Genomic DNA, 125,951 nt, shown 5'->3' with positions numbered 1-125,951 from the left:
TAGCAGCTTTGGTTATGTATCTTAAAGCAATATTCCCTTTTCTTACAGCCTCTCTCAAGTAAGTGAACACTTAATGACTCCTATGACTAATTTTGAGATCCTATGATTTGTCTCGGCATGAACTAAATCCTGCACTGACGCTGGTAAAATTATTCCCCTGAGGTAATTTCTTTTGACAGTAGTATTTGCCTTGCAGGTGCTAGTGATTAGCCACAGGTTTAATTTGTGAATACTACAGTTGTTTAATCCACTTGACATTCTTGATTCTCCTTTCTCAGTGTTTTCATGACCAAAGGGAACAGCAGCAGAGGTCAAACCAATGCTGCAATTTAACTTCCCCCCCGGCTGTTTAAAACCAGCATTTTGGAAATGCCTGATATAGCAACACCATTTAAATCAAGTTATAATATATTGAGTTTTATGGGTTTGATATGCTTTTGAGAAGTATCTGTTCTAGACAGTATTGTTGCATAGATCCAAGTAACCATAAGGAAATAAGCACTCAGAAAAGTTTGTTTATTTAAACCAAGACAGTGAGAAGGGAATCGGTTGTCAGTGCCAATAGTAAACTTTTATGTACGTTGTTTCTTTACTGATACCTTACCATTCTTTCAGACTATGTGATTACTAAGTTCTCTCTCCAATTTTATCTTGATATGCCTCCAAACTCTCGGGAGCATCCTTCAAGGAAATGAGCTGCTTCAGTAACACCCGTAACACTAAGACTTTTTTGGAAATAAGTCAAAATATGAAGTAACATCCATCAACAAAAGTCCCTAGGGCAGAGGACAGGAGATGGGACAGCTGAAAGCAAACAGTACCTGTGATGACATCGCTACTCTTCAATGCTTTTTGTTCATTAATATATTTTTCACTTGTTCTTCTGGAGCGCCAGCCATGAAGAAAAGCCTACCCTGTAGTATAGGTCAATGTAAATACTCTTCCTTAACATACAATCAGAAGAAATCAGTCTGGAAGAGATCTTGTGAAGTTTTCACTCCATTATCCTATATCACCTGTAAAAGATAGTGTGCATGCACTCTGTCTTCTCATCTGTGATGGAGACTCCACCATATTCCCAGATAATCTGTTCTACTGCTTCACTGCACTTCATTTGAGAAGTAGTTCCCCACAGATTAACCTGAATGTTTCTTGTTACAGTTTAAGCGGATTACTGTTTCTGCTATCATATCCTTTCCTTATGCAACTGCATAAGGAAACTATTGCTACCTCTCCTTTGATCTGAAGTCTGCTAAATATGACTGTTTGGGAAAATTACATTAACTTGACGTGTTCAGTCCATTCTCATTATTCTCCCTTAAGTTCCAGTTGGTGCATTTCTTGAACTGAATGCAGTGCCCTACACTAGGCACAATGCACTTTTTAAGGTTTTGCCAGTGAGGTACTTTTCTTACAGATTTTGTCTGTCTGTTTCTGCTTTTCTTTGCTGGCAACAACCTGATGTTACCAAGTATTGCTGAGGTTGCAGTAAGTTTCAACCCACAATTTTTCTTCTCAAAAACCACTTTTTCTTGCATTATTTCACTTGAGGAATGATGAAGTTCTGCCATGCTATGAGATATGGGGAGATGTTCCTGCTGGAAAATATGTCCTTGAGTGTCAGTTGCATGGGAGCTCTGTGCTTACACTTCTTTTCAGATTGCCGATATGCTTTCATCAGCCTTACCTGAGACTAAAAGTATTATTACTCCTTCCCAGTTGTGCTTTGTAAGATATATATCAGTGAAATCCACGGCATCAGCAAGGAATCATATAATAAAAAACATAGAAAACTCAAACAATGACATGGTTTTTAATATTTCTTTTTAAGAGTGGGGGGAATAGTAAATGGAAGCTGAGCCAAAATATAAGGTGTTTAACAGCAGCTCTTCTCAGACAGTCTTTGTAAATAGTCTCTTATGCAATGAATAAATGTGAATGTAATTTAATATAATGTATGCAGAAATTTATTAGGCTTTATCATTCCTTATTTTTGATGTCATAGGGAAAATATTTTTATTATTAATATCTTTATTAGATTTTTACATGTGCACTAATCCCTGGTGCCGTCTGATGTGTAGAAGTGCAGGTAGACCACCTGCATTCTACAGTTACTTTAAGATGATTCCCAAGCCAAACATTACTTTTCTTCAACAATGCTCAAGATACAGGACTCCTATTACTTCCTGCTGCTCTGTTTTCCATTCTTTTACTTAAATTAGGCTGTCTCTAACCTGGTGAACTGAAAGGTTTTGTTAAGTAGTGAAAGAGTGCTGTTACCAGGTGAGATTTTTCTTTAGCCCCTTGTTAACTTCCTACTGTATTAATTTCTGCAGTGCCTTCCCCTTCCTCCCCAGTGAATTAACTACCATGAATAATACATAAAATTATGAACTGCCTTTCACCCTGAAGGAGCAATCCACAAGGTTGCTTTAGACATTAGGCAGGAGTACGTAAAGATTACTTGTTAGTATTCTTTTTGGCTTACTTGCATTTTTCTCTCTCTAAAATGAAAGGACCTGTAAAAACAGTAGTCATATTAGTTCCAAATAATCATGGACTTCAAACTGTTCCTTTGCCCTTTTACTTCAAACACAGTCCTTTTGATAAGTTGTTAGACTGACTTGGGCTGTAGAGAGTATTTGATGGCAGCAATTAATGTAGACTGTGCATTCGTAACTCATATCTATGAGCAGTTTAAAGGTGGAAAAAGATGGTTCTAACACTTAAAAAAACAACCAAGAGCTATATTGTTAACTGGCATTTTAATTGCCAGTTCCTAATATGTATTCTAATGGAAAATGTTCAGGAGCATCAAACAAAATTGGCATGGTAGATGTCAATTTAGTGGTCTAATAAAACACAGGTGGAGGCTGGTGACTGGAAGTGCCTTATGACAATTCTGTATTGTGAAGTTGAATGTCCTATTGCCACAACAGGCCATAGCAACACTCTTCCCTTAGGAGAGGCAATTGACCACAGGCCTTTTTGCCCATCTGTATTCTTGAAGGGGTGCTGCCTAGGGGAAGGGCTGGGTGGCTGAAGGATATGAACTGATGCATGGAACCTCCTGAGCAATATTCAAAGTGAATATTAAAAGCCTAAACCAAGGGCTTATTAAAAAATGTAAACAAAGCTGGTAAGTAGTGGTCTCTCCCTCCCCCCCAAGATTAGTGTAATATTCACATTACTTATGATACTGCTAGATTTTAAACTAGAGCTTCCTTTCCTGGAGGAGGAGTAGCAATCTTTCAGTCACAGGAGTGGGGGGAAACTTAAAGGTAGGCTTAAGATGGCAGCTCTGCTCTCAGAGCATCTCTTTTTGCATTTTGTCTTCCACTTACCTCTCCTTTTGATGCTGAAACTTTTTGAGCTGGGACATATGTCAGCTACTGGTTTATTAATGTGCTTTCTAGCTTTGAAGTGCCTAAAAACTAAATCATGGGCTGAGCTGGGCCCGATGCAAGCTGTTACACTGGAATATAATCCTTGCCTCAGAAAATGTAAAGTCCAAGCTGGAAAAGGTGGAAGAGAGAGATGAGGATGGGAGATGGAATATTATGTTAATGATGCAAGCAGCTAACATTTAATGTAACCACAACATCTCGGGTTGCCCTTTGCTTATTAAATATCAATGATAATGATTTGTTGAATTAAAAGATCATTGAGAAGAGCAAATCTTCATCTCTGCATAGGTTAGCAGAGGTAGAGTTTGAAGTAGGGAGGGGTTTAAAATATTATGAGGGTTTTCTTTGTTTAGGCAGCTCCCAAACAGATCTTTAGCATCCATTCTCTTTTAAAAAGATTGTCATTTAAATCTCCCATGTGGCACTTCTTGGCTTTATGAAAAAATAATTAGTACATGGTATGGGAATGCTTCTTCCATTTTGACAGTCAACATTTACTAAAGATATAATGGGAAAGACTTTGTTGTCATTGTTTTTGAGTGCGTCTTGTTGTTGTTAACCTCCATCTTGAGAAAAAGCATCTGAGAACCCAAGTGGAACTAAGTGGCAGTATGGGAGTTCCTTGTGTGAATGCCTTGCCAGTAGCTGTCCTGCATATGTAAATGGCACTCCTCACTATGTCAGCGGCAGATTGGAGTCTGTCTCTCTGCCAGTCCTGCTAGCTGCCAAATTGCTAAGTGGGATGGTGAAGGTTACAAAACCGACACCCCTAAGCTCCCACTGGAGGCTGGCAGTAAGCTTGTACCCATGCTGTGGCTTGTGCACTGTGATCGTGAAGTGAAAATACCTTCTGCAGAGGGTATAAAACTCTCAGGTCATTTAGCCTGCATGCTGTTGAGGTGTAGGGGGACGAAGAAGGTGTTGCAGCAACCCAGCTGCAAGAAACAGCCATGGGGAGTTGTGGCAAGTTCTCTGTTAGTCACTGGCAGGAGTGTGCTGCTTAGCTTTAGGCAGCTGCTTTAGGCACTTCTGTTGTACTGCTACAGTCTTAAGGCTGTCTGCTTGCTCTGCAGAAAAAGCAGGGTCTTCCAGACCTTTACAGACATGTGTCTTTCTCCTGAATATGTAAAGGCTTAGGGGGAATCACCATAGCTGAAAGGACTAGCAAAAGTTAGGAGGTTATTCACTCTTCCTGTGGGATACAGATGTTGCAAATCCATCCCTGCTGTAGTTTCAGTAGTTTGGCAGATCAGATCGGTCCAGGACCTAACAATTCTCTGTTCCAAGTTCCTACTGCGAGAGGTGGGCAAGGCCTTAGATAAGACGATTGGTGTCCCAACATCCCTGTGTTCTCCAGTCTAGGCACCTCTCTTCTCCAGCTCCATTTACACCCCTTATGTGCAGGACAGGCATGTGGCTGGGGTGGGTGTCTTGGTGGTGGTGTTGTACCTGCATTTCCCAACCTGGATGGTGTGCTCAGCGAGAGTGCCCCTTAGCAGCATCTGCAGCAACAGGCACTACCTTCCCACCATTGCTCCAAACTAGCCTCTTTTTTTCCCCTTTAAGGTAGGCATGCAGCAACTAGAGCACTGCAGTCAGAAACAAATGGGGAAAAGCTCTCAAGGGTACCAAATGCTGCAGAAATGTTTACAAGATTAGTGTGGACACAGTACGTTCTTTGACTACAAAGTGTAACAGTCCACTGTGGTTTTACTCTGGGCTTAAGATATATAAGCTGACTTGTTCAGAAATACGCAGAGACTCCAACCTTCAGTTTTACAACCTCACATTATTTTCCTTATACTGAGATGGGCTACTGAGAGTTACTTCGGCTGGTTTTGTCAAGCCTTCTGTATCGCAGCATGACCTTGCACAGCTCTTCAAGGCTCACTGGCACCTCGCCTCTCAGGAGGAAGTGCTGATGATGCGATCTGTGATGGATCTGGCATTTCCCGTCTGTCTATATCCTGTCAGGTAGGGTAATGGTCCAGTTTACAGGTTATAGCAGAAATCTGTGCCAGCACCTCTAACTTTTGCAAGCGAGACTGAAGCACAAGCAGAGGAGATGCAGTGTTTATCTCTTGAGAGTACTGTTCTGTTTCCATGGCAGTAGACAGCTCAGTCCAGATTTGGCCAATCTTGTCTGCAAAGTAGCATGAAAAAAATTAGGAGAGAAAAAACTTGACTGCAGCTCAATGGAGGCAGTCAAGATTAATCAAGCTTGCATACGCTGGGTCTACTATATGAGACTGAAGACACTGTGAAGAAACCTCTTTGCTTCTTGTGTAGCTAAGATCTGATTTGAGGTCTGTCTGCCTCTGTCAGTGAGACTCCGTGGGGGACTTTTGCCACTTGCATTCTAGGAATTTCCCTTCAGATAGGTAAACTGTAACTACTCACAGTGTGAAGACAAAGCCACTGCAAAGCAGAATTATTAAACTTTGAAACAATAGTAGAGAATGAGCTGTTGTTACAAAATCTCTTCTATACACTGAGAGAGTAATCTATTATATGGCTGTTGCTTCAGGGATGCCTTGAAGAACATCACTGCAAATATCTGCAGAAGAGAACCTGTTAAAGCAATCCCTTGTCTTCTTGGGGTATGTGTATTATGGTCTCTTACAAAAAAAAGTAATTAAAACAATGGAGATTTAGTCACAGAAAGGAAGAAAATGATAGATGAGGTAGGTTTCCAGTTAAACTCTGGTGGAATGCAGAAACTAGGTGGAACAATGCCAGTCATCTGGAAACCCTTGTAGTCCTTTTAGAGTGTTTTCATTGGTTTTGATGGCATGTGAGAGAGGATTCGCTGACTTTCCTAAATAAATCACTACCATATGTGGGCCACGTATCATCTTTGAACTGATTTCAGGGGAAGATCAGTAAAAGCTAGCATTAAGAGAAACATAAAACTGCTTCCGGAACATTGTAGCAGGTTCTATTCAAAATGCAGGCTAGCTGTTCAATAGCAGTTTGAATATCTACTGAGGTAGTATAGAGGGTGTGCTGGATGATAGATAATGCAATTTACCAAAATAAAAATGTAAAGGTCTCTCCTGCCCCTAGAGTCAAATTGTGTCCAACTCAGTTTGATTACTTCAGAGACTTAGAAATGAAAGATAGCTTCAAGTTTCTTTGTGAAGTTCTTTAGTGGTATTTGTGCAGCACCCCTGCAAACTGGCTGTTTCTTAATGCAATCTTTGCCAATTAGATTAAAATGACAGATGTTTTCAGAGAAAACTATATCATAGATCTGGAAGGTTTTAGTTTTGTTGTGTTTTGTGCATTGATTTTTTTTTGTTGTCTGTTTGGGTTTTTTTCTTTCTTTTCTGAAGAGACTGCTAAAAGAGATAATCAGGCACTTCTGTTTAGACAGATTTAGCTCTTTCAGGGCATGCTTTTCTATACTGGAGATACCTATTTGTCCTGCATCTTCCAGGTGAGTGTTGATTATTTATATTATGGGAGTGCTTAAGACTTGCAGCAAGATGAAGCCCTCTTTATGCTGACACAAAGTTTTGTTATTGATGTGTTATCCAAACGTTTCAGCCTAAATGAATGTTATAGATAAAAGAATAGAAGGAAATGTCTGATATAGCATTTCCCAAAATTTTCATGAGGCTTGTGTTCCTGTGCCAGGAAGGAGAAGCAAGGTCAGTGGAGACTAGGTCATCTCTGCTGGCTTAGATAGCCATGCTGTAAGAGAAGATATGTGACTTTGGCATTTCCCTGTTTTTCCATCTCTAGGCACTTTCTAATTACAAATGGAAAGATTTACTCTTTTTAAACGATGGGAACTTGTACCCAAGAACTGTAACTAGTTTAGAGGCACTGCATTCATTTCCCTGTCCTTTGTGACTCAGTATGATTGACTAGGTCATTCCAAGACCTTTTTTTTCACAGTCTCTGTAAGTATAGAGAGCACCTGAAAGAAGCTCAGTATTTGCATTCTTCTTGAACTAAAGATTGAATACCTGTTGGGGAGCTGAGCTGTTCTCACTGTTAAGTCTTCTTTACAAAGCCACTACCTTGCTGGCACGTGACAGTCCCTCAGAAGTGACATCAAGTGGCTGCAAGTTACGGATGGGAAAGACCCATTACTGAATTTAAACTGGAATTGAAGCAAATATTCAGGATAGATAAAAAATTCATTCCAACTATTTCAGCATTGGGCACTAAAAAGTGTAAGTATGGACAGAGCCTGAGGCAATGCCTTCTTTTATAAACAGCATGTAATATCCTGTACCTCTTGAGAAAAGGTGAATCCCACAAATATGAATCAGCACTGACAAAGCTACTTTAATTACAGCAGAAACAGGTGAGTAATCCTTTCCACCATCTTGCATTGCTAATATCTCTGGTGTTAGTAATTGCAGGGAGCCAAAGAGCACCCATGCGTCATGAATAACAAAGGCAGTGTCTAGGAGAAGGTTCTGGAATGGTTGATGTTTGGGTAAAAGGCCTATGGGATCCACTCCTGATTTAGAGGAACATTGGCTATCAAAAGTGGAGGGTGACAATTCCTAAGGGATTGCCTCCTGTGAAAGTGGGTACTTTGGATCTGGGAGTTTGAGGCTGGTTGAAGGAGATGACTGATCAGAATGGCTCCACTTGCATTATATGTGTGTCCTTGTAGCACTGCAGGCAAACCAGTCTGGGGCTCTGGAGGACCAGTTGTCTGGAATTGGATGGGACCAGCACTGGGCAGCTCACAGCCACCTTCTGGCAGGTCCACTGCCCAAACATTGCCGTTTACACCCAATGTGCTTAGTCAATATGACTGCATTTGAAGGAATGTGTTTTGCCACAGAGGCAATGCTAAGCAGGCTGCTGAACATCCATGTGCCAGCGCTAAGGAGAGCTTTGGAAAACATGGAAAGGTGGAAGGAGTTTGGAAGAGAAGCAGAAAATATATGGGGAAGATGTCTCTGGAGTGAGCTAGGACATGGAAGAGGACAGGCTTGAGTTCCTCTGTGGGATGGAGGATCTGACCCTGTGGAAGCCCTAAAAAGAGTATTGGCAGATTCTTGGCTGGAACTGCCTGGACCCAAAAGGTCAAAGAAGCAGAGCAGCTTGTGGTATCAGAAACTTGTGCAGAGGGATGTTGCTTTGAAGTCTTTTGAGCACCTGTGGGAGAACTGGAGAACTGAGAAGATGATGAGAACACAGAGATTGGTGTGCTCCAGGGTCTCAATTTACAGCAGTCAAACATAAGGATTTTGAGGGAAAGTGCAACCTTTTGGTTCAGAGCTGAGATAGGATCTGTGTGCAACACGGGGCTGCGGCTGGAGGTAACACAAGTTAAAATGTGCCAGTCCCAGCTCTGCGGCAATGTCTCTACACACTCCCCAACACCCCTTTCTTTTGAAAAGAGAAACCTGAAGTCTATTATCTCGTATATTTGTATGCAATGTTCACTTTACCATCCCCTCCCCATCACCAGGGAAGGCGATGACTTAACCATGTAGCATGGGTTATGCTGTGGATTACTAATTAGACAACGCAATTAGAGCTCGCTTGTTTTTTTCTACTGTGTCATGTCTCAGGAGCCCCCAGTCTTGGCTTCCCTAGGCTGGTTTTTTCCTTTGATAAATATAACACACAAGGAACTTTGCCAGCTTTCATTTTTCAATGACAAATATCACATTCCCCAGAATTTCACAAAGAATTGAAGATCTGGGGTGGGGGAAGGCAGCTGAAGCACCCCTGTGTGTATGCAGCACCTCATATAAGGTACTCCAGCCTGCTACTGGGGGATTAACAGCAGACTGATTTCATGTCAGCTTTCACATTTTATCCCTCTATCTTGCCCAACCTTAGTTTTGTTGGTATTTTTCTACAGTAAGATGGTTTTCCAGCAATTTGGTGTTGTTGATCAAGCTTATATTTCAACTGCACTAACTAAAGATGCAATCAAGCTTTGGAATTCAGAAATAATGACAACTTTCTGCTGGCTTTGTTTTCAGCCTCATCCAATTTAACTACACCATGGCTCCTTACAATTGCATTTCACAGGCATTTACTTAACCTATTAATTCTTCTTTTTTTTCAGTTTCAGAGTAGGATTCTGACATCATCAGTACACTTCAGTATAACGTGGCTGTCATGTTCTGCAAGTTTTGTAATGAATTGCTGCCTGTAATTGTAAATAGTGGAGATGGTTATAAATAATAATGGAGAACAGAAAAATACATCAAAGAAACAAGTAGAAGATTAATAAAATGTTAATGCCAGTGGGTATTTAAAATATTTAGTTCATTTACCTAATTGTCAACTAAACTGATATAAATTGATGATTTTAGCTGTTGCATTGTTCTATTATAATTTTAAATTATAAAATTGTTTGGGGTTTTTTTTGTCTGTTTTCCAATTAAAATATCGTATGAAAACTACGACATGGTGAGCTGCACTAGGAAAGCTTCACTACAGCTGCACTAGAAAAGGTGCACTACAAAAGGAAGAGGCAGAAGGTGGCTTTTGCCTCTCACATCCTCCCCAGGAAGACAGCTGATAGCTGGGCAAGGAAACCCCTCGTCAACAGGGACAGAGCTCCTCCAGAAGGTGATTCAGAGCATGACTGTAACTGGGGCATATTGCATTTGTACTCAGACTTGTTTTACTTTTCCACAAGTCTTTTCTTCCATTTGCTCTTTCATTGTTAGGCAGCTGGTAACCCAATGGCTTTGCATTGCAGTACTCAAGCTTGCAAGAATGATTGCTGCTAGTAAAACATTCATTTGGCTTGGGTTTCTGATGCAGTCTTTGCATCTATTTTTATTGCTTTGTCGGCTAAAACAGTAACATAGGGCTTTTCCTATTCAGCAGGGAAAACTGGTTGTGCATTGCTCAGTGTCACCCAGTTCCTCTAAGAAAGTTCTAAATCCTGAGCAACAGAAATGTTTTCACTTACCTTTTACATGAGTATGTTTGAGAGTATGTGGAAATAGATTTGTTTGTTTCCCATTTGCAGATGCATTTCATGGTAAGACTTACTCAGGAGGCACATTTCTCCCTCTTGCATATGTTTCATACTTCCACTTTTATTGGAAGCACTGAGCAGTGCAAAAATTCAGGTCTCTTGGGGGGGGAGAATTAATTCATAAATGTTACTCCAGTTGCCTATGGAGAATGTTGTCATTCAAGAAAATGTCAGTCTGGAAAGTCAATGTCTAATGTAATTTCAACCTTTATTGAGAAATCTGCCACATGTTGAAAATACAAGGAAGAGTGACACACAGAAATTAATAGCATTATATATAGTAACAGACATGCTGTAGAATACGGACAGTTTGATGTGACTGAAGGACTATTATATTCTGGAAGAGACCATTGCTTTTCTTACCAATTGGGAACATTATTTCTTTCCCATGCAGTTAAGAAAACCCGCGTGTTTAAGAGGTCTAAAGTGTAAATATTACTCATAAAACATGCTTTTTTCATGGCATCAGCATTATGTGTGGGGTGACTGTAAGGTTTTTGTTTATGAGATGTTTTCCTTGTTAGTCTTGTGTTTCTTAGTGTCGTGGTTTAAACCAAGTCCCCCAACTCCCGGAGAGTTAGGAAGGAGAATCCAAAGAATGTAGCCCCCACGGATTGAGATAAGAACGGTTTAATTGCTAAGGCATAACACAAAACCCCTACTGCCATTTACTACTACAAATAATAATGATACAGCAAACAGCAAGTGAAAAGAATACAACACCCCACCAGCCACCGACCTATAACTCACTCCACCCTGCCTGGCCGAGCACCATGTGCTCCCTCCTCCATTTTCCTCCAGAGCTCTACCCCTCCAGCTTTCTCTTTCCCAGTATGCATCCTGGGCATCACGTGCTATGGTATGGAATACCTCATTGACTAGCCTGGGTCAGGTGTCCTGTCTCTCCTTCCTCCCGGACTCCCCTCCCACCTGGCTGGAAAAAAAAACCTTGAACAAAAAACACCCTCAAAACATGCTCAAACCATGACACTTAGGTTGTTGGGTGGCTTGTGGGGTATTTTTTGGGGGTGGTGTGTTCTCTGGAGTTTTGTGGTTGCCTCTGTTGTTGGTTTGGTGGTTTTGTATGTTTGCTTGTTTGCAGTGGTTCTTTTTTTGTGAAGGGGGATGCTTGTGTTCTAACTTGAACAGATGTGGGACTTGAGCAGACAGGGACAGTTCAGAAGGAAGTTCTCCTATTCTGTAATGGTGCAGTTTGTCTAGAGTTTTGGCAGCTACTGCCACCCCATGGTTTCCCACAAGGGATGAATCTTGCAGAGCTTTTAAGTGTTGCATTTCTCCAGAAACCTCTCACAGGGCAGAGAGATGACAACAAACACTCGTTTTTGTCTTACCCCCTTCTTCCCTATGTCCCCTTTTCAGTAAAAGTCCCTCTGCAAATAAAAGCAAGTATGGCATGAACAGCATTGCTTTGATTTAGGATGGATGAGTCCCTTCCACTGGATTTACAACTGTGTAATTGAATATTAATTTTGGCTCCTGGGAGTTTTCACTGATTATATCTGCTTTGGCAGGATGTATTTTGCATTTTTTTTTCTTCCAGGAACTTCAAAAACGTACATCTGGAGAAAGCTTTTGAAACTCATTCCTTACAGTTGCTGCTGCTTTGGGAGTTTGTGTTTACGTCAGGGGTGCCACATACAGACAGATCTGGGTTAAAGCAAGCTGGTCTGAGCAGTGTCCTCTGAGCGTTGCTTCAAGCGGAGCTTTGCTCTCCCAGGGCCTGAGCAGGTACTCAAGTCGAAGGCTCTGACATGGAAGGGGGACATCTCGGGTATTGTTACTCCACACATTACTTCATGCCGAGGAATACGCTTGGTGTGGAGGAAGAGTTTGCTTTTTAAGAAGAAGCAAGAGAGACCTCGCTTTGGTGTATCTTCTTGCTGGAGTTGGAAGCTTCTTTCCCTTGGACCAACCCAGCTGAAACCAGGCATCAGTAAGGCTGTAGAAATTAAGTCAGTTGGCTCGGAGGCAGAGGCTTAGGCACAGGCACTGGGCTCTCTTCTGTATTATTGGGGACTCTCAACTTCCATCTCCCCCCCTGCTGTCCACCACCAAGCTATGAAGTGCACCAAGCACGAAGCGCACCCACTGTGCTGTACTGTTTTTCCCACCCGACACGAAAGTTGGACCCCTCCTCCTTGAGCTCTCCCGACCCCCGGTTTGCTCCGGGGGCTCCCCGGGAGATGGGATGCTCCTGCCCGCCGCAAGTACTGCACGCACCGACCAGCCGTGAGAAGGACCCTCTCCGAGGGGCTGAGCAGCTCCTCTCTGCAGTCACCGGTAGCTGGGAGCTGCTTTTTTAACTGCTACTCTCAGCCCCGAACCCTTCCCGTGGGTTTTCCCGAAGTGATCCGAATCTCCACGTAGCAGAGCGGAGGTTGTGCTGCCTTTGCCGGAGAGATGTGGTATTTGTTTTTGCTGCCCTTCCCTCCGCCCCTCGTGGCTGGAAGCGGGGGGCTGGAGGGGTAGGGAGGGAGGGCTCCTCTACCCCCGCCCCGGGGAGGAGCTTTAGCCCCAAATAAGGTGCCTTTGGACGTTTGGGCTTCTCTTCCCAAAGGGGCACTGGGGTTACGACAGTACTGCTCCCCCAGGTGCCTCGGCCCGCCGCCCATGGCTCTGCTTTCGGCCGGCGATGCTCGGTCGTAGCTCCGATGGGGAAAGGCTGCGTCCCTCTCCTAAAATGAAACGAGCGGCATCTCCGAGCGGGCGGCGGGAGCCGCTGTTACGCCTTTCGGAGTTGAGCATGGAGGGAGGTGAAGCAGCCACCTGAACGCGGAAAAAACCCAAACAGACCGAACAAAGCCCAACAACAAGTAGTTCTCGCCTGGCGGGGAAGCAGGGAGAGCGGCCGGGAAGCGCCGTCCTCCGCCAACCACCACCGGAGTCCGACCGAGAAGCGGATCCACGTTTTCTCCTCTGGCCAAGGTAACTGCGGGGCTGGCTGGGGGGAAGTGGGGAAGCGTGGAGAAGCCCCCGGCGGCGCGGTGCTGGCTCCGCCGGCTCTTCCCCGCGATCCACTCTCCGTGATTTGTCTGAGAAAGTGGGGAGCCGAGCTCCGTGCAGGCAGCTTTTCCAAGGGTGTGCCGGCTGCCGGGCTTACTGGGGAGGGAGATGTGTGTTTTGGTATTTCCTCCCGAGAAGCAATCCCTCTCTCCAAAAACGGGGGGTGGGAGGGAAGGCGAACCTCTAATCCGTCTTTTTTTTTTTTTTTTCCCTGGTTAGGCTGTTAGGATAATAAAAGATAGATGCCCCTTAAATAATTAACCGCACACTTTCTGTTCCATCAGCTCGGTTCTCGCAGCCCCGCTCGGGAGGAGGGGGTGGGGAGAAGCGGCACTGCCATTCCGGCAGCCGCTTTCAGGGGAGGCGAGGGCAGAGCCCCGGAGCCTTGCCCGGGGCGGGCAGGCGGCAGAGAGCCCTCCGCAGGAGGAGCGTGCGGAGCTGCCCGGCGGCGGGCCGGGCTCTCCCGGAGGTGCGGATCGGCGGGGGATCGGGGGGATGGAGCGGGCTGGGGTAGGCTGTGACGGCGGGGAATAGCGTTCCCCACCCCCCCACCTCCTCCGGGGGTGCTTGAGGGGGGGCTTCTCCTCGATTTCTTCTGTTTGCGTTTAAGGCAGCAGCTCGTCCGCCGCGGACCTGCCGGCGACCCCATCCCCGCCGCCGCCTCCCGCGCCCTCCTCAGTCATGTCCGACCCGGAGCGATGGGGAAGCTCGAGGACAACGAGAGGGTGATCCTCAACGTGGGGGGCACGCGGCACGAGACCTACCGCAGCACCCTGAAGACCCTGCCGGGGACCCGCCTGGCCCTGCTCGCCTGCGAGTCCCAGAGCGAGTCCCCGGGCGGCGAAGAGCCGCCGCCACCGCCGCCCTCCAACCCCAACCCGCCGCCGGCGCCGGCGGGCGGCTGCCCGGAGCCCGGCACCGGCTGCAGCCCCCGGGGCAGCGGCGGCGCCAGCGAGTTCTTCTTCGACCGGCACCCTGGGGTCTTCGCCTATGTGCTCAACTACTACCGCACCGGCAAGCTGCACTGCCCCGCCGACGTCTGCGGGCCGCTTTTCGAGGAGGAGCTGGCCTTCTGGGGCATCGACGAGACCGACGTGGAGCCCTGCTGCTGGATGACCTACCGCCAGCACCGAGACGCCGAGGAGGCCCTCGACATCTTCGAGGCTCCTGACCTGCTAACGGGCGAGCCGCCCGCCGACGGCGACGACGACGACCTGGCCGCCAAGAGGCTGGGCATCGAGGACGTGGGGTCTGCCGGAGAGGGGAAGGGAGGGCGCTGGCGGCGGCTGCAGCCCCGCGTCTGGGCACTCTTCGAGGACCCTTACTCCTCACGGGCTGCCAGGGTAAGCGCTGCTGGACGGCGCTCCTGTCGGGGTGGCTGGGGAGGCTGAGGGGTGCCGGGGACCCCATATAGGAGGCAGCCATGTAGGGCATCAAGGGGAGGCATGCCCCACATGAGGCAGAAGTGATGCTTTGGTGGGTTGCTGCACCGGGATGGTGTCAGCCCGCAGGGGGTAGTGGTGCTTGTCCCCTCTGCGTCTGCAGGCAATGTCAGACGGAGGGGGTGATCCTGCTGGCCCAGTGTTCCGTTACGGGATGAGGTGGTAGCTATGCCCCAAGGAGCTTGTGGTGGAACTGCACTTGGCCACTTGGCTTGAGTGGGGGTCCGGAGGTGTGTGTGCTGGGAGACCTGTTTGTGTGTGGGTATGAGCACACAAGGTGCCCTTGTCCTTGCTGAGTGCCTGCATGGAGGCACGTTTGGGAACACGGGAGGCCGTCATCCCTCTCCCAGCTGTCAGAGGTCTCGGATTTGGAGTGAGGTGGTGACAGTGATGTGGGAGAGCAACCTCAGCCTTTGCCCAGCTTCGCTCTGTCTGTGCTGGGAGGTGATCGGAGTTCAACAAAGTAAGCGTGACAGGGGGTCACCCTGGCTCTTCCTTCATTGATTTCTCAGGGTGACCCTGCCTGGCTCTGTGACTGAGGGAACGGGTACACAGCAGTGAATGAGTGTACTAAGTTTCCATTATATAGATAGGGATTTTAGATCTTGATACTGACTACTTTCTCATTTGATGATTTGGATTTTAGTTCTGTGTCTTAGTTGCTGTTGTCAGTGGCGATGGGAGTTTGCTTTCTAACCCAGGGCTTTGGAGCAAACAGTTGTAATTCCTTTGAGAGAAACAGTTGTGCCTCAGATTTAACAACTAGAAGAGCAATCACCAGCAAGTCCTCCCTGCAATACAAGAACTTGTTACTGGGAATGTTGCTTATAAAATGGTAAGAAGTGTTTTGTAGCATATTTGTCAGGATTCCCATGAAGCATTCAGAGCTGAGCCTCATCCTGCAGAAAGTGCAGTTGTGGTGGGTGTTATCTCCTGGTGAGTGCTGCTGATTTCACTGGCAATCTCATAGATGTAGCTATACGTGTGTGGTTTTAAGTGACTTCCTGAGTCGTGCCCTATACCCTGCTGCAGTTTATGTGAAAGTTAGTACCTCCTATGTGCTTAGTGAAGTTAAACAGAAAGTAAAAGTCCTTGTAGTTAGTGCTGTCACTTGCTGAATGCCAGTGTTGTTTTTGAAGGTTGCCCCCAGTGAGTTTTCCCTTGCCAGATGGCTCCAGCTGATACTTGAAATACATTTTTGATAAAGGAAAGAAATCTACCATGAGTCTCTAACTTTGCTCATCAGTGACATACCCACATTGCTTCCATCTTCACTGCCTGAATCGTAAGGAAAATGTGGCTGTCAGTTACCTGAAAAAACAGTACTTGTGTGTGGTGATTGCCCTGCAGGTTCTGTTTCACCTCCTGTTTCGTGACAGTGTCATATCTGTAGCCTTTATGGTAGAGAACTGAGGGTTATGGTGTAAATGTTAAGTGGGAGTTACTAGGAGAAATAGGAAGGCAGGCACGCTGACTGCAGTTGCACCCTGGAGTTGTAGCTGTCACTTGGGTTTTCAGTCCACTTCAGTCCACTCTTTGACAGAACCTGTAGGTGCTTGCTTTCCAAAATTTCCATCTGTGTTAGATCATCCTGAACTGTCAGTGGCTCAGATGAAGTTAGTTTGAGTTTGCAAAATGAATGCCATAATTAACACTATAATAGAAAATTGCAACACAACAGTAATATTCATCCCTTAGAAGATAAGGTATTCACCTTTTTATAACTTAAAACCAGGTTTTAAACATTATATTCCGATTTTCAACCCCAGGCAGCCAGAGTAAGGCAGTGTCAGAGCAGTAACAACAGTGTCTAAATTGGTGTTCTCGTTTTCTTCAAGGCTGCTGCCTTGTACTTGGTGTTTCAGGTAGGCAGACAGCTTTGAGACTTGCTGGCAAGTCTTAAAGCATTAAAGTAAATTTGTATTTAAGGACTAGGATGTACTTAGCAAGCACTCTTGAACACTATAAGGTGATAGTAACATTACTTGGAACTGAGACGTTACTGCCAGTTCAACGTTTCCCACACCTGAAACAGAGATGTTATTTTCTGAGTATTCTGGCAAATACACTTTTGTTTTGTGTCAGCTGAAATGATGACTAACTCTAAACACATCTGGGTGAAATCCTGGCTGTGCTGAAATCCAGACAGAACTCTGTGAGCATCAGTGTTTGCTTCGTAGTGTTAGTTACTGACTCATGCACTACTTAGGTTGCCATGAGGCTGCGTATTGGTAAACTTTCTTAATAACCATGGTAATTAATTTTTTAGCATTACTGCCCGATTTAACTTCAGCAATGTCTTTTCTGGGAAGTATGGTGATGATAAAATCGGGATATTTTCTGTTAATGAAATGGTACTTAATATTTGTGATTTTTCTTTATCCTAAACTGTGATCTCTAAAAATAGAAATTTATAGAAATTCAAATATAAGTTGCCATGGTAACCTATTCGGGGATAGTGCATGCACAAGATTATTCTAGCAAGACCATCCAGTGATGTTATATAAATAGTGGAAGTAGTTTGTTTACTTTACTTAAGATTCTAAGAAAAATAATGATTCAGTTTTAAGTGTATGCAGTTTGATATTTAGATGGTGACATCTGCTAAATGTGGGGTTTGTAAATATAAAATGTAATTCCCATGCATACAGTTGCTTTGAAACCTGCAACACTTTCCTTTGTTCCTCAAGTTCAGGAGTTACATCTGAATATTATTTCTGTTTTCATTTTATCATTTTTGGATTTCATAGCCTGTGAAATGAAATTAAGGAGTACAGCGCTACTCCTCTCACTCCAGGCTTAATAGAGCAATCATTCACAAACTGCTATGTGACAGAATGCTATTAGGTAGCTATGGAAAGCTACTGGCATGAGATACTGTCATAAGAGGAGAAGCACTGGGCAAACAAATCTTTCTGTGTGTTGGCTTAAACATCTCCAAAACAGACACTTACTTGGTTCTTATTGGAATCAAACATGTATTGTGAATTTTGCTAGTTAATACCTGTAAACGATATATGATGGCTCATAAGTGCAAAGTACCTTAGTAATTACAAAAATACATCTAAATAGTTTGTAGGAAAGTACAAGAGACATAATTTAGCACCGAGCTTAAAAGAGTGTGTGCCCAGCAGGACCTCTCGGATATCGTATCTCAATTTAATTAAGCTTTTAAGGCTTTTACTTTTGAATAATAGTTGAAACGTGATGCTGTTCAAAGAAGTAATTAGTATTTGTCATTGATTTTTTTCCTAAGGATTATGGATTACTCATGTACTTAGTGCAGTAACTCAAAAATGGGCCTGTGATTCACAAAGTTTGTAGCTGTGTAGCCTTCACTTCCTGAGAAGGCTTGAAATCTGTCCATGGATAACAGGACAGCACCTGTGAAGTCAGGTAGCTCAGCAGTGTAGGAGTCAATGTGTCCCAGGGCACTCGAGTGGTGCTGCCTGTGACACCCTTGCTTCTTGCAGCAGCTAGAGGCAAGTTACACAAACCTTCTGCAGCACAGTCTTTTTCTATAGGGAAGATCTAATTACTTGGTTTATAAGGGAAGGATAAGAACTAATAGTAAACTTTGTAAAGTTTGCTGTGAGAATATATTCGCTGAAATGCAAATAAACCCACAAATGTCTTGCAGTCCAGGCATCAAGATAAACTGTGCAAGTGTTCATTAAAACACTGATCTTCTGGTACTTCATGAGGAGCTGGACCTGAGCAGTGTGTTGTATTTAGCTGGATGTAGATACAAAATTCCCACCCACCCACTGTTTTATGTGAAGTTATATTGTCAGAGACTTCTTCCAGTTTCCTGTAACATCTACATCAGCTTTGAACATTTGGTGGGGTTGGTTGTAAGAAGAATCATCTGAAACAAGTGTGATGAGAGAGAGGGAGAAAATATGATTTTATAGAACCCCTTGAAAGGCTAAAGCTATAGAAATTATATTGTAGAGCGTTTTTACCAAAGATACGCATTTATTTCATGGTTAGCTTATGTTCTCTCTAGGTGCCTAGTTACCTGTCATGCACAATGGTGAATGACCACAGTGAGTTATATTTTTAGGGCTTTGCTTTTTTGTGGTGCAGCACTGTTTTTATTTTCAGTGGAAGCAATGCTGCTGGGATGGTCTGCAATACTGTGAATAAAGTGGTGAAGATATGTTCATCACAGAATATATGTTTGTAGATTAGTAGTCAATAGCAAAGTTTGTTTGTTATTAGCAATAGAAAAGCCCTTTACTTTATAAGTGGAAATCTTTAGTCTCTTTTATTCAACAAGGAAAGGAAGTATACTTTAGATTTTACCATGTAATAATTGAGTTGTGCAGACATCTTCTGTCTGAAAATCATACAAAGAAAATAGTAAAGGTTGATAAAGAAGCTGCCAAGAGGGTATTCTGTTTGCCATGTTGGGAATCAAAATTCTGACTTTGTTTTAGAGGGAAAAGAGTCTGTTATATTTAACTGGTGAAAGCCAGTCATTTTGCTTGAAATATTTAGCTTATGGGAGCTGTCATTTTTGACTAAATAACAAGATCTATTCCTAATGAGAAAAATCGTAATGCATCACTGTTACAGATATTCATAAAATCTGTAGCTTCATGTGTACATGGGCTGACTAATTTGTGCTGTAATTTTTATCAATGTGCTTTGGCTTGCTGGTTTTTAGAAGTCTTAATTGGAAATTGTAGCTTGACATGACATACTGAGCATAAACTGTCTTGATCTACCTTAAATGTAGATGCTCTCTGATGGTACTGACATATTGGTGAGGTAAAATCATAAAGATTTCTGCCTCCTGAACTTCTGCCTTTTCCTCTACAGCTGTTCTGCCTGATGCTGCTAGTGTTTCCATGGAAACTAGCCAGCTCTTGGCTTCCTCTTCCCATGGAAAACAGCCTTCTCGCTGTCACTTAGTCATCTGGGAAAAGCATTTTGTCGTGGTTCTGACATAAATGCCACAGAGATGATCTGTACTATCATTTCAGAAAGAGATGCTGTTACAAGTCCAGAGGAGGGCCACGAGGATGATCAGGGGACTGGAGCACCTCCCATATGAAGACAGGCTGAGAAAGTTGGGGCTGTTCAGCCTGGAGAAGAGAAGGCTGCGTGGAGACCTCATAGCAGCCTTCCAGTATCTGAAGGGGGCTTTCAAGGATGCTGGGGAGGGACTATTCATTAGGGACTGTAGTGATAGGACAAGGGGTAATGGGTTAAAACTGAAATAGGGGAAGTTTAGATTGGATATAAGAAGAATGTTCTTTACTGTAAGGGTGGTGAGGCACTAGAATGGGTTGCCCAGGGAGGTTGTGAATGCTCCATCGCTGGTGGTGTTCAAGGCCAGGTTGGACAGAGCCTTGGGTGATATGGTTTAGTGTGAGGTGTCCCTGCCCATGGCAGGCGGGTTGGAACTTGATCATCTTAAGGTCCTTTCCAACCCTAACTATTCTATGATTCTACATATGTGCATGTGCATATGGCCGGGCTCGTCTTCCACCAACTCTAGAATGATTTGGTTACATGTACTTTGGCTGAATTTGGTTTGGTATAACTGGGAATGGAAATCAGATTAACATACACAGCCCAGGATAATAACAGCATGAGAAGTATTTTTCTGTTGAGGAATCTGGCAGACCACATGCTCTTCCTGTATGTAGTTAATGCACAATGTGCTATCTGTCATACTTGTTTACGGTGCTAAAATTCTTAAATGGTTTACTTTGGGATGGGAACTTGCCTTCAAACTGATTACAATGGTTGTGGGAGAAATAGCTCTCAACTTCTGATGAATGTTGTACAGGTTTCAGTACTATCGTCAGATGAGGCATCACATTATCATGCCATTGTCACATGATGCAGTCAGGATACGAAAAAAGTGATGTAAGAAAAGTGGCATATTTGAGGTCTCTATATTGTTAAAAGTTCTTGGGACTTAGTTCAAGGTAAATGTATCAATCAGTCAATACCCTGTGAAGGAGCCAGCATTGTTGCTTGTTTTGATGAATTTGTGTTGAATCATAATCAAAGAAGTTCAGAACACAGACTAATCCCAAATCCTTTATTAGTTTCTTTTGTAGTAACTTTAAGATAATTTAAGGAAAGTTGGTGTAAAACTCACTTGTTCTTTCCTTCCTCAGTGATCAGTGGCAGAAAGTGACTGTTCTTTCTGTATGCAATTGGGGTAGAAGAGTCAGAGAAAAGGCATCCTTATGAAAGTTTTTAATATTTTAATAATCTCTTCTGAAGTGCTGTCCAGCCATTTTAAGATGGAAGAGGCAAGGTCTTCTCATTTCCAAGGGCTGTTCCAGTGCTCTTCATTACTCCAGAGACAACTCCTGCTCATCCTGTGGTTCAGACTCTTGGCTCATCTTGTGGAAACAGTTTCCTTCAGCCACAGCTGGAAAGAAAGGGTTTATGCTGTTATATTTAACACCAGTGGGGATAGTGTGTTGCTTTTTAATTTTCTTTACTAAACTCTCCTTTAAGATCTCACTTCTGGCAATGTGATTTATATAAGCTTACGGGTTCAGTGCAGAAACTTGTACGGAGTTCTGCATTTTTATTTATTTATTTACTGTGACTAAAGTAGCTAGGAGAATAAAATCTAGATGAGGTAATATTTGGAATAGCAAACTATCAGTTATCATTCTGATTACTAGGTTTCTTACAGTGATACAGTTCCTTCACACATGCTCATCTTTAACAAGCACACATCCTTCCCAGGATGAATTACTAATTGCGTAGGAATAAAAATCTGATTTTAAAGCAATGCTAACCAAGGCTATGCAAGAATTTTAGGTGGAGAGCAAATAGAGAAACTATGTTCACTCTTACGTATATGTTTTGTTATTTCCAAGGGGCCTTTCTCTTGGTGCAAGGGTTGAAACTTGAGGATATTTCACACTGAAATAAAGTGGTGAACACAATATACAGCTGTGGAAATGTGTGTGGATATACTAATATAAAGTTAGCACTGGCGATATTTATCAACATGATAAAAGGAATTCAAGTTGTTGTGATGACCTCATACATTTTCTTCCCTATCCTGACATAAAGCATGTATATGGTTTAACTAAATGGTAGTATTGTTAGGAATGCTGTAGAAATAGCTGTAGAGAATGAAGTCACACTTTATTATTCTTTTTAGTTCTACAGATGTGTTTAATTAACATCTTTGTTGGTACTTTATGATGACTAAAGCACTTTTGAAGGAAAAACTCCACTTCCATCTGTTAATCAGTAGTGTTAAAAATAGGATGCCATCTAATCATATGAAATACAATTTCTTGTGATTTGTGATTTGCTTTACAGAATTTTTGACTGAAGTGGTGACTTGAAGCTTAAAAACCAAATTATCCAATTACATATTTTAACCAAGTGTTGTTTTTTCAACCCCCTGCCTTAAAGTGGAAAATTCTGAGATGTTGCTGTGGTTTTGGTCTTTTTTATCAGTAGGTTAACTATTACAGTGATCTAATTAATCCTTTCTTACTACAGACAGCCTTTTGTCATTTCTTAGTGTTTCTGGGTGAACCTTAGATATGAGGTCTTTGATATGCTCATGCAAAATGCTGTAACAGAATGGCCTCTTACCTCAGTGCTGAATAATGTGGTAAAGTTCATTAATATGCATTAAATATACAACATAGTATTATCTAGTCTTATTTCTGAAATAAGTATAGTTTCTTAAGTATTTTCTTTTGTATCTAGCATACAAAATGACTTTTTTTTTTTTTTTTACTGTGCCTAGTCTTTGAAAAGGGTAAGTATCCTTTGAAGTTTGTGGGTTTGGTGTTGATAATTTGTAGGGTAATGGTTGTATAGCAGTAATCTTCTTTTTAACTGTTTAATCCTTATCCTTAGAGAAATAATTCTTCTTTAGGAATGGCTTCCACCACACTGAAATGCTTGCTTGCATGAAAGCACAAGGCTACTCTAATACTAGGGATCTGATAGGTAGTAGGTGGGATTTCAGAAATCAAGTTCTGAAACTCAGTTAACAGCTGAGAAATTCTTTTCCAGTCAATTGCATCAGAGAAGAGAAAGTTCAGTAGAGTGAAAAAGAGGGCTGCAGAACAGTGCTGTGAAATGATGTGTGCAGGTTGAGGATGTGTGCAATGATGAGGAGCACAGGCTGAATTCCTGGCTATCCTGCAAGGGGTCTGCGTTGGTGCCTGCAGCAGCATGGAGTGAATGTATTTAACTGTTGCCAGTGGCATCTGGCTGGTGGGTGCTCTTCAGTAGAGGGAAGAATAATGTCTTCTAATCATATTTCATTCAGCCTACTTAATTTCTCAGATCAGAAACATCCACAAAATATATTAGGCTTTTATATACTGTCTGCTGTAAGATTGAGGATAGTCAAATGTATATTAATTAGTGTTTTATATAAAGCCTGTGCAATAATGGAATTTTAAAGGTTTTTTTTTTTCTTTGAAGTAGTGGTAAAAATTATTACAGAACAAGGTAAAGGGTGTTTTTAACGTATATGAATGGGCATAAACTTGCTTTGTTCTTAGACAATACCAAAGGAGGAGTCCTCTTTAATCCTTATTTTTACATAGATATACAAAAATTATTAGTACTTCTTGAACGATCTATTTTATATTCTACACTGGCACTTGGTAGTCCTTTACCCATATGAATGACAATTATTTATAATGAGTGGTTTCAGGAATATCTTAATTTTCATATGATAATGATTATTAGGAGCTAAAAAAAGTTAATTTAGACTTTTTTTTTCTAATAATTTATTTTTTTTTTATATCAGCCCAAGTCTTCATTTCTTTACCAGAACATGTAAGGAAACACTGGAACAGGCTTCCAAGAGAGGTGGTCGATGCCCCAAGCCTGTCAGTGTTCGAGAGGCATTTGGACAATGTCCTTAATAACATGCTTTAACTGTTGTGCAGCCTAGGTGGTCAGTCAGTTGGAGTAGATTATTGTTGTAGGTCCCTTCCAACTGCAATAATCTATTCTATTCTAAATAAATGTTTCCTGGTGTTCCAACCTTCTTTTTCCTGACAATGGAAGATGAAGTCCTTTACTTAATAATTATAGCATTTCATATTTTTGTGGTTTAAAAACTAAAGTGTATATAGTAAATGGCATATAATAAATGGCATTAACAGGTTTTTTTTGGGGGTAGAAATCGAGCGGGGTAGGATTTTGCGCAGTATTGAACATCAGCTCTACTGTATAACTCACTATCTGGTCATTATCTTGTAATAATTTACACTAAACAAATTGATTTAAACATGCTAGGCATCTTTGTTCCTTGACCAGTAAATTTTATTACTGGCTAAATCCGAAGCTCTATGAATATAGTTTTGCATTTGAGGATTGAGGCTTCTGGCGGCAGGCCAGAATTGCTTTCCTGTTTGCCTAGGTGATATACCTGGGCAGCTTGGAGGAAGAAATGGTTGTGTTTGTCATTTTTCTCTGAAACAGGCACACAAAGCTGATGTTGCAGTGACCTGTGAATACTCAACAGAATTTGATGCATTGCAGCTGCAGGGCCTCCTTGGTTAGACATTGCATGTTTTAAGTTGGTGCCTCAGTAGCAGAACAAGTGAGCTGGGGAAACGAAAAAGGAGGAATTATTTGATGAAAAGGAAAATTACATCTTGGTGAAATATGAGCGATTATAGACTGAAGCAACGAATGTATTTTCATTATTTTGGTTTATCACAGTATAGCCAACCAAACCTTAAAACTGGCAGAGGCATTTTGTGTTCCGTGTATGGTTTGTTTTGTTTGGTTTTTTTTGAGTGACGTTCATTGCTTTAAGGATGGAAGGCATTGGTTTTCTTTAAACTGCAGGTTTATCTACTTCTTGCTGCAATTGTCACTTCCTTAAAGTGAGAAAGGCATTTTGATCTTTTCAAAGTGACTCCCCTAATAACTACGTTATCACACACAGTTTGTAAACACCTACTGTAAGTAGGTACCGTCTTGCAGTCAGTCTCCACCTCAGCCCAGAAGCAGTGACAGGCACGAGTGTCTCCCAAAACTATCCCTGGAGGCTCTCAGAGTTGGTAGTTAACTGTTTCCTCATTCGATATCTATTTTATCTAATTAGCTCCACCACACTGCAATCAGAATCTTGCACTCTTACTGAGCCAGTGGCTGGTTATTCCAGAGCTTTTGAATCAATGACTTGCAGTGAATAAAATAAGCTGTCCTATGATTCTTTGAAGTACAATGACAACTATAGATACTTCTCTATTGTTAATACTACTGTAAGTAGCCATGCTAGCAGCTCTTCTTTGAAAGCATGATGGCATGCATCACTTATTGACATGAAAGCCTATAAAAATTTCAGTGATTTTGTATTCTCAACAATTTAAAGACATTTAAATTCAGTATTTGGTAGCAGAAATGTACCCATTAGTCTCTGGGGAAGTGCAGATTTGTTCACTTTGAGCTTGTATTTCATTAAAGCAACCTACCTTGCACTGAGCCTGACATATTCATGAGATGAAGGCAATCCTGTTTGAAATAATGCCTGCTTTTGTTCAAATACAAATAGCTAATTTTCTAAAATACTGTGAGGATAATTATCAAACTCCTGTCTTGTGCTGCTGCTGTTTGTGTATTCCTTGAAAATATAGATCAAGAGGTGTGTGTTAGTAATTATAATGAACAAACTTTGCAAATCTTATTTTGTTTGTTTACTGGCAATGCAACTTTAAAATAACAAGGTAATTGTAACAGTTTCCTAATTGTATCATCAGTAAAATACTGCCTTCAGAAACCTCAGCCTTGTCTCTGGGTGGGAGAGTCTTGGTAATAGTGGAGGCTAAAGGAAAATGCATGACCTAATTTTTTCATTGCAGTTCTACTGTTCATACAAGTACAGTGTAACAGCTGTGCACTGCAGAAGCAGAGAAGAAACGGGAGTCTGAAAACAGGGAGGAGAACATTTGTGGTCCTAGTGTTCCCAAACTTCAGGTGGAATTTTTGTCCATATGTATAATTATGGATGAAAAAAACATTTTATTTTGTGTGATATATATATGTATGTATGTGCACACACACACATTTTTGTAACAAGTGCATGGATTATCCTGTAATTATGATAGTAAAGAAGATTTTTGTTGGTTTTTTATTTCCCATTTGTCCTTCAAGGTTTTAATGAAGAAGGTGTATCTCAGATCTCATGTTGTAATTCAGTGTGCTTACGTTTTCTTGTCTAATTCAGCTTCCAGCTGTAAGTTCAAGTAGAGTTTTGTGGACTCTCTGAATATCTTGCTTTATTAGGCTATAATCCATTTTACTGGATATACATGTATGTTACTATATTGGTTTACAGTATTTTGTAATCTGGAGAGGGACTTTTTATGAGGGCATGTAGTGACCGAACAAGGGGAATGGCTTTAAACTGAAAGAGGGTAGATTTAGATTAGATTTTAGGAAGCAGTTATTCACTGTGAGGGTGCTGAGGCACTGGCCCAGGTTGCCCAGAGAAGCTGTGGCTGCCCCATCCCTGGCAGTGTTCAAAGCCAGGTTGGACAGGGCTTGGAGCAACCTGGTCTAGTGGAAGATGTCCCTGCCCATGCAGGGGGATTGGAACTGGGTGAGCTTTAAAGTCCCTTCCAACCCAAACCATTCTGTGATTTTGTTAATTATGTTTGATGACAGAAGTAGTGCTCCATTCTTTATAAATTTTATTATACTAGAGATGGGAAAAACCCGAAGCTGTTATGTAAGTAAGTAAATCTTTCTTTCTGTGAATGTATATCTTATGGGTGACTACCATGGCCAATTAAACTTTTTCCTGCACTTGGCATATTATAAAGTCTCATTTGAGTGCAGATATGTTGCTGTCAGAAGGTTCTGAACTTACTACATTTTTTTCCCCAATGAAGGTTTTCGATTTCTCCTTGTCTAAATAGGCTGCTTATTTTCATAGACCTGTAGAGATTTAATTGTTTTCAAAAATCTCTATCCTTTAGTCTAACCTTGTTATGCACGGTCAGCTGGTTCAGAGCTCTTAGGTGAGGGATCAGGAAGTCTTTTCTTTAAAAAACAAACAGGGAAGCAAGCCCGACTTACTGAAACTAAACAAGGTAAAGTTGCTTTTCACTTGGAAGTCCTGACGGCTCAGGACATCTTTTCCCAAGAAAGCACTTGCATTTGCACTTCTTACATCGGAAAGCATAACTGCTGAAGTAATTTGAGCTCAGGAACAGCATGAAAGAACGCAGAAGTTGAAGGACTATTATGACTGGGAGGGGGTTTGGCTGCTCACACTTGAGAGCTCTGTATTATGGCATGCATCGTCATTTAAAAAATACCTAATTACTCCAAAGCAAACCAATATTCTATGGTGTCCATTTTATTGAAAGCACATATAAAATGTGAACAAGGATACTATTCTTTCTATGACTTTATTTCAAGCATCCTGATACAACTAATTATATCGATTTTATATTACATTTAAAAAATATAAATTTATAGCTAGTTTGCTTTTATAGTGTTACACAGAATGACTGAAAAATCTATAAAATGGTCAGATTCTGCTGGTAAATTATCTGGAATTGTTCTAGAACCCTCCTGATTGTATATTGTAAAAACCTATACATTGTTCATATTATTTATATATATATGTGACATTTTAAGAAAATAATGTCTCCCAGGAATGCAGCTTTCCCTTTGTCAGCTGCCTGTAAGGGCATATCATTTTCATCTGTTTGTGTCGATCTTTGAAGTGTTGCAACCTGATTTATTATTCATTTATATATGTAATTTTAGTCATTTTTGTAAAAGGAAGAGAGGATCAGTTCAAGTCAATTTCATATGTCTGTTTTGGGGAGGAATACAGAATAAAGAGAAGAACAAAACTGTGAAATCCATATTTAAGTAAAAGATGGAAAAAACCTGTGAAAGCTGTGAATGGTGTAGGTATTATGTTATGATGAACTCATTTGGTCAGGCTAGGAGGGACATGGAAGCTGAAGAGGGCTCGGTGACTAAAGTGCTAGCAAAGAATTCTGGAGATCCAGGTTCATGTCATTGTTAGGCTGTAATATCATCTGTATTTCACCACACCACTGTGGTTCGCCCTGTCTGCAATCTGGGAAGGTATGGATATTCTCTTACCTTAGAAAATTAAAATGTAACTTAAAAAAATACACAGTGCTTAAATGATGCACTGAAATAAAAAAAGGGGAAATATATTTTAGTTGGTGACTGTCAATCACAGTGCAAAGGAGAGCTTTGGTACTTTTTAAAGGAGATTGGCTATTCTTTGCTGGTTTCTGTGTCTGAAGATCTAAGCATACGTAATAATTTAATGGTCATTTTTATTTATTTATTTTCCTCCTTTGTTTGTTCCCTTTTTTCTTTTTTTCTTTTCCTTTTTTCCTTTTAATTCAGTGGCTCTGCTGTGGGAGTAAGCTGGGACCCTGTAGTAATTTGTGTATATACAGTAATGAGAGGAAATCCTCACAATATATTGATAATTTTGTTTGCAGAGCAGAGTTGGAAGAATGTATTCAGAGAAGGAGGCATAAATCCCACACCTGAGCAGTATGGAAAGAAGAGAACTTTGAATTCAGTAAGAAAACATTGTCCATTTTGTGAAGTGACTGAGGCAGGGTCTACACAGGAGAAGACTCTTCAGTCGTTAGTGGAAATTGCTTTGCAAGGAGATGTAATTAAGGCAGGGTTAGGCATAGATGTAGTTTGCCAAAGTTTTTCCTCCAAAACCTACTGTTAGCATTTCTGAAATAAAAGGTTTCCAGAATTTAGTATGCCTGGAAACAGTGTAATTCTCCATCTTTCTCATAGGTTGCGGAATGTTTGCAAAGACATTTGGCTCTGCGCCTGTGAAGTTTAATTCTGCCACAGCAGAGTCTTAAAATGAGAAATATTGGTCCATCTTTACAGTTGGCTCTCGTACCAATTTGATCTGCAGTATATTAGAAAGACTTAAATATTTTCAGTGATCTCACATGGATTCTTGGTTGAGTTCTGTAGCTGCTTTTGAAGTGTTGATTGATGGTGAGCCTTAGCCACCAGATGTGGGGGAATGGTTGAGCTTGCTGGATGTACTTCTAGGGCATACATTTTATCAGACTTAAAAATAAAAGGAAAAAAAGGGCAAGATCCCAAAGAAATGCCCAGTGTGAACAATACTTAAAGTAGGGCTTAAATATGTATTTCAGGAGCATTTGCATTTGGTTAGTGAAAGCTAGCTGCTATTCTTTGCTGCTTTTTAATGTGCTAATTAGTTGTGCTCAGCTACATAGGTGATTAGTATTGGCTGAGCACACAGCAGTGCTGTAATTGTGTTACTGTAAATTTTGGTGAGAGATTTTTCCAAAGGAATTGATAATACCTGTTCCTTAATTCTGAAAAAGCACCCATCTTTGTGTTCTGCTTCTCATGTACAAGAATTCCTTTCCCTGTAGCAATGCCTGAATTCTTCCTCTATATAGGTGAGTGTGTTTTTATGAATAAGGTGTTTTACAGCTTGTTGCAAAACAACGTCAAACATTTTGCTAACTTAATCTGAATTGTTCTGTATGGTGGAAGTCATGGAGAGCAAGAGTATTGCCATCAAAATCACTGAAGTGTTTTGTAGATCCCTGGAGGCAGCAACGATCTTAGTTTGATTGGTTTTTTTGACTTCTCCTCCACCCCAGACCTCCCTTCCCTGTTCAGTGCTATATTACTTTTACATATCAGGGAAGCTATACTGAATTATTACAGGAAATTCATTGATAGCTTAACTGCTGTGTTTCTCTGCTGGGGATACCTATTGATATCTGGCCAAGATTTGAGGATGTGCTCAAAGCATGTGATGATACTGGCTGAATTAACTCTGGAAGACAGCAGTTGAAAAATATTAAGTCTGCTGTGATCATGGACAGGCAAGCAATTTCTTCATTCAGTTAATTGCTTTGGCATAAGATGCAGGATAAACAAGTGAGCTCAGTTTCTTTTTCTACCTGAGGTGATCATTGCCAATAGTCTTGATCAGAGAAGGCTGCATTATGGGGATTTCTTTTGAGGCTTCTGAGGTTTGAAAAGTTCTGTTCTTGTTTGCTGTTAATAGCTATGCATGACAGGGCTGGATTTCAGTGGGATTTCTTACGGAGAAATGTCTGATCTTGAAATAATATACACAATTTTATTTAAGCATTGAATCATATTTCCAAGCAATAACCTGTATTTAGCAAGAGAAAATGTATCGAACTATAGATTTATAGGTCTGCCACATATGCTATCTCTTCTGTGCAGGCACCATGCTGATGTTGTGCATGGTTATGAATTTGGCAAAGCTGGCTCTGAACCAGGAGTATAAGGCTCAGGAAATTGAGCACTGGCCTTGCCCTGAAATGTAGATATGGTTATGTAGAAATGGTTATAGGAATGTAAATGTAGAAATGGTTATAGTTGCTTCTGGAGTTACTTTATTCTTCTGCGTAGGGAAGAAGAAATACATGTTAACAGTTTTATAAGGTGAAATATTTGCATTTATCACAGTCCTTGGGAATTCTTCAGCTGATTAGACTAAAGTATTGGTGAGGACAAGGAAAAGGAGGAGAGCAGGGTGAAGCCTCAATATGTACAGAGCTACATAGTCATCTTAGGCATAATTATACATTTGCTTCTTTAGTTTTGAAAAGCAATGTATAAAATCTTTCAGTTTACCATGAATCTCTCTGCAACTATATCCAAATGGCAAGTGTTCAGTGTACCTCTGTGAGCTTCAGAATGTGGTCCTCTACATGCATTTGCTTTTCATTTTTTCTAGAGTCAGTACCTCACAATCTTGACACTGTGCTCATGCATAACCTCTCTATCAAGTGTGATACTTGTTCTGCAGTACTTTTAGCGTTTTAGATAGGAAAATTTGAAGTTAAATGCCTGGACATATGTAATATATACGGCATTGAGGTGTAACTGTGTTAGGCAAAGCACTTTAAGTGTGTACCTGTATGTACCAATATGATGAATATTGTAATACAGTGATTTTCAAGAAAACTGAACACTGGGTTTGTTTTTTCTTTCAGTTCATAGAAAAGCAAAAAATAGGTCAGTTAAAGAGAGAAGGCTAATAAGATAAATGCTTAATATTTAAAATTCAGGAATAACACTGTAACATACAGCCAAGCTGTATTTTTTTCTTTTATTTCTAGTTCATTGGTTTTTGCAAAACAACCTCAAATTATCCTGAGGTTTATACTATGCATTCTGAACTGACATACTCAAATCAAGGCTTTTTCTACATCTCAATACCTTTTGTTTCGGGCTGTTGTTGGAAGAACACTGGTATTAAAGGACAATGATTCAACTTTTTTTATAATATGAATCCATAGCATAAACAGTTCACTCTGAAATTCCCCTTGAAAATAATGTAAGACTTCTATAGCCAAATACAGGATTTCCAGTTCTAGATTACTTACAAGCACAGGTTCTTTAACCAGTATCAAATTAGGGAGGTATATTAAGTGAACAAGCGAATGAACCACCTCTTCTTCATTGCTGTCAGCATAAAAATACATTATAAATCATAAACACTACATATCACAAAAATGTTTTTATTGCCATAACATAAATTTACCAAAAGAAAAAGAATCTATAAAAAAGGACTCTACTACAAAACTTCAGATAGCTTTTAAGACACTAAAGACAGGAATTCGTATTAGCTCAAGCCTGGGACTCCAGGCCATTGTATTCCTGTATTCCAGACAACAGCAAGGAAAAAATTTAGGCCAAAAAGAAAGGTGCAGGGAGGGTGAGGAATTGAACAGTTTCTTCTTGACATTACCTGGGCTTAGGAAGCATATTTATTAAATTTCTAATTCATTCATTTGTTCATTTATTGAAAGAGGACAATCTCTCCACTGGGAAATGTAAGAAAAAAAATGACATTGCCTTTTAAAAGTTCTAGCACATCATTTATAGTTACCTTTCTGCAGAGCAAGACATCAGCCATTCTTGATGCTGTATTCGTGGTTCTCTGCTAAAGAATAAAACCCAATGCTGGCTGCTATCACCTAAATGTAACTTTTGCAGAGCAATACCCCACAATGAACTACAGCTCACCTATTTTTCCTAGCCTCCAAGAACTTTAAAATATCCTTTTTGTTTAAAAGAGTCGAAGAGTCACCTGGTATTTGAGGTTCCTTGAATTCTTAGGATAGTTTCTCACTGTTGTCTGTGCCATCAGTTTTCTGTCTTCAAAGATAGCACTGTTAGTGCTATTAGCTGATGTTTGGTATGAAGAATAAGACAAAAATGAGCAGAATAACAAGTGACTTGATATAACATAGAATGCTATCTCTAGTACACATTTTTATTAGTGTGTTTATGAGACTTATGGATCCTTTCAATTAAGATGAAGACTCAGAACGGGAAAGGAAGAACAGTAAAAGCTGAAAATGAAGCTTGGAGATATGTGGTTCCACTTTTCCTGAATTATAAATGATGGAAATTAAAGTGTCAGACAGTCTTGATCAAGTGCTTTGTCTGTGTTCATAATCAGGCCACTTTATGAAAATTTAAATTATTTTGGAACAAACAGGAAGAAACGGACAACCAAATATATGAAAGTCGGTATGTGTGAATGATGATTTAATGATACCTTTCATTAGAGATTCACTTTGGAATGCCTTATAGATAATAGCATAGAAAGAAAAACTATGCCTATATATGCACAGTCAGAGACAGTTCTAGTTCTGCACTAAGATTTTTCTTTTTAAATGAAGCATATGAATCATGATAATTTTTATTTCATAATTTTAAAAATGTTTAGAATGACTAATTTTATTTTGGCCATTAATTTTTTTGTTTCCCTAATTCATCTGTTTTAATTCTGTATTATTTTCCTATTTATGTTTTCTTACCACTTGAGGACTTTCTTAATTTAAGTAACTCACTGCTCCTCTGTAGGAAGATTCATCAGCAAGACTCCATTCCGTAAGTTTGGTTCTTTATGTCTGTAGAGCTAGCAGTGCATCTCAGGAGCTTAGATAGCTGATCCTGCAACACATGCCCCCTTTTCTTTTGTCTCTTTTAGTGAGACATTCAGCAGTGATAAATACAATGAACAATGTTATTGGTTTTTCAAACACAGACTTACAAACTTAGAACTGCAGGGAGAACTGCCTCTGCTTTTTTATCCTATCTGCAGAGCCATTATATTCCTATTACAGAATTCTCTATACAGTTTCTGCTTGAAAAGTTCTTCAGTGTTGTGATAAATAATTTTTTAGATAGCTAGCCAGGAGGTGCAATTCAGAGCACCTGAAATTAGGAATCCAAGTGCCTCGTCTTCTTAATACTCATAGGACTAGATGACTTAAAATAGCTGAGATGCATACGTTTGGACAGAGCAAGTGCCGTTTTGAGTGTTTTAAATATAAATTTTCTATATGTGTGATTGAAATTGGCATTTGTGCTCTCCAATTCATTGTGCTTCATTTGTTTTCACATAAGCTGGACTACTGAGAAATAAGCAATGTGAAAAGAGTAAATCATATTTGTGGACTAAAGGCAGAATTAACACCAATTTAACTAAATTGTTTGCTAAAGATTATTTACCTAAATCAGCATAGGAAGCTTATATCAAGAGTGCCCAGTACTCATTTAGCTTAGTTTGGCTTCCAAACCAATTTTCCCGTATTTCCATGGGCAAAGCTCTGATGTAAAAAGGTCAATTTGCAAAACCAGTTTAGCTAAATAGGTGCAATTTCTGTGTGATTTCTGTACAGGCCACTTGTGGTATTAAGGTGTTCAGACTCTCCTGAGATACTCTAGGAAACCACTGTTGTATGCCTGGAGCTATCAGTTTTGCTTCTGAATGCTTGATATATCTGATGTATGCTTGCTTTCAGAATGCAAGGCTTTTCTTGAAATTAAAGTATTTTGAGTGAAATCAGATTGAACCAAGACTCACCTACTCAACTACTTGCTTCTGAGCCACTCACTGCCTGTGTTTAGAACTTTTCTGCTCCTACTCCTTGCCTTGGTCTCTTTCAGATGTAAATTCCATATAAGCACAGACTGTCATTTCCATATGTGTACGCATATTTGACTTATGCACAGTTTGGATTGCGTGGCAGGAGCCCTGGCATCGGTTAGGGCCTTCCATAGCTGTTACTGCAGTAGAGAGAGTAATGAGTTCCAGTGCAATTTGCTGTCAGGTTTGTGACCTCATCAAAGTCAAGTGTAGTTTTAGAGAGCTTGAATGTATTTTTTAGGAAGTCAGTAAAATCATCTTAATTCCATTCTAGCATGTCTTATTAATATTAATGGAGGAGAGCTGTGACAGCTGCCAGCATAGCTTACTGCAATTTATAATATCATGTAACCACCAAGTGATGTTTTCTTCATTCTTTACATGTGTGCTGAATTTTCTCTTCCTTTGCCCCTCAAACACACAACAGAGCTATTGTATGCTCTTGGGTCATGCTGTGACTGCATGAACCCTGGTGAGGCAGACCGCTAAATCTGTTACTTCAACATTGGTGATTTCTATTTCCCCCAACCCACCCCAGCTTCTACTCTTCCAAGCAGGGGAGCAGAGGCTGGGATGGCTGTGACACATGGGAGGATTGACGTGAGGTGGGGATATGTTGAGAATCACAGAATGGTTTGGGTTGGAAGGGACCTCAAAGATCATCTAGTTCAAACCCCGCTGCTATGGTCAGGGACGTTCCACTAGACCAGGTTGCTCAAAGCCCCATCCAACCAGGCCTTGAACACTGCCAGGTATGGGGCAGTCACAGCTTCTCTGGGCACCCTGTGCCTCAGCACCCTCACAGGGAAGAATTTTTTTTCCTGATTATTATATTATCAAATCTGATAGAACAGAATGTAAAAACACATCAGCAGAGAAATTCTTGTAGTAGAGAGTGGGCTTGTGTACTTTGCAGTGGGTTGCGTGCAGAAGGATCAGTGGGTGAAGTCTGTCCTCGGCCATGTGAGACAGTGAGAGAGCACTGCTGGAAGCTGCTGGCATGGACAGCTGCCTGGATGGACCTGTGGAGGTCTGTGCAGGTGCAGCCTTATTTTTATCTTTCAGGTGTTTTTTGGTGATAGAATAAGAGACACTTCAGAGCATCAGCAACCTTAAAAGCTGTTTTTCTACATGAAACAATAGACGGCAATTACAATCAAAATGAGGGCCAGCGTGTTTTCATTTTAAAAGGTATGTAAATAGTCTCTGTGCAAAGGGAAGGTAAAGCAGGGGCTCAGCAGGAAGTCTCTGGCTGGACTGCAGTATGCACACACCTGGTGATGTTCAAATAGAAAGCATTATGTGCCTTTCCAATATCACAGTAGCTCTGCTTAGTTTCTTTTTTAGTTTTGAAGCTGGAAAAATTCCACAATTGTAAATTCTGGTTTTGCTCTTTTAATTTTTGATAAGAGAAGTAAGTATTGGAACTGAATTTTGCCTGCTGTCCTCTTCGTTATACATCTCCTTTCTGCTGCTATACACCCCTATTCATCTAGAGAAAACAAATGCAGCCCTCTATCTTGGGTGGGGTAGGAGGCTCTACAGTTGCAGCTTTGATGTAATTTACTCAGTCTGTCTGCCTGGGGAACAGAACCTCAGACCTTCTCAAGATCTTTTTGCCGTTGTAGATAACAGACCCATGCTTTCTTGTATGAGAAATACTTTCATACATGATGAAGTCTTTAGATGTAGAAATTGCACTAAAAGGCATCTGTTAAAACTGTATAGTTAGCAACCTGAATTGGGCAATGCTGAAATTAATAATTTAGCAGTAGCATCATCCTTATGTGTACATTTAAGGTGCAAGATTGTAGTGCTGGGTGATACTGTTCACCTAGTCAATGAGGGCTGTTGCTACCTCCAGTTGACCAAACACCATCACATGATATAGACATGCTGGTAGGTAGCTAGTTGTCATGTCCTTATTTCCTTGAAAACCTTTTGATGAATCCCATATCTATAGATCAGGCCATCTGTTGTAATCAAAAGCAAGGATGCCAGTGTGGGCTCTGAATTGCTTTCATTTGGGACCACTGTGTTTTTCTTTTGTGCTGAGGGCTCTTCTTTCTTTGCATTATATCTATTCTCCCTCTGTGGGAAGTAAAAATATTCTTGTAACTTTGAATGTCATTGTGAAGGATGTTACTTTAATAGGGTGTGTTTGAGAGAAACATTCAGAGATTAAATGAAGGGTAACATGGTGATGCTGTAAAGACCACCTTGGCTTCTTCATTACACACAAAACTACCCTCTCAACACTGCTGTGGGCATCACTGTAATTTGCATTCATCCAAGCTGACTTTTTGATCAGGATGACTAATGTATGCACTTGCCTGAATGGACAGTTTATTGCAATGTAGTGTTCAGCAGTGGCAAAAAGGCTAGAGAACAAATACAGACTTTCTGTTGAAGGCCAGGAACTGCCCTCCAAATGTTGCCAGAATACACAAAGCAGTGTGGAAAAACTGCTTCTGAAGGATAGCTGCCCATTGCTATTTTGTTTTTAACATGAGCTGGAAGTCAATTCCATTTGCTCAACTGTAGTTAATAGCTTCTCCCATTTCAGACGAAACTGTTTTATAGTGCACTAGAAAGAGATTGATTGTTTGACTAAATGTCATTGGAAATGTCATAATATGAAAAAAAAAACCCTTGCTTTAAATTTCAAAGCAACAGATCTTGCCAATGGGACTCTAGCCTGGTCATGCAGTGTGTGGCTTCATGGTCTCACTTTGATGTATTTTGTTTCATACTTGTATTATAGTTTCCAGCAAATAAGAAAAGTTGTGAAAACTAGAAATGTTGCCGCTTTATTGGCTGGTAGATGATGATGTGGTGCATTACCTCGTACTGATGGATTTCTTTAAGTTTGTAGAAAATCTTACTACATTTCTGAACATTTTCAAGTGTCTGCAACCACTGTAGGGTATGACTTAGCAGAGAAATTAATGTTTTGTGACTTCAACTTCTGAGGACATACAGACTTACAAGATTTGGCTACTGCAGAGGTCAAGTTTGATTCTGGATAAAAAGTATTGTTTTGTTCTGAACTTGTGAGTGCTAACATCATTAACACTTTAACTTCTGTAATTGTTTAAAAAAAACAATGAAGTGACGTGGGCTGATGCCAACCTCATGAAGTTTAACCATAACAAGTGGAAGGTCCTACACCTGGGTCAGAGCAATCCCAGTCACAGCTACAGGTTGGGCAGAGACGAGGTTCAGAGCAGTCCTGCAGAGAAGGACTTGGGGCTGTTGGTTGATGAGAAAACGAACATGAGCCATCTTCAGTGTGTGCTTACAGCCCAGAAAGCCAACTGTATCCTGGGCTGCATCAAGAGGAGCTTGACCAGCAGGTCAAAGGAGGTGATCCTACCCCTCTACTCTGCTCTTGTGAGATCTCACTTGGAGTATTGTGTGCAGTTCTGGTGACCTCAACATAAAAAGGACATGGAGCTGTTGGAACAAGTCCAGAGGATGATCAGGGGACTGGAGCACCTCCTGTATGAAGACAGGCTGAGAAAGTTTGGGCTGTTTAGTATGAGATGTCCCTGCCCATGGCAGGGAGGTTGGAACTTGATGATTTTAAGGTCCTTTCCAACCCTAACTGTTCTATGATTCTAAGTTAATTAACTAGTAAAGATTAAAACTAAATATTCAGACAGAGTGATATCATAAAAGATAATTTAAATTAATGGAAATTGTGAAATTCTAACATTATGAAGGCAATGCTTAACAAAGAGCTTGTATGACTTTTGAGTTATGGTTCCTAAGGTTTTGCTGTTCTTCTGTAAAATACGGTCTTAGGCACAAAAGTTGTATGTTCAGCTGCACTTGAGCAGCTGTAGGAATATTTCCAAATTACTCCCTTTCAGTGATACCTGAAAGGGACGCCTCTTCTATTTGCTGCGTGGATTCCTGTTGAGTGTTATCTTTTCATTGGCTGTCATGGTCAAATTCTCAAGCATCCTTAAACTACTCTGAATGGATGAGTGATAGCATGTTTGGAGAAAGATGGAATCAGAGAATCATAGAATAGTTAGGGTTGGAAAGGACCTTAAGATCATCCAGTTCCAACCCCCCTGCTGTGGGCAGGGACACCTCACACTAAACCATATTACCCAAGGCTCTGTCCAACCTGGCCTTGAACACCACCAGCGATGGAGCATTCACAACTTCCCTGGGCAACCCATTCCAGTGCCTCACCACCCTCACAGTATAGAACTTCTTCCTTATATTTAATCTAAACTTCCCCTGTCTAAGTTTAAACCCATTACCCGTTGTCCTATCATTACAGACCCTGAATGAAAGGTAATGATTTACTTTGATCAAGTCTTCGAGATATGTGGGTGTAGCTTTTTCCTAATAATCTCTGTTCTTGTAAGCGTGAATTTGTTTTTAATATGAACAGAGTTAGAAAGATGTTGACTAATAGAGACAGTCCTGATCACCAAAGTAGTTGAAGTTTAGAAGTGGTGGTGCATGGCAACGAATAAAGGACCTAATGTTGATTGTGTTAAGGAGCAGAGTAATTCAGAAAGATATAGAGGACTTAAAATAAGCTAGTACGAATAAAAGAGTAAGCTTTTCCAGTGTCCATACCAAAGATACCAAAATGTAATATGGTTATATTAGAGGTGGAAAGATTTAGTATAAATTTATTTGTGTTCAGTTCAGTGCTTTAGGTTGGCCAGAACAGATTATGATGAGACAGCTGAAGCGATAAGATTGAAACATCAAGCCTTACTTTGCTCCCATCTCCTTGCATATTTCCAGATGTTGTTGAGTTGTAGATAGTCTTTAGGATTTAAAGGTTGAATTGCACTTCCATGGCTGGAGAGTTGTAGATTAACAAGCAGTTACCTTGGAGAGATCCATACTTTATTCCCACCCATGCTTGTTTTCTTTTTTGTTCTTAATTGTAATACTACTTTGTAAGATCTTTTAGAAGTGCTAGAAATGTATGTAGGAGAGAATATATTTCTGGTTACAGAAATCTGGGAAATATATAGTTGGCAATGGATCATGAACATATACTTACAGAACAAGAGAGTGGCCTCAGACTATAGTTTAAGGTTCTGTGTTGTCCTGATAAATTTTTTTGCAGGCATTCTTACTCCATGTTGTTACTGTGTGTAGCTGCTAAAAACACCAACTGACAAAAATAGTTCCCTATGAGAGAAGTCTTGGGAGCTAAGATAATTGCGTAGTCAGGCAATGTCGACTGAAGCAATTTTGTGTTTATATTTAAAGCGCTGTATAACAATGGTGATGACAGAGAATAGTAATCCACCAGGAAGAATTGGCTGGGAACATGGAACTCTTTTTTCTCTACAGCCTCTTATTTGCAGTCATGACTTCGCTCCACAGTTTCTAGTCATGAAGTGAGCTTTAGGGTTATTTTTACAATTAACTCTGAAAAGTGATTAAGGAGGTGCCTGATTCTATTCTTTTGACAACAACAAATCTTGATTTCTGTCACACAAATCAGGATTTATAAGCATCTTCTACCGAAGAGATTTGTAACTATGTAGCTACACTCCATGCAAAAGACATACTAATTTACAAATAAGCCAGTGAGGTACCTAAATAAGCACAGGGAAAATAGAAACATTTATAGTGTGTGCTTATGCCAAAAATATTTCATCTTTATTAAGTGACCTGTCTTTTTCTCATTGAAAATAGCAGCAAGACTTTTACTTGAAACAAAATTTGAAAATAGGCTTTGAAAAACTTGAAAATAATAAAGAAGTTCTGGAATACCCTTCAAAACCTTGAACTTGACAAGATTTTACCTTCCACATATTTTATACTCATTTAACTGTTTCTTCTTCTGAATTTGTCACCCCTTCTGATGTTGTGCCTTTTCATATTTGTGCTTATGTAGGTAAGTGCCTGTTTAATGCACGTACATGCTTTTCTGATCCAGGGCTGTAATATTTTCCTGTAGTGTGTTTCATACGTAGGAGTCCATTCAAATGCATGAAGAGCTGCTGAAATGCTGGGTAGTATTTATTACTTGGCCAGTAACAAATCTGTGCAAATTGCAGCTTAGAGGAGAAAGAAACTATTAATAAATTTTGTTGTTGTTGTACAACTTAGATATAGGGAAGGAGAAATAATGAAAAGGGGCAACATTTTTAAGGTGCTGATATTTTTTTTGTCAGCTGTTAGTTAAAAATTTTATTTTCAGTAGGAAACTCATTAAAAACTAGAAAAAAATGGTAAAGTAGATTTAAATATTTCACTGTTGAGAAAAAATATTGCCTGAAAAAAATAGGAAGATGTCCATTATGGGCTGGTCTATATTAACATTCACTATTTCAGTGTTTTCCTCAAACAGAGAAGTCCATTATTTTTGTTGCTAAAGTGCCTGTCCCTGGTTAGACATTTAAGGCTTTCTGGGGAAGCAAGAAGAAAATAGGCAGAATTTAGAGCTCTCTGGAGGAGTCTTACAATAGCAGCATTAAAGGATGAAACACCCAAAGCAAAACTGGCAGACTGCTCAGGTCATAGAAGATGGTGTTGTGCGCTGAGGCTGCCTGAAATGTGTGCTGGTACATCCAAGCCATGTGAGCTCTGACAGCAGTTGTGTGAAAGAGCTTCATTAATTTCAGAATAGCAGTTGTCCTGTGAAAGAAGGAATGGAAGTCATAGCTCAGCATTTCAGCAAGAGATGTGCAAGGAGGCAAAAGAAGAAACCAAACCCTAGTATGTTCTGTGGCCTTGATGAATTCATTAAATCTTAGCTTCAAATAGAGGCAGATTTCAGAAAAATGTGGAAGATGAGAGTTCTTATTTAAACATGAATATCTTCTATTAAAAGCCTGTGTAGATAGTGGTAGTGAGTCTTTATGAGCATTTGTTGGCTTTTTAACAGAGTTCATTATGCAGAAATATGTCTCTTCTGCTCATTTTAAAGTTTGGACATTAAACTTAATTGATTCATAAGAAGGTGACACGCGTAATAGGCTGTTATTAATGTGCATAACTTACTAAGGTGAGCTTTGTTCTGCTGAATTAATAAGTGAATTACAACAGAAATAGCCCAATTACCAGCTGAAATGGAACAGAATTTCTTTGTAGACAACGTATAAATAAGTATTATCAATTTAGATTACTTTTAAATTTTATTGAAACAAAAAAGCAAGTAGAGAAGAATGATAGAAGTTTCAACATGAGAAATACAATGGTTAACTTTCATAACAGCAACTATTCTGAATTAATGGAGTACGACTTCATGCCAACAAGGGAAGGACTTTTTTGTTAAAGGGAGAAAGAAGTATCATTCTTAGACGCACCTCTGGAAGAAAACCAAAAGCACTTCAAAGGTGTCTCTGCAAAGGAAATCAGTTGCTTTTGCTCTGTTATTTGGAATGCCTACTCAAAATTTCTTCTTATATACTGTAATTTCTGCTGTGAAGCATCTTCTTTACACTGCAAGTAAGTTGCTTGTGTAGAAGTTGTCTGGGTATTACTGAGCTGCTGTACAAGTGTGTAGGCTTGTCCATCTTCCTGTGCATGCCAGCTGTCCTGTGGGGATGAGTTACGTGTCAGTGTTGTGAGGTTCTGCTGTTGAGTCCCACTTGGCAGGTGAGACCTGCACGAGTTTTCTCTTCTAGAGAATATTGTAGACCTACTTGTCTTTAGAGAGGGACTTTCCCATTCATGAGAGAATTGGGAGCTATGTCCTACATGCTCTTTCTCTGAATGTAATATGAAGTCTTTAGCACAGTGCACGGTTTTGACTTGGCTCTGTTGATGAAGCTAAATGGTCCCAATCCCATTTACAAGGTTTAGATGACTGTTTCATTTTGAAAACTCAAAGCAGGAGAAATCCTATTTCAATTAAATAGCAATTGCTCACCAAAATGCAAAGGTTATACACTAGCCAGAAATTTAGACCAGAACTGTTCTTTGCAAGAGTACTTACTGGTGCAGGAAAATAAGTCTTTAAGGAGAAGGACTTTGTACAACTTGCCGTCAGCCTTGTACAAGAGCATGCTGCTGCTGTGCATGTTCCCTGTAGGTGCACGAGGAGCTCTTTTGCATAATTATGAAACAAAAGGTGAGTTGTGTGAAGAAATGGCCACAAAAAAAAAGCCTCCTTAATTATCTGCAGCCTCAAGGAGAAGGACTTGGGGGTGTTGGTTGATGAGAAGCTCAACAGCAGTGTGCGCTTGCAGCCCAGAAAGCCATCTGTATGGTGGGCTGCATCAAAGTGTGACCAGCAGGTCAAGGGAGGGATTTCTTCCGTCCTTGAGACCGCATCTGGAGTACTGCATCCAGGTTTGGGGCCCCCAGAATAAGAGGGATGTGGAACTGTTGGAGCGAGTCCAGAGGAGGGCCACAAAGATGATCAGAAGCTGGAGCACCTCCCGTATGAAGACAGGCTGAGAGGGTTGGGCAGGTTCAGCCTGGAAAAGAGAAGGCTCTCGGGGAATGGCTTTAAGCTGGTAGAGGGCAGATTTAGATTAGACACTAGGAAAAAATTCTTTACTGTGAGGGTGCTGAGGCACTGGCCCAGGTTTCCCAGAGAAGCTGTGGCTGCCCCATCCCTGGTAGTGTTTAAGACCAGGCTGGATGAGGCTTTAAGCAACCTGGTCTAGTGGAAAGTGTCCCTCCCCATAGCACGGGGTTTGGAACTGGATAATCGTCAAGGTCCAACCCAAACCATTCTGTGATTCTATGATCAAAATGTTGTTCTAGCACTGATATTTGTTTTTTTTGTAGTCCTCCTGCACACTATGCTCACTGCTGTTTCCCCATCATAGTACTATGAGTTGAAATATGAGTTAACTCAGTTCAGCAATGGTTTTTGATGTGATAATGAAGATGGACAGAGTTTGAGGTGAAGGCCTTTTGTACAGGAATGTAAGCAGCCACATATGCCCACAGCATAGACTAGTTTTGTTATTAATATTTTTGCACACAGGACTGTCAAGGTTAACTTTCTACAGCAGATGTATCCATACAGAATATCCATAATGGATATTCTTAAGGCAAAATGAGCCTCATACTTCTGTTCTATGTTAAGGCACATTTCTTTGGTGGAGGAAGCACCTGTAGTGAGGAAAGAGACACAAAGGTTAGTTAAAAAATGTGCATGTGTGGTTGAAAGGGCAAAATGGAGCACCTGTGCTCTCTGTTCTGTCCATCCCAGGAATATCAAGTAGTTCCAGACAGATTTGTTAGGTGTGATAGACTGAATCTGCTTCATTGAATTTCTAGTATGATGGTGATGAGATAACTCTCTTTTTGGAAGAATCTGGTTTTGATTAGTGAATAATCTTCTGTTATGTTATGAATAATTGCTGTGTGTGCAACCAATAGCTCTTAGACAATATATATGTATTTATATAAATATATATATATATTTGGTTTTGATAGTAGAGGTGGTGTTTTGCTCTATATGTAATTTCAGCATGTATCCAACATAGCCATTATTTTGATTGTGACCTACTGGTACTGCAACTATTTAAAGAATACCAGTGTAATGGACAAGTGAGAGAATGACCAGAGAGATCATCCAATCAGAGCGAAACCATGGTGGTCATCATGGGAAATGGTTATCTGAAGAAGTCTGCCAAGGTAAAGGCACTTCTAGCTTATCTAGCTATTTGTGATAGAAAACAGAACTTGAAACATCATTTTTCTTTTTTTAATGTCCAAATTCCTACTCAGAAACTCTACTTGTCATAAAACAATGGAAACTAGAATAAGCTTTTTATTGCTTTTTAACATCTGTTATATTTGGGGCAGATAGAATAAGGTGAAAAAAAACAAAGAGAATTGCAAAAATGCATATTTTTTAATTCACTCTATGTTTATATCTGTTTGGCTTTCTATCAATAAAATGTTTGTATGAATAACAGTTTTCCTACCCAGATTTTTAGTGACTTGAAAGCAAATTTTCTACTAGTAATAGGAATAAAATTTGGCAAATGACTGCACCAGCTCAGCAATAATGTTTGTTAAATCTGTCTTCTTTTTTTTTGCTATAATAGAGCTAGTAATGTGAATACATTTTCTCTTCAATGGAGAGTGATAACTACTATAATTATTAATGCAGTGCCAATCACTTAAACATGTGGTATTCAGTATGAATAATATTCTTTCTTTTAAAACAATTTTTACTCCTACGGTCATAATTTCATTACTTACTTCATGTCATGTTATTATTAAATGGAGTGTACCTAAATGCTCTTCAGAAAAGATATTGCTGGCACTTCCAAATTAGTTTTAGGTCTAATTAAATCTCCACCATAACAGATCAGGCATTTCAGGTTTTCCAAATGATTTTTTTTCCCTTTCTTTTAAGTAGCAGATGAAGTGCCACTGGAACAGATAGAGGTAGAAACACAAGTTGCTGTGAAATTATGTATTTGGTCAATGACACAGAGTCTTTTTCCTTGTGGATATGTTAAGCATGGAATGCCAAGTGTCTCAGGACACAGCTGAAAATTAAACTGACATTTTAAATGTGTCACTGGTCAGATGGAATGACACAGAGGTTGAGGTAAACTAAGAACATCTCATGGGTTGAAGCCAATGGGAGTATTGGAATGGGTGAAAGTAGGATAAACCTTTTTTGTGAATCTGTGATGGTAATTGCTGTCTTCAAGACTAGAGCTTGTTAAGTTTCCATTAACAGGCAAGCAGTGTGATTAGGTGCAAACAGAGGAGTACTGAATGCCTCCTGTTGATGGAGAGGTGAATGGTTTGTTCTTTCTGATACGTCTTTTAAAATTAGACTTAGGCCTGTGAATCATGCCAAAAGAAGACCATTCCCAGTGAAACTATGGGAGGGGTCACATTATGATTCACGTGTTTTATTTGCTTGTGTTCTGAATGTAGCATGACTTTATGATTTGTGGTAGTTGTATTTTTTAACCCTGGATCAGATGTCCATACTGCAAACAAATTTGCTTTTTGAAACACTGGGAGGTTTGAGAAGGAAACATTTGAGGAGTGAGAATGTGGATGCAGTTGCATCCCATTCGGGAGTTAAGAGAACTGTCTACTGATTGTCTTTATCCTACATGCAGTGAATAAAATTGCTGGCACATGAGACTTCCTTTATTCCAAAAGAATTAAATGGTACTCTGGCTTCTTGTTGATGAAGTTCTCCATGGTTCAGAGCTGCAGTTTTCAAAGGAGAAAAACTATGTGCCAGATTGTATTGCAAGCCAGATTGTATTGCATGCCAATAATGTTTCAACCAATTAAACTGCTTTGTGATTCCTACTTGACAGATGTCAGTAGTCAAATATATCACCCATCTTGTAATGTGTTGTAAACCGGGTTTAATGAGTACTGGTGTAGTTCAGTAGAGCAACTCTCATTTATACCACAATAGAAGCTCACTTCTTTCCTTTACTGGATGCATCAGAAAGCTATTATTACTTCTTGTTTTATTTCAAGTTTTTTATTTTTTTGTCAGTATCACAACTCAGTTTTGTGTGCAGGAATTCCATTGCTTTACTTTTAATAAATATTTACATCCTTAGATTTCTGCTTGAGGATCAGACATTGAAAAGTATTTGCTTCTTTTGACTATTCAGTGGAAAATTGGCTTGGGAGAATATTTTAATTTTGTGAGGGAAAGGGAAATTATTATTTTACATTACACCAAAATAAAGTGCATGAGAGGCAGTTGCTTAAAGAATTTGGCATGAGATCCTGCTGGGCATATCTGGGAAGCTTTATAAATTACTTTGATGTGGGATGGAAACCAAAATGTAGTCTTGTTTATAGGACTGTGAACAATTCTAGGTTTAGTATCAAGTTTCTGTTAAATGTCAAAATGTCACTGTTGCAACTGATGGAAGTATTTCCTAGACCTGATTAGGATTTTCATTTCATGCTTTTTCTTATTTCGAGAGTTTCTTATATAATTTGATGATACAGTAAGTCTTTTCCCATACCATTATTTTTGTCCTCCTAACTTATATTTAGGAGTCTAAGCCACATTTCATTTCCCTCATGTAACACAGCCCTACTTATAGTTCTGGCCTAGTCAAGAGCATGAAGTTGCTTCTAAGCAAGAGTCAAGCCAAAAGGCTAGTTTATTGGATTCATTATTTAGGCTAGAAGAATTGCTGTGGTGCTAACACATACAAAGATAAAAAAAATATTAGGTCATTGGTGGACCCAGGAAATTCCAGTAGAATCACAGTATGGTTGACACTTGAATTATCATGACGTACCTGCGTCCAATTATTTGTATGGAGAGGCTTAAAGCATTAAGATATGAATCCTCTAGATTTTTCTAAGACCATATGGGAAAACAGTATTCTTATTATTCCATTTGGTGTGGTTTATTAGTGTTGCATTTTGATGAGTTTTTGGTATTTAAAGTAAATTATCGCTCATCTGATTAAAAAAAGAAACAAACTGACTCTACTGGAAGAAAGGTAAATTTATATTTCAGAGGAAACAGCACTTTCTTGCTGCAATTATTGTCTTCTGCTATCTGTTAGAAAAAGTCTTAAGCTTAGTGAATAAAATTAATATGCATCTATAAAACCATTTACTTCTGCAGGGTCACATCTGGTGGCAGACAAAATTGATAGCACAGGATGTAACCTTGTTATTGAGGCTCTAAATGATTGGATTGTCATTCACAGGTGAATTTACTGTTAAAAATGTGTAAGACAAGCAGCTGGTTTTAGTATTCAGCCAGTGGGAGAGTTGGGTATTTTACTTTTCAGCAAGGAAGAAATAAAAGTCTAGATATTTACTTCACACACCCATGGGGAAGACTCTTGTTAACCTTGCCTGCCATGCCAAAGGGTGAGACCATTTTTCTCTCTTAAAACTTATGTAGCCTTCATGGGTTCATAATTTCCTACTCTGCGAGCAATGCATGTGACATCTCCAGTTTTGCAGTGGCAAATGTTTCAATAAATCTCTGTGAACTATGAGTACAGCACAGTAGCAATAGAAGTCCCGCTTGAGTTAGTGTTTGTGTTTATAGTTTTTTCAGTGCTAAGACATTTCTCCTTTGTGTAGAAAACTGTAATCATTTGAAGCAGGCTGGCCTTGGAGACTGCAAGTTGCTGTTGCCAATGCTCATGTCTCTTCGTGTCTTGTGTTTGGTGTCCTCTGTGACCTTCAGAAAACCATATATTGTCTAGACAGCTTCTTTTGTGTGGTATTGTTAACTCTACCATTACTCTCCACTATTGTTCCCAAACTACTGAAACAGCACTTTGAAAGCTCATCTACCTATCACAGTGCTATTCGTGACCTCAAACACTTCAGGATGTGTCAGCGGTGCCATTATAAGTAATGGTTTTCAAGATGTAACTGCACTGTGAACACATTCTTTCTGCTCTGAAATATGATTGACAAGGTATGTTAGCAACAAGATTTGATTTTAATTAATTTAACAGAAAGCTCTTGAGGGTGAAGAAGATGGGCTTTGGCTTGGCTTCAAAGTCTACATGCTTTCCACAGATCACCGTGTTGCCTCACCCTAGCCAGTGGCCCTGGCCTTCCCAGCATCATCTCCCTTCTGGAAGGCTTTGCAGTAGGTGGAAGGATAAAAGGCTGCTGTGAGGGCTTTTCTCCTCTGAGTACTTAGGTTAAGAGCAGCAGCCTTAGTTTCAGCTGTACTAAATGTTAAATTTGAGTCCAGTTTTGTGGAAAATAAACAGTTCTGTCATGAAGACATTTAAACACCAGGTTTGCTGATTTGGCCAGTCCATGTTCTCTGCTAAAAGAAAAATATTCATGAAATTGCTCCAACTGCATTTGAATAAAATTAATGTAGTTCTGTTTCAGGTAAGTAGAAATCATGGATTTATTATTACTTAAAGAGGAAAAAGGAGAATTAGGTAGAAGATTAGTTTCCAGTGTTATGGAATTTATCTGCTCAATTTAAGCCTGCAGATTTATGTAGGAGCATAAGCCTTTGTATAAATAATTTTTTGCTGCCCTAGTGGGACATAACGTGCCTTGAGGTGATTATTCCTTCAGGAGAGCATATGTACTTGGACTAAGAGTTAAGGCAATAGGACATCGGTCTGCAGTTGTTGTCCTGCAAGCAATATGCAGGCTTTGCCTATGGAGGATAATTACAGTTCTTTTGGGAAGTAAAAATCCCCTCTCTAAAGCAGCTGCAGAATGTATGGTTAGGTATCACGGAGCATTGCTTTAGATTATAACCAGTCTGACTGCTGATCCTGAAAACCTGGTCCTTTAAGCTGCCTGCTGATTGATTATGCCTCTTTGTCAGGATTTGGGATTATGGCAAATAGCTCCTAAGGGTACCAGAAGCAAATAGAAAGCTTCACTTACATTTCAAGATGTACTGCCTTTTGCCTGGTCAGGACTGTATATGCATGTGTATGTGTGCTGAGGGGGAATGCCTGCAATAGTCATACTTGCCTACTTGGCTTATGAGGGATTAGGCTGGATGATGCTGGTAACATGTTCTGTTCCTGTGAATAGGGGCTGAGCAAGTGAGCCTGGCATTTTATGCTTCTGAGTATTTGATTTGTATGACCTAATTAACATTTTTAATGTACTTCCTTGTGAGTGGAGTATGTAATACAGAATATTGCCTTACGCAATTTTTTCTCTGAAAATTACTGAATAGAAAAATATCTCATTATTTTCAGTTATTAAAAAAGCAAATTTCACATGTAGGCAATGTCTACAAAGATTATACAAATGGTACCTTTTTCGATCAGTGTAGAATATTTGCATCTTTCCTTTTGTATTTTACCTTTTTATATCAGTGTATTTATCAGGCAGTAACAACTTTGAAAGATGAAGCCTTTACCTTGAGTCTTACAATTAAAGAAAACAAAATATAAACCCAACATGCATCTGCTTCAAAAGTTGTTCCACTAGCTACATTCTGGTCACACATTAAATGTATCCCTCAATAAAATGTTTTTAGTCCTGAGAGAGATCTCTCAATAAAGGTAAATCTCTATAAATGAAATTGATTTAATATTTATCTATTTTTAAACATTTGCAGATTTACTTTGGGCTGAGGTAGCACACAAATATTGCATATTCTCACTCAGAAGGTCTTTTGTTCAAACATTTTAGCAGATTCTGTGTTTAATGAGAAATTTTGAACTTCTGTTGCCACTACATAGGCTGCATCTCTTATAAAGAGTTGATTAATGATTGCTCTTTCATGTACATCAGCAAAGGAATTGTTTACCCAAATGGTATTTATCAATTATCTGTGAGCTCTGGGAGAGTTCATCATAGAAACCGGTTTTCTCTTTCGTAAGACATGAAACCGTGTTTCAAACTCTTCTGAATGGAGCACTGGTCCAGGCTGTGTTTGGAAATAAAGATATCACCTTCAGAATGTTTGGAAAATTGTCTATTACTTATCATACAGTCTAACTTCCAAGTATAAAACTCCTGGAACCTGACATCTTTCACACCATCAGAGGTATAGGAGACAGCATCAGAGTAGCTCTTGGGCTGAAAAAGTGTGCTGTGATCTGACCTGAGTTTGCATACTTGTACATGCAAATGTCTTGGGAAAGGTCTTAAGGCTGGTCCTTCCCTGGGGCAAAGATGAGTCTAAACCTTGACAGGATAACCCTTTTATTGGAAGAATTTACTGTGGGCTTTTGTGTGTGGATAGCTATAGATAGTAAAGTGAGGAGGACGGTTTTCTTCTGTATTCCATATACAATTGAAATTTTAATCAGCAGTAAGATGAAGATATTTAATTTTGTAAGTTTTGCAAACCAGAGTGTTGCCAGCCTTGTCCTCTCACTTTGAGTTTCCTCCCATGGTCTTTGGTTTTTACTTTACAGTGCCTGTTCTCTTTTAAAGAAATGCTTTCTTTAGTTGCATTTTGCTCTGCTAACATGAATTCTGTCTTTTTATTTTTATATATTTTTTTATTTAGCAGTGTTTCTGCCTGACTTGGAAAAAGAGAAAATTCTCCAACCTTCTTTGCCTGTTTTCCATGTGATATAATGCCTTTTGTGAGAGGCATTGGCAAGGAACTGAGGTGCAGGAAACTGTGAAATACATGAAAATCCTAAAAGCATCATATAAAAAATTGAATGTCTAAATGTATAAAGCTCACACGGCATATCATCCTACTACATATTTAACAGTTTTTCATGAGCAGCAGGCAGCTACTGTTGGAAAGCTCATGAATATTTTATTCTGTGAGATGAAAAGTAACCATGTAGCAAACATACAAGACCTACATTTTTTTATTTTGCCTATTCCTTTTTTTTGGATTTTGTTTCCATATGGGTGAATCAGCCTTTCATCTCTCACAAACTTTCTAAAATTATTCCCATCAACTTAGTAGTACTCATTGCTGAGGGCAGACCTCATCAGCTGGAGTTTCCCTTTGTGAAGAACTGAGCTAAGCAGCAGATCATGACTGTTTCTTTAGTCTTGGAGCAGTTTATGTAGGGGGGAAAGAAAGAGGGCTCTGAAATTGTAATGCTGAATGTCAGAATGAAAATACAGTTTGGACCCTTTCTGCTGCTTGAAGCTGTAATGTTCTGTAACCCTCTGAACTGAGAATAGAAGCAGAAACCTTGTATGTTGGCAAATGGGCATTTTGACAGAGCAACTAGCTGAAGACAAACCAGCCATCCTATATGAGGTGTTTGTCCTAGTTCTGGTAGTCAGGGTGTTGTAGTTCTGCTAGAGTAGGGGTTGAAGAGAAGTGTGATTTACAGGTAGAAATAATACCTTTTCTTAGGTCAGAAGGCATAGATGGAAGAAATATGCAAGACTTCGGCTATGTAAGCCCTTGTTTATATGAAAAACAGAAAGAGATGGTACAGGTTGAAGACAGTCGCTGTGAATTTAATTATGTAGATTCTTTCTACCTGTGGTACAGAGCACACTGTTGTGATGGATCATATTGTTTGATCTGGAGGAGGCAAGCCTTAGGCTGGTAAAAATTGCTGATGTACAGATTTTCGTTCAAGTCTACAGCTGTGTTAGGGGAATGCATGATCTTTTTTTGTCTGGGCAATTATTTTGTCATCATGCTGGAATTTCTTTTGCTGCTTTTTGACAGGCAGCTGTTCAAATTATTGCAATACAGTTTTAAAAAAAGTAGGTTTTTTTTTCCTTTCTTCTCCTTCCCTCTTCCTCTTCCCTTTCCCCTTTCCCTCCCTCTTTCCATTCCTTCTCCTTCCATCAGAAATCTGCTTAGCTTACATCTCACTCTCATTTTTCTATCTTAATCAGAGAGTTCTTGTTTCTGTGGCAAGTTGTCAGGAAAGTTAACTGAACATGCCAGTACAAGTTCCCCAGATGTCATATTACATGCATGGTATTTAGAACAGAAGAAATAATATGTATGCATTGTAGTTGGAGGCAGCAGAAAGGAAAGCCTTCAGCAGCTGCCAAGATTTATTTAGTACAGATGCTGAAACCAGGCAACCATTCTGCAGCTGTAATTCTGAGGTGGCAAGGAGATTATCTGTAAAGGGCCAGAAACTGAAAAACTGTCATTCTTAAAAAATTGAAATGCTAGTAACTGATAATCAGATTCCAAAATGGTCTCTTGGAGCAGTATACGGTGCAGTAGGACAGCCAAGAGCACCTGAGCAATTCTGGTGAAGGGGGCAAAAACCAGTAGAAGAGATATTTCACACCAGATGAAGATTTATCATAAGTCTATGTTTTATTTCTGTAAATCCTGAAATATACAATAGTATTCCAAGTGGGTTATCCTTGTAAATCAGAAAAAGGGATAAGCCAAAACATGGAAAATATACAATATCCATCAATAGTTCCTCATTTGAAACTGAGGATTAGAAACACTATTTACTGTATTCTTAGAAAAGTTCAGGATAGTTTGTGACTTGTGTGTAAAAAAAAAAAGTGTATGTTTACACCTACAGCAGCTGGAGGAAAAAAGATTTTGTCGCAGCCTGTTGAAATCATACATTGTTGAAATATATTATGAGAAGGAAGTGCACTGAGCCTGCTGCCCTTTTTCCAATGCACATGGCCTAAAAAGAAGACTGTACAAATGGGTCTGGGTTTACATCTCTTGAAGAAACTTCTGCTTTGCAGACGTATCAATAAAGATGAGCATTACACTTACAAAGATACGAAGTTACCACACATTCCCATTTGCACTCTTTTGTTTTTTGATTTCGTGTGTATACCCTCCTTGCAAGGGTGGTCGTGAGGATGAAATGTGGCACAGCATTGCAGATGTGCTGGAACTCCCTAAGCCCTCCTTCAGTTTTTCAAATCCCTATCACTTTTCTTTTTGTGTGTAAGCTTGAAGCTATCGCAAATCTTTGAAGCCTGTGGGCTTTTCTCTCAGCATATGTTAGTATCAGTAGAGTACCACTGAGTATTACTTCATTACATTCATGCCCCCTAATCAACACTGACTCTGAAGGTAAAACAGATGGAATTTATTTGCTTATGAATTATGCAAAATTATAGTTTATTAAGTTCCTGCATTTTAATGGGCAAATGAGCTAATGGCTATGTGGGTGGGCTGGATACTACACAGTGTGTAGCTGTGTAGATGGACTACAATTGCCTCAATTCACTAACTGTGCTTTCAAGTACACCTGTTCTCCATTGTGGTTTTCAGCTGGAAAATCTGCCATCTGGAATCAGATCAGGTTTTAAACAACAAAAAAAAGAATGGCTATCAATTTCGGTTCAAAACAATTTTTTTTTCTCAGCTAAAAAAGTGCACTTTTTTAATGGAATTCGATAATAGAAACAACTCTTTGTAGAGAAATACAGGGATAATTAGTGTTTCATATTACATGCTAATGGATGATGAAAGCTGAAAATGAGGGAAATACATGAAGTGTATTGGAACCACTTTAAATTTTGCAGATAGCATTTAATCAGAAGCTGATTTGGTTTGAAATGGTTGTTTGTTGAAATTCCTTTTTTTGTTTTCTGAAAGGCAGAATCTAAAGCTCCAGTGACCCTCTTTTGATTTAAAGGGAATGAACTGTAAAAGATAGAAATCATCAGATGACAGGTGTACTATTTAGCCATTGCCTAACTTTATTTACATTAGTCAAAGACCAGAGATGGGCTCATCATCTTACTTTTTTTTATAGCTAGACAATCTTTGATGGAAGATTCTTTAAAAAATCAACTTCCATTTTGGTTTTGAAAGATACCACACTAACCCTGTTTTATAATACTAGCCCAAAAGTGCAAGAAACTGTATTACAGGATATCCAGTAGTAGTGTAGAAAAAGGCAGCAATTAAGGTGGGAGAATTAATCTTTTAAATTACTTTGAGTTTTTATTGTAAGCATGAACAGTTTGCAGCTGTGTAGGTGACTTACCAAAAAAACCCCAATATGTAAAGACAAATAGGAATAGTGCCTATTAGCAGATTTATGCTTATCAGTTAAATAATTTTACAGCTCCTCTTCTTGGTGTGGGAGGGTCAGAATACTAAAAAGATGAGCTTAAAATATGCCTTTATATACACGACTGCCAGTGCACTGACCTCAGTGGAATTGCAGGGCTGTAACAAATGTTGAAATACGGCTGTTAAATGGAAACCTGAGTGACAGTTTCCTTCTCTGCTAAGGGCAAAGGCAGGTCCCTTTTCCTGCAGACATCAAAGGTGGTGTTGCAGCTCCCTGTGTGTTATCACCAGAATGGAGGTTATGATGACTAAAGGGTAGTAGCCACGAGGAAGAATTATTTATCCATTTGTCATTCACATATTCCAGTATACTTTAGGAAGGTATTTAGAGCTGAGATGAAAACCTTTGCTCTGAAATGAAATAAGAACAGTTATGCATTATTTTTTTTTCTTCGTCCTCTCCTACAGCTTATCACTTCCATAGGAAAAGTAGCAAGTACCTTGGGCAGAGTGATAACACTGAGCCACTCTGGTGGCTTCCAGAATGGTCAAGGATATCTCTTTCTTAACTCTCCACTCACTACTTTGTAGTGATTACTATTTGCTAGCACTGTTTTTTCTTTCTTGCCAGGGACAGTGATTTTAGGGGTTGGTTTTGGTGGTTTGAATAATTGACTTTTTTTCCCTTCGAAAGGGGAGTGTTTGACTGCCGATACTGCGTGATGCATAAATGATGAGTACTGATGACAGCTGCTCACTCACATTTGTCACCATTATGTAAACTGCCATCTGTCAGAAATGGGCACCATCCGAATAAAAAGCAGAAGACCTCTGCTGAATATCAACCATTAGGCTGGACTGAGCTCCAGTGGGGCTGGAAAGATTGCCTGGTTATAGACTCAACTTCTTTCTTCTATATTTGTTGCAGTGACTGGCTTTCAAAAACAATCTGTGTTCCTGGGTGATGTGAGTGCCTTGTTTCTGGAACTGTGCTCCCAAATAAATATTCAGCAGTGAGGGACTAAGCTAATGATGTAAATTGCTTCAAACATTGCCACTGACCATGGTGGCTTTTATAGGATGTTCACTGTGAACAGCAGTGCTATATTTGGAAGGAAAGTTGAACTACCTGGTTGTTCTTTTCCAGCAAAGCAGCTCTAAAATTCTGCGACCAATAGGGTTGGAAATAAGTAATAAGAGACTTCTGTGGCCAAAATAGAAGGAAAAAAGTAATGATTAGTCTGAATCAGGACAAGAGAACTGTCCTCTGCTTTGTAGTGTAGCATAGTTTAGAAACATTTTTCTGAAGATACTATATTTTTGTCCAGTTAGTAAGAGATTATGTTTGAGAAAATTCTAGTAAAAACTGGTTGCATGGCTTGACCAAAAGAGTGGTGGTGATTGACTTAAATACAGTTGACAGCCAGTCACAGACGGTGTTCCTCAGGGCTCAGTACCAAGGCCGGTTCTGATCAGTTTAACACCTTTATCAATGATCTAGATGAGGCGATTGAGTGCACCCTCAGTAAGTTTTGCAGGTGACATCAGTTAGGTGACACCAAATCCCTCCACCTGCAGAGGGATCTGGAGAGGTTTGATCAATGGGCTGAGTCCAGTTGTATAATGTTCTACAGGGCTCAGTGCTGGGTGCTGCACTTGGGCCACAACAACCCCATGCAATGCCACAGGCTTGGGGAGGAGTGGCTGGGAAGCTGCTCATTGGAAAAGGACCTGGGAGTGTCGGTCAACAGTCAGCTGAACATTGTGCCCAGGTGGGCAAGAAGGCCAACAGTATCCTGGCCTGTACTAGAAATAGCATGTCCAGCAGGACTAGGGAAGTGATTGTTCTCCTGTACTCAGTATTGGTGAGGCTGCGCCTCAAATCCTGTGTTCAGTTCTGGGCCTCTGACTGCAAGAAAGACACTGAGGTGCTGGAGCAGGTCCAGAGAAGGGCAACAGAGCTGGTGAAGGGTCTGGAGCACAAATGTGATGGGGAGCGGCTGAGGGAAGTGGGGGTGTTTAGTCTGGAGAAAAGGAGGCTCAGGGGGGACCTTATCACTCTCTACAGTTGCCTGAAAAAAGGTCGTAGTGACGTGGCTGTCAATCTCTTCCCAAGTAACAAGCAATAGGACAAGAGGAAATGTTCTCAGAGTTGCACCATTGTTGAGGGGAGGGTGGGATTGGATATTGGAAAAGCTTTCTTCACCAAAAGTGTTGCCAAGCACTGGAACAGGCTGCCCAGGGAAGTGGTTGAGTCACCATCCCTGGAAGTATTTAAAAGTTACGTAGATGTGGCACTGAGGGACATGGTTTAGTGGTAGACTTAGCAGTGCTGGGTTAATGTTTGGACTTGACATTAAAGGTATTTTCCAACCTAAATGATTTTATGATTCTACCATCTTTGCTGTTCAGGTGCTTTTTTTTGCAAGTTTATCTCCTGATTTGTATGTTACAGCCAAGTTAGTGCTAGTCTAAACCCAGCACAGTAATATTCCACATTGGCCAGTATACACTAATACTGTAGTTATTTCCAACTGAGCCAGCTCCTACAGCAAAAAGGATTTGTTTTGTTCACAGGCTTTATGTTGTTGTAATGTTCAAAATTTTCACTCAGAATTATTGATAGATTGTGAGTCTTAATAACATAAGAACTCATGAAACTTCAGTTTAAAAACCAGTAGATTTCCACACGTCCTGTAAACCAGAGAGTCATCGCAGAACAATGGTACTGCCTCAATGGTGCTGCAACGCAGTGCATGAACAGTGCAGGAGACAAGCAAGGGCTAAATTTTATGTACTCTAAAGGTTTACCTCTCCTCATTGACAGTGATGCAGTATAATACATCCTTCCCTTGATCACAGGCCATTTAAAACGTGATTAGCACGTTTTGTCAAAACTCAAATATAAATAGAAAATAACCAGCCATTTAAAAATATTTGTTGGGTGAGAGTTTTTTCCCCGGAGTAATAAATTAGGCAGTAAGGTTTCATGCAGCTTTCTGATGTTTATTACCACACTGTACTTTAGAAAAAAATTAACTCTTTTCAATTTTATGAAGCGGAGTAGCATTTACTTAAACAGCTCATGATGATGGGGTGCAGGAAACCATTTTTTTTAGTGTGTTTTTAGCCTAAATTCATCAAATACTCAACATATGAGAATTAAAAATGTTTTTCTTTGCAGTTCATTTCTAGGATTGCAGATTTTGCATTAAGGAGTTTCAAAGTACAAGTTCAGTAGTGCAGGGTCTGTAGAGCTGGCCCTCTGGAACAGAACTGACGCAATCAGGTAGTTCTCAGTATCAGCATGCAGCACTTCCAGCCTATATGCTCTAGTCAGTTCTGTTTCACACTGCAGCAAACAGCTACAGATAGTCTTGAAGTCTGGACCTCTCCTTAACCTTCTCTCTGTTTTTACCAAGACATTTTTCCTGTTCACTCCTGGATTATTTGTTTTGCTGCCAAGCCTTTCTTCTAGTTCTTCTATGGCTGTTATGGCTATACTGTAATGCCTGTGCTTTTCAGTCTCATTAGTTGCGCTAACCTGGGGCTTAAGTTCATGCTCAGTCTCAAATTCAGTTTGTTTCAAGGGGTGTCATTCTCTTACCTTGACATGACAAAAGAGCCAAACTACAAAAGAGCCAAACTCCTAGTGGTTCTCTCTGCTTAGCACACATTATAAAACACTCCTGCTTCATGGAGAACCTTCAGCCAAAACATGTGCATGATGTTTCAGACTGTAAGATCTTCATGAAATGTCCAGAGTATTTCTAGCCTGTTCAAAGCCTTTTTCACTTTCTGTTCACAAGGAATTTAGGATGAAAAGATGGAAGAAACAGCTAAAATAGATGTGCAAACAATTTGTGGTCTGCTAATGCAGTCAGCTGTCCACGTATGCCAAACATGCAAGTACCTTCATTCCAAGTGATTGTCACATTTATAGTTAGTAAAAATTATATTTCCAATGCTTTTCCAGTTTTTCAAGTGAACCAGTATTGTTTATTCTGTTCAAATACTTACAACGGAGCACCTTTTTCTTTTGTGTTGTTTTCTCCTTTTCCCTCTTAATTTTCCCCTGTGAACTGATGCATGAATAGGGTTTGTCAGATCTTTCTCTAACATGGCACATTTGGTCTGATTCTAAGAAATTTTTAATCGTGCATTTACTGCTGAGATAAAATAAGCAAGGGGAAAATGGAAAACTGCTTTGCGGAAATGAACCTTATTACAGCTTTGAGGAAATGACACTGCAATTAAAGCTGAGACAGACATTTTATTCAAATCCCTTCTCCTCAGCTGTGCATGGCATATTGAAAATAGCGTTGGGATAATTCATCATATTTAAAATCTTTAATGGACAGTTTGTGAAGAGAATTTGTACTTAAATATGAGACAGAAAATAGACTATTTCTGATCCATATATTCCGACTTCTGTGAGCTATTTTACAAAGTTACTTGGAAACTGGGTTTAAACTGCTATTTTGTGTCAAACTCCATGTATACTGTTTGGATGGATGTTCGTATATGGTCGCATTCTGTCTATTCCTCTCAAGAGCCATAAAATTGGAGTTTGGATTTTGACATTAATATATATGATGTTCTGTAATGATTAATGATTTTTTTTTTTTGCAGGAGTAAATGTGGAAAAAAACAAACAGAAAGAAGAAAAAAAAAAGCAGATACAACTGACTAGTTTTCAATTTCTTGCTTCATATGTGTGATTCTATAATCTGGAGATCTTCCAGATCTTGAAATTCGGAAGGAGAAAAAAAAAGAAAAGAAAGATAAAAAACGCAAACCCAAAATACTTAATATGAGCATTTGTGCTCTCATTTCCTCATATCTCAGCCATGATATGTACTACTGTGCTGGAAAAGTCATGAGATCAGACATTTTTGTTCAGTTTGCCAGCATGGGTATATTTGAAGAGTTGCTGTCTTCTTACTTACTTACATTCCAGTAAGTCAGTTTCATGTCAGTTCTAATTCTCACAGCTTCTCCTTGCTTCTCTGAAACCCAGCAATATATATTTTTCAAATAGAAAGAAAAAAGCTGAAATATAGAATAGATTTGAAAATTGATCCAGACATGTTCCATAATTAGCTCTTCCCTTCGCTGTCATCAACAATGACTCAATTTTTATCAGTCTGTTCTTACTGCAGCCTTTCTTAATGCCTTCTTTTCATTTACCAGCAAAGATGATAGTTTATGTGAACACAGAGAATCAGTTCAGTTTCCCTGAACACTGTGAGAATCAGTAACCTGCAGTTATATCACTTGTTATTTTTCATTACAAATCCCTTTTTTCAGTTACTTATAGTTTTGTCAAAATCACTCCATACCAGTGTGTGCTAAACTAAATTACAGTGCACAGAAGAGGATGTTTATCAAGCAGCTCTTTCCCTAGGAAAGAGGAACTGTATTTTAAAAGTTTATGCTTAAATGAGACTCAGCAAGTTATGTGCCTGAAATATAACAAATTTCATGCATGCACACAGAAAAGATACAATAGTTTCAAAGATCCAAATATAAATCTTTGAAGAATCTAGCTTTTTTTTTAGGAGGTGTGAATTTTGTAGTAGTAATCATGAGGTGGTTATTTTTAGACAGGTAGAGTAGCTAATGCTACTTTCAGTATCCTTTGCTGGTGCAGGGTCGGGGTTCCCAGCTATGGAAAGCATTTAACTAAAGGTATGAAACCCTCTTCAAAGTGGCTTGTAAAAGCTGTCTAAGCAGGTAGTACTATCTTTTACTGAGTTTCAAAACCTTTGATACAAGCCATGTAGGCTGAGCTAAAACCCTTTCAGATGAGAAGTATGGCTTTCTGCTGTCTCCTGAATCTACAAAGAATTTGACTATGAGCTTCTGACTGTGAAAATTCCTGGTAGATTGTAAAGTAGTACAGGTAAAATAGAGAAACAACTTTTATTTTACTGTGGCAGACTTTTTTATTTTATTTTTTTTTAACAAAGGTAAAATGGCAAAACTACTACAAAATACTTCATAGCTAAACATATGAAGTGAGGAACGCTTTCCTAACAAATCTACTATCTGCTTCAGCTTTGATCCCTTCTTTCAAGAATGTTTTCACAGATGCTTTTCAAGGAGACCTTCCCCAGTATGGGTGCAGAGGTGGAAGGCTGACCACATACCTGACTGGCAATTCTTAAAAGCTCAGGTAAAGGGTGAGACCTTGTCATCACCTTGATCTGTAAAACAGACTTTGTAGTAGCTCAACAGGTATTTTGTTTAAAAGCTTATGCATAGCAGCAGATAACTTCTTTTCAATTTTCAGTGTTTGGGGATACACTGATATTTCTAAGATCATTCGGAGATAACTATTAATAGCACCATGCATAAAGAAGGTCTTTAATGCTTCAAAGGGATGCACAAAGCCTAGCGGGATGCTCAGAGGTACTGCTGCATGTGATTGTGGAAGAAAGTCGTGAGGCTTGCACACTTCAAAAGTCAGGGCATTCAAAAGTTCAAACAGCCCACGCAAATTCACCTTCCCTCTTCTGCTTGTTCATTACAGTGCATATAATTACTCAAGCAGTTTAATTTTTTCAGGGCATTTCCTTTAGCAGTTAAGAGATGTGATGATGTAAGTATGACTGAAGTTCTTAAATAACATTTATTGGTATTGAGCTTTTTAGCCAAATAGAAATGGAAGCTTTTTGGTTTATTGCTGCTGCTTTGCCTTTACAATCCATGTCTTTTTTTTTTTTTTGATCATGACCTTGTCTATTAAAGATTTCTCTAGTCTATCAAAGCAAGCCTCTGTTCTGAAATGTACATAATTTACCAGTGTATTGATCTATAGGTAGCATTTTTACATGCTGCCATAGCTGAAAGAAAAATTACATGTAAACAGTACCCTGTCTGCCAATATTTAAATGTAATCTATTAAAAAGGTTTTGTTTCCAGACAGAGAAGAGACACATTTTTTCTTAAAACACAGAGCCAAGTAGGGATGGAGTCACATATGAGTTTAAAGCTGGCATAGTTTAAGCCCTGTCTGGAGTGTATGAGGTGAGGTGAAGACACAATAATCAGGATTATTACAGGTTTAAGTTCATGTGAATCAGTTTTTTCTTTGTGTTATGGAAGCTGAGATACACATAGTGGTTACAGTAGTGTTGTCCTGCGATGACTGATGTAATATGCCCTTTATCTTGTCTAAGGCTTTAGCAAAGCTTCAATTAAGCCTTTGTATTATTATTGTTGTTGTTATTAAATAGTAGTAACAATCAGTTTTCTGTGGGTTTAGTGAAAATACCCAGTCTCATTTAATACACAGACCAACCTTTGTTTCACTTTTGTTTCAGTGCTATCAATCCACAGGTAAAAGTGTGCTGGATTTGAAGACTGAGTTCTCTTTTCTCTAACAAAATAAAATTTAAAAATTAATCTATTCTTAAATGTGACCTCAGAAAAAGGGAATGTGCTGCACTGCCTTTATCCATATAGAGTCAGGTAGTTTCAATGCGATAGCTTCAAATGGGTGCTTTTAGGCATTTACATGTCTTGTGCAGTGCTTGATGTATAGTGAAGAGCAATAAATTAATTACCAATATTGTAAAGGGTTTTATGATAAGGTGAAATAGTCTAAAAAAAATTTATAGTGACCAAATAGATTTTAGGTGTAAGTGCCAGGTGAGATCTGATAGATCTGCCACGTAGTAATTGCCTCCAGAACTAGCTAATGCTGGCTAACCAGTTAGTGAAAACATTCAGTAATGCCAACTCTTTGAATAGAACCTATATTAAAATACTTGAATTTATGTTCATGAACTATTCTTTTCCCCTGCAGACTGAGACAATTTACTTCCAATGCCCTTGTCACTGAATTGTCAGGTTTTGATGAGACTACAGCACTTTCAGGTCCATTTTTTTTTTTCATCAAGTAATTGTGTTGTTTTTTTCCTGTCTCCCAAAACAGAGAAATGCTGAAGCTAGTGGTGAACTAGAATGTGACACTGAATAAGAGATAAGGCAGAACATTTTGAAAACGCCAGAATTTATGAAAAACTATTTTAGAGGAAAAAGGAAATGGTTCATAATTAAAGCAAAGAATTAAGGGTCAGGCATGGTCTTTATTTCCAGCTCTGGCAGAAGCTATAGGAAATCATTTAACCATTTTGCATGTCTTTGTTTCCATGTCTGTAAAACAGCATGATAAAGATGTACAGGAAAGCCAAGCTAATTCAAGGCTGCAGAATGTTTAGAGTGCTGTGGATATGTCAGGTGGAAACAACTGCAGTGTATTTCAATATGATAATTTAACTTATTTAAATTAACTTGATTACCATACGAATTAATTTTTTACCTAAACCGTAAAGCATACTCTTGAGTGTCTTGTGTATTAGAATGATAACTTATAAAAAATTGGTGGAAGAGCTAGAAATTAATCTCATACAACAGAGGCCATTGATAGACTCTCTTGAGTTTATTCCAGCTCTGAAATAATTTTGTATTTTTACAATGAATGTGCAACAACAATAATTCTCAGACATTATCTAAAGAAAAAAATTGAGCATAGGCTTCCAAATAAAGCAAATTCTGGAAATCCTGATTAATTGACCTCAAAAAGCTTATTGGGAAACCCTTGATTTCAACTAACTTGCACAGGCTTCTGATGACTGGTCTGGCCACTCCTGGCCATTCTACCTATCTGATTTAGAAAATGCTTTTGGAGTTCTCCAGAGGTCCTCTTGTTTGGGGGAAGAGAGACCTGAAGTTCTTTGGAGGTAGTTTGGTTGAGATAGATGTAACAAAGTGTTTGGGTTTGAAATTTCACATTATTCTGCTAGGTGGAAAGTAATTATTCTTTAACAGAACTGTCTTCAATAAAACATTTTTCTATTGAAAAACAACTTCATGTTTTAAAATACCCATCCCATTAAAACTGAGCATTCTGCTAGGTTTTATTTACTCTGGATTAGAACATTTATTGTCCCATGGTGAAATATTTAAGAGACAGCCTGTGCAAATGAAACAAACAGCTAAAAGTAATGGAATAATGAATTAATGAGATGTATGTTACTTACTAAAGTATTTCTGAAGTTTTATTGCCTTAGTGAAAAGAAAATAAAATTCTGTGTATATTTTCCTGGTCGAAAATAAGCCAGTAGGAAGAAACTATCTTTGCCATGAGTAACCTCCAAGGGAACAAACACAGTGAGAAGTATTTGAAGCCAAATCAGTTCCTTCATCTAAGAAAAAATACTGACAGTGTCATGATTAATCTTCTAATTAAATAACCTTTTATTGAGTTAGACAAATACTGTATATTTGAAAATCTTATCCCTAACTTAATCTCAGAATCGTAGAATCATAGACCTCCTGATCAAGATTTCTCTGGGAATGAAGCACTCTACAGACAGATAGGAACAACTTTACGTTTGCATGCCCTTGTTTTCATGGGGTACTTCAGCCACTCTGACATCTGTTGGGGTGACAGTACAGCCCGGCACAAGCAATCCAGGAGGCTCCTGGATTGTGTGGAAGACAAATTCCTTCTGCAAGTAATAGAGGAGCTGACAAACCTTGTTGTTGTTGGTGCCTTGTGCTCACCAACAGGGAAGGGTTCATTGGAAATGTGATGCTCCAGGGCAGCCTTGGATGCAGCAATCATGAGATGGTCAAATTCGAGATCCTCAGGACAGTGAGAAGAGCGTGCAGCAAGCTCACTGCCCTGGACTGCAAGAGAGCAGACTTTGGCCTCTTCAGGAACCTGCTTAGCAAGGTTCCATTGGATATAGCCCTAGAGGGTAAGGGGGCCCAAGACTCTTGGTTGATATTCAAGGATCACCTGCTACAGTCTCAGGAGTGTTGCATCCCAACTAGAAGGAAGTGCAGCAGGAGGGCCAGGAGACCTCCTTGGATGGATAAGGAGCTGCTGAGGAAAATTCAAAGTTAAAAAAGAGGCTTATAAAAGGTGGAAACAAGGACAGGTGGCCTGGGAAGAATACAGGGATGTTGTTCGGGAAGCTAGGGACCAGGTTAGGAAAGCTGAGGCCCAGTTATAATTAAACTTGGTTAGGGATGTTAAGGGTAACGGGAAGGGATTCTATAGGCACATTGCAAATAACAGGCAGACTAGGGACAATGTGGGCCCTCTCTGGAAGCTCTCAGGAGAACTGGCTACCCTGGATTTGGAGAAGGCTGAGGTTCTTAATGGCTTCTTTGCCTCGGCCTTCATTAGCAAAGGCTCTGACCGCAGCACCCAAGTCTTGGAAGGCGGACGCAGGGACTGTGAAAACCTAGACCTTGGGCCCACTGTAAGAGAGGATCTGGTTCGAGACTATTTTAAGAACCTGAATGTACACAAGTCCATGGGACCTGATGAGATCCATCCGCGGGTCCTGAAGGAGCTGGCGAATGAAGTTGCAAAGCCACTGGCCATCATATTTGAAAAATCATGGCAGACAGGTGAAGTTCCTGATGACTGGAAAAAGGGAAATATAACCCCCATTTTCAAGAAGGGGAAAATGGATGACCCGGGGAACTACAGACCTGTCAGTCTCACCTCTGTGCCTGGCAAAATCTGGGAGCAGATTCTCCTGGAAGGCATGCTAAGGCACATGAAAAAGAGCAAGGTGCTTGGTGACAGCCAGCATGGCTTCACTGAGGGGAAATCCTGCCTGACCAATTTGGTGGCCTTCTATAATGGGGCTACGGAACTGATGGACAGGGGTAGAGCAGTCAGCGTCATCTACCTGGACTTGTGCAAAGCATTTGACACTGTCCCCCATGACATCCTTGTCTCTAAATTGGAGAGACATCAATTTGATAGATGGACCACTCAGTGGATAAAGAACTGGCTGGATGGGGGTATGCAAAGAATCATAGAATCATAGAATAGTTAGGATTGGAAAGGACCTCAAGATCATCTAGTTCCAACCCCCCTGCCATGGGCAGGGACACCTCACACTAAACCATATCACCCAAGGCTGTCTCCATGTCCAGCTGGAGACCAGTAATGAGTGGTGTCCCTCAGGGATCGATGTCTTTGTTCAACATCTTTGTTGGTAACACGGACAGTGGGATTGAGCGCACCCTCAGCAAGTTTGCTGATGACACCAAGCTGTGTGGTTCTATTGATACACTAGAGGGAAGGAATGCCACCCAGAGGGACTTTGACACACTTGTGAGGTGGACTGATGCCAACCTCATGAAGTTTAACCATGACAAGTGCAAGGTCCTACACCTGGGTCAGAGCTATAGAGAGCTATGTACCCAGGCACAGCTATAGGTTGGGCAAAAAGGAAATTCAGAGCAGCCCTGTGGAGAAGGACTTGGGGGTGTTGGTCGATGAGAAAATCAACAGTGTGTGCTTACAGCCCAGAAAGCCAACTGTATCCTGGGCTGCATCAAAAGGAGCGTGACCAGCAGGTTGAAAGAGGTGATCCTGTCCCTCTATTCTGCTCTTGTGAGACCTCACTTGCAGTGTTGTGTGCAGTTCTGGTGTCCTCAACATAAAAAGGACATGGAACTGTTGGAACAAGTCCAGAGGAGGGCCACGAGGATGATCAGGGGACTGGAGCACCTCCCATATGAAGACAGGCTGAGAAAGTTGGGGTTGTTCAGCCTGGAGGAGAGAAAGCTGTGTGGAGACCTCATCTGTATCTGAAGGGGGCCTATAAGGATGCTGGGGATGGACTCTTCATTAGGAACTGTAGTGACAGGACAAGGGATAATGGGTTCAAACTGAAACAGGGGAAGTTTAGATTGGATATAAGGAAGAAGTTTTTTACTGTGAGGGTGGTGAGGTACTGGAATGGGTTGCCCAGGGAGGTAGTGAATGCTCCATCCCTGGCAGTGTTCAAGACCAGGTTGGATGAAGCCTTGGGTGACATGGTTTAGTGTGAGGTGTCCCTGTCCACGGCAGGGGGGTTGGAACTGAATGATCTTAAAGTCCTTTCCAACCCTAACTATTCTATGATTCTATGACTCTATATCATTTACAATGTATAGAATAGGATTGAATCAGTACTGTGAATTCGGCTAGCCTCATGGTGATAAGCAGGTTCAATTGTGCCAATCTGTTTTATTTTTATATAAGAAAAGGTGTGATTTTGAATGTCACTTCTAGGAGATTGAGTCGGTAATCTGAATCCTTCACAAGGCATTCATAAAATATTATAAATGTATCTGAGACTTCTCTACATGTATTTTATTAACATCTGACACACTTTGGTTGTTCTTACAATTTTTGCATTGCAACTTCAAAAGCTAATTCAGTGTAGTGATCAGATAAAGCAATTGTTTAATGGATGCAAAAAGCTGTTTTATCAGAGCTAAGTTGATCAGTGCAACTAAGGCAGAATCAAACAAAAAATCACAGTATAAGTAACAGACTAAAGATGGTGGTTTGTGTAGTGTTTGGGCTTAATAAATGAGCAGTATTTCATTGTCCCTGTTCATTCATCTCTTAGAACTATGGATGTTTGTTTCATTTATGTAAAAAAAAAGTTGGAGTAGATGATTTGCTTTCTTCTTAGATCTTTAAAGCTAACAGTGAAAAAGAGGGAAATGTCTTACCACTTTCTACTAGAATAATTTTAATTAGCTAAACCCTAGTTTTAAAAATGTTTATTTCTGTCCTGTTTTGTAGTGACTTGAAAATTATGGATATTTGATTTAGAGAAAATGTCAAAATAAGTGAGCTTCAAGTTGGCTTTTCCAATTGCGAATTTGAAAAGCTGTCTTTTTTGAAAGAAAAACAAGTATTTTTTGCACATAAAGGGTTTTCTCTGACTAGAATGGTTTCTGTTAGCTAGTAATATATGGTTATCCAAATTGCTTTTGAAAATGATGATTTAAGGGGAAAATCATGTAAATTAAAATGCTTTGTAGAGACCCTGTCCTTAAAAATGGTGGTAGGTAAAATCACAGATTTTATGTTGTGCTGCATAGAACTGTAGAAGACTATCCAGGCAGAAAGATTTGAAACACCATGTGCACCACTTAGTGTGAATATACACGGCAAGTTAGCTGAATGATAATCTAAACTCATAGGCTAGTTGCCTACAGCTACATTTTTGACTGCTTATCTAGAGAAATTTGGAAGAAATCCATCAGGGGAAGATTTAGCCTCCTTATAAAGGTGTTTTTTTTTTTTTTGTTATGAATAGGAATGGGATTATTCTTAGCAATTTATGTTAGGGTTGTAAAACATCTTTTGCCTACTCATCCAGAACTATAACAGATTCACACTGAGCTTGAAATACAACTGGACTTTCAATTATCTTTACCTCTTTTTGTTCTTAATGAATTGAATAAAACTATAAACCTAGCTCAATAAACAGAGTACTTGCCTGTGCTGGAGAACCAGTGATTTCACCGTGTTTCTGTTAACTGCATGGTGAAACAGGATTTGTCCAGCTTTTGAAAGTTCCAGCAGCCTGACTTCTAGTGGGAGTTACTAGGTCTCCTGGATTCTCCAAGGAGAAGATACATCTTAGGAAATAAACTGAAATGCATTCTGCATTTTTTATGGCACCTCTGAAAGCCATGAGACCTTTCAGAAAGAACTTTCCTGAGAATGTCCTCTGCTCACATTGAGTAGAGTGCCAGTGGAGTCTCATACAGGACCTGGTTTAGTTGTGCTTAACCCATAGGCTGAGCATGAAATTAGAGTCTGTACTTGAGTGGAAAACAACATATAATCAGGTAGATGAAATAACCTTACTCATTTTAGTCATGATTCCCAGAACATGAGAATATATTCCCAGAAAATAAGCTTTGTCCTTAAGACCTTCTAATAGTTCATGTTCTAATCGCATTGCAACTTCCAGGAGGTATTGTTGAAGTTCTACACTTATTTATTGTGCGGAGGCAGGTATGTTCATTGGAATATCACATGCATCAGCCTCTTTCAAATCTCTTCGTAATAGTGGTAGTGTGTTCTGATAGTGATGATGATGGTGCACATTTACAAGGATTAGAAAAGTAATTATGAAAAGCTGAATTTTCTCAGGCAGATTTTTTAATTCCTAATTTTGCATTTTACATGGCTTTTGGTTTGGGACCGTGCAGAATTGCTTCCTAGAATGGTATAAATTGTCTAACATTCTGCATACAGGTCGCTGAGATATGTTACTCTGTCCTTAGACTGTTGAATTGCTGATTCTGGCCAGCAATATGTGAGTGACAGGGTAGTACAGATTTAGTAACAGGTGGTGGAAATGGTCAATGGGTATACCATTCTTTCTGCATAGCTTAATTCATCTAAATAATATTTGTCTGCATTTGGCCAGTGTCAGCACTCTCACTGTAATCAGTGAAAACAGTTACCATAGAATAAGATAGATCATTCTCCTGAGATACCCATCTCTCTACATAGACTATAGAGGAGTAATTCTACTCTTGGTTCCTCATCCAGCATACTGCTTTCCTGAAGGCATCACTGGTTAAGAATGATGTTTAGCAAAGGTATTAGTGTTTGTCCCAGCTTCTTGAATTTTTTCCTGTATTGTTTGTCCCAACTTCATTTTTTTTTCCCTGCTCAACCAGATCTATATTCAAACAGCAAAGGGGATATATTAGCCCTACCTGAATTTTTACTGTGAAAAATATAAACCTAGTGTATCTGCTTTCTTACTTTTACCCTGATTTGAGCTCAGTTGTGGTATTTCAGGATATTTGACCCAAATCCATCCTGTCCCCCAGCATACGTGAAGACCTATCCAGGCTAGAATGTATGTGCATGACTCCTCTGCTGGAAGAATTTTTCTTTTCCACCTGAGGTGTAGACCTTGATCTTTAAAAATGAACCCTACCTGCACAAATAGGCTTTTTCCAGATGCTTCTCAGTTGGATTTTCTCCACACTAGTTATCTGATAGATCATTAGTTAACTGTTAGTCATTCCCTCCTTTGCTAACCACCTCTTCTGCTAACCCTTTCTTCAGGCACTTCCCTTCATCTTTAACACAATTTATTTCCTGTCTCTTCTCCTCTTGTAACTGCATTGTTCACATAAAAATGGGAGCATTGTACAACATTACAAACAGTTTACAGATCATGAGTGCTCCTAAGGTAACTGCAGCGTTACTGCAGTTCTAGGTACTGTGCAAACCTACCAAAATCCTTTTTAGTGCCTTTTCTTGTATCAGGAGTCTTTCAGCAGGTTTATTTTTTCTTTTGCTTGATGAGAACAAGAAGTTACCTTGAAATATACAAACAGTAGGATTGTGGAGAATCTGAAATTACGGCCACAGAGGAAAAAGAGGGGTTTGCAGGCTGGGACTATGAAAATTACAGCTGTGGGCAAGATTTAAATAATTCTTCCTGTTGAGTTGGGTGGGTGCCTCAGGCTATGTTGAGGCTGAACCGTTTCTGCCTGAAGAGACCCTGCATCAGCCACATCCTCCCTGGACTCACGGCTTTGTGTGCCTGGCTTTTCTTCTAAAGGAAACCTTCTGGGGGCGGGGGGAGAGAGAACTCTTGCATATTTGGGTCTTGACCACAGCACAGTTTCAGGACAAGTCAACACAAAGTTCTGGACCCATGAGCTCAGAAAAAAAAAAAAAATCCCACCTCCAAATTCAGTGAAAGCTTTAATGTGTAGCAGCCTTTTAATTGAGTGGAGAAGAACTGTCTTTAATACACTATTAAGCCTATAAAACATCTTGATTATGGTTTTTTTCTGAAAAAAAAATTAGGATTTACTTTTATGAAACTTTTCTGAGGTCTGATATTTAGCTGAACTGCAGTCTGCTGAGAAGGGAGACAACTGAATACTCTTGTGAAGTTGCTTAAGCAAATACTAATTGCCTGCACTTGGTAAGGACAGTAAGTGCTGGAGGGGACAGTGCTGCTGCAACCCTTGTGGTAACAAACCTAAGATTGACTAGAAGACAAGGAAGGTAACCTTTGGCTAAAGTTAAACTCAAAGTGAGATGTTGCCTAGGAAAATCTGAGCTTAAAGCACAAACACACAATGGCTGGGGATTTCTGCTAGCTATAAAATCTTTCTAGTAAGAAAACAGGGGTTGGCAGGATAGTGCTACTTTTAGCACGGATTCTGCTTCAAGGCTTGGGCTTGGGTTTGGGCTTAGGCTATACATGAAAGCTGTGACTTTCACTCTCTCCTGTAGATTTTATTTTACTGAGCTGTAAATGTTATGTGTGAATAACCATTTTAATCTTTCTGAGGCTAGCTGCCATGCCAAATGTTTAGTTCACCCTCAGATAAGCCCATAGACTGTATATTTCCACAACACAGATTTACTGCATCTACATATCTAAACATTGATACTGAATTGAGAAGACCTGTTAAAAATGTATGAATGAGTGCTTTAGGATTTGCATTTCAGTTTTTTTTTTTCTAAGAAAATACTTAAAAACAAATTTCTAGGAAATATTTAATTGAGGATCCATTAGCATCTATGTCCTTCTCTCTGCAGGCTTCTCTAGTCTCAGGCCTTTTGAAAAACAATCAGCATTTCAGAGTGGAGTGCTAATGCAAAACCAAGTACCAGTCAGAAAGCCTGAAAAGATGTAGGAATTGATGCAGCAGAAATGTATAAAATCAAATTGGGAAAATAGTTCAATGATGATTTTACTCACAGCTCATGTAAACATCTGCTTTGGCTGTGTTGATGTTCCTGGTATGAGGCATTAGCAACATGAGGTTTCCATGGGTCCAACTATGCGTTGGGCAGGAAGAAAAATCACTAAGAAAATACACACTGAGTAATATTAGTTGAGTTTAGGGACAGTGTTTCTATTCCCTAGGCAAAATCTGTCAGGAATTAGCAGGTAATTTCCTCCCCTCATCTCAGTCTAAAACATGTGCTGTGGAAAAAGACAGGACCATGAGCACTTCCATTTGATACGAGCAAGAATTTTCTGTTTCTTTTTCAAACAGCCATGCTGTGTATCCAACACTAAATTGAGTCTCTGAGTTCCTATGTGTACTTCCCCTCTACAGTATTGCATAAGAAAAGATTAACTGATCTTCAGTTGTTTATTTGCAGACTAATAAATGGAAGTGGAAACCACTCCATGCTTACCTATTGATTTTGAGGATTTCACTCTGAATCGTAATTCACAGTGCTCACGTGTGTTCCTGTCTGCATTGGTCACGCTAAATGAATAAAGTGAAAAGTTTCAGTAAATTAATTCTTAAAACTAGTGCTTTATTAAAATGTCTACTGATTTACTTTTTTTCTTTAAAGTCACATGAAGCAGAGAAGCTTCCAGAAGAAAGCTGGTTACCTTATGGGCTTTGGAGAAGTTCAGTGTCAGCACTGACGTTTGAGGCATGGGTCCAATGGCAAGTGAGAATTCCCAGAAAATTCCCAAAAAAGTGAAAGAAAAGAAATTGCAACCTTTGAGTAAAAGTGTCTCTTAGCAACACAGTCCATAAAAGTAAGGAAGCTAATGTTAGTACCAGTACCCAAAGTGCCTATCTCTCAGATGTCATGACTGCATAGAGTAAGTCCCAAGGGCAAATTAAAAAGGCAAAATAGTTCCTTGGTGAGGAGGAGAGTTGTGGAATTACCATTCTTGTTACGTTCATCTGGTCCTCTCTGGAACACAGCAAGCCTCAGAAGGTCCATCTACTAGAAAAAGAAAGGAAATACTAATGCATCTGGTTATCATGCATATAATCCTCAGCTCCTTATGGTAGGTACATTGCCTGGTGTTTGCTGGTTTCTTTATTGCGTTTTCCTTTGAGGAGACAGAGAACCTCCGCAGCTGATGAAATTAAACCACCCTGGACCTAGATGGTGCTTTGTTCTTTCCAGTGTTTCTGTGGGTGTGAGTTTATCTATGAGTTTTTCCCCTGGAGCCACTTCAGTTTGTTCCTTCATGTTTGCTTCTTTTTACATTTGTCTTTATGTACCTTTCACACACATAAGGGATATCTCCAGCAAAGCTTCCCATTTCTTCTGGCTTTTTCCTGTACAACTTAGGGTGTCAAACAGTTTACATGTTCCAGGACCATTGGTAAGGTCTAAGGAAGGAACTGGTTATCAGGACCTGTTAGTTAAATCCTGTGCTAGAGAACTGTGTGAAGTCTTGACTTAGAATTGTAGAATACTTAAGGTTGGAAAGGACCTTAAGACCATCCAGTTCCAACCCCCCTGCCATGGACAGGGACACCTCACACTAAACCATGTCACCCAAGGCTCTGTCCAGCCTGGTCTTGAACACTGCCAGGGATGGAGCATTCACAACCTCCCTGGGCAGCCCATTCCAATGCCTCACTGCCCTCACAGTAAAAAACTTCTTCCTTATATCCAACCTAAACTTCCCCTGTTTCAGTTTTAACCCATTACCTCTTGTCCTGTCACTACAGTCCCTAATGGATAGCCCCTCACCAGCATCCCTGTAGGCCCCCTTCAGATACTGGAAGGCTGCTATGAGGTCTCCCCACAGCCTTCTCTTCTCCAGGCTGAACAGCTCCAACTTTCTCAGCCTGTCTTCATATGGGAGGTGCTCCAGTCCCCTGATCATCCTCGTGGCCCTCCTCTGGACTTGTTCCAACTGTTCCATGTCCTTTTTATGTTGAGGACACCAGAACTGCACACAATACTGCAAGTGAGGTCTCACAAGAGCAGAATAGAGGGACAGGATCACCTCCTTCGACCTGCTGGTCACGCTCCTTTTGATGCAAGTCTTTTTGGCTTGACCTAATTGTAGAGAAAGCTGGTAGGAAGGCCAGTGTCCATGGTAGCAGTGTTTGTGTAAACAAGTGTACTGGCTTCATCTGTAACAGTTATTTTTGTTCTTCCTAGCAGCTGGTGCAGTGCTGTGTTTTGATTTTAGTCTGGGAACAGTGCTGATAACACACCAATGTTTTTAGTAGTTGCTAAGTAATATTTACTCCAATTAAAGACTTTCTGAGTCTCATGCTCTGCCAGTGAGGAGGGACACAAGAAGCCAGGAGGAAACAGAGCCAGGACACCTGACCCAAACTAGCCAGAGGGGTATTCCATACCACAGCACGTCATGCCTAGTATATAAACTGTGGGGAGTTACTCAAAAGGCCCAGATCGCTGCTTGGGTCGGACTGGGTATCAGTCGGGGGATGGTGAGCAATTGCATTGTGCATCACTTGTCTTTATAATTTTTTTTCTTTGCTCTTTTGTATTCTGTCCCCTTGTTATTTCCCTTATCATTATTATTAGTAGTCCTGCTCAGTACGAGATGAACCGCAGATTCAGACCCCTGGTGCGTGCTCTTGGCCGAGGAGCTACTGATGTGAGGCTACCATCTGTGGGCTTATGACTAAGCGCCTCTAAGTCAGATGCCGCAGACCCAGCCCTCCATGCAGGCCGTTCAGGACATTAGTCACTCGAGATTGACCCAGGAGGTGACAGTCTTGTTTGCAAACATCCTGGATGAGCAAGCCACTAGTCTTCGAGCAACCATCCTAGGAGAAGGAAAACTCTAACTTCAAGCCAGGGCAAATGGAGCTTGTCTAACCTTGTATGGTCTTCCATCTAAGAGAAGGACACTCTTACAAAACCTGTGACCTGAGGACTTTGCTGTCACCATCCAAGCTCAGTAGGCCCTGGCAGATAAACCTCAGGTGTAAAGGATGAGGCCAGTTCCACGCATGCTGCGCCGCACCTAACAAATGCACTGCGCAGGCTCGAAGGGTTTACCCACACTTGCAAGGCCCTGTAGTGACAGGCAAGGAACGAAATGGCAGGTGGTAAGGTAAACTGGAAGTTTCAGACCCAACCCTGCATGCAGGTGGTTCAGGACATTGGTCGCTTGAGACTGACTCAGGAGATGACAGTCTTGTTCAGAAACACCCTGAATGACCAAGCAACCTTTTTTCCAACCGGATTTGCCTACCCCACATTGCCCTTTTAGTCATCATCGCACTTGTGGTAAGCATGGGTAAAGCCCTTCCCAAATCTTCGTTCGTGAAGCCAAGGCATCAATCAATCATTAGTATGACTATTAAATTGTACTTTAGTTATTAAACTGTTCTTATCGCAACCCGTAGGGTTTACATTCTTTTGATTCTCCTCCCCCTCCTGCCTGGGGGTGTGTGACAGGGGGGTGTTAGCAAACGGCTGTGTGGTGCTGTTACCAGCTAGTTTTAAACAATTACAAGTTCTAGGATTTTTTTTCAGAACAAGCACAGAGAACCCAAATTCTCAGTTTTGTGCGTGTTTGCTGATTGAAAGTGCAAGGAACGTTGTCCTTATCAGTAACTGAATGGCTGCATGTATGTGTGTATAATTTATATCTAATGCATATTTTTGTATCTAGAGCATGAAATAGAATGTATACGTACATATATACTTTTAATGTATGTATCTATTTAGGGAGAGAAAAAGAACTACTGTGTAACTGGTTTATTTTCACATAATCCATGCTGTCTACTTCCTTCTGCATGAATAATAAATATGTACCTTTTAAGTATACAGCTACAGGCCTTAGCAGATTAATTGCTGTAATGTAAAATGACTCCACTGTCCCTGAAGATCATGCTCTGTCAAAACTGCAGCTAATTAAGGCTTGTTGGCTATCCAAGTTGGTGCAAGTAGAAATAGCTATACACTAAGCTATGTTGTTAGAATTAATTAATTAAAAAGCATTTTCACTAACCTTATTCAGAAATTTCTTCTTTGCTTTCATCAAATAGATAGTGATATTCTTCACCCAAAATTTTGAAGCAATTAAGCCATTACTGATTTCATGGATTCAAATTATGTTAGAAACTCTCCAGGGCAGGGACTTGTTGCTTCAGTGTTTGTGAAAGTCTGCTGTAATTGCAATTGAAGGTTTTGGTACTACCATGATTGAGTTAATAGCAGAAGATAGGAATCTTTTCATTTCATATATTTAGGATGTGCATTAAATACTTTATGGAGAGTTCTACTTCTTCTGGATATGAAAAATGTTAGCAGTGCTTTCTTAGAAATTTGCCATTTCCTCTTTTACTTCCACATGTCCATCACTAACATGACATGTTAATTTCCATCTTACTGTATAATAGAAGGGGTTGTAAAACTGTGAGCTTTATACTTTTGCTTGTTTCTGAAGAAATTTCACTTTCATACGGGCTTATTTTTCTTCTTTATGTGAAATATTTCATGTTTATCAGGAAAACCTCTTTTAAATGCAAGGACAGTGTATATTACAAACCTAACACCAATGAATTGAAGCCTAGAAATCACTTAGGTAATGATCTAGGTTTACATTTCTTTGCATTTGCATGAGTCCTGGTAGTTATGCAGAGAAATAATTTGATGTTTAGATATCTGAATTATAGGTTCTGAAGTCTTCCATACTGAGTTGGTGGCAATTTATAACAGTATTTAGAGGAACTGATAACTGCAGTATTTATGAGTGTTTACAAGTCTTTATTGTCTTCTTAGCTGCAGTCAAAAAAATGAGCAGGTATCTTTCCCAAGCTTCCAAAAAAGAGCTCAAGAAGAAGGGGAAATGACTTAAGCATACCTAATGTTGCACAAACTACCTCTCTTTTCAGCATAGATTCACATTTGCAGGGTGAGGTGATGTGCTTCATGTTATGAATAAAGCAAACCTGTGCCTGATTGCATCCTGACAGTGACACATTTATAGTGGCAAAATCTCTGTGGCATATGCACATTTCACCGAGCTGCATACATCTCTGTTATTTTCAGGCTTCCAGATAACCTTTTCAGGTTGGGGATATGGAAAGGGGAGGCAAAACTGATCACCAGACTGATTGCTCTGGGGTTGCAGAGCATCAGGAGCCATGCAGAAATGAATTGTTGCTGGCCTTACCAGCTCACACGTTTTTAAGGGGCTCAGGAGAGGTTTTTCCACCCTCTTTAGCTCAGACTCTGTGGTCCATGATGCAAGGTGACTCTTGGAGGCTGAGTCTCCTGACACATACCTCAGTCATTATCTCCAGCTGGGTGACTTTTCCTAGTTGCTGATGCAGGCCTCTGATTAAAAGGCATTAGCTCAGAACACATAGTTTGTTCTAGAGGTTTGTCTAATGTAATTTGTATAATGCATAATCATCCCAGTCTTGCTCATCTAATATGGGTGGAAAATAATTCAGGTTATGAAATTTGCAAGAGAGGCTTGTGGCCGCAACTTTTTGGAAATAAAAATGCTTGATGATGGTTTATGCTTTTGTTCTTCTTTATGCAAATTAGCTGATGATAAATGAATGCAATATTTTTTTCTTAGGCAAACTGAAAATGTATAAGGCATGAAATCCTCTACCCTGCGTAACTCTAGTTCCTCAGTAAACCTGACTGTTTCTCAGTTGTTTCTTTTCTGCAGGTTGTAGAGAATGGCAATAATTGTTACTGCTGAAATAAATCTGTCACTACTTAATCATATTGTGTCAAATATACTGTTAATGTAATGTTAGAAGTACTTTGGATGTAAGTGCTTATGTAGGAATTCCCATCTCTACCTTTCAGTGTTTTTCCCATCCAAGGAGCTCTGTCTCTGCACTACCTCCCTGAATAATGCCATGACAATGTCTTCCTCTGGCTTTCCTGGGTTTCTTCTGCCTTTAGACTTTCTGGTACATCTCACCTTCTCGCATACTGGACAAGCCTTTAAATTCTGTTCTGGGGATCAGGAAAGTCTTGAGGTCCCATGTAGCTAATCTATGCTATGTGCTGCAGCACTGATTGTATGGCACTTGGACTGCAGCTTCTCAAGTGTTTACATGTCCCATTTCATAGAGGAGCACTATTGCTCCTTTCCTTTGACTCAGATACATGCTTAAAAATACAGCTTCTCTCACCAAATTTGCTGTTGTCTGTTGACAAAGGACTTCTTTGATGACAATTTCTATGCTGTCAGTGAAAAAATAGCAATACTTTCTTGTATTTCTGGTACAATGAAGCAGATCATCAACAAGAATACCAAACGCATCCTGTTTAAAAAAGCTGTATTGTATCAAGTGTTGAATGGTTCTATTCATCTAGATTATTTGACTGGGTCAAAATGTAGTCAATGTTATGTCATTTTATGGGTTTGTGTGTAATTTCTGTCCTCATTTCTCTTGACAGTAACAAGAAAACCAGTGAAAACAAAGCAGTATAATGCATTTCTCATCTATGCCATTCACTGCTACTGTTAGATGTGTTTCATAAAAACCCACTTTGAATGTGTTAAGATTGACCTCATCTTCTTGCAAAATGTTCTGTTTCACCATAGTCCTAGAATTACAGAATGGGTTGGGTTAGAGGGGACCTTAATGATCATCCAGTTCCAATCCCCTGCCGTGGGCACAGGCACCTTCCACTAGACCAGGTTACTCAAAGCCCCATCCAACCTGGCCTTGAACACTTCAGGGATGGGGCAGCTACAGCTCCGCTGGACAGCCTGTTCTGGTGTTTCGCCATTCTCCAAGCGAAGAACTTCTTCCTAATGTCTAATCTAAATCTACTCTCTTTCTGTTTAAAGCCATTTCCCTTTGTCCTGTCATTGTTTGGTCTTATAATGGTGTACCATCTCATCATTTTTATACAATAGGTAGTCTTGTTTCAAAGTGTTTTTGTTAATTTTCCCAAAACCTCACCATGCCAAAGTTAAAGCTCATTGATCTCCAAAAGTCACCTGGAAATCTTATAAGAACTTGTATGTTGTAAAAATTTCAGTTTGTCTCGAAATAGCATGAAAACCAGGACTGCATCATTAAGGGCTTTGGTGGCAGGTAAAACACAGGAAGATAAAAGGGAGGACGGACTAACTGTTGAAGTCCAGCAGTAATGGGAACAGTAAGGATCCTTTTCAGGAGCACTCTATTTACCTTTGGAGGAATTCTGTTTTCTTGAGTGTTAATACTACTGGAGATTTGGAAACACAATATCCACTCACCTATCAGACCATTGGATAAGGCAGCTCTGTTTCATACTCAGCTTGCTCCTGTGCATTGGACAAAGCTCATGTGGGAAACAAAGTGGTAAGAGAAGATAAGAAGAAGTAGCCTTGTTAGGAGAAGAAGATATTAATTTTGTGACTACCATCTATGCATACATTACCTATACGTCAGACTGGTTTGAAATAATATAATGAATATACAGAAACAAAACAACCACATTGCAATAGTTGGACAATGTTGAGGCAGAAGGTTATATGAGATAACATCTACAAGAAGAGACAAGAAAAGCCATTGAAGTTTCTGAATTAGTGATTTATTTTTCAAATCAAAATAGTGATATTTTAAGTAGAATGGAAACATTTTATCTGCTTATGTATCTGTGAATGTAAGTTAGAAGAAAAAGTATTTTTAAATATCTTCCTCTAATTTTTCAACCTTGGAAAGATTCTGTATTTCTTTTAAAGGACTATTTAAGTTCTTTTCAAATGACCAGAGATAAGGTAAGGTTTCGGTGAGTCCATTGCAGAAATCAGGCAGTGATACATGGAAAGAGAGCCCCATACACAAATAAATCATTCTTGACATATCCCTTGGGCAGTTGGCTTTCTTACGCTATGCAGTGCACTGGGACGTACTATTATTATTTCCTGTGTGATTATATGTGTGCATATGCTGTCACTTTCCATTGCTGGAATAAGCTGTTCGAGTTGGATTGGTTTTGTGTTTAAATATTCCCTCTTTATTCATCAATGAAAAGTTGTTTTGATGCAAATTAAGCCCTTACTGTCTTTAATTAGCAAGGAAAAACAGAATCTTTCTTTCTTCTGTCCCATCTCCAGTTATACAGCTAAGGGGAGTCAACAACTTCTAAAGGTGATCCTTAGATGCTGGAAGTGGTGTGAAGTAAAATGGTAAAGCTGCAGCTTTAGCTGTCCATTTCCAATTTGAAGGCCTTCAGTTTGAATGTGATGAGTGCTGGCAGCTAGCACTGAATCCCAAAGGACCTGTGTGAGTATTCATTATCTCCCCACATCTAGACCTAAGGAAGGATGTGTTGCATGAAGCCCTGGGAAAGATAATTGTCCTTTGTAAATAGCCATGTGATGTCCTGTGCAGTTTTCAGAGAGATTTTGTTTGTGATTTTGATCTCTTCTGCTTAGAGCCTGGCAAGATGATGCTTTCACTGTATTAAATCAGTACTAAGACCTCTGAGACTCCTGATCACAATCATATCTGGTTTGTCCTGGAGAAGAGTCTGGTTTGTTTGTTTGCTCATGAACCCTCTTCTATCATATTCCTTTTGACAATTATTATTTCTCACTGACTGTAAGTGCTTGTTATAAGGGCAAAGTCAGTGTTTAACATCCCTGTCACTATAGGGAATATAACATGCTTGATATTTTGCAAAAGTAATACTAACCATTCTGTGGCAGATATGATTGTTCTAGTGAGTATTATTGGAATACAGCTGTTCAGTTTTCTGTTGTCCACTGAGTGTTTCAGGATGTGCATTGCTGTGTAAAGCCATTGGGGGGTTAACTGCAGTGAGAGAGGGGCAGGTTCCCAGTGCAGCAACTTCTATTTGCCTGCAGGTTGCTGTGTTATTTGCAACTGCAAATCACTAAAGTGTGGGGTGGGAGAAGAGAGATTTCATTACCTAAATAAAGCCATTTAATTAGCCAGACACAGCTAAGGTTTTATCAAAGTCATATGTGTTATACTGGCCTGTATTAAGTCGTGCTTTGTCACCAGCCTGTCATCTCCCCTCCCACATTGCTCCCTTTGCTGTTTTGCCACAAAGCCTTGTGTAGCTGTGCTGTGTGTTGGACTTGGAAATAGATGACTTAAGAGCATGAGAGCTGGAAAATTTAAGTCAGAATGATAGTGCTTCTCGTGAAACCACAGCCAAATGCAGAGGATGGTCTTCTGAGAAACTGTATGTAGTAAGTGGAGAGAGTGATTCCTTAATAGTGCTCCTTTCTCTACAGGGGGAACTGGCTAGAAGTTGACTGGTGTTAAAGTGGCTTATATAATGACATGTTCAGAGGAGCCCTAAGTCTGAATTGCCCTTCTTTGCAGATTTAAATATGGATTTTGTTTTAGCAAGCCTTCCTATGCTCACAGAATATGTAGGTACATGTATTTTGGGCAAACCAAGTTTTTATCAATGGCATGAGTGTGAACTGGATTTTGTTTCTTGCAGTTACTCATTTTACATTCAGTGGTGCCTGTTCTCTGTGCTTTATGAGAGGAAATAATGTGAGTTAAAGCTGTTCTGTGTTTCTCTTTAGCCTGAGACTTCAGAGATTTTCCTCTTCCCCTGACACTTGAAATGGCTTTTTCTATCCACAATTAATAGTCATGGTGCTTCGGCTTCAGCTGCTTCAGAGCCTGCTCACTGAGCTGGTGCTTTAGGCAGAGCAGGAGTGAGAAGCTGCAGCCTGAGGAGTTGTGTTCAAAAGGTACCTCACGCTTAGCTGGTGTACTTCAATAAAGTTTAGTATCTCTGACTGTTACTAGCTGCGCAGGCAGTGTTCATTGTCATGCTGTCAGATGTGCACGCTGAATCCGACCCATTCAGTCCTCAGAAGGTTATTTCAGTCTTCTATTATTAAAGTGTTTAAAAATAAACCGTGGCTTTGAGCTGCTGTCCAAGGTGAGGGTATGGTGAATACACCCTTCCCTGCTGGAAGCACAGCATAGAGCTCACAGATTCAGCTCTTCCCACGTTGTCAGAAGGAGGTGAAGAAAACTCTGCAGTTGCCTGTCTCTTTTCTTCCCCATAACCAATTTCAATTATCAGACCTTTCGATATGTTATGACGCCAGTTGCTAGGAAGGAAGACTGCGTTTGACTGTATGTGTTGCAGAGGGTACATAGGAACTTCCTAGTAGGTGAAATTACGGATCCATCCTGCTTGATATTCTTTGGTAACTTCAAATCAGCCAGCAGCATTTTTTTCTTCTGTCTTTGCTTTCTCTTCTTTTACCTGTGGGATCTGTCCTAATACAGTGGAGGCAAATAAAGAAAATTCATATACAAAAGGAAACATTTTTAGGATTGCAAATATTATTATACCGGAACATATATAACAAGTTTTCTTGGAAATGTGGAATATGCATGTACACATGTCTGTATACACATGGTAATTTGAAATTATTTAGTATAGGATGGCATATATACTTGTGACTTCAAATACATGTTACAGAATTTTCTGCAAACAGGGTATGGGGAAAGAACAGAGACATACCATTTTAACCCTTGTGGTTTTGTGTGTCAATGCACTAACAAACAATTACTCAGCTTTAAATATAAATAAAATTAAATAGATTTTAGTTCATGTCTAGCTCCAGGCATGTGTCTTAAGGGACCATTGCAGAAATGTATGTTTTTGTATAACTCATTACTTCATGTTTTTATTATTTCATGAGTATCATAGTGAGTCAACTGAAGTATGAAATTATAAAAAGCAACCATTTCAACAACAAAAAAAACCCCACAAAGCAAGTATTTAAATTTCTTCCTTTATTCTTTGTTTATATGGCAAATGGAGCAATATATATGTGATGTATCCATAAAAGAGTCAAGTAGGATTGAATCGTGTAAACACCATCTGTTGTCATTTGAAGCTCTCTAAATGCTGTCTTGTATGTAACCTTCATAGTCAATGGCAGAAATGTTTCCCTGCCTCTTTTTTAATATTTTTCTTTCATTTATTTTTGCCATCCAACATCTTCAGTTCCTTTACTAACATGAATGTTCACAGGATGGTATCCTCCCTACCTCTGTGGTCTCTTGTGTAAGGGCTTTCGATTAGTGTCATGGTACCATGCCCATGTCACGTCTATGCTCTGAAGCACTCACTGTGGAATATAAACCTTACTGATGAATCATCTTACTCAACTGTAGTAATGTACTCAGGGCCAGCATGTCATGGGCATTCATGTAAGCATTTTTATGAGCTGAAGTATGTACTCATTTCATGGGACATGCTTTTCAGTGCCCATGCCTACTTACTGCATGAAGTGCCCAAATGACAGTTATTCATGGACACCTTGTGCTGCTAGTTAGATGCTCCTGCTCCATGAGAGTGCCCCTTTTGCTGAATTTTTCCTTGTTCCTGGCTTATTTGAACTTATTTTACTCTTTGCGGTTCCCCAATCTACCAACCCTCCCTATTTCATTGAGAAGACCTGCAAGTAGAACATGTTTCACGAGAGGACTGTGTGAAAAAGACAGGGATTTGCTGAATGTGAGGAAAACCTTTTCCCCTCCTGCCCCCGTATTTTATGAAGGAGATGCCTGAATGTAAGGAGAATTAGCCTGTCTGACAACATGTAGGTCTGCCATTTTGACTTCTAGAGGTGAAAAGAAATGAGAAGGTTCAGGGAGGGCTTTCTCTTGTTCATCTCTTAGCTGTGAAGTACAGAAACTCCTCATTCCTCTTGTTGAATGATGGTAGATGATACAAGGGTTTTACAATTACATGATGAATATAAGAGGCTTAATGGATTCTCTTCTTTCCATTGGCTCCTTGCAGGTTGGTAGTCAGTCAGAAATTCCACCTTCAACCCCACAAAGCCGGTGGAAGGTGAGGCTAGGATAACAAAGGGTGTCACAAATGTAGTTCTTCATGGCAAATTTGAGCGGAATGTTTCTGATCTTCCTAGTTCATTTAGCATGCTCAAAAAGCCTTTTTGGTGTGCAGCGTCTCAAAGGGCAAGAACATGTTTTGCATATTTTCTGTTCTGCAGAAAAGAAGGTACCTGGCCTTCTAATGTCTATTGGTTGCTATTAAATATGTGTAAGCAGGTGGGGACAACCTGTGCAAGGGAGGTAAAGAAAACTGTTTCCTATACAATTGTTTCATATACATAGTCTCCCTAGAAAGAGAAATAAATTTAATGAAATTATAGTAAATGTATGGGAATTTTTGCTTTAAATTAAAATGAAAATTCCTGCCACAGAACTTAAGAACTTTTTAATATCTGAAAGCAAATTTAGAAGTCAAACCAAGCAGTGTTGCACCACTGCACTACAAAAATATGCAAGAAGCATTCTTGCTGCTATCTTCTGCCTGATTTTTCAGGTAGTATTTCTAAGCACATTTTAGCACCATTAAAGATATAGATAATTAATCTCCATTTGCCCTGTGAAAAGCCAGAAATGAAAGCCAGAGCAGTTTAACCCACACGTACACTTGCCTGTCAAGGCTGGTTTTTAACCTTAATACACAGTGTTCAGGAATGAAGGACAAGGGGAGTAAAGCAACTGAATTTCGCCTTTGGAGGCTCACTGACTGAATTAAAGAAAACAGAGTGCCTTCTTTCATGGTGTACTCTTAACTTCTGAAGCAATAGGGAAAGGAGTTATCAGGTACTGAATTTTGCTTTGATTTTCCTTGTTCAAGGCAATTGATATTTATTGTACTTCTCTTTGGCTTTGCTTTGCTTGGTCTTCCATTGGTAACTCCATAGAAAGATGCAATCTGTGTAGATTGAGGATGTAAAAAGAGAAAGCAGCACAGATCTTTTTTAATTATGTGAAAAATATATCTAAATATTAGAGAATGAAGTTAACTAATGCCTTTAAAGCTGGCACAAATAAACAATTTTAACTTGAATTTCATTTTTAAATGCTTCTAGTTTGTAATTCCTGATAATTTGTTAGCTTTGAAGATATAAAGAGCCATCTACAATGCAATGTTTTCTTCTTTTGAACTTACAGAATCATAGAATCATAGAATAGTTAGGATTGGAAAGGACCTCAAGATCATCTAGTTCCAACCCCCCTGCCATGGGCAGGGACACCTCACACTAAACCATAACACCCAACGCTTCATCCAACCTGGTCTTGAACACTGCCAGGGATGGAGCATTCACTACCTCCCTGGGCAATCCATTCCAGTGCCTCACCCCCCCCACAGTAAAGAACTTCCTCCTTATATCCAATCTAAACCTCTGCTGTTTAAGTTTCAACCCATTACCCCTTGTCCTGTCACTACAGTCCCTAATGAATAGTCCCTCCCCAGCATCCCTGTAGGCCCCCTTCAGATACTGGAAGGCTGCTATGAGGTCTCCATGCAGCCTTCTCTTCTCCAGGCTGAACAGCTCCAACTTTCTCAGCCTGTCTTCATATGGGAGGTGCTCCAATCCCCTGATCATCCTCGTGGCCCTCCTCTGGACTTGTTCCAACAGTTCAATGTCCTTTTTATTTTGAGGACACCAGAACTGCACACAATACTCCAAGTGAGGTCTCACAAGAGCAGAATAGAGGGACAGGATCACCTCCTTCAACCTGCTGGTCATGCTCCTCTTGATGCAGCCCAGGGTATGGTTGGCTTTCTGGGCTGTGAGTGCACACTGCTGGCTCATGCTCATTTTCTCATCGATCAACACCCCCAAGTCCTTCTCTGCAGGACTACCATGAATTTCCTTTTTGCCCAGCTTGTAGCTGTGCGTGGGATTGCTCCCACCCAGGTGTAGGACCTTGCACTTGTCATGGTTAAACTTCATGAGGTTGGCATCAGCCCACCTCACAAGTGTGTCAAGGTCCCTCTGAATGACATTCCTTCCCTCTAGCATATCAACCGAACCACACAGCTTGGTGTCATCGGCAAACTTGCTGAGGGCACACTCAATTCCATTGTCCATGTCAGCGACAAAAATATTAAACAAGACCGGTCCCAACACCGATCCCTGAGGGACACCACTTGTTACTGATCTCCAGCTGGACATTGAACCGTCGACCACAACTCTTTGAGTGTGACCATCCAGCCAGTTCTTTATCCACCGAGTGGTCCACCTATCAAATTGATGACACTCCAATTTAGAGACAAGGATGTCATGTGGGACAGTGTCGAACGCTTTGTACAAGTCCAGGTAGATGACGTCAACTGCTCCACCCCTGTCCCTCTGTTCCATAGCCCCATCATAGAAGGCCACCAAATTGGTCAGGTAGGATTTTCCTCTAGTAAAGCTATGCTGGCTGTCATCAAGCGCATTTCTCTTTTTCATGTGCCCTAGCATGCCTTCCAGGAGACTTACATTATTGTTATTTACTTTCATTCATTCCAGAACGAAAAAGAGAATTTGGAGTCTAAAGATGCATGTGCCAAGCAACAAGTCAATATTCTCTTTCATATGCTGTAAAGCGAGAGGTATAAATAGATGTGGTTACCAGCAATTCTGAAGGTCAGCAATTTGAAAAAGTTTTTTCACTTCATAGCGACAATATTTCACATAATGCCTACACCCCATGGTTGTAAATCCACTCAATGTTAGTTTATACCATTCTGCTATTTCTTACATATAAAGAATTCACCAAGTGACATCCATCTGTTGTGGTCATATTAAAGAGATGACACTTTTCCATTCATCTGTTTATTTTTTTGCCATTGTTAGACTCATATGGAGTCCTACTTAACTGAAACAAGTGATGCAAAATACGTCACAGTACAGTATATCTAGATTAGGAAAATGTAGCAGTGGTAGCACATTTAGGAAATAAGAGGTTGATTACGAATATTATTATTGACTTATTTATAAAATATTATGAAGGAGAATATTAATGTGCTGCCTTATTTAGCTTTTGTGAATCACAGTATGTGTATGCATTTTTAAATCAGTTCATAAAAACATTTAATAATGTGGTTTTCGTAGGACTAAAATACTGTGATTTATGGTTTTCACTAAATGAGTTTTTCTGTGACAACCCAAATAGCTTGATTTTATATACAGCTATTGTAATAGCAGCTAGGTAGCACTGTATATTTTCAAAGCATTGCTATGATAGAGGAAAACATGAAGAAGCTTTTTGAAATGAGAGTGGATTTAGCTTTTTTCTTTTTCCTCATAAAAGTAATTTTATGGTGTGTAGTTCCTTATATTAAGGAACTACACACCATTCAAAGCTACTGGCTTTGAATTCAGTAGCATCATACCTGGGGAACACAGGGGAGGATTGCCCTTTGTTAGCAGTTTAGTAGGCAGTACTTGATGTGGGAAGTAAGCAGATTAAACTGGGTTTGGGTAATTGAGAAATCGTGATGGCAGTGTTAGTAATAGATGTTCTTCTGAAATGTGTGAGGATACTACATCTAGCTGTGGAGCCACAGCGTGGGAAAGGGGGAAAACCATCACTCTGACCTCCTGTAGGTAAACTCATTTGCCCACATTGAGTATCAGCTTCTTAATCTTTTAAAACATGCAAATATGAAGAGGTGTGCTGTGATGATTTGCTAATGCTTCTAAAAACACCCTGTGGCCCAGCAAGAAAGGTTATGTTGCAGTCACTCTTGCTCTTAGTGTCTTTTTCCTCTGAAGACCTCACTGAGCCCTGAGGTTTTCTGAAAGGCTTCATATATGAGTGTGCACATTAAGATACCTTCTGTGTTTCCAATGAAGGGGTTGTTCCCTGAAAAGTTAGTCTTGTTGGTAAGTCTCTGGGGAGACTTCAAAACTCATATTCTTGGAATCACAATGTCTGGCTTAAACAGTAGTGAGCAAATTCAAGATTGCCTCCATTAAATAAAATTGTGCTGGTGTAACAGGAAATGTCACTGATCCCTGGGGTTATAAACACTCTTTAAATCAAATTGTATCAGATATGTTTTTGTCTTAAGCTTTTCTTCATACTATTTTTCTGGAGGAAAAGGTTTCTTAATTTGTATTTAAAATATGAGGTTTTGTTCATTACAATGCTTTGTCACTGCAGTATAGAAGTTCATTTTTATTCTTTCTACTCAGTGATGGTTTTTCTACCCCAGGTTGTATATGTGTGGTTTAAACAGAAAAGAGTGAGCAGCCAGTCATTCAACCAAATAAAATGTATCTGAAGGTCAAATTAAGATGGCACATTTGTTTTATGACCTGATAAAATGGCAATGTTAATTTTTTGATAAAAATAATCATCTGATCTGGCTTTAACAATACATTGGGAAAAAAAATTAAAACCTGCCCTTTTAAGACAATTCCCTTTAATGCCTGATTTAGCAGAATTCTTTCTTTTGACATAATTTTCCAGCTACAAATGGCTACAAGCAAAAAGTATTCTGTTGTGCTTCAGGGTCTGAGACAAACATTCTGATTTGAAAGTAAAAGAGTTTTGATGGACATTCAAGGGCATCTAAAGAATGTAGTACAGTCTAGTAATAATTAAATATTTGAGGGGTGAAAATAATCTCCTCAATTTAAGTCTTTTTTTTTTGAGAAAAATTTGGAATGCTGTAAACATTCAAAACTTTGGAATTTTCTCTCAACTTAAAATCTCATATTCAATGTTTCAGATTTTCCTCACGTGATATGAATTTGACATCTGTACTTTCCCTCTCCTCAAAATCTGGGTAACTGAAACCTAATGGATCTACCCAGGACTGCTGTCACTATCAAATATAATGTCTTAAGAAAGCTACTCTGTGTATGAAGCATTTACAACTTGTTTCGATGATATTAGTATCCTGAGTGCATTAGATATGATAATGTGAGGCATGTGCTGAAATGTTGGTGTCCACCCAGATGTTCAGTTATGCGGGTCTCCTTTCATAATCAGCAGAAGCAAATGCCCAATTTCGTGTCCTGTGATTCAGTTCTAAAGGAGACATATATATGGGTCAGATGAGTGGTAGCTTCAAATTGCTTGACTCTTTCTGTTGACTACAAAAATGGGCTAGAAGGTAGGAATCCTATGAGGACACACTAAAAGTATGATAGAATGTCTATTTTCTTGGTTCTCAGTCAGCTTAAATGGAACAGAGCCCTTAAAATTTCCCAGATGGGGCTGTTCTGGGTAAAGATGATATGCACGTCTCTTGGTGCCGAGAAAACTCTAAAGATACAATAAGGAGTCATTTGGTGATTTTGGGCACCTCCAAGCTCTGGTGGCACATGAGGAAGCTCACTCAGCTCATAGTTTTGGTGGGTTTCAGAACTGTAAGTCATATGTACTGTCTAAGACCCCTGAATTTGGCCTTATGAACCTGGAAACCCAAAACTGAATGTTATTAGCCAATAAGAAGGAGAAAATGCGTAAGAGTGAATTCAGAAAAATGAATGCTTGATTTTTAGTAGAAGCTTATTTCCCACTAACCTTGAGTTTTATTAGTCCTACAATAACTGTAACTTACAAGATGTAGGAAAACATCCTTTAATAAGACCCCTTTGAGATAACTTCCAGCCTAGTCAAGAATTTCATAGCACTTCTCATTCAAAGATGATGTGTGCATGCACATTTTAGGCACAGTAATTGTAATAGCAGCTATGTAGCACTGTATATTTTTCAGAGCATTTCAAAGCACATTTTCATACTATTATATATAGTTTCAATTGCCCTATCTCAGCATTTAAGAAACATACATCAAAGAGTTTTAAATCCTGCCAATCCTACCAGCTCTGTTTTTCCCTTTCTGCATAATTAAGTTAATCTTTCAAGGCAAGTTGACACATGTAGTCAATTGGTTACAGGGATTTTTAGGATCATATTTCATTTTCTTCTAACAGGCTAGTAACTATTATAAAATCTAATTTAGGAAATTTCCTACCTGCACTGACAGTTCCTTATTATTAAAACCAAAATGTATATATGCTGACTGATTTGTGATTAAACTCTTGTCTTCTAGAATGCTCCAGATAATTTATCTAGACAATTTCTTTTGTAGTCAAATATTAAGAGGGAATAATTCACTGTGTTATGTGTGGTTATTTGCAATAATAATGATTCAATCACTAATATTTCCAGAATTCCAGACACTGGCAACATAAGCTGCAATAAAAAGCTATTGTAGTTCAGTTTGTTATAATTTCCCTCACATTTAGCTGCTTTCGTGCATTATTAGTTGAGCTGTGAAATTTATAGGCAGCTTGAGAAACAAACAGGTACCTATTATGGAGCATGAAACCTGCTTTTAGTGATTGCTGGCATCTTGACCGTTATGGTATTATGCTGAAAAAGTGGTATATAAACAGTTTACTGATGAAGGAAGAATCTTTAATTGGAAGTTTGACCAAAGCCAACTAGATATTAGGGAGAAGGTCATGCGCAGAAAATTGGTTCACTGATAAATGGCATGAGCATCTGCAGAATGAAATCAGGGGCTTTGCATGACTGATTGCCAGAAGGGAGAATGCAGTATAGTCTACAATATAAAAGATTTAATACCACAAGTGAGATGATGCTGGGTGGGATGCTGTGCCTGACACACCACTTTGAGTCTGAACTAACTTCTGAATTTGCTGGCCCAGCTTGGGTTTCTGTTCCCCCCTGTTGCAGAGCTGTTTCTGGAGGTCACATATCTGTGTTTATCACCACTTATTCCTGCATCCCTGTAGAAGAAGCATCCAAATGAAATGAGCCAGGGGAGGTGGGAGGGATTGCTGTTTGTTGACCATTGGCTTACAGACCCACCATTAGCAAGCCTTTCCAGCTGGCACCAGGGAAACAGCTACAGTGGAGGACAGATGTAGGACTGTTACATTCAGTGGAATTAATCCAGGCTCTCAGTAACTCAAGTAAGTGTCCTGTTGTTGACAGTGGCATGGCTGTTGTTGCTATGAGAAACCAACCATATATTGGCAAAATTAAATATTTGTCATGTTTGTTTACCTTTTCATTAGGAAAGCAAACAAATTGCCTATGGCATGGTCGGGTTAAGATGCATTTTTTAATTGTTCCTAGTGTGAAAATATGGTTTCTCTTTAGATGTACTCTTAAAGTATCCTAAATAGAGGAACTAGCATGTTGTGGAAGTTGCAGAGGAGACAGTAGCAATGACACTTTTTCCTGCTCTGTATATTTGCCAGGAAGGGATTTTTTCTTCTAAAGAGAAGCTTGCTCTTTCTGTCCTTTGTTGCTAAGTGTACAAGAACAATTCCCCAAACTGTTGCACTGGCAGAGGGAAACACTTGTTTTGTTTAATATTTTCCCCTATGGTAATTGTGATAAGCTCCTTCCTCACAAATTTTCAGTATTAACTCACCATGTGTGGACATGTCTGTGCAGTGATACCAGCCTCTGATCTGATGAATGTACCATTAGTGGTCTGAGTTTAAACTACATGTCCTATACTAGTCTTTCTGTGGGAAGTGGTAGATGTCTGCAGAAAACTTATTTTTGACTGTGGCATGGGTGACTGCCAAACCATGTGTGGATGGCTACTATGTCAAGTAGGTACTGATGATCAGAGTAAATGTTCTGCCCATGCCCCATTTTATCCCAACTAGGCTATCTGCTTGAGAAATCAGGATGCTTCACATAGGGGAAACAACATAAATAACAACCTGACTGAAGGTCAGCCGTAAGAAAATTAATTATGCTTACTTGTGGTGCGTTTCTACACTGCTGTGCTAAGAATAGCTCATTTAAAGCTGCACTGCAGCTCCTACTTGTAGATATGTTTCCTCAGGTGGAATTGAATCCCATTTTAATGTTTCATTCCAATATCTAATGTCGCTTTTGAAAGTCCTTATGGGTGCTTCCTCCTTCTTTACTTCTTTCTCAGTATACCAAGTTGAGAAAATATATAAACTTTTGAAGCCCAGGATTTATTTCCTCTTTCAGTGATTGGGGATAAATCTGTTACAGTGGTCAAAGCATGGAATGGGTTATTATATCTTCTCTGAGTTTTCTCCTTAACAACATGGGCTGAAAATGTAAACAATGAAAGAACTGCACAGGGTGTACAAACACACACAAGAACACTTACACACCAGGCCAGAAAAAGCTTCAGAAACTTTATTCCTGTGCTTCACGGTGCCTTAGACCAATTGCCCAATTTATATGTATTGGAGAAACAGGAAGTTCTGAAGTGCTCCTTCAGTACTGCATGGTGGAAGCAAGCTTATGACTTAGTAAAAAAGAAAAAAGTTAATAGGACACCAAATTTAAAACACCTGTTTTATTTTTCTGTATTAAGTATGTGAGCCATCCTGTCCCTTTTACCCCGGGAATTTCTCCTGTCTCCTCCGTGAGCTAGTTAGCACACATACGATAAGCAGCTTTCAAATCTTGCCTGAGGTTTAGTGTAAATTCATGCTGAAGATCAAAATGAAGCTTCTAATCAGATGTATGCCAGTAATTCAAAACATTTCTGCTAGCATTTCATCGACTTGGGTTCCATCTAAGATAAGAATATGACCAGAGGTTGAATGAAGCCATGTTTATTTTTTTCTTGTACTCAGCTGCATTTGTTGTACTATAGTAATTATTAGTACTGTTCTTAGAAATTAAGAGTCCCTTTTATGAAAGATCAGAAATAGCAACAACTGTTGTTATTGTCTCCTTTAAGTCATTCCAGATGATGGTAAACTTGAAAAGGGCAGTGTCATAGTCTTAGAAGTGCCTTGGGGAGAGCTGGTTAAGTTTTATTTTACTCACCTTCCCTGTTACACCAACCTGTCCACATGCACCTGGTTTACAGTGACAACTGAGTACTTTCATTTTGGCTGGTTTGGTATGTGACTAGTTTCCGATTACCTGATACATATATATCATCCATATTTAGTTTAGTAAACACTTCTGTCATGCTAACAGCGTTGTGGAGAAATTTAGCAGGGACCTGGGAAAAATAGAGCTTTATCACATGCCCTGTCACCATTTTGAACTTCTTTTTAATCTAACTTCTGAGGTAAGGGTGTAAGAGAATATTAATTAATGATTCATGGAATCTCACTGCATGTCTGCATAGTTTATAAGCCTGCGCTGAATACACTTGTTAGGTGCTTCTGAATTACATGAGCCTTTCCAGATTTACTTTGAATAAAAGGAAGATCTTAAGCTCCCTGTGACAAGCTATATCTTGGATCATGTAGCAATGGATTTCAGAGTTGGTTTTACTACTTCTCTATAAATTTACTATACCTAGTAGCTGCAGAACAATACAGCAGCAGTCTGTGCACATTGAGTGAGCTTACACACACAGAGTGAGGACAGGGTCAGCATCACATTACGAAAACTGATATGTTGATATGTTTATTTGTGGGTCAGCAAGATTCTTAAGCACACGCCCCATCGAAACCCCTGTGTCATCACTCTGACTTCAAAAGAATTGCACAGTCACCATCTTAGATAGTCTGACATTGCCAGGCTGGGTTACTTTTTTTAGCCTACTCTCTCATTTCCCCTGTTCTATGACATTAGATTTATTTCTGGTCTAAATTCTAACAGCATGAAACTCCATTGCGTCATACTAAGTCACACTGTTATTACACCAGTGCAGCTGCATTCATAATCAAGTCTTCTATGGTGGTGATCAGCTACTAAAGGAGTAAAAGCCTAAATCAGCATATATTTTTGGAAGAGTGTTACTGATACCAGCTAGTATTGCAGTCAGCCTGGACCTGAATGAAATGAGGGAAAGATGTATCTGCTTGTGTGGGCTGTTTCTGCTCTATCACACAAATGAGTGCATGTGTACCACTAAGTCTTTATCTAATGGCCTACTGCCTCCTTAGTGTGGCTTGTAAACGCACACTCGACTGATAAATGTTCTTCTACTCTTGCATGTGGCTTGCCTTATTGCTTCTGTAATATATTTCATGGTCTTAAATTTTCAAATGGGCTGCTTCTGAAATCTGTGTGCATCTGTTGATAACTGTAAATCTTATAATATGACTATATCTTGCATGAGCCAAATTTATGCATTGTCATTTCTGCAGCCAAAACCAAAATCTCTAAATGTTTTAATATCTGGCTCTATTTACACAGAATTTTGTCTCATTTTCCTTTCATAAAGGGAGTTTGCCACCTACCCAATATTGCAGAATCACAGAATTGTTAAGGTTATCTTTCCTTGAGAAGTACAAGAACTTTGTGCTGAACAAGTTACGGCAATGTCACACTGTGGCCTTTTTAGCCTCTTGCGGTTTGCATATGTCAGTAACAGAGAACTTCAGAGAACAAATATAGTCATGTTTTCATATATGTCTATGTCCTGGTTTGAACAGTAGCAGTCATTTTTCTCCTTCTTGGTAGCTGGTGCAGTGCTGTGTTTTGACTTTTGGGCTGAGAAAGGTTGCTGATAGCAAGCATGTTTTGAGTTACTGCTCAAATGTTTGGTTTGTCCAAGGCCTTTTCTGAGCCTCATGCTCTGCCAGGGAGGAGGGGAGGCTGGGAGGAAGGAGAGACAGGACACCTGACCCAGGCTAGCCAAAGAGGTATTCCATACCATAGCACGTCATGCCCAGGATGTAACTGGGAGAGACCCGGAAGGGCTGGAGCTCTGGGGGGGATGGAGGAGGTATCGGTCGGTGCTCGGTCGGGCAGGTGAGTTATGGGTCGGTGGCTGGTGAGATGTTGTATTCTCTTCACGTGTTACTGGCTTTATCATTATTATTTGTAGTAGTAGTAGCAGTAGTGATTTGTGTTATACCTTAGCAATTAAACTGTGCTTATCTCAACCTGTGGGAGCTACATACTTTGGATTCTCCTTCCTAACTCTCCAGGAGTCGGGGGAGCAACGGGGGGGAATTAGTGAACAAGCTGTGTGTGGACTTAGTTTAAATCACGACAGTTTATTAGCAGATGAGTAAAATAAAATGAGAAAAATATTTTAGCTCAAGCAGTACAAGTAATGACTTTCTTTTTTTTTTTCCTCTGGTTATCCGATGTAATCATGGATTTGTGACAATGATTATTGTAATATGCCAGCAGTCCGGCTTTCTGGGGTAGGCACAGGTCTTTGAATGCACAAAAACCCTCCCAGCTTTCTTCCTCCTCTGTTTCTAGCATAAAGATATTTGTACCATTAGCTAACGATAGATAAAAAGGGATTTAATAATTGACATTTGAGTGTTTTTCTGGTTATATCCAGCATAATTTTTCATACATTTTAAATTAACTGTCAATGAATATGAAGCCGAAAACTTGGATTTTTCACACTGATGCTCTTTACTTCATATCTGAAGCATTATATCACTTGAAAGCATGCTAGTAGTTGAAATGCTTAATGAAATCTTTCCAAGTGACGTGGAAATAAAACTTACTTTAACTTTGAAATTTACACCTATACTCAGTGAGCAAAACTCCATTTCAGCTGTCCTGAAACATACTTCAGTTGGGAGCATGAATGTCCACAACCCTGTTTTTCACAAAATTACTCTTGAAACCTGTTCCATATTGGTAGCCTTCTAAGAGAAACAGTATTTCTTCCTTCATAGCTTCTTGCCATCTATAATTTCTGAACCTAGATTTTAGAGTTCCTAGGCTATTTTCTGTTCCTCTGTTCAGAATCAGCTGAAATTTCATGGCTGAAATCTGAAGACAAAAAAAAAAAAAAAAGGAGTGATAAATAATATTTTTTTTCTCTCAGCAAACCTGCCATCCTGGCACTGCAATTGTCTGTACCTGACAGATTATCCTATCCGTTTCAAACTCATTTACCTTATGAATAAACTATAATGAACTTACAAACAAGAAGGGCCCCAAAATAAGGACACTTGTGTAATGGCAACTATTTAACAAGCCTCCTTAATCTTGGTAGTGGTATAGTCCTGTGTAATACAGAAAACTTGCTGAATCCCAGAAAATTTTTAAAGACAGGGCCAGAAGAAGAAAGCTTTTGGTTAATATTTTGCTTTAATAACTGGCAGTGTGGGTAACTGTAAGAGCTGCTCTAGGACATTATATAATCAAAGAAACAGTAGATGAAACATTAATCAAGTGAAAAGAATTCCAGAAAGCTATGACAGGAAGGTGTGAGCTCTGGAAGCACTAACATAAATTTTGCTATAATTCTCATACAGAAATAGCCATAAAAGCCGAAGAGTGTTAGCTGAGACAGTATGTAAAAACTGAGATCTCTACAGTTTTTATTTTCCATAATGCCACGGAGCTTTGTCAGATCCCACAGTCGTATGTTTCTTACAGGAAGCCCAGACAAATAGCACTCACCAGACCTCTCCTGGGTTTTGCCTATCTCTCCCTCTGCCCAGTGTTCCCACTGCAGATGGTGCTCAGTATTTCACAGGATTGAGCCTGAAAAACTCCATATATTTTGTTCTGCTTGAGCTCCAACCACTCTGTTTTTCCTTTCTTTTAATTTTTTATTTTTTATTAATAGAAATATGATTGGTGCCAGCTGTACAAAATGGAAAATAAACCCCCGTCTTTGCTTTGTATTACTCTGTGCTTGATTTCTTGTGGAGAGAAGATCCTGTATTCCATGAGTGCATGGCCAGGCTGTTTGTCTGAAGGCCAGTTTTTGTTCTGGGTTGGCAGTATAGTATTTTTGTGAGCTTTCCCCCTGCTATCGCTGCAGCTGCACCTGGCAAGAGAAAGCAACCCACAACCAAAAAAGCTCATCAGAACAATAATGTCTGCTTCTCTCTTGACAGGTTAATTAATTGCATGCCATTATATTTTGTGTGTGGTTCTGGATGGTTTTGATACTTTTCTTTCAAGTGCATTTACCAGCAGGGTTTGAAAAGCCTGGTGCATTGTCTGCCTGTCTGTCACTTCAGATGGGGCTTGATATAGAAAGAAGATATGGAGAGGAATAGAGAGAGAAAGAGAGAGAGAGATAATGTTGGGATGTTACAATTAGGAAATCTTACCCACTGAGAAATGGGCTAAAATCATGATTATGGCTAAATAGAAAACAAAAGCTTTGTTTCATGAAATTTTGGGGGTGTTGACGTCTGTTGCATAGTCCTTTGGAAGGCAAGGAAAGGTGGACTGCACAGGCCAGGGCTATAGTCTGAGGCATGCATTGACTTAGCAGAGACTTTAACATGGTGTTTCACTTCTGCTGTGAGCATCGTAATCCCAACCACTGGCTGTTTTGTTGGGAAACCTCTTTTGTGGGAGGGAGGCAGGAAAGAGCAGAAATTAAAGTCTGTCTTGGAGAGACTGGAATTCCCAATGAAGATTTCATGAACAATTTTTCTGTGAATAAATGCAGCTTTTCACCTCTTGGATTGCATAATTTTAGAATTTAAAGTAGCAGCATACAAATGATGTGCTAGAGCTAAGAGAGTTCACCAGACATTATGGTTTTTTCAAACTGGATTATTTCCAGAGGTTGCATAATACCTCTTTATGTCCTCCCACCCAAAAATGTATTGAGGCTTATGGGAGGAAGACGTTTGACAGTTTTTGATGTTGCTGGAAAATCCATTGCCATGGAAAGTTTTAAAAGACATGAGTGTCATATTCATGTATTAAGACTATCTTGGATAAATAGGGTAACATATCCATGTCCACATTTAGCATAAAGGAAGATATTATTAGAAAAGCGTTGTTCATATGCAAGTGTGTAGGTTTGAAGGGTATCTGTCATATGGCCTGAGACAGGAGCTTCTTCTCCACACAAGAAATTGTCAGTGTAAGACCCTGAATGACATGCACTATGCTGTCTTTCAAAATGCTCCCAGTAATGTGCAAATTTGCTGGAGTTGGTAATGCCTGCTATTTGGCACTGGAATATCAGGAGCAGTGCTGTGGCCTGGTGTCTGCCTGTCCTTGCCATTGTGAGATGGAATTGAACTGAGGATCAGGAAGCACTAGAAACTCCTGGGATCCAAAATCTCAGCCCACACAGTAAATATGATATCACGGATCATTCTGGAGTACTTGATCTGGGTGGATGAAAAATATTCCATACAGGTAAGATTGTTATTAATTTTAATTTAGCAAGTAACATTTCATTGTTTTCCTCTAGAGAAGACGGAGACTGTATTTGCAGACAGGAGTCAATGCTGATGTTGTGAAATAAGATTACTTTATTTATGACAAGGCAAATGTCTTGCAATGCTAGAATTCCCTTTTGTAGCAATAGTCTCCCATCTGTTGAGTGAGCATGCTGCTCTCAACCTTGATGCTGCCTGCAAGTCTTGTCTGAAACCCTCCTCACATGCAAGTCCTGCATCACCCTCATCTGACACCTGGCAGTTGTATCTCTTCCTAGGAGCCAAACTCATAAGTGCACTGAGAGACATGCACCAAAGCTGCCTGCTATAAAACTGCAGGCCAAACATCATAGAATCATAGAATAGTTAGGGTTGGAAAGGACCTTAAGATCATCCAGTTCCAACCCCCCTGCCATGGGCAGGGACACCTCACACTAAACCATATCACCCAAGGCTTCATCCAACCTGGCCTTGAATACTGCCAGAGATGGAGCATTCACAGCTTCCCTGGGCAACCCATTCCAGTACCTTACCACCCCCACAGTAAAGAACTTCCTCCTTATATCCAATCTAAACTTCCCCTGTTTCAGTTTGAACCCATTACCCCTTGTCCTGTCACTACAGTCCCTAATGAATAGTCCCTCCCCAGCATCCCTGTAGGCCCCCTTCAGATACTGGAAGGCTGCTATGAGGTCTCCATGCAGCCTTCTCTTCTCCAGGCTGAACTTTCTCAGCCTGTCTTCATACAGGAGGTGCTCCAGTCCCCTGATCATCCTCGTGGCCCTCCTCTGGACTTGTTCCAACAGTTCCATGTCCTTTTTATGTTGAGGGTGATTTATATTTGACCTGGATATGGAATATATTACAAACTTAATTATGAATATAACATACATGGTAAACCTTACTCATGAACAGTATTTCTTTTTGAGGGCAGGGGAAATACTTGAATGCTGCTGTAGCATTTGCATTGTTGCCTATCCTTTTCTAAGAGAAGGAGCAGTATTTTATTGCTAAAGTAGAGCAGAAAGAAGACCTCTCTCTGCCATGTGCTGCAAACTAGAAAGAGCCCTCTGTTGCACGTAAGTTTGCTTATGTTTCCCCCGCTCTTCCAGATTTGTCACATACATTCTCTTAATGCATATCTGCTGTTGCTTGGCAAGTAATCCTGCACACTGCAAGTGATAATAAGTGGCAACTGTAGACTATTAGACTATTTTAGTGAGTACCATCTCTCCTCATAGCTTCAGTCAACAACCCCCCCCAAAACAAAAATAAGTCCAAGCAAACAACACAGCACACAACCCCTATTTGAATAAAGGGTGATGTCTTATTGCAGTTATTGTAATTCTGAACATCTTAAGGGAGAGTCTTCAGTTAAGAATCATTTGTGTATAACAGTGTTTTTGTTAGGAATTAGGAGGCTGTAAAGAACACAGTTGCCACTAGCATCCTGCTAATTTTTGGTTTACATCGTAAAACCATCAGCAACTGACCTCTGTTGGTATATCATAGGCATATTTCAACAGTGACAACACTTGTAATTCCATGTACAAGTAACCTGCTCCTTATTTAAGAGAATTACTTGAACAGCTGTAACTGGTTTTGAAAGGAGTATGCCAGCAGTAAATACCCCATGTAGACTTTAAACTGGAAATGGGAACTGCAGAATGTGCCTCCATGCAGCAGTGCATGCCACTTCTTTGCAGAAACAGTCTGCAGTGAGCATAGCGTCATAGTGTCAGTGATGGCAATTCATTCTCCTAGAGTGCCACTCTGGGTGTAATTAGCAGCAGATCTCAAGTTGTGTCAAAGACCAGCTTTACTGCATGATTTCCTGACTCTGGTCTTTGCCACAGAATCTCACTAGAGAATTGTGTTCCCTTAGTGTAGAATTTTCACTGCATGCTATATGGATTGCTTCTCATTGCTGTGAGGGTTGTTGTAACGATACCATCCCGAATGATAACCAGTACAGAGTTATTTTCCTTCAGACAGCCCACAATCCTACTTGCATGGAGGAAGAACTGCTGAGCCAGTTCAATGGGATATTGACTCCAATGCAGGAATGATAAGTATTAATATTCCTTGATGCTTTACTGCAGGTAAATTTTAGCCTTCTAGGACATCTAAATGTTTATACTAAGCTTATATTTCTTCCCATGCACCTTTGTGTGAGGAATTTAATCAAAAAGATCCTGGAATGGGTCCACTGTGTATATTCTACTACTGATTTTTCATAAGTAAGCTATTAATGTAAATGAAAAAAAAAATGGAGTTAAGGCTTACAAGAAAAAAGATAAAGATATTTATTTTCTGCATAACTGTTATACCTCTAAAAGAGACAAGAGTTGTTATAAAAAGCAAAAGTGCAGCAGGCAGACAGTAGCTTTCCCTGACAGGTTGGGAAGGCTGCTTCTGAAGCCTGACACATTGGGATGAATTCTTTTGTCCATCTCAGCACCTGATTCTGAAGAAATATATGCTGTGGTCGATTGACAGGTTTGACACAGAAATTAATTCCTCAGTTTTCACAAGGCAAGTCCCATATGTTTCCCCTCTGCTGCTAGCAAGTTCCCTCTCATCAATAAAAAGCTCTTGGATAAAGAAATCTTCAGCAGGTCTGTACACAACAGCGCTGATATTTGTCATTGTGCTAATTAGTCCAGCCCCGAGTATAAGGATTAGTGTCAGTCCCTAGGGCAAACTGGTGATAAATCTCTAAGAGAATGTTTAAGCTAAATAATGTTGGCAATGCAGATGGTATTAAAGTAATGGAAATATGTTTGAAATGGTGCTGTATGTGTCTTCAATGCTAATGCTTGCAATGGCAATAGCTTAGAACATAATCTATATATTAAATAACTGTATAAATTGGATTTGGAAATATTCATGGGGACAGAGGGCTGGAGGAGCCTTTTGGGTCTCTGAGTCCAATTCTCTGTTATCTCAGGCCCAGTGTCATATAATCCCTCTTATAAACTTGTGTAATCTTCTTCATATGCTTAAACATGCTTCTCCCAGAATCTAGAGGAGGGACTTGAACTATCTTTCATCTCAGTTCAAGTGCTTGCTTTGAACAGGACAGGAATGAAATCTGAATGTCACAGTTGTCTGAATAAGCTAATAACTGTTGTACTGGTGGCTTTTCTCTTTCTTACATTGCCTTTCTCAGTTCATCTGAACCATCAGTTCTGCATCCTTGGAGACAGGGGTAAATGGAGTTTTAATGAACTAAAAACTGGAAGTAAGCTACATATAGATTTTACCTATATTTAGGAAAACCTTCAGCAAAATTCTGGGCAACTGATTGACCAATGCAATCCTTTTGCACCATGGAGCCAAAAGATAGATCTAAAAAAAACAGTGTTGTCTGGGGTGATATGCTCAATTCCTGAGAGTCCAGCTAAGCTTAGCTGACTACTGCTTCAATGAATAATTCACTGTCTCTAAATTTAGCTTTGATCTATGTGATTGTATTGTGAGCTTGAAACATATTCACATACATCACACGCAGGAGCTTTAACAGCCTTACCCTTCCCCCTCTCTTAAGAACATCCTTCTGACCTCAAGCTCTTCTCCAGGTGCATCCCTCTTTCAGCTGTACCAGTGTTTGGGTACGCAGTTTGTCAGTTTAGGTATCTCAAACATTGTGATTTTTTTAAATCTTAGAAGACTTTTAAGAGGCTCCTGTGAGATCATGGCGGGATTCCGAGGACACACTCTTGTCTGGCCTAGGAGAAATTTAAAGCTGAGATACTGCTTTTATATCCAGTGATTTAACTATAGAAAGGCATAAATCTTCCTCTGAAGAGGAACTGTTTTAATTTTATGAGATAGTAGACTTGTTTAATTAAGATCAGCATTTATTCCATGCTCCCTTCTACTTTCCTGGAATCTAGCTCGTGGGGGAGGAAGTCTTCAGCCTGAAAATAAGGCCAGGTTTGGAAGAAGAAATAATATCTTTCATTAGATCATTTGGAAAAAGCAGATGAGTTTATGGAAACATGTGCTCTTCAAATTCAAATATGAAAGTCACATAAACCACACTGGCATAAAGATCCTGATGAGGTTGTGAATGGAAGCAGAAAAAGTACCAGAGTCACTGAGCTAGGAGACCATGGTATGGTATCAGTCCTGGAGCAGAAGGAAGATGAAGTTGCTTTGGGAGATGGGAAACAAGAATGTGGTTGTGATTTATGTCAGAGAAGAAGGGCTTGAAGATCCTCCAGAAACATGAAGACAGGTAGAAAGATACAGAGACTGAGAGGAGGAGAAGAGGGTTGGCTGAGCAAACAGCCTGGGACAGAGAGCCAGGGTAGCATGTGAAGTGAAGGCTGAGGCTGGAGGAAGACTCATATGGAGGGGAGGTGCATCAGCTCTGGAGAGCAAGCTGCATATGAAAATAAGGAGTGATTTGAGATACAGGACATGGATATAGAAATAAGGTTAGAAGCTGCTGAGAAGAAGAGAGAAGGAAAGTCTGGGATCTAGTGGTAAACCTGAGAGTAGAGCTGCTGGTTGAAAGAGGGAGTGAGGGACAGGGAAGAGACAATACCAGGGCAGTGGCACAGTAGTCTAAAATGCAGAGAAAACCAAACTATGGACATATGGGGAAAAAATCTGTACTGCCTACAGGTTTTTCATGTCAGAATAAGGAAGCTTGAGACTTTGCTAGTGCAAATGGTAGAGAAGTTTTATCTACGGCACTGCAACTGTGACAGTTCTCATAAGAAGCCATAGGATGCAGTTTCTGGATTCATAATTTACTTTTATTCAACTTAGATTACTCAACAAAACCTGCTGCACTGGAAGTTCATTATTAAGGCTAGCATACCAACCAGCCAAGACTTAGGTAATGTCATAGTCTCGGTAGCTTATTCATTAGGCCACAGGAAGTAAACACCTACACCACCACCATCATCTGTGGTGTAAGTATGAAAAATTCAACCAATCCTCCTTAATTAGTCTAAGTATAAGGAAGAAAAAGCTTTAAGTCAAAAGAGGCCTGGTAATAAACTGCTTAAAGGCCCAACATACACTTCTGAGTGTCTTGGAAATGACTCCATCCCTTGAATTTTTTTAGGAGTAGTTCAGCAATTTCTATTCCAGCAGTTGCAGTAGAAGTATTATTATGCTGTTCAGGAAAGACACAAGTCTGGAAAACTTGTAAATAATTCTAGTATGTTTTGATTAGATTTGGGATGACAAATGTTATATGGCTTGGTTATGAAGCTTCTCTGGTCAAAGCAAAGATGGGCTCTATTACAAATCTTAATGGCTGTCAAGCTTCAAAATCTTAAAGTTTTCTAAATTCACCCAAGCATAATTTTGAATTAGGCCATCAGGCTTGTTTTGAGTGAGAGAAAAAGTAGATATAAACGAGCCTGAGTGCTTAAGTGAGAGAGATGATAAGGCTGAAAATGTTTCTGTAATTTTAATGGACATGAGATTTATGTACTAGGCAAACTACATTATGATAGAATTTTCATGAATATGTCTTCTTAAGAATTTCTCTCTTTTCTCCATTTGTCTGCATGGGTGTGAAAGTCTATTAATAATAAATAGTATTATACTGAATATTTTCTTTCCAGCTTTGACCCACTGAGCCAAATGAGACCTTTTCATGATAAATCAAGTACAGAAAGAAAGATGCTGCCTCTACAGTATTTTAAGTTGCCAGGTCCCCGAGCCTAATCTCTGCTGAAATCGTGTGAAGAGCAGCTAGTCTAGGGAAGGAAACAAAGCATACCGATAGGCTAATTCAACTCAGCATGTAAATTTGGGGCCTTCAAAATCTGCCATCTCCAGCCCTTTGGAGAATTTTAGCTTATTTCAGAAGATGCTCTTTCAGTAATAAGAAGCCTCTGAATGTCTGATATCAGACCCAGAATATGGACTGAGAATTTCTCTTTTTCTCACCTTTGCCTTCACTCCAGGAAGAACATCCGTTGCATTTTTACAGCTGTTAGAAATATTTTGCCTGTCTGATTGATAGCAACGTTTAATGAGTGAGTGGCAGTGCTTTGCTTATCAGGTCACGTAACCATGCAGACCTTTTCAATAAGGCAAGGTCAAAGTGAGCTTTGCTGATGCCTTAAAAAAAAAAAAGGATTGTTAGAATATAAATGCCAAGTCTAGTTAAAAAAATCAGCACAGCTGGCTGTAAAACCTAAAATACTGCTGCAATAGTTACAGCTCGGAAAGATCGCAAGTGGAACAAGCTTGATAAATTCAAGTGGATGGCAAAAGGAAGCTCTTGGAGGCAGCATAATTGCTTTTCAAGCAGTTCTGCTGAGTCTTCAGGAGGGTAAACCAGACTGTTATATATGTTCTGTGTCCCCATGATATGTTTGACTTGACTGCTCTGTGGGACAACGAAGTGAGATGATTTTGATTTGCCTGGTGGGAAACAGTACTGGTTATTTAGGAATTTAGTAATTTTCGTGGGTGTGAGGCTGCCAGGGGTGGTGTACAAGAGAATGTCCTGGACAGCAGGTCAGGCCTGTCCCATGGACTCCTACTGCATGAAGTGTGCACAACCCTCCCCACTGAAGCACGTCGTCGAGTCTTCTTTTCAGCTGTTCAGCAGAGAAAAAGTTTTCCATGCTGAGCAGCAGAACATGTCTATATCAGGGGAAGTTGTTAAATCAGTTTTGAATCCTTTGGAAAAATACCACAAATGCAATTAAAATACAGCATAATTTGTAACTGGTTTTCTTTATGAACTGCTTTAAAATGTAGATGTAAGATTTGTTGAGTCGATGCAGACATGTATCTGGGTCAAACTGGTGTCAGACTGCTGATTTACCTGACAGCTGAGTTAGTGTCTTAATTGTGGACCTGAATTTCTGGGTATGAAAAGAGGCTTTCGTAGCCTTTTAGCTTGTGCTCCAGCTTGTAATGAAAGAAAACTGCTTTGTAGTATTGTAATAAATGAGAAAAGAATGAGCAAGCTTAAGAATATTTGTGTTCCCGCTACTGCATGCAGATGGTAGCCAGTCTGATCTGTAAATACTCATGCACTATAAATCTGTGAATAGTTTTTACTTACAGGCTGTTCTTAAACATATCAGTAAAAGTATATTGATATATGGATTTTTCATTCAAATATGACTATGCGTAGAATTATAGTAGCAGAATGTTAAGTGTTAAATTGAAAGCCAGACAATGTTAGCAAGAGAGTGCAAATGAGGAAAAACTGTGCTGGGGATTTGAAAAAAGTAGACTTACCTTTCACGGGATGAAAAGGAAAATATTGGCAAGAACTGTGACTTGATGTTGGTTGAGATATCGTAATAGCCAGTTTCCTAATTAGTATGCTAAAGTTGGGCTGTTGAATCTTTATGCAGGCATTTAAAAGCCAGTTTAATGCTGACATTCCACCTTAGCCCCCAGAAGGAGGATGAGTTATACATTCTGAGAGACATTATATTGGATTTAGTGCCTGATACTTCATATATCATGTGTTTGGTTTTCCCTTGAAGATTCATTTAAAATGTTGTGTCTGTATCCATTCCTTAATCTCTGGAGAGTGATAATGTGAGAGATTATGATTTATGACTGGTGAAGCAAACTGAGAATATATTTGCCTTGAGTTTATATTTTAAATGCCAGTAGTTTGGTTAGTAGATGCTCATGGTATTTGGTATATTACTCAGTATACCCAGACGAAATACACTGAAAATGCGTCACACCATAAAAAAATATGCAGCTTTTCCTTTTGTGTGTGTGTGTGTGTGTGTAAAATGTTAATTTTCCAAGGAGAGCTTATAGCTAAGGAAGAACAGCAACTTTGAGAAATAGAGTTGTGAAGAGACTAATGATCTCTTTGGTGAGATGTTGGGTTTGGGTAAAATGAGCATTAATATTTAAATTTTATCCCACAGAAAATTAAATTATACAGTTAGGGTCATCACAAGAGCTCATTCTAAAATCACATTATGATTTTAGCAGTTTCCTGCTATCCGTATGAAAGATAAAGAGAGGGAAAAAAATCTATCGTGTTAAAATCAGAAATAAGAACAATCTGTCAAATCTAAACCCAAAGACAACTCTTTTTAAAGCTGGAAGTGGTATATAATTCTGTGATTTCATTCCAATGTTAGTTGCTACTCATTAGAGTAAAGCATGCCATTTCCTTTACAAATGCAGTTTCTTTTTCTGCTTAAGTAACATCCATAGTTGAGTCGTATTTTCATTGAATACCCAAATCCTTAAAATTTATTGCAATTTTTATGGGATTTCTCTTTTTAAGACTTTGGTTTTATATGACTAAGCAGCTATAAAACTAGATTTAAAAAGTCTGCATCACAAGTTAGTTGTGACTGATTGGAAACAGAATGTGACGTTGGCTTTGTTCCCTGTTTGACTGTGTCTTACTCTTATAGAACTAGGGGGATTTCACAAAGTAACTGGCGTTTGAATTCCTGGAAGAATAAAAAAGGCTTGTGGAGAATATTAAGGGACAAATACATGGAAAATTTACAGGGACAAAGCCTTTTCTCTCCTGAACCTTGAGAGAGAAAAAAAAAAAAAAAAGGTCAATATCAGATAATAAAGTTTATGATGAGAATATTTAATTTCGGTATAGCCACCTATAGCTGTCTATACTAAGAAATAGTATATTCTTATGGTACATATGGAGAAAAATTTGCAAAATACACAACTTTATAATGAATATATCTGACTAAATTTTTGTAGTCAATGAGATTAGATGAGCTTAATGCATAGATTAGCTTCCTTCTTGTGGTCAGAGGGTTAATGGAAGAAACTGAATCAGCTACTTTTTTCAAAGGATTTGTATCATATTCTGAACTATGAAAAGAAAGGGGCTTAAACTGACAGATGTGAACAGACGTCACTGGAAATAATTTTTAAATCTCCACAGTATAGACATAATTTTTTTTTATTTTACAAAATTAGTATGATTTTTTTTTAAAAAAAAAAAGCTGCCTTCCTGTTGAGTATTTTGTTATCCAAAGGAAAAGTTACTCCATTTTGAGTGTTGCCATTAACATGAATGTTCTGGTGGGAAAGCAAACAACTCAGCTATGGAAACTCCCCCATTCTTGTTTTGGTCAGGAAATGCTAAGGTGTTCAGTAAACTTTTATCTTTAGTAACAAAAGCAGGATTTTGGTTTCAATTGTGAGCAACCCCATCAAAGCTGGTTTCTTTAAGAAATAAAATGCAGTATCTTTCCTGTGATGGTCTTTCTAGTCTACTAAGCATGATAGGAAGAATTATTGTTTTTTTTAAATTGTTTTAAATTCCAGCAACATGCATGTATCAAGTCTAGTAATGTGCCTGTGAAGATACTTATTTAAAGCAGTGTTGTCACCTTTTTTCTTCAAAGGCAATTCTGTACCTGCATTAGAGAATATTAGATGTTGTATTTCCAAGGGCTTATTAAATATTCAGTACTTTCCTTTTTCTGTAGTCAAGCATGTCAAGGGCAAGCCTTCTAAGTCCTGGAATGAGACACCAACAAACTGACACAACCATAAAAGCTGCTATTGAATACTCACATTAGAAAATATACATAGTGTGGAGAGTTTAAGGAGGAGGTGTTGAGATCCAGCTCCACAACCAATTGTATCCAGACGGGATACGGACTCTTTCTGGGAAATTACTTAAATATTGTGAGAGATTATATTCAAAAGTTAACTATGAAACAAAAAATAAGGGTGACTGACTACCAGCAATTACCTTTGCATTAACTGCTTCACTGACTATAACCTGTCCATCTTTGGATACTAAATAATATGTAGATATAGCCTCTTTTAAGGGTGCAGGATAGACATACAAAGCATAGCTTGAATATGGAGTAATATTAGTCTGATTTTATGAATAGCACACCTGAGTGTGAGGATCAGTTTCTAGCTCTGTTGCTGTTTTATTTGGGTTTGCATTGGAAAGGAAACTTGGATGTGAGCCAATTAGATGTGAGCCACATCATACTCTGACCAGGTGCCTTTTCCTACTGTGAAACACAGACATGGCCTATAAGACTGTTGTCAGGTCGTCTGCAGCCACGATTCTTAAAGTGGCCTTAATTTCTTCAAGGCACTATAGGAGGTATGTGCAAGTTAAAGCAGGTCACTGGGTACACAGAAGTTGTGATAACCCACAGACTGCTCAATTTGCAGTCCAAGAATTGGCTGTCATTTTTGAAATTACCTTCAACTCTGAGCAGCTCAGATCCTGGTGGGACACTGTATTCAAATAGTAATCATAAAGTTTTCTACTTTCAACAAGTTATATGGAGGCATTTGATGCTCACTTTAGATTTATGTGTTTCATTAAAAATCAAGTTGTAGATGATTAATCCACTTACTGTGAACATTGGTAGGACTCAGCAACAGAGCTTGGCTAATGATCCCATCAACTAGAGAAGCTGGCAGCTAGAATCTGTACCAACGTTGTCTGAAATGTGATGCTGATACACATGGACAAAACTGGGTGTACACTGCTGTCAAAATGTGAAAAGAGAGAATCAGTAGCCTACTGAGAGTTTTAACTACTTAAAGAGAAATGTTCTGCATGCTGTGTGCTGCATACTGAACATTTTGTAACTTTTAATGGCTCACTTCTGGCAAAAACAGACACAACTTCTTATTAATGTCATTTGTATTAATTTAAATTTTGAAAAAGGCTGATGGCCCTGGAGTGTCTGTACAACCATGCTCTCACTTAGAAAAGTGTTGTCCCTCAGGGGAAAAAAAGAAGAACCTAAATGAAGAAAGATAATTTTTCTCATCCATTGAAACAAACATGAAAAAAGTATTAAAAAAAACCACCCAAACTTTTAAGAAACGAGAGAAGGACTGTGATTATTTGGATCTTACTTGGAAATTGTTCTTCAACTTTTTTTCCAAATAGTTTCAAGACATGTGCTTGGGCCACAATCTTTAGTTTAAAAAAGGGTGTCAATGAAGCTGTTTGGCTGTATACCAAGGCTGAATTTGTGTTGTAGCTAGTCAAAACCTAAGTTTTCAGAACTTCTCACAGTGAAATGTTGCTTAGAACAGAAAATGATCTCCTTGCTGTGACTTTTCCAAAATGATGATCAGGCTAAGTCGTTTTAGATTAGGGTGCTTCATAAAAACAAAACAAACCAAAATCCCCAGAAAGTTGTGTGGTACCCCACATATTGTGGACATTAACAAGACTAAGGAATGGAAGTTGGTTGGTCACATTCAACTGACAGCCTGGGAGTTTGGATCTGAATTGACTTCATCTAAAATGTGGTGCTTGCCCACATGAACAAAAATGGATATGTCTTTAAAGGCTCATTACCCTCAAAATGAGAGAAGATGGAATTAGGATGAAGCAGAAGGAAAGCATAAAGTGAGGCTAGCACATGACTTCATTTAATTTCTGTCATTACAAGTCTTAATGAAAAATATGGTAGAGTCCTTTTAACGCATGGTATTATGTAATATAATACTAAGGAAGTATCTTTGTTTTAATGTAAGTCTCTAAACAATTTTCTTTGATAAATATTCCTTCTTGCACTGACCATTGCATTTTCTTCCTGCATGTTCTCTGAGCCCTCTGACTACTGTGATAACATTGTAGGTCTTGTGTATGAGGTTTCATCATGTTCTGTACGAATTCTGTCCAGAATGTTCTGATCCAAAGAGTTTACAATTTAAAGCAAAATGGAACAAAAGATAAATTTTTCTGTGTGTATGTCTTTGCTCGAAACCAGTGAAGTATGTGCTATTCTGTGCACGGTCAAATATATGCGTCTCATTGTTTTACATTGCTATGAATGGAAATTGCAGAACTATCAAGAATTCTGTCACCAGATTAACAGGTTTTTCTTGCCTTTGTTCTAACCTCTGAAAGATGATTGCCTTTAGGATAACAAAGTGGGATACTCAGCAGATTTTGGAAATGACTGAATGTCTTTTTCCGTTAGGGATAATAAAGTGCTATTGAATGTAGGTAAAATTTTTGATCTGCTTTGCCAAGTGCACTGTGGCCTTTCACAGCATCAGTGTTGAGCAAAACAGTAATAAACAGCTTGTCAGGCAGTTCTAGCTGTAGTTAATCCCTTCGTATTTGGCATTCTTTTTAGAAAGGATCTGAACCAGAATCGACTCTCTTTCTGAAATACAGCCCAAAAGCAGGTGCTAATTATTTACATACTATTAGATTCAGTGCATGGTTGAATGCACAGTTAACCCTTATTATATCTGAGTTGTTGGTAAATTTTTGTTTGGCAAGGTTTACTGTAATTCTCTGTGCTTTTTGGGCTAAAAATATTCACAGTTTGAAACAGTGTTACTGTTAAAGAGGTTGCCCAATATTTTATCTTTTAAAAGTTCCCACCCAGAATGAAAACTATTTAGCTTTAGTGGTTTTTAACTTCCACAGATTTATTTCTTTTTCCCCTCCTTTACTGTGTAGAAAGATGCTGGAGGATGCTCAAGGAGTCTCCCAAGGGTCATTCTTAGCCCACCAGTTGCTTAGAGTCTAGTAAATTCTCTACCTGTGTTATGGAGAGGTTTTGCAGAGATCTGCTGAGATTAATTCGCTTGGGTTATATAAATCTGGTTGTATTTGCTGACCCTAGTTGTTTCACACAAGACTGAGGGGTTTTCATGTATGTTGGTGTCAGGTGCCAGGAGCAAATGAGGTGTGAATGTACATCAGTTTTGTAGTTAGTGCAAAGACAGAAAAGCCTGTTCAGTAAAAATCAGCCAGACAAAGTCAAATTGCTTGCTAGGCTTTTGAGGAGAAGTTCAGACTGGATGATAAGCATTCAGTTCAGTCCAGTCCAGTCCCTGAGTCAGTCCTTTCTGAAAGATAACAGATTTAGAGCATTTGTAATGGAGGGGCCTGGTGTAATACTTCGTTTCATTGACTGTGGAAAGGAAGCCATAAACAAACTGCACATTTCTGATATAGGTGGATATATGGGTTTTTTTGAGTCTTGTGAGTCCAAATGTAATAAATGTAATAAATTTGCCAGGCCTGCATTGCAAATTTAAACTTGTTTCTTGGAATAAAAGCAATTCTCTCTGCTGTTGTAGAGACATTTTGTTGTTGAACTAATAGTCTGTGTTAGAAAAATGCAAGCATTTAGTATTGCACCAGCCCAAATGAACTCCTGTGGCAGGTAATACTAAACCTGAGTGCTGAATTTGGTGGCTAATACCCAATGTACACCAAATCGGTTTTGCCTCAGTTTTGCAGCCTGGATTAGAGTAACATTAATAAAGGCATTCTTGCTTATGGGTGATGTTCTGTCTGCCTTGTAACTAAACTTTTTCATTGAGATTTAAGATTTTGGTGTGGTAACGTGCCAGCATCCTGCTGCCATGTTTTCTCTTGCCAGTAACACCAGAACCCATACTATAAGCTTCTCTTTCCAGTAGGGTGGTAGTAGGGAATGTGATACCTTTTTCTACTAGCTTGGCTTCTTTAAGGTACTTAGTTTAAGGCTGGGAATTAATGGATTAAGAGAGCGATACCCTGAGTGATATTTAAGTATTATTAAGGGAAGCATAAACCACATTAAGTTTATTGACTATAATAAACAATATTAAAAAGGATGAAGAGCCTTCCTCAACCTCTGCTATTCCTAGCATATATTTTTGTTTTACTAGTAAGTAAAAGTTTAAAACTGCAAAAATCCAAAGCCAAAACAGTTAGTAATTTGCTGCTGTTTGAAAGAAATGTGGGTTTTTCTTTATGCAATGGTAAAATTTCAAGCTGCTAGATAATATTAGGAAGTACATAGACATTAGATATTTTCACAAGCCTATTTAGTAATCTTTTTTTCTCTTTGGACCCCTAACACTTTTTAAAATCTTGAAGTCTTCAGAGCTTTTTCCATGACAATACTGGCTATAAGATGTCTATTAAGCTGAAAATCCAGATCTATAAACACATTGTTAACATGTTATAAATCCTTGCTCAGGGAGCGATTTAAACACATCATCTATTCACGTACAACACCATTGCTATGGTAGTGCTAATACAGTGATTATGTATTGTCACTTAAAAGAAGTTGACCATTGTAGCAAAGGAACAACTGCCATCAAAGCACCTTTTAATTTGATACGTTTTCCTGGGTGTAAGAATGTTTATGAACCCCAGCTGTTTGTCTCAGTATTAATACTTATGAGATCCTGTCCTGGACATTATCTTTTCTTCAATGCATGACTGTAATGACTGAGTTGAAGATCAGACTGTAAATGACTTTAAGTCCTTAACAATCCTGTGTGAGGACTGTCTCCAGGTTATTTATCTGTATTTTATCTATTCATGTGCCTCTATAGAACTGAATTTGTATTTCCCAGTTTGTTCAGATTGTCCTGGCTCTGTAACTTTGATAGCAGGATTGTGGGTCCTAACACACTGGCAAAGCTCTGGCACCGCAATGAGGTTCTTCTAGGTTTACTCATAGTCCTGCCTAAGAGTATGAGCAGTGGATGACTGTGAACATAGCAGCCTGTGCAACCAACTCTGCCTGTAACACAGAAGGCATTTTCTGTCAGTAAACTTCCTGCACTTGTGATTCATTGAAAATCCAAAGGAAGCATGGTGTTTGGATCAGTCCCTAGGACTCTCTGAGATACCCTTCAGGCCAGGTGTGAATTTCTGAACCATAATCTCAAGGCCATTAGGGACAACCTCATTTTCCACTATGTAAGCACTAGACAGCCTTAATTCTTGCTGTGGTTGGTGTCTATGTGGGCTGGTTTTAAGGCACCTTGACAATTGAATGTAATTAGTACAGATTAAAGAATTTATTTCCACTTTATGAATCACCAAGACTTTTCGTGCTCTGAGATTACATGTGAGAACTGTCTGCTGTGCTCCACTGGCCTAGATGCAAAGTTTATTCATATGCATTGAATCACTTGGGGATGAATCAGTAAAAGATGCACTGATTTATAAAAATCTCTGACACTTAGTATTAATGAGAAGAGCTGTGTGGTTCTCATGTCTCTTCCCTCTTTTCGTTTCAGTTCATCGCCTTTGCTTCTTTATTCTTCATCTTAGTTTCAATCACAACCTTTTGCCTGGAAACACATGAGGCTTTCAATACCATTATAAACAAAACTGAGCTGGTCACCAATGGGACAGAAACTGTGCTACAGTATGAAATTGAGACAGATCCTGCCTTGACCTATGTGGAAGGAGTCTGTGTGGTATGGTTTACATTTGAATTTTTAGTACGTGTTATTTTTTCCCCTAACAAACTTGAATTTGTCAAAAACCTCCTGAATATCATTGACTTTGTGGCCATCCTGCCCTTCTACCTAGAAGTAGGCCTGAGTGGGCTGTCCTCCAAAGCTGCTAAGGACGTGCTTGGTTTCCTCAGGGTGGTAAGGTTCGTGAGGATTCTTCGAATCTTCAAGCTCACCCGGCACTTTGTGGGCCTCAGGGTGCTGGGGCACACTCTGCGAGCCAGCACCAATGAATTTTTGCTGCTGATAATATTCCTGGCGCTTGGTGTTTTGATATTTGCCACCATGATCTACTACGCAGAGAGGGTGGGAGCCCAGCCTAACGATCCGTCAGCGAGTGAGCACACACAGTTCAAGAATATCCCTATCGGCTTCTGGTGGGCTGTGGTCACCATGACCACGCTGGGGTATGGGGATATGTATCCACGGACTTGGTCAGGCATGCTGGTGGGAGCCCTGTGTGCTCTGGCAGGGGTGCTCACCATAGCCATGCCGGTGCCTGTGATAGTTAACAATTTTGGGATGTACTACTCCCTGGCCATGGCAAAGCAGAAACTGCCAAGGAAGCGGAAGAAGCACATCCCTCCTGCTCCTCAAACCAGCTCGCCCACCTTCTGCAAGACAGACTTGAACATGGCCTGCAATAGCACACAGGGTGACATCTGCCTGGGCAAGGACAGCCAGCTGATGGAACACAACAGATCATCAGGTAGGACCCCACTGGAAATGCATGTTCTCTGAAAACACTTTATAGACCAGTATGTTTGGTAGGGGTCAGAAAGCAGCTAGTCTTTCTGCCAGGAGAAGACATAGCTCCCACCCTTCTCCCCTCCAGTGTTTGCGTGTGTCAGTCTCATAGAGGATATAATAGGTATAGTGATGTTCCCAAACCTCTATGTAGCTGGTCTATACAGTTTTGCTTGCTCTGTTGAGAATGCTTTCCTGCTGATGATATCAACCTTTTTTTTTGCCCGTTGTTTGTTGCGTTATATGGATGTTTCTTGTTTTTTCTGCATGACTGTGACTATTTGAGCAGCCACCGTGTCCCACCCTGTTGGACTCCATGGTGTTTTGCCTCAGTGTCTGTCTCTTGTGTCAGCTTTGCCTGTGCCACATCGTGGCCTGTTAAGCAAGATCCTACAAAGAAGCAGTCATTTAAAAGGAGCAGGTGCTTTACATCAAAAGCCCAGCACTCAAAGGAAATAAGAAGAAATCATATTTCTAGCTTTCTTTCCATTTGGTATTCCGCTTCCCTGGCTAGATGAACCTCCTTTGTCTGTATTAGATGAGACATTGCATGATATTTACTATTAATTGAATGATAATAGTCCAGCTGATGTAAAATTTGTCAAGAAAAATAAAAATGACAGCCCCTAGCAACATCATCATTATTAGTGTTGATGTTTATGATTTATAGTATCTTATTTGTTAGAGTTCCAAATGATGGATAAGGAATATTTTGTGCTAAACACATAATTATAAAAATGCATATCAAATGATAGCTTCTGCCCCCATATTCCATATCACTTCAAATTAGAGTAAATTTTATCTCTCAGTATATTTGAAACAAATTTTTTTAGCAGCAAGGATTTTTTTGTTTGGTTTTGAATGTATTTATTCTTAAACCAAGCACAATCTGATTACAAAGCTCACATACCAGTCAGTAGACTAATGTTGGAAAGCTACTAAAGAATAATAGAACAAAACCCCTGTCTGGTGTCATTCAGTAATTGAAATTTAGTTTCTGAAAAGTATAAAGTCTGGAAAAATAAGTCTTTGAACAATATTCATCTTTGGTCTGTTGCTCTGTTACTGAATAGCATTTATGTTCAAAGAAGCTGGATTTCAGTCTCCAAGTGAGTGTATGCAGACAAAGTTAACACAGCTTTTTGAGCATCCTAAATATATATTTAAGAGGATGGAAACCCTTGAAAGGACTCACACTGTGGGTGGAATATAGTTAGTTTTACAGTGTTTTGAGTGAAACACACTTTCAGATATCTTCAAAGTATTAATAATAACAGCTTTTTCATGCCATCAGGTCCCACTAAAGGTATTCTGGCATGGAGAAGGCTCAGTGTGATTAGAGCAAAGAGACACTTTTGTGTGTCTGCAGCTTTATTTACAAGGTGTTATAATCCTTGAAGTTAGAGAGGAAGCAGATATGCAAAAAGGAGCCATTTTAAAGTGCTAACTTTCTCTTCCGTAGTGCCACCATTCACATCATGCACTGTAGCTTTATTTCTGGTAAAGCTATTAGCATCACTAGAAATTCTGTGCAAAACTTCAAGGCTGAATATAGCCTTTTGCATTACCCATTCAGAAAAACACTTGCTCAGGTTTAAATGCGAAGCTAAAGCTAAAGTCAATAACATGCCATTATCTGTTATGTGCTGTTCTGAGCAGAGAATTTTTAATTGAAGTGTGGCCTGAATCTGAAATAGTAGATCATTTTTAAAGACAGTCCTTTGGGAGTGCCAAATCAGGAGAGGTAAGAGTTTACTGTTTGACAAAATAAATTACAGACCAAAGACAGCATTTAACGTTGGGTGCTTATGATGACAAGCAGTACAAGTGTGAGAAGTATAGAAATGAAAACTAAGTGTGTTATTAAACAGGTTTTAGTGCCAAATATTGAAAATTTAACCCTCCTGGGGAGGGGTTGTCTTCTAAACTATAATAAGCAACATATTCTAAGCAAAAATTACTAACATGACCTCTTGTTTAGCAAAAAACGATAGCCAATATAGTAAATACTTGTTTGAAATATCCAAGTCTGACTGTACCCTGAAAAGTTTCAGTACATAATAGGCAATCAACTGAGCCTTGATTTGATTATTTCTTATTTCATGTCAGTTTAATATAACTTTATATGAGCTTTAAAAGAACAGGGAAGTCAAAGATCATTGTTCTTGAATAGATAATACACTTTTTGCCATTTTGTACTGATTAATGGTGAATTGCAATCTTGTTTTCTTCGAATGATTTACCTTATAACTACTTTTTGAGTGATGGGAATATCCAGCATTCAGCATAAGCTCTTTGTGATGTCTCATTTCCTCATTCATTATTGTCTGTAAATGGGCATGGTGCTTTAACCAGTGTTATCAGGTGAAGACAGTGCAGGAAGTGAGCAACCACTCTCACCTGGTGAAAGGCTCCCTCCCATCAGACGCTCTAGTACAAGAGACAAAAACAGAAGAGGGGGAACATGTTTCCTACTGACAACAGGTGATTACACGTGTGCTACTGATGGAGGGATCAGGAAAGGTATGAACTTCTTTCATTAGATCATAAAAGGTTACTCAGCAATGTGCTTGTGAAAAGCAATCAGAGTAAAATGATGTGCACAATGCTCTAAAAGGAAAGATTGTGCTCACAATGTATCTTTTTTCTTTATTCCTAGTAATTTTTTTCCTGCTTTCCTTTTAGAAACACTCATCTCCTTTAGTCTTCACAAAATGTGTTTGATGTTGGACTCTCATTTCACTTGTCCTCATTTGTCTGTTATCTTTAATGGAAAAGCCTGCAATTCAGTCCTTGCTCATTCAACCACTCATCACTCAATACCATTTGTCACAATAAAAGGAAAATTATTTATTTATTAATTTTGGTCTGCACTTAATAACTCATTAAAAATATAGCTGAATAAATTACGCTTGAAAGGTAGAAATGTCAGAAGTAGGCAACATTTTTGTTCTGAAAACAACAAAGCATATAATAAGATGCTGTTTAGATTTTTTCAAAGAAAAGTTTGAGTTTATAGTGCCACAAAATGTTTCCTCTTTGTAATACTGATGCTAAGAGGTAACTGTCAACCCCTGCCAGAATTCAACTAGAGTAAACAATGTTTGATCTTGCAAGGTGCTAAAAATGCCTTTCTAGTTATTCAGCCTCTTCAATTCTCATTACTCACTGTTCGATAGGATTGGGTTCCCCAGGCAGAGTTTGCAAAACCTTCTGTCCTTATATGTATTACCCATGTGACTGATGGTGTGGCTACAAACCTAATAACCTCAGAGCATAGCCCCAAAATTAGCAGTGCCAGTAAAAGTGTTGCAGTTTCCTTAGATAAAAATTGCTTTGGTTTCTTGGCAAATAGTATCATTCTGACAAGTTTCACATTCCTGAGTGCTTATGTGCAGTCATTCACCTCAGGGTTCATCTAGAGTAGCCATGTGGTCCTGGACAAATATTTCTGGCTGAGATTTTTCTGCTGTCTCCCCATCCTGTTCCTCCTGCTTTTTTTAACCATGTTTTATGTTCAGTGAACATAGCTGTCCCACCCAGACATAGACCCTAGTGGAATTCTCTTGTATTATTCTACAAATGCTCTTTTCACATTTCAAAAGCATGAGCTCAGTAGGTTAACCCTGTGAATCAGATATGGAGTCAGAGTTTAATGTGTGTGGTATTTCTAAAGAGTATGATTGCCTCTATGCTCCTGGTGGTTTACCATATTTAATGCTTAGATTAAAAGGGACTTTGTGGTAAACATGTTTTTGCACAGATTTAGGATGCTTTACACTGTGTGTAGGCCTTACAGGATTGTTTAAAATATCTCTAATGGTAAGAGTCCACTCTTTGAGGAGGTCAGGAATACCTGAATCTTGCTGATCGCCATGGCATCTTGCAAGATAAAGTTCTTGACTTTTTTTAGGAATATTAGTATAAATGTTTTGAGTGCTGCTCACTTGGCAGTAGATCATAAACAGACTACTGTTTCTGATCAGAAACAACAGATAAGAAACAACAAGTTACAGCAACAGATCAGAAATAATAACTTAGCCATCAGCTACTAAAGAAATGGAACCTAACATATAACAATAAAACCATGTAACATGTAACAATCATATATAATAAAAATAACATTAATAATTTATTATATAACAATAAAACATATTTTATACTGGGATCACCTGAACACTTTAATTTCAAAATCTAGATTAAAGAGAAAATTGTTTCATAGCTTTTACTGGAAAAATAGGTCTTGAGTTCAGAACTGACAGTTTCTCGATGAGAAATGTGCTTTTTGACTGGCTTTGGTGGCTCTGATGATAACCTTAGTCTAGGATGAAATGTTTTAGCCATTGGCTTTCAAGTTTATTTTATACAGAGTAAAAAGGGTACCTCATGAGAAGAAACCATCTTCAGGCAACATCTGAATGATTTTGAATACTTGAATTTAATTCACACATCAAGTCTACTATTTTTTCCATCTTATTTCTCCCCTTCATTTGATTCCTTTTTTGCTTCTTGGTTGTGTTCAATTATCATTTATTTTAAGCTTTTTTTGCATTTGCACCTTATATCCATCTCTAAGATGACACTGATTCGGAGCTGATTCAAACCCCACCAAAATACCTGGAAAGCACCAATTTGGAATCATGCCTGTATTCATCTTGTGCATCTGGTTTTTATTTTTTAGGAGTTCCTGGTCATCTTTACCACCTTCCTGTATCAGTTCTTTGCTTTTATCATTAGAAAAGTTGCAGGAAAAATATTTTCAAAACATACATTTTCAAAACATACTTTCCTACTTTCTGTGTAATGAAAGTCTACCTGACTATTTTGTTTTTGTAAGCTTTATGTTTACAGGGGAGGTTAAATGTATATACTAGCATTGTGCTTCCCCTCGATCCCCCATTCAAATATGATTCTAATCTGTGTAAATGCTGATAGAAATTCAGAAACTGGAGGCTGTTTTTGAAATGTATCAGAAGCCTGTGAAGTATCACAGTCTAGCCTGCCCTTGCAATCTGGAGAAAGCACTGCACGTTTTACCAGACATGAGGTTATACATTTGCTTAAAGTATAGTTTTACAGTAGGCAATTCTCACTACATAAGAAAAATGTTAATTGTCATTAGGGGAGAACATAAAATATGATTTTTGTTTTGGAGCTGCTAACAACTCTCTGCCTGGTAACATCCAGTGTGGTGTTTAGCTGTATCGTCATTGGCATTTTAGAGTTTCTGTGGGAAAAGTCGTAGTATTTCACTGAAAGCATTTTATTCCTGATGTCTTAAAGTGACAGATGCTTAGATGCGTACTTGTCTTCAAGCAAATAGGTAGTGCCATTGAAGTCAATGGGACTTATGCTTACAGTGAACCAGTATCCATGTACCTTAGTAGTGAGGTTCTGTGCAGCTCCAGCTTCATTGTATTTCCTTTCTGATGCCTCCCTCCAGACTGACGGATTGAGCCTTTTCTTCATAAGTGGGTTTATTCAGGTGCTGTTGAAGATCCTTGAGTATGAAGATAGTGATGCAGTGAATAGCAGTGCTTCTCTGTAATTTTACAGAATAGCCTTTATGAGGTAAAAACAATCTATATGCAGCAAAAAGTAGATAGCTAGAGCTCACAGTGTATTTGAACAGAAATCTGTGCAAGTGCAATGTTCTCTCCAAATTGTGAAGCATTATGTGGTTACCTCATTTGATGCATAATTATTTACTACTTACCTATGTGGACTAATAACATTTATTTCGTTTGAGTCAGTTGGAGAAGGAGCACAAATATGGTGGTTTAAATTTGCCAATCAAGAGTCATTTACAAATATGTCAGTCTCTGATATCTTATTATACATTAGTGTTAGATGCAAAGTCTTAGGGTTAATATTTTGGAGGATGGAGCTTCGTTTTGCGTATTAGCATTCAATCCTCTGCAGAAGTGATTTACACATACTGTATACAATTTGTCTGGGGTTTGTTTTCTTTATTTTTAAAGAAAAAATATCCTTTATTAGGAATTGAGTTTAGCAGAGATTATATAATTCTAACAATTTTTTGTAGTCTGTCTTAATGGGGGTTTGATTATGCTTAGCCAGATAGATAGCTCATCCAGTAATACTGCTGGGATCCTTTACCCTGCACTCTATGCAACCCTGCTGAAGCCAACAGAGCAGCACTGAGTGCAAGATGGGGTGTGGGGGAGCAGGTCAGACCTCTTCTGTTGCAATCTGTTTAATTTTCTGGGAAAGAATAGCTGCAACAATTTGTAAACAATTTCATTTATCTTTTGGTAGTAATGCATCTCAGCATTGCGTTCTTTTGCAGGCAGATTCCCTGAGTCCCAGATAGCTCCTTGGACTACATTACATTGTATTGTTTGTCTTTGTCTATTTTTTTGGCTGAATTCAACTGATGTCTGTGCATTTTCTCATACAAGGCTATGAAAAATCTCGAAGCTTAAACAGCATAGCTGGCTTGACAGGCAATGCTCTGCGACTGTCTCCAGTAACATCACCCTACAGCTCACCTTGTCCTCTAAGGCGCTCTCGGTCTCCCATCCCTTCTATCTTGTAAAGCAGATGGCATCAATCGGCTACATAGTATTAATTCAAATACTGTTTACCACATAGTCAAAATAAATGTAGCTTTAACCATAGGCTCCACAAGTATGGTATAACTTCTGCATGATAATAACTGTCAGTTGTAAGAAATGCCACTTGGGTAGCTGAAGATTTTTATCTTGGCTTTTAAAGATTACCCAAGGTAGTGATTCTTCTTTTATCTACTACATGGTCCTGCTTTACTGTGGCAATAAAAAGACAGTTAGTGGATGCTGTTGGCCAGTATATTCAATAAATAAGCAGATATTCAGGGATAATTACTTAAAATAATGTGCTTCCAACTAATTATCAGTCACTCCATCGAACTTCCATTTCTTGTGACTCTAATCCATTCTGAAGATGTCTGCTGTGAAGGGTCTGCTCATTTGCATGGACCATCCTGTCTCTATCACCTGACAAGCAGTGTTGCTGACTGTGGAGACCACAGAGGGCTCTGGATGTGTGTTCTCACATTGTACCATCCTGCTGAAATGAAAGCACTGATAAACTGGTCTGCATGTGGGATTGTTTTTCTTTGTTTAACCTTTTCCTTTATTTTTAACAATCTACTTGTTTATAAATGGCTTTATTTTGTGATTAACTTACTTCGGTACTGGATTGCTGTATCAGAGTTCTGAATGTCTCCGGTTGTTTGCACACAGATAACTGCAAAGAGGTTGTCATTACTGGTTACACGCAAGCAGAAGCCAGATCTCTTTCTTAATGGCTTGGGGAAGGCACAAAACATGCAAGAAAGGTAAACGCCATCCAGACTTGCAATTTTAAGCTAGCAAGTGCTGCTTGGTACTGTAGTAATTTCTCTGCTCCAGGGTTCTTCAACCTTTTCAGAGGCTGAGTGCCAAGTAAAATTGAGAAGACTATTGGGGGCTCTTTTGTATTACTGTAAGAGGGGAGTAGTTCTCGAGTCAGATTTTTGACCAGACTCATACCTCTGGCTCATGAGCTTCAAAAATTTCTTCAGTCAGTCTTTTTTGAGGCGCTTTGTCCTATATGTTGTTTGTCTGTCTGTTTTGCAACCTGTCTACTGTATTTTCCATCTGTCTCCATAAAGCACAGAGATACTGTTAAAATGCCCCCATCTTTTAAGGTTAACTAAGGACATTTTTCTCCTTTTCTCTTTTTATTTTTTTAATTTATTTTTTTTTTCACATGGACTATACTTATGTGTATAGACACAAATATATATATTTTTCAAGTGGAAGTTAGTATTGTCTAGACTAACTCGTGAGCACTCTGAAGATTTTTTCCAGTGGGATTTAGTTGTGGCTTTACAGTACTGACCGGTTGCCTATTGCATCAATATTCCTTCTAGCAACCAGCATTCGTTACAGTTTTGAAACTGTATCTCCTCTAGTGGCTTTTTCATTCAATATTAACCTCTGATTATGCAACAGGACCAATGCAATGGCAGATTTGATGTTCTGGGCTGGTGAGGAAAAAGTACCCTAAACTATAGAGTTTTAGAACTATAAGGGAAAAATATAACAACCACAATCTTAAGAGATCCTTGAGATTGTTGAATAGTACCTGATTGTCATGTTTTATTTTTTGTCAGGGAAAGAAATATAACTTATTGTTGAGCATATAACATGTTCTTCTGTATATAGCCTAGCCCAATAGCATGACCTGCATGTCAGAATTATTGTACAATAATGTATTTATCAAAGTATACATTTCTGATATTTAGAGATGTACATTGATATAGTTTTGGTAAAATACTGTCAATAGAGAGATAATTGCAAACAGCTTTTAGCAAAAGAATTAATATAATATCTGGTGCTGCTGTTATATTAACTACAGTGTTGTACAGAATTTATCATGGATTTTTGACTGCTGAAAAAGGGACAATGGAATTTAGCCATACCAAGGACTGTACTGGAAAGAGACTGCTGCTGCTGAATGGGCCCTGATAAACAACTCACGCCTTGAGGAGATCACTGAGACTTACATGAGAAGTAGAGCTTGTTAAAGAAGATTAAAGACTGCTTGTAATTACTGCTGCCAGAGGAAGGGGTGACTAGTCACTGTTGATGAGTCAGCTGTAAATAAAACGTGTGTGCATGGAATATCAGTTTTTATCTATATCAATGAAAGCTGAATTCAAGTCATCATTGCTAAGGCTCCATGCAAAGACCCACACCCCTGCTCCCACTTCCTGGTTCCTGCAGTAAGCTGTGCTGTGGATCGTACAACGACACACACTTAATAATGATAGTGATGTAAAGTACATCTGTCTTGACTTCTGTCATAATAATGGTACATTTTGCAGTGGTCACAAATATGAGCAGAATAGGTTTGCATAAGTCCTCAGTTTGCCATGACCTATATTTGTATGAATTCTAGTGTACATGCCAGGTCTTAAGTTTACTTTTCACTTTGATAACAGAAATGTGACTGCAGACAAACATCACTGACTTTGTTCACAGCACACAGTCTTTCATTGTTACCTCAAACTATAAGTATTATGAGAAATAAAAGTCTGGCAGCAAGTCTATTTTGGGTTTTTTATTTTTTTTTCCCTTCAAATTCAGTGTTGCAAACCCAACATCAATAAGTATAAAAGGTGTATTAAAATGATATCTTACAAATGTATATTTTGCATACAAGAGATATTCTTTGATCAGTTATTTTCTGTGATTTTTGTGATAAATGGATCTAGTCTATTCTATGTTTCTTATGAGGCATTGTAGTGCTACGATGTGGTAATTATGTTCTCTCCACCCTATTCAGTGGGAAATTCTCCAGAATCTGTTTTTGTCACCCTGGTGTCCCAGTTGTAGGGACCTCTCCCAGTTGTGAATCTCTGTATCGTGGAACTTCTGTGAACATGTCAAGGTGCATGCACAATCCTGGTGGAAACCAGTGGAAATGTAATACCTGAATTGGAGAATAAAAGGCAAAAGACCTGGGGAGGAACTTGGAACATATCTTCCAAAGTGGCTCATGCTCTTTCTTTAGCTGTATCGGTCCCCTGCATGCCACTGGCCATCCCAATTCTCAAACCAGTTTCCTGGGGTGCATAAGGAGCTAATTAAAAAACTAGCATGAGCTGGCTACTAAAACAATTTAAAATCATCCTTCCTGTTAATGACCCCACACCTTGTGTGGAAGCTGTAATTTGGCTAGCTGCTATCATACTCATTGAAGTCTTATTGCATCCCAGTGTGAAGTCAACCTAAAAAGAAGGTGATAAATGGCTGCCTAAAAATCCTAATCCAATAGTGTATTTGGAGCAATTAGTGAAATCCCTTAATAACTGAGCAGAGTGTCTGAGAGGGGTAAGGAAGCTAGTACAGCTGTACACATGATCTGAGAGGCTATTACCACAGTATTTTGAAAGAGGTGCTGGAATGTAAGATGGATTCCAGGAAACTGGATCAAGAGGTGTTCAAGTTTTGAAAATGTATTATAATAATATGCCACAAAAGCTCAATGTACTGATTTTGCCCAAAGGTTAAAAGTTGTTTATACTGTGACCTGTGACCAATACATACATGAAGATGTATAGTGAGAAGGCACACCGCCAACTCCAGTCACACAGGTGAGAGTTGTCTGGCTTTCCTCAGTGCTACATGGGGATTGTGAGGAGCCCCAGAGGGGAGGCAGACAAGGTGGTACTTTTTGTTGGGCAAGACTGTAGAAAACGTGGACAGCCAGATGGTGTCTGACATTTTCTACTGCCTCAGGATGGTAAGGAGCTAGAGCCTGGGTAGACCTCCATTAACACAGAGTGTTAACCTTGAGTCCAGAATGTCCTGATTGCAGCTGCTTATTTTTCCCCTAGAGAACCAAGCTCATGTTTAAATACTTTCTTTTAAAACAGATCTGAGGACAAGCTGATGGTGACTCTGTTAACTATTCATGGGTCTTGGAGCTACAACCCAAATTTGACTGTTCTAAGAGGAAGAGGTGGTTTAACCACCAGCTGTCAAAGACTAGCCCTCTCCTGTTCTTCCCCATTCTCGGCCCAAGTTGGAGTGAAAATGCATTTTCATGGAGGGTAGGTTTAACTTTCTCAGACTGAGGAAGGCTTTGAACCTAGACTTCACTATGTGAAGGTTGGGCAGCACATTTACATTCATTTTCTCTTTTGGCCATCCTTTAAAAATAAGTAGATAAAGAACATCCTCACAATGCAATGTGTTTATGCAGAAATCTGTCTGAGCTCCCACAGGACTTCAGCCCTGCAGAAGCAAAACTACGTCTGGAGGAAGAATTTTGGGTCAACCAGGAAGGTGCTGTGTGAGTGTAGGTATTTTCAGAACCAAATGCTCACCAAAGGGTGGTTGTAGACATTTCTGGGCTGCTTTAAGAGTCCAAAACCTTATATAATCCTTGCATAAGGCCTGAAGGTTAGAAGTCAAAACTAGATAAATAAGCAGTGAATTTAGAAGCAATGCATCCATTAAGACAATTTACAAAAAAGACTGTTGCTTGTACACCCATTAAAGTTATAAAGTCAAAGTGTCAAAGATGAGCATCTTTCTGAAAGATAAACTAGTGCAACAGCACGGTTGGTGCAGAGATCAAAACCTGTGATGTATTGTGGAGAGAGCAGATTATGGAACCTTTGGGCTTTGAATGCAGTTATTGTCCTTCTGGAACCTCATTCAGCACTGAGAAAACTTTGCTGTTCCAGAAAATTTTGAGGCACTGTACTACAAGTGTTATAGGTATGTACTGTAAACTGGTGGCAGAATTGCTAAGAAGCATGCAGCTAATGATAATTAGCATAATACTGTGTGTCAAGGAGCTTTTTCATGTGTGGAAAGATTATTGTTCCTAAAAGTTCTCTTACCAATGGTCTGGATTAAATTAACACTGTTGAAAGGGAAGGAAATTTAAAGAAGCCTCTGTTCAAATGGGTTACTGACAACTAGAGGGGGAAGGGACCAATCTGACATGAGCAAACTTGCCAGCATATTTAATGTGATGATATGAATTTTAAAAGTCATGAATGAATTAACTATATGAAAGAGGAGGGCATTTTATCATCAGAATAAATCATGCAGAAGTCAGATAAAGGAAATTGGAATGGAAAACTGCTACTAGAAAGAGAAAATTAATATATTAATATGCTGTATTACAAGCAGTGGCTCGAACAATTCCATAATAGAGCCTTTGAATACTAAGCAGAAATTACAAAACCCCCAAATGTTTCTATGAGGATAAAGTTATCGGTAACATTAATATTTTTACAATACATTATTTTCCCCTTGGAAATACTTGTTATTTATTTAATTTTTAAAGAGATGGGTGATTTAATGGTGGTTTTAAAGTAGAGCTGGCTCATGAGCAAATGATGAGATGTTAGTGTTCGGTATTAGTTACCTAGCTGGTGTGCCATTATCAGCACTTCCCTCCTGCTTAACGGAATATCTCTGGAATATGTTGAAATTGCAGAAGTGTCTGATTCCCAGCCCCAGAGATGGAGATCTGTCACATGCTGGCTCTGTGGGAATGCAGGGGTGAGCTCCAGCCAGATGCAACAGTGCTCTGCGGTGCTGCCTGTGGAAATACCCTGCGCCTGGTCTACATGTGGCTTCTCATTGCCTTCTGGCTTTCACCACCTTCTGCAACCTCATCCCCAAAACTCAGCCTTGTATTTTTTTCTCACGAGTATGTTGGTGAGCAGCTGACAGATTTCAGATTCACACTTTCACAGCTTCACATTCACAGATGGCAATATTCAAGCATATTTAAAAAGATGAAATTGGAGGTGGACTCATTTTGAAAATTTGGCATCAAAAAGTAATGCATTTGGTGTAACATCTCCTGTATTATTTGCAGGTGGAAGACTGGAGATCAGTTTAAGACTGGGGTCACAGCTAGGCTATACCAAAACTTCCGGATATGTTCATTTTATACTCTGCATCTGGTTAGAGTGTTGCTGCATTTTAATATCACATGAAGCTCTCAGCTTTCTCCTCAAGTTGGATTTGGAGATTAGTTGCTAGGGCAAGTCAGAGAGAAGTATTTTAAGTTAAATGTTTTCTCTATAGAATGGTTGTGACTCCTGCAAACATGAATTGTAATATGAAAAGGATATTGCTTGGGAAATACTGAGGCTGTAATAGGTGGCTGTAATCCATCTTTGTCTTGCAGAATGGTACAAGCACCCATTCTTTAAAACAGGGAAAGCAGCCTGATTTGTGTCAGCTTCCTCAGAGCAGTATTAGACCTGCATAAAATAATGAACTACAAAAAGAAGAAAGTAGAAGTTGTTTCCCTTGACCTTAAGACAGTTTATTTGCAAAAGCAGCAAGATCCAACTTATTTAAGGAGCTTGGCCTTTGCAGTGAAACAGTGCAAAACTCCATCTATCTGAGAATGGGAAACCATAGCCACATTATCCTGTTAGGCTGATGCTAAATATAGAATAGATTTGCAGTTCCTTACATGCATATCCTTGCTTTGTGACTAAATAAAGCACCAAGGGTTTATGAAAATCTTATTTTCTTCATGCCTGTGTGTGTTGGTACAATGCACTGTTCGTCTCCCTGAAAGTCTTAAAACAATGCTATTGTCTAGAAGTACTTTCTGCATTTTGCCAGAATGAAAAATGTGGTTTCTACTGAACTAAAACACTGGAAAGGAGGGTACTGAAGGACATGGTTTTCTCCAGCTCTTATGGAATCTGCTGTATATAACTGCGACCAGAAATAAAAATATGCAGATTTCCCTATGTCAGTATCTTGACATTCACTATAACTTTTCCAGCTGTGAAATTCCTTAGTTTTGGTTGTAAATCACTGCAACAAAATTTATTTACTTACTGCTGTTTAACTTGATTAATTTGCTTTAAATATATAAATAGTGGAGTAATTAAAGAGTTTAACAGCTCTAGGACTGAGTTCAGAGGAGAATTTATGCACAAACTTAGTAAGTGCAGGTGTAATTATTTAAGAGATATCTCAGGACAGTACGTTATCTGAACAAGTTCCTAGTGTGGAATGGCCTCACTGAAATGAACTGCAAACCTCTCCTTAGCTTACTTAAGTAAGGACAAGATTTCAGAGGTTCCCAAGTCTTGGGAAGCAACAACTGGTTTATGTCATGAGCATTTCGAGGACATTTATCACCAACATCTTAGTTTTCAAATGTATTTCAGCTGAAATAATAACAGAAGTAGTAATAACAATAATAATAATGCAGTTTATTGCAGTGGTCCCCAATTCTGGTTTGTGTACAAATACCCATAAAGATATGCAGCTGCAGCTTTTGTCTGTGCCCTTTTTCTCCATCCTCCGCCAGCTGTGGAGGATGCAGAACAGCCTTTGTGAGTGCCCAGGGCTTCATGCTGCAGCTGGAAGGTCCACCCTTCCTCTCCTGGTTGCAGGGATGAGAAAGCACTTGTCACTTCCCACCCAATTCACCAACACCTCTGTCCCATGCATGCCTGGTGTCTACTTCAGGTAAGCTGCTTGTGTTTCTCCAGAGCTAAAGAAGATGGATCAAGAATGTCCAGAGAGTGATTTTATCCATATCTTAGATACCTCTTTCAGTGTGGGTCAAACTGATGTCTGAAAGTGCCTATTGTCAGAAAAACTAACCTGATCTGCCTCCACTGTGGCACAGAGCCAGAGGCTCAGCACAGAGGCAACATGTCCCTGCTCCAGTGCTTGCCTCTCCTGGTGCTTTGAGGGCCAAGGTGTCTTCATGAACATTTTCCCTCCGCTGCTCCAGAAAGAGTTTCTTTTTCAGCGCTTGCATTTTCAGAAGGAAGAAGTGTGCAATCAGATCCTGCCTAGGAGGTGGCTCATGCTCAGGAGTGTGTGAGCCTGACATGTCCC

The 125,951-nt window shown here is 39.4% G+C and overlaps 1 protein-coding gene across 1 annotated transcript; it reads left to right on the top strand.

Annotated features, from left to right (window-relative positions):
• Nucleotides 1-12,975: 12,975 nt before the first annotated feature.
• KCNC2 (potassium voltage-gated channel subfamily C member 2) lies at nt 12,976-118,163 on the top strand. The gene is made up of 5 exons (XM_034063342.1): nt 12,976-13,332; nt 14,021-14,753; nt 110,584-111,514; nt 113,908-114,075; nt 117,975-118,163. The coding sequence occupies exons 2-5, from the start codon at nt 14,109-14,111 to the stop codon at nt 118,109-118,111; spliced, it is 1,881 nt and encodes a 626-aa protein (XP_033919233.1). The 5' UTR covers nt 12,976-13,332; nt 14,021-14,108; the 3' UTR covers nt 118,112-118,163.
• Nucleotides 118,164-125,951: the final 7,788 nt, after the last annotated feature.

The sequence above is a fragment of the Melopsittacus undulatus genome, chromosome 5, assembly GCF_012275295.1.
Source record: "Melopsittacus undulatus isolate bMelUnd1 chromosome 5, bMelUnd1.mat.Z, whole genome shotgun sequence".
In the NCBI taxonomy this organism is placed as follows: domain Eukaryota; kingdom Metazoa; phylum Chordata; class Aves; order Psittaciformes; family Psittaculidae; genus Melopsittacus; species Melopsittacus undulatus.
Note: the sequence above shows the minus strand (reverse complement) of the source record. Positions and strands in the feature narration are given on the sequence as shown.

What these genes read in the sequence shown, in the direction of transcription:
- KCNC2 (XM_034063342.1), top strand. Translation starts at nt 14,109, where the DNA reads ATGGGGAAGCTCGAGGACAACGAGAGGGTGATCCTCAACGTGGGGGGC. An exon ending in ACTCCTCACGGGCTGCCAGG is followed by an intron (nt 14,754 to 110,583) that starts GTAAGCGCTGCT and finishes TTTTCGTTTCAG; the next exon opens with TTCATCGCCTTTGCTTCTTT. An exon ending in GGAACACAACAGATCATCAG is followed by an intron (nt 111,515 to 113,907) that starts GTAGGACCCCAC and finishes TGCTTTAACCAG; the next exon opens with TGTTATCAGGTGAAGACAGT.